This window comes from Bufo gargarizans, chromosome 6 (genome assembly GCF_014858855.1).
Source record: "Bufo gargarizans isolate SCDJY-AF-19 chromosome 6, ASM1485885v1, whole genome shotgun sequence".
NCBI lineage: Eukaryota > Metazoa > Chordata > Amphibia > Anura > Bufonidae > Bufo > Bufo gargarizans.
In genome coordinates, this window is record NC_058085.1 from 41,317,812 (window position 1) to 41,461,990 (window position 144,179).

The 144,179-nt window shown below is 45.2% G+C and overlaps 1 protein-coding gene, 1 long non-coding RNA gene and 1 pseudogene across 3 annotated transcripts; 2 read left to right on the forward strand and 1 right to left on the reverse strand.

Annotated features, from left to right (window-relative positions):
- Positions 1 to 3,224: 3,224 nt before the first annotated feature.
- Positions 3,225 to 4,662, forward strand: LOC122939880. The gene is made up of 2 exons (XR_006390200.1): positions 3,225 to 3,361; positions 3,438 to 4,662. It is a non-coding gene; the product is annotated as an uncharacterized LOC122939880 (long non-coding RNA).
- Positions 4,663 to 10,692: 6,030 nt separating this feature from the next.
- LOC122939863 (gastrula zinc finger protein XlCGF17.1-like) lies at positions 10,693 to 106,635 on the forward strand. 2 transcript variants are annotated; one of them, XM_044296059.1, is made up of 4 exons: positions 10,693 to 10,714; positions 66,924 to 67,105; positions 98,494 to 98,596; positions 105,406 to 106,635. In XM_044296059.1, the coding sequence occupies exons 2-4, from the start codon at positions 67,061 to 67,063 to the stop codon at positions 106,098 to 106,100; spliced, it is 843 nt and encodes a 280-aa protein (XP_044151994.1). In that variant the 5' UTR covers positions 10,693 to 10,714; positions 66,924 to 67,060; the 3' UTR covers positions 106,101 to 106,635. The 2 variants fall into 2 exon arrangements, 1 of the variants encoding a protein (XP_044151994.1); XR_006390184.1 differs by lacking the exons at positions 10,693 to 10,714; positions 98,494 to 98,596; positions 105,406 to 106,635 and adding an exon at positions 87,539 to 87,793 and having other exon boundaries at positions 66,743 to 67,105.
- A 21,692-nt stretch (positions 106,636 to 128,327) lies between these two features.
- On the reverse strand, positions 128,328 to 128,476 carry LOC122942851 (annotated as a pseudogene).
- Between the last annotated feature and the right edge of the window lie 15,703 nt (positions 128,477 to 144,179).

Consider the following 144,179-nt stretch of genomic DNA (forward strand, 5'->3'; position numbering starts at 1 on the left):
GGGGGACATGTGAAGTGTGTGTGGGGGGGGGACATGTGAAGTGTGTGGGGGGGGGACATGTGAAGTGTGTGTGGGGGGGGACATTTGAAGTGTGTGTGGGGGGGGACATGTGAAGTGTGTGTGGGGGGGGACATGTGAAGTGTGTGGGGGGGGGACATGTGAAAAGTGTGTGGGGGGGGGACATGGTGAAGTGTGTGTGGGGGGGGACATGTGAAGTGTGTGTGGGGGGGGGACACATGTGAATGTGTGTGTGTGGGGGGGACATGTGAAGTGTGTGTGGGGGGGGACATGTGAAGTGTGTGTGGGGGGGGACATGTGAAGTGTGTGTGGGGGGGGACATGTGAGTGTGTGGGGGGGGGGGACATGTGAAAAGTGTGTGGGGGGACATGTGAAGTGTGTGGGGGGGGGGCATGTGAAGTGTGTGTGGGGGGGGGACACATGTGAAGTGTGTGTGTGGGGGGGACACATGTGAAGTGGTGTGTGGGGGGGACATGTGAAGTGTGTGTGGGGGGGGACCATGTGAAGTGTGTGTGGGGGGGGACATGTGAAGTGTGTGTGGGGGGGACATGTGAAGTGTGTGTGGGGGGGGGACATGTGAAGTGTGTGTGGGGGGGACATGTGAAGTGTGTGTGGGGGGGGGACATGTCAAGTGTGTGTGGGGGGGGGACATGTGAAGTGTGTGTGGGGGGGGGACATGTGAAGTGTGTGTGGGGGGGGGGACATGTGAAGTGTGTGTGGGGGGGACATGTGAAGTGTGTGTGGGGGGGGACATGTGAAGTGTGTGTGGGGGGGGACATGTGAAGTGTGTGGGGGGGGACATGTGAAGTGTGTGTGGGGGGGACATGTGAAGTGTGTGTGGGGGGGGACATGTGAAGTGTGTGTGGGGGGGGGACATGTGAAGTGTGTGTGGGGGGGACATGTGAAGTGTGTGTGGGGGGGGACATGTGAAGTGTGTGTGGGGGGGCGACATGTGAAGTGTGTGTGGGGGGAAGGGGGGGGACATGTGAAGTGTGTGTGGGGGGGGACATGTGAAGTGTGTGTGTGGGGGGGGGACACATGTGAAGTGTGTGTGGGGGGGGGGGGACACATGTGAAGTGTGTGTGTGGGGGGGGACACATGTGAAGTGTGTGTGTGGGGGGGACACATGTGAAGTGTGTGGGGGGGACATGTGAAGTGTGTGTGGGTGGGGACATGTGAAGTGTGTGTGGGGGGGACATGTGAAGTGTGTGTGGGGGGGGACATGTGAAGTGTGTGTGGGGGGGGACATGTGAAGTGTGTGTGGGGGGGGACATGTGAAGGTGTTGGGGGGGACATGTGAAGTGTTGTGTGGGGGGGGACATGTGACGTGTGTGTGGGGGGGGACATGTGAAGTGTGTGGGGGGGGGGGACATGTGAAGTGTGTGTGGGGGGGGGGACAGTGAAGTGTGTGTGGGGGGGGACATGTGAAGTGTTTGTGGGGGGGACATGTGAAGTGTGTGTGGGGGGGACATGTGAACGTGTGTGTGGGGGGGGGACATGTGAAGTGTGTGTGGGGGGGACATGTGAAGTGTGTGTGGGGGGGGACATGTGAAGTGTGTGTGGGGGGGACATGTGAAGTGTGTGTGGGGGGGGCAACATGTGAAGTGTGTGTGGGGGGGGACATGTGAAGTGTGTGTGGGGGGGCAACATGTGAAGTGTGTGTGGTGGGTGGGGGGGCAACATGTGAAGTGTGTGTGGTGGGTGGGGGGGGGGCGAACATGTGAAGTGTGTGTGGTGGGTGGGGGGGGGGCGAACATGTGAAGTGTGTGTGGTGGGTGGGGGGGGCGAACATGTGAAGTTTGTGTGGTGGGTGGGGGGGTAGGCTATGCCCACATTATCTAATAGGTGCGGGTTCCACCGCTGGGACCTGCACCTATATCGCGAACGGCACCTTCCATTCATTGAGAATAGCTGAGAGCTGGCTTGGCTATTTTCATCGGCCCCATACAAATGAAATGGAGCATTGGCCGTTCATACGTTCCATTCACATCTGCGCTGAGCAGCGCTTGGTGGTGGACAGACCCCTGGAAATCCACAGCGCTCCCCTCTTTGTTCTCCAGAGGTGGGACCCGCACCTATCAGACAATGGGGGCATATCCTAGCGATATGCTCCCATTGTCTGTGATGGGAAAACCCATTTAATGTCGTTATCGTGTACATTTTTTATATTGCCCAACCCTAGACCACCATGGTGACTTCTCTCTGCAGAGTTTGTCAAACAGACATCTTAGTTTCCTACTTTTCCATCATCCTCCCACCTTCTCAACACCCCGTCCTGCCACCTCTAATATTTTCTGCTGTGCCCCCCAATACTATACTGCAGAAACAGTTCCCCTGAAAATACTGGTACCACACAGAGTGCGCAAGTACAAAAAATACCCCCTTAACTTTAAGATCAGACCCCCCCCCCCCCATATCAGACCTCAGATGAGACCCCCTTTAGGCCTGCATGTCAGAAAACCCTCCATGTATTAGACCTCAGACCAGACCTCTCAGCCCCAACCTCAAGACCCCCTTATATCAGACAACCCCCATTAGACCTCCATATCAACCTCATTACACCTCTGGACCCCCATTAGACCTACAGACCCCCATATCAGATTTCAGACTAGACCCCATTAAACCGCGAGACCTCAGACCACACTCTGATTAGCCCCCCCTCCCCCCAAACCAGACCTCAAGAGACCCATATCGGACCACTGTAAGACTTCTAGGACCCCCCCCCCCATATCAGACCTCCAGAGGATAGATCATCAGTTTAAACAAAGTACAGAACCCCTTTAAATACTGACCAATGATTCTGCCCTTTGATCAGTGCTCGTTTGCATTGGCCTTTTACACAGGTGGATGCAAACGATCACTGTCTACTGAGTGATCCTGCCCCCTGCATACTTCTCTATACTGTTGGCAGCGTGCTGTCCTGGTTACACGGTACAACCTACTGCCGACACTATAGAGAAGTCTGCAGGGTCCGGATGTTACAGCGCACGGTCAGTGCCTACAGCAGCAACTGTACGTCAATTGATTGAAGGGCCTCTGACACGGCCCGATTAGCGGTGACCAGCTTTCATATAAACACTTGTTGTCCAATAATCCCTCCTTTTAATTCAGCCCTGAGGGTACATTGACACTAACAGATTATCTGACGGATTTTATAACCAATTATTGTTCAAATGGCCGTTATCACACATCTTATGTTACACAGGAATTATTGGTCTAATTGGACAGAAATTGGTGACATAATCTGATGGTATAAATGCACTATTCTGACCACTCCTTATCTACTGGTCCCTGGTCCACTATGATGGTCTTCAGTCTGAGAGCGGGCAGAATGCAGTTTCTGGTAATGGACTCTGGTGACGAGGGGGGACCTGATGGCCTTGGATCTTTTACTCAAAACCCCTTTTTATTTTTAACAGGCAACAGCCATGCTCTGAAGCAGATGTCACCGCAACGGGAGGGACGGAGGACGAGCCTGTCTGCGCAGAGGGTCACCAAATGTTATTACATGTTAGATATATTTTATGTAATTCAATTATTTATTTTAAAAAAAAGGTGTATTTTTGATTTTAAAAAAAGTAATATATTTTTTTTTTTAAATAGCACATAAGGACTTTTAGATTTAGTTTACAATAACCAGAGGTCGCAATAACACCTGTACAAGCGTCGCCTGTTCAGGCCATTTTACTACCTGGAAAAAGTCTAAGACGAACCAATACACCTTAGACTTTTCCCTGCTTTTCATCAGCATGAGGCGCTATGAACGGCACAGGCAGCACAGCGATGCTGCCTGCAGTAACCAATAGCAAAGCTCCAGACAGCAAGAAGCTTTGCTATTGGTTAGTATGGGCAGGCGCAGGAGCGATACAGGTCCTGCATCAGGGGAAGCCGGCGGGCGCTGGAAGGAGGAGGGGCTGGCTCCCGGGGGATGTTTGAATATGGAGTGCCGGGCGCGCTGCACAAGGACCCTGGCGGCTGTGGAGCTAAAGACTGGGCCCTGACATGAAGGACACAGAACAAGGTGACAGCAGTGTGTAACGTAACGATGTGTGTGATGTATGTAGTGCAGTGTGTGATCATCACACACATGTATACATCACACGCTGTCCTACATACATCACACGCTGTCCTACATACATCACACGCTGTCCTACATGCATCACACGCTGTACTACATGCATCACACGCTGTACTACATACATCACACGCTGTACTACATACATCACACGCTGTACTACATGCATCACACGCTGTACTACATGCATCACACGCTGTACTACATGCATCACACGCTGTACTACATGCATCACACGCTGTACTACATGCATCACACGCTGTACTACATGCATCACACGCTGTACTACATGCATCACACGCTGTACTACATGCATCACACGCTGTACTACATGCATCACACGCTGTACTACATGCATCACACGCTGTACTGTAGTAAATGCAGATGGGCTATTATAGCCGAGTGGTAAAGTAGAGGGAATTATTTCTATTGTTCTGCTCATCTAATGGAGCAGAACAACGAAAATAATGGAAGCGCTGGATCGGGCATGTAAGGGTTTTTGTCATACGATCAGGACTCTGCAGGATGGGAAAGTGGAGTATAGTTTTTTCCATCCTGCAAAGTCCAACCAAAAACATGTAGGCTAACTTATTGAATTTTTTTACAAAAAAAAATGGTGACAGATGCCACAGTATGGAGTCTGTGAGGCATCTGTTAATGTATATACAGCTTTTGTGTGTACGTTAAATATATGGCGAAAATGTTATGTGAACCAGGGCTAACTGACAGGAAAGAAGCTGAACAGACCGCGCTTACTATGATGGATCCGTTCAGATTCCTTCCACGAGCCTGTCTTTTTACCAGACCAAAAAAGTGCTGCATACAAGGCTTTTTTGTCTAGTCTTTAGTAGGAATCGACCGATTATCGGTTTTACCGATATTATCGGCCGATATTCAGGATTTTGACTGTTATACCGGCATCTATTTTGCCGATATTCCGATAACGTATGGGGAACACAGATCGCGCTGCTCTCCGTGTTCCCTCAGCAGCACAGGGGGAGAAGGAAGCAGTGTCTCCCTCCCCCTGTGCTGCTGCTGCCGCCGCCAATGAAGGTAAATCTCTAATTTATTCATATACAGGAGGCGGGAGCTGCAGAATCACATAGCCGGCTCCCGACCTCTATGAGCGGTACCTGCGATCTGCAGTAGTTAACCCCTCAGGTGTCGGGGATCGCAGCTACTGCTCATAGAGGTCGGGAGCCGGCTACGTGATTCTGCAGCTCCCACCTCCTGTATATGAATAAATGAGAGATTTATCTTCATTGGTGGTGCAGTGCGCCCCCCCCACCCAAGCCCCCCAGTATTAATCATAGGTGGTTGTGGCCACAGGGTCCCCTCCTCCTCCGATCGGAGCCCCAGCAGTGTAAGTCTGGGTCTCCGATCGGTTACCATGGCAGCCAGGACGCTATTGAAGCCCTGGCTGCCATGGTAAGCTCCCTGCTGCTGTGCACAGGGACAGTGTGAGCTCCTATTCACCCTGATAGAGCTCTATCAGGGTGAATAGGACAATGGTTCTAGTCCCTAAGGGGCTAATAGTTAGTAAAAAAACTAAACAAAAAAAACACCAAAATATTAAGTATAAATGAAAAAAATAAAAATAAAATACACGTTAACAATAAACATTCATTTTCAGCAGATTTGTGTAGGAATTTTTTTTCTCAAAAATGAAAATTCACAGAATATCGGTATAAATTATTGGCTATTGGCCTGAAAGTTCACAAATTATCGGTATCGGCCCAAAAAAATCAATATCGGTCGATCCCTAGTCTTTAGACAGAATCTGCAACAGAGGCTCCAAACGCAGATGTGAGCGAGTGTAGGCCGATATATTATGTATTCGAATTACTGCAAATTTAGTACTCCTCAGGTAAAAAATACTCCTCAGAAATGGTCAGAGGAGTATTTCTACTCTTCTGGAATAAATGTAGTGCGACCTCTGACAGTAACTATATGCTGGCGCACTTTTGCATGCCATCATATTGTGGTTGTGCTTAAAGAAACTAACCAGTGCATAATGACCTCCAGTTCCAGCGATGATGGCAGAGGACTGTGTGTCATTATAGAAGAGGATAGTCTACGGCTGCGAACACACGTTTCAGAAAAGCAGCAGATTATTGCTGTTCCCCAAGCAAGTCTGTTAGCATGTGAAAATCCGCAGCACTTCTGCAACATGCTCACATCCCATGTGTCAGTGCAAATCGTGAGTAATGAGGGCAGCACTTACACGTGGGACTGGTAAGAGCATGACCATCTGTGGCATCAATGGTATTCAATGGAAATGTAGTATGACAACTAGGTAAATTGTAATGAACTGCCTAAACTAACATACTGCGGGTTGTAGCACCTAACCTGGAGTAGGTGACGGCTGAGCAGGCAGTATAGAGTCCATAAAACAAGTCTCAAAGGGTCAGGCAGGAGCAGTGACTGACTACAGGCCAAGGTAGCATAGGTGCAGGCGGGTCAGGAGCAGTGACTGACTACAGGCCAAAGTAGCATAGGTGCAGGCGGGTCAGGAGCAGTGACTGACTACAGGCCAAGGTAGCATAGGTGCAGGTGGGTCAGGAGCAGTGACTGATTACAGGCCAAGGTAGCATAGGTGCAGGCGGGTCAGGAGCAGTGACTGATTACAGGCCAAGGTAGCATAGGTGCAGGCGGGTCAGGAGCAGTGACTGACTACAGGCCAAGGTAGCATAGGTGCAGACGGGTCAGGAGCAGTGACTGACTACAGGCCAAGGTAGCATAGGTGCAGGTGGGTCAGGAGCAGTGACTGACTACAGGCCAAGGTAGCATAGGTGCAGGCGGGTCAGGAGCAGTGACTGAATACAGGCCAAGGTAGCATAGGTGCAGGCGGGTCAGGAGCAGTGACTGACTACAGGCCAAGGTAGCATAGGTGCAGGTGGGTCAGGAGCAGTGACTGATTACAGGCCAAGGTAGCATAGGTGCAGGTGGGTCAGGAGCAGTGACTGACTACAGGCCAAGGTAGCATAGGTGCAGGCGGGTCAGGAGCAGTGACTGACTACAGGCCAAGGTAGCATAGGTGCAGGCGGGTCAGGAGCAGTGACTGATTACAGGCCAAGGTAGCATAGGTGCAGGCGGGTCAGGAGCAGTGACTGACTACAGGCCAAGGTAGCATAGGTGCAGACGGGTCAGGAGCAGTGACTGACTACAGGCCAAGGTAGCATAGGTGCAGGTGGGTCAGGAGCAGTGACTGACTACAGGCCAAGGTAGCATAGGTGCAGGTGGGTCAGGAGCAGTGACTGACTACAGGCCAAGGTAGCATAGGTGCAGGCGGGTCAGGAGCAGTGACTGAATACAGGCCAAGGTAGCATAGGTGCAGGCGGGTCAGGAGCAGTGACTGACTACAGGCCAAGGTAGCATAGGTGAAGGCGGGTCAGGAGCAGTGACTGAATACAGGCCAAGGTAGCATAGGTGAAGGCGGGTCAGGAGCAGTGACTGAATACAGGCCAAGGTAGCATAGGTGCAGACGGGTCAGGAGCAGTGACTGAATACAGGCCAAGGTAGCATAGGTGCAGGCGGGTCAGGAGCAGTGACTGAATACAGGCCAAGGTAGTCAGTCAGCTAGTCAGGGCCAGTAGCAAAGGTGCAGGCAGGTCAGGAGCGGGATATCAGAACAGGGATTATAGGACAAAGAACAGGAACACAAGCCGGGGTCAGGAGCGGGATATCAGAACAGGGATTATAGGTCACAGAGCAGGAACACAAGCCGGGGTCAGGAGCGGGATATCAGAACAGGGATTATAGGACAAAGAACAGGAACACAAGCCGGGGTCAGGAGCGGGATATCAGAACAGGGATTATAGGTCACAGAGCAGGAACACAAGCCGGGGTCAGGAGCGGGATATCAGAACAGGGATTATAGGACAAAGAACAGGAACACAAGCCGGGGTCAGGAGCGGGATATCAGAACAGGGATTATAGGACAAAGAACAGGAACACAAGCCGGGGTCAGGAGCGGGATATCAGAACAGGGATTATAGGTCACAGAGCAGGAACACAAGCCGGGGTCAGGAGCGGGATATCAGAACAGGGATTATAGGTCACAGAGCAGGAACACAAGCCGGGGTCAGGAGCGGGATATCAGAACAGGGATTATAGGACAAAGAACAGGAACACAAGCCGGGGTCAGGAGCGGGATATCAGAACAGGGATTATAGGTCACAGAGCAGGAACACAAGCCGGGGTCAGGAGCGGGATATCAGAACAGGGATTATAGGACAAAGAACAGGAACACAAGCCGGGGTCAGATACACGGATAAATAGAATTTCTCCCTCTTATTAGAACATGCACTTTCCTTATAAACATCAGGAAGGGCGCACACGCCACCCCACGGGCAGACACTGCGCATGTGTGTCCCAGCATGGAGGAGCAGTGAACAGACAGCATGTATGGAAGTTAACAGGGATACTATGTCTGCTGGGAGCAGTAGTACGCTGGCATTACATAAATATATCTGTCTTAGATAAATTAATTTTACAAATCCATTTTTAGGATACACATTCTGCCTAATTCGTTTGCATTGGACGCCTAGAAATAGTAAATTTAAAAGGTGTTTTCCCGTTTATACAAGTGTGCGGCGTACTATGGAGTCACTCTACCATAGGCTTCTTTGGGAGAGCAATCTATCCCATAGAAGTCTATTGGAGAGCGGCTGCAGCACACGGCCGCAGCATCGCAGATGGCGTCTAGTCTAAGAATACTACAAGGTTGACCACATTTCAACGGTATGTCCTGCAGAAGCTCGGTTTGGTTTTTAAATATTTGTTAGAAAAAAAACAAACGCCGAGTTCATAAAGTGTATCATAGATGGATATATGTGTAAGGGCACTTTGACACTAGCGTTTTTCTTTTCCGGCACTGAGTTCCGTCACAGGGGCTCAAATCCGGAAAAGAACTGATCAGTTTTATCCCCATACATTCTGAATAGAGAGCAATCCGTTCAGGATGCATCAGGACGTCTTCAGTTCAGTCTCTTTGACTGATCAGGCTTTTCAGAAAACCGCAGCATGTTTTTTTTCCTCCGGCCAAAAATCCTGAACACTTTAACTGAACGCCGGATCAGGCCTTTTTCCCATTGAATTGCATTAACACCGGATCCGTGTGTTCAGTCAAACCGGATCCGGCTTTTGCATGTTAAACCGGAAAAATAAAATAAAAAAGGTAAGTCCATAAATGGCGGATGTGTGGGAGGAGTCAGGCTCAAGGCATTACTGCAAGAGGAAGTAAAGGACCTGTGATGATGTCAGACATCCCAACCTGCAAAAACTCCTTTCAGGGAGGTGCACTTCTCATTTCAGGGAGGTTTTATTTTTTTTTCTTTCACAAACTTTTTATTACATTTTCCAAACCTATGCAGTATCTGCACACTCTGCTCTATGGTGTGGAGGACTGGGCTCATTACCCTGCCCCAAATTATCATATTTCTGTATATGATTAAAGGGATTCTGTCACCACCTATACACCCTGTGAGCTAAACATATGCTCATGTCCAGGGTAGCATTCTGATTTCTAAGGTGGCCTTATAAAAGCTATTTGTGGCTTTATTCTGCGGAAAAACAGGTTTTACTAACCTGTCAATCATTGAATTAAGGTGCCCAAGCAGGGGAGGTCTGTGGATGCATGGTGCCCGGCCGCACGCATCGCCGTTCGTGCCCAGCGCCGCCTTCTACTCCTCAGTGCCGCCCCTCCCTCCCTCCCCCTCCCGCTTTGAGATCCCGCGCGTGCGCACAGGCTCAGCCTGATGCGCCGTTGCAGACTGCTGGCATCGGCTTCTTCTTGCACTGTGCGCACGCGCTTCGATTCACTTGCTGAGTCGGCTCTTGGTCTGAGTCGGGAAGTTTATTCTTTAAAACCCTGTGTGTAATTATCTACCCCACTGTAGGAAAAAAACAAGCATCCAGGAGGTGTGAATTTAACACTGGGGTAAATAATATAATTAAAATGGAGGGTTAAATGTGTAAATGTATTTAAAAAAAAATACATCTCTCTCAATAGTTCTATAGCTACTGAATGAGACAGAAGGGATGCCTTTAACATATATATCTCCTTGAGAAGCCAATTTGACCCTAAAGAGTTAATTCAACCTGTAATCTAAACTCTGTCCTGTCACTTCTCTTATCTCTCTGCTCTGCTATCAGTAAACCTTTCCGGGATATATTGTTTCACATGCGGGTGTCAGGGAGCCGCTATCTAATAGCGGGAACCTCCGGGAGACTTGAGATCCCTGTGATGTCATGACCATGTGATCATGTGTGGGAGGAGTCAGGCTCCAGGCTATGCTGCAGAAGGAAGTAAAGGACCTGTGATGATGTCATAACAATGTGATCATGTGTGGGAGGAGTTATGTAAATCACATGACCAGGTTTAGCTGCTCTGCAGTTTGTAATTCCAGCGGGTATGTAGCAGAGCTGTAATATTTATGTAGATGAGCAGTGTAGGGGAACTGCTAATACTGCTGAGATGTAGTGTATTTAGCCTCTGTGCCCCTGCTGCTTTGCTTCAGAAACCCCAGGGATTCAGTACAAGTTTTGTTTTGTAAACAGTCAGAACCATGAGGGACAGAGCTGTAGGGAGGAGACATCTTATGGATCTTGGAATCTAAGGTAAGTGGCATCTGTAAGGCTACTTTCACACTCACGTTTGGTGCGGATCCGTCATGGATCTGCACAAACGCTTCCGTTCAGATAATACAAATGTCTACCTCCGTTCAGAACGGATTTGGTTGTATTATCTGTAACATAGCCAAAACGTCTTGAACACCATTCAAAGTCAATAAGGGACGGATCCGTTTTCTATTGTGTCAGTGTAAACTGATCCGTCCCCATTACATTGTGTGTCAGGACGGATCCGTTTGCCTCTGCATCATCAGGCGGACACCAAAACGTGTCCACCTCCAGAGCAGAACGGAGACTGAACGGAGCCAAACTAGGGGTGGGCGATATAGGCGATATGTGATATAAATTTGTGCCACGATATGGATTTTGTGCATATCGCCTATATCGCCGGACAGTGATATGATCGCGCTCTCTGTGCGCACTATGTTCTTCTGAGCCGGCACAGTGGAGAAGGAGAAGGAGAGAGTCCCTCCCTCCCCACTGTGCGCGGCTGCCGCTGACCACCAATGAGAACAGATTAGGAGGAGGAGGAGGGGAGGGACTGACAGTAAATCATTGAGTTTTCATGATCTCAGTGAGCTTGTGAAAACTCAAATCCGATGGTATATTCTAACCCCCAGGCGTTTCCATGGTGACGGGGACGCTTGCCTGGGGGTTAGAATATACAGGGCCACGCCGCTCACAGTAGAACATTTAAAAACTAATCAGTAACTTTATTCATTGGTGATCTCTTTACTGTATACCTTAGGCTACTTTCACACTAGCGTTCGGAGCGGGTCCGTCTGATGTTTCATCAGACGGATCCGCTCCTATAATGCAGACGTTTGCATCCGTTCATAACGGATCCGTCTGCATTATAACTTAGAAAAATTTCTAAGTGTGAAAGTAGCCTGAGCGGATCTGTTCAGACTTTACATTGAAAGTCAATGGGGGACGGATCCGCTTGAAGATTGAGCCATATGGTGTCATCTTCAAGCGGATCCGTCCCTATTGACTTCCATTATAAGTCTGGACAGATCCGCTCGCCTCCGCACGGCCAGGCGGACACCCGAACGCTGCTTGCAGCGTTCAGGTGTCTGCTCACTGAGCGGAGCGGAGGCTGAGCGCTGGCAGGCGGATGCATTCTCAGTGGATCCGCCTCCACTGAGAATGCATCAGGGCCAGACGGCTGCGTTCAGGGCCGCTTGTGAGCCCCTTCAAACGGAGCTCACGAGCGGACACCTGAACGCAGGTGTGAAAGTAGCCTTACTATGTCTTAGCTCCGGTAACAGCAGGCAGTGCGGGCGGGCGGCGCTCACTCACTGACGTCACGCGCCTGCTCCTCCCACTAGGCGGCACGTCAGTGAGTGAGCGCCGCCCGCCCGCACTGCCTGCTGTTACCGGAGCTAAGACCTAGTAAGGTATACAGTAAAGAGATCAGCAATGAATAAAGTTACTGATTAGTTTTTAGATGTATTCCTGTGAGCGTCGGGCGAGGGGGTATGGTATCTGTGGATGGCACCGTTTAGGGGAGGGGGGGATCTGTGGATGGCACCGTTTAGGGGATGGGGGGGATCTGTGGATGGCACCGTTTATGGGAGGGGGGGGGATCTGTGGATGGCACCGTTTATAGGAGGGGGGGGATCTTTGGATGGCACCGTTTAGGGGAGGGGGGGATCTGTGGATGGCACCGTTTAGGGGAGGGGGGGGATCTGTGGATGGCACCGTTTATGGGAGGGGGGGGGATCTGTGGATGGAACCGTTTATGGGAGGGGGGATCTGTGGATGGCACCGTTTATGGGAGGGGGGGATCTGTGGATGGCACCGTTTATGGGAGGGGGGGATCTTTGGATGGCACCGTTTAGGGGAGGGGCGGGGATCTGTGGATGGCACCGTTTAGGGGAGGGGGGATCTGTGCATGGCACTGTTTAGGGGAGGGGGGGGATCTGTAGATGTCACCGTTTATGGGAGGGGGGGGGGATCTGTGGATGGCACCGTTTATGGGAGGGGGGGGGATCTGTGGATGGCACCGTTTATGGGAGGGGGGGATCTTTGGATGGCACCGTTTATGGGAGGGGGGGATCTTTGGATGGCACCGTTTAGGGGAGGGGGGGGATCTGTGGATGGCACCGTTTAGGGGAGGGGGGATCTGTGGATGGCACCGTTTAGGGGAGATGGCACCGTTTAGGGGGGGGGAATCTGTGGATGGCACCGTTTAGGGGAAGGGAATCTGTGGATGGCACCGTTTAGGGGAAGGGGATCTGTGGATGGCACTGTTTAGGGGAGGGGGGGATCTGTGGATGGCACCGTTTAGGGGAGGGGGGGATCTGTGGATGGCACCGTTTAGGGGAGGGGGGGGGGGATCTGTGGATGGCACTGTTTAGGGGAGGGGGGATCTGTGGATGGCACTGTTTAGGGGAGGGGGGGATCTGTGGATGGCACTGTTTAGGGGAGGGGGGATCTGTGGATGGCACTGTTTAGGGAAGGGGGAATCTGTGGATGGCACTGTTTAGGGAAGGGGGGAATCTGTGGATGGCACTGTTTAGGGGAGGGGGATCTGTGGATGGCACCGTTTTGGGGAGGGGGATCTGTGGATGGCACCGTTTAGGGGAGGGGGGGATCTGTGGATGGCACTGTTTAGGGGAGGGGGGGATCTGTGGATGGCACCGTTTTGGGGAGGGGGATCTGTGGATGGCACTGTTTAGGGGAGGGGGGATCTGTGGATGGCACCGTTTTGGGGAGGGGGATCTGTGGATGGCACTGTTTAGGGGAGGGGACAGGGCAGCGGGGAGAGTGTAAAGTCCTATTCACCCTGATAGAGCACTATTAGGGTGAATATGACAAGGGTTCTAGCCCTTAAGGAGCCTAATAGTTATTAAATAAAAATAAAAAAAAAGATTAAAACACGCCCCCCCAAATATAGAAAACAATATATCGCGATATATATCGCATATGCTTAAAATTATATCGCAATATAGATTTTAGCCCATATCGCCCACCCCTAAGCCAAACTGATGTATTCTGAGCGGATCCATTTCCATTTCAGAATGCATTAGGGCAAAACTGATCCGTTTTGGACCGCCTGTGAGAGCCCTGAACGGATCTCGCAAACGGAAAGCCAAAACGCCAGTGTGAAAGTCGCCTAATCTTTATACCTAGCAGGAATAGATAAGCAAATCTTTGAGTATCTATATCCTTAAAGGGGTTTTCTCATCTCAGACAATGGGGGCATATCGCTAGGATATGTCCCCATTGTCTGATAGGTGCGGGTCCCAGCGGTGGGACCCGCACCTACAATGAGAACGGAGCGGGGAAATGAACGGAAGGCGTACTGTGCATGCGCAGCCGCCCTCCATTTATTTCTATGGGGCTGGCGAAAATAGCAGAGCGCTGGCTTGGCAATTTCCGTCTGCCCCACAGAAATGAATGGATGCATGGGCCGCGCACTTCTATAGGAGCAGCGCTTGGTGGTGGACGGACCCTGGGAAATCCGGGGTCCTTCAGACAAAGCTCTTCCCGCTTGGTGGGACCCACACCTATCAGACAATGGGGGCATATCCTAGCATATCTACACCCTGTGGCCACTGCCACCAATGATTTTAGTACTGGGAGAGTTGAGGGGGGGGGGTCACACTGCACCACAAGCTGTGACGGAGAGAGATAAGTATATATATTTTTTTTATATATATATATACAGTACAGACCAAAAGCTTGGACACACCTTCTCATTCAAAGAGTTTTCTTTATTTTCATGACGATGCAAATTGTAGATTCACACTGAAGGCATCAAAACTATGAATTAACACATGTGGAATTATATACAGTTGCAAGAAAAAGTTTGTGAACCCTTTGAAATGATATAGATTTCTGCACAAATTGGTCATAAAATGTGATCTGATCTTCATCTAAGTCACAACATTAGACAATCACAATCTGCTTAACCTAATAACACACAAAGAAGTAAGTGTTACCATGTTTTATTGAACACACCATGTAAACATTCACAGTGCAGGTGGAAAAAGTATGTGAACCCTTGGATTTAATAACTGGTTGAACCTCCTTTGGCAGCAATAACTTCAACCAAACGTTTCCTGTAGTTGCAGATCAGACATGCACAACGGTCAGGAGTAATTCTTGACCATTCCTCTTTACAGAACTGTTTCAGTTAAGCAATATTCTTGGGATGTCTGGTGTGAATCGCTTTCTTGAGGTCATGCCACAGCATCTCAATCTGGTTGAGGTCAGGACTCTGACTGGGCCACTCCAGAAGGCGGATTTTCTTCTGTTTAAGCCATTCTGTTGTTGATTTACTTCTATGCTTCGGGTTGTTGTCCTGTTGCAGCACCCATCTTCTATTGAGCTTCAGCTGGTGGACAGATGGCCTTAAGTTCTCCTGCAAAATGTCTTGATAAACATTTTTCTTTCGATGACAGCAATCCGTCCAGGCCCTGACACAGCAAAGCAGCCCCAAACCATGATGCCCCCACCACCATACTTCACAGTTGGCATGAGGTTTTGATGTTGGTGTGCTGTGCCTCTTTTTCTCCACACATAGTGCTGTGTGTTTCTTCCAAACAACTCAACTTTGGTTTCATCTGTCCACAGAATATTTTGCCAGTACTGCTGTGGAACATCCAGGTGCTCTTGTGCAAACTAAACGTGCAGCAATGTTTTTTTTGGACAGCAGTGGCTTCCTCTGTGGTATCCTCCCATGAAATCCATTCTTGTTTAGTGTTTTACGTATCGTAGATTCGCTAACAGGGATGTTAGCATATGCCAGAGACTTGTGTAAGTCTTTAGCTGACACTCTAGGATTCTTCTTCACCTCATTGAGCAGTCTGCGCTGTGCTCTTGCAGTCATCTTTACAGGACGGCCATTACATTAATACTAAAGAGGGGCCATTATATTAATAATAAAGAGGGGGCCATTGCATTAATAATAAAGAGGGGGCCATTGCATTAATAATAAAGAGGGGGCCATTATATTAATAATAAAGAGGGGGCCATTATATTAATAATAAAGAGGGGGCCATTACATTAATAATAAAGAGGGGGCCATTACATTAATAATAAAGAGGGGGCCATTATATTAATAATAAAGAGGGGCCATTACATTAATAATAAAGAGGGGGCTACTACATTAATAATAAAGAGTGGCCATTATAATTGAAAGGTGACAACCCTGTCTGTTTATTTGGTGTCGTTCTTATTTGGTAGAGAATGGCGGGTAGAAATTTCAGCCAATCTTTCAATGTTCCTGAAGTAGCCTTTTTTAACCTATCCTTAATGGTTCTGTTCATTCTTTCCACTACTCCTGCGCTTTGAGGGTGGTAGGCTATATTGAGCTTCCACTGGAAACCCAGAATCTTCGTCAGTTCTTGTATTAGTTTGGACTGGAAAGCAGGTCCCTGATCTGAATGTATTACCCGAGGGAGTCCATACAGTGAAATCCATTGATTTATCAATGCCCTAGCTGTCACACCAGCTGTTTCTCCTGAAGTAGGTATGGCTACACACCATCCGGAGAACCTACAGACTATTACAAGGAGATATCTTATATTCCCGGGTTGCTTTGGCATGTGTGTGTAATCCATCTGCAAATCTTGCAGAGGGCCTGTAGGGGGTGGTAGATTCCCATGCCTTCCGTGTGCTTTTCCTTAAACATTATTCTGTGCACAAGTCATGCATGAGTCGACCAGATCGTCTATCAATCTCTGCAATTTCTGTGTACAGAACAGTGACTTGTAATGTTCTGATATGTACTGTTTTCCTAAATGTCCAGGACCATGAAGATAGGATATTAGGAGTGGTGCTGATGCAGTAGGAACCCCCAATATCCGATCTTTTGTCCACATACCTGTACCTGTCATCTGCAGTCCCTGAGATTTCCAGTACTTGATGTCCTCACTGGTAGACTGCTTCTGAAGTTGATATACTACTGACACCCAGTTTTCACTTTCAAAATCCGTCATGAATAATAACTTACTTTCCCTTCTCGTGTCTCTCTTGGCTGCCATTTTTGCTGCTCTGTCTGCTAGGTTGTTTCCCATAGCTTGATAATCTCCTTTTGTAGAGTGTCCTTTCACTTTTATCACACTTATGGCTTCTGGCAACTGAATTGCATGTAGCAAGTGATCTATGTATTTCTGATTCGCTACCTTCTTCCCGTCTGCTGAGATATACCCCCTATTGTTCCATATTAATGCATAATCATGCACTGTTCCAAATGCATAGCTACTGTCAGTATAAATATTCACTGTGTCCTGCGAATATTTCACAGGCTCTTGTGAGCGCTACCAGCTCAGCTTGTTGTGCCGAAGTTGTGACAATTGGTTCAGCTTCTATCACTTGATTTGGGAGCATGACCACTGCGTAACCTGTTTGGTATGTCCTATCATCTGGTCTTGTGCATGATCCATCCACAAAAACATCTATACTGTCAGTCTGTGGTGTGTCCTTTAAATCTGCCCTAGGTGTTGTGCATGACAAGATCATTTCATCACATCTGTGTTCAGGTATTGGGTCTACTTGTTCGTCAGAACCTTCACGCTTAAGTCTCAAAAGTGTATGCAAAAATCTTATCACTGGTGAGGTGTCTGGACATGTCTTTATCAACAGGTTTGCTGTACTGAGTAATATGGTCTCATATCCGGACAATCTCTGAGCTGTCATGTGTTGTGTGGTCATGTTTTGAAGGAGGGACAAGACTGTATGAGTGGTGAAAAGTTCCATTACATTTCCATGGACTATCTTAGTAGCATCCTTTACTGACATAGCCGCGGCTGCTAATGCTTGGAGACAGTGAGGCATTCCAAGAACTACAGGAGGTAATTTTCTCGATAGGTATGAAACTGGCCTGTTTCTTCCCCCATGTGTCTGAGTCAAAACCGCTGCATAGGTTTCTCCCGATACCACACAGTATAATTGGAATGGCTTTTCATAATCTGCCAGGGCCAAGGCTGGGGCTTGGGTCAGGGACCGAATCAATCTCTCAAAGGCTTCTACTCTGTCCTCTGTCCACTCCACTACCTTTGGTGCTTCTGTGAGTGTAGTTTTTCTTAGGATTGAATCCCAATGGGAGCAATCGGGAATCCACTGCCTACAATACACTATTGACCCTAGAAAGGACAGCATTGTAGCTTTGTCCCTTGGCCTGCTTAGGTAGGTCACTGCCTTGACTCTAGCGGGTGAGATCTTTCTCTCTCCTGCCTCTATTATGCACCCCAGATACTCTACCTGGGTACTTGCATATTGGATTTTCTTCTTCGAGGCCAGGTGTCCTTTGCTTGCCAAGTGGTCTAATAAACTCCGTGAATCTATTTCGCAGGCTTCTAATTCCGAATTGGAGAGTAAAAGGTCGTCTGTGTACTGTATTAAGGTGGATCCCCTCTTTGGTTCCCAATCTTCCAATGTAGCCTTTAATACAATGGAAAAGGCTGCTGGACTATCCCCAAAACCTTGTGGGAGACGGGTCCAAGTCACCTGACCATCATCAGCCCACTGAAAAGCAAAAAGATTTTGTGCATCCCAGGCCACTGGTATGGAAAAGAACGCATTACTGAGGTCAACTACAGTGTAGTATTTGGATCCCGCAGGAATGGCCCCAAACACAGCTGTAAGATCTGCCACCAAGGGGGGGAAGTGGGACAATTGCCTTGTTTACCTTCCTCAGATCCTGTACCAGTCTCCATGTGCCATTAGCCTTTTTTACAGGATTTATCTGGGTATTCCAGGGACTGACAATTTTCCTAAGAATTCCCATCTGCAAGTATTTCTCAATTTGTGGCCTTATACCCTCTAACTTTTCCTCACTCAATGGGTATTGTTTCTGAAAGGTTGGCATACCCCCCTCCTTCAAACAGGGCCGGTAGGGCTCACAGTTAATCGTTCCTACTGAGTCTTTACATTTTGCCCAAATTGGATGATTCTCCAGGGACATTGGTATGCTTAAAAAGAACCCATTCATGTCACGTCTCTTTGGGTTTGTCAGGTCACATTTCATTGAGGTTGCCGTCAGTCTTCCCTTTTTGTCAAAGACTAATGAAATCTGTAATGCTGCCATTAGATCCCTTCCTAATAGGCCAACGGGGCATTCTAGTAGGACTGCGAAAGACATGTGCGTCACTAGTTCCCCCGTAAGAGTACAAACCGGGAGCGGTGCTGTCACCTTATGTATCACTGTCGTCCCATTTATACCCATAGAACTTCCTTCGGTGCATTTATCATTAATGAAGTCTATTTTGTTTACACTTGAAGTCGTTGCTCCGGTGTCAAGCAATAAATTAACTTTAATACCATCAATTTGCAGTATTACTTGTGGTAAGACTTGCCAATCAGTTGGAACAAAATGCATAATGAAGGACGGGACTCGTTCTGGGCACCCCTAATAGTGATTGTTCCCCCGTGGGGACGGGTACTGTTCATGCTCAGACCACCTCTGTAAATCTGATTGCAGATTGGGTTGTCTACTCCCCCCATCCTGTGCTGGCCAGTGTATGTTAATAAGATCTCCCTGGGGTTGTCTTCTTGTCATATCTTGCTGTCTTTCCTGTTGTCTGGGTCCCCCTCGGTAGTCAGAGGCGCCTCTCCCTCTGTATCCTCTCCTATCTTCATCTCTCACCTTTGGACATTCCCGCCTCCAGTGACCTAGACTCCCACAAATGAAACAGCCCTGTCTCTGATTTCTTTCTACTCTTCCCAGGTAATCTGCCTGGCCCCTACTTCTCGGACCTCTTCTATTATTCCTTCCCCGGGAGAAACCTGACATCATCATGTAATTGCTTTCCCCACCTGACAATATAGACTCCTGTTGTATGTCCTGCTGCATTAACAATGGGAATACTCCTCCCTTTTGATTGAAAACACCAGAGGCCGAGCGTTTTGCTATGTCATCCATAAATTCTGTCACCGATTGAGTAAGCCATTCGTTATTCACTAATTTTATTAGTTGTGTTGTCTTGGGGTCCCCATTAGTCATACATGTAGTCTTGAACAATTCAGGTGAATTCATCCCTGTACTACTGTAGAGGTCCAACAGTCTCTTACAGAAACTATAAAAATACTCTTTCGGCTCTTGTTTTGTATTTAACATTGTGTGTAAGCCTGAATCCTCTTTGTATCTTTTCATCCATTCTCCTCCTATCTTAGTTTTTCTATCTCGGTCAGCAGCTGTTTTTTTTTGTTAGTCACAGCTCTGGTTCTCCCACACTCTCTCCTCCCAAAATGCCCTTCAATTCATCCATCTGTTCCTCACTAGGAAGGTCAGTATTATCTGGGTCCTCGTGATTATATATGACGGGAAAGACACCCTGAAGGGAAGTTGTTTAATGTAGACTATGTCTGTCTTTAGTTTATCCCTCAGTTGCATCAGCTCCTGTACATACATGTCCATGCTCTCTCTATATTCATTTCTTCTTTCCTGAGCCTGTTTGAGTTGTGGAGTCACATCTGCTTGTTCCATAAGTGCTGCTGTCACTATAACTGCAGTACTCAAAAGGGAATCTCTATCCCCCAAATCCGGGTACAGTCCAGTTCTCTTTTGATTCTCACCAGAAAATAATAATAATTCTGGTGCTGTTGCTTGTTTTGGACAGGGGACCTTATCATAAGGGTCTTGTAGCATGTCCTCCGTAGAGACAGCTGGGAGTGTTGCCTTTTCTGGTTCTAATACCGTCACGTCATATGCCGGTGGTTTTTCTGGCAAGGAGGGCAGAATTTCTGACCATGGAACTTCTTCCCTTTTACTCATTGTCCCCCTATCCTGTTTTAAGTATATGTGATGGGTTGGTGGAAATCTCTTTCTGTACTCTTTTAATGCCTTCTCCCATTTCTTAAAACATGTTTTCATATAATTTTCATCCCAGGCACCGGCGGGATAGTTATATTTCGGGTGAAGCCCCACCATTTTTTTAACCTCCTCCCAGTCCCCTTCATTGCGAGGACCTACAGAGCTGATCTGCGTAATACACAGTTGCTGACTGCGGCCACAGATATTTACCCAAAATGGATCAGTTACACTAATCCCACAGGTGCCTGATACAAAATGTAACGGTGTGGGTCTGGTCTCTGGCTCACCATCCAGATCCTTTCCCACGCCGTTACCCATAATGTTTAATAAAATTGACAATGAACTCTCTCTATATATATATATATATATATATATATATATATATATATATATATATATATAAACCAAAAAAGCAGCCCAGCAGCACAAGACCAAAAAAATATATAACGGGTGCAAGTCCTCTCAACCGCAGGCTTAAACGGCTATAGATAGGTATAGTTTCCAAAGATGAGGCAGCACTCCAATGAAAATAGAAAATGGATCCTTTATTCCCCTCTGTGCAACGTTTCAACCGTCTCAATGCGGTCTTTCTCAAGCATATCAACATGGTGTCATATGGGGGTATATATACCCATAATACATTGCAAATAACAACAGTGACAATTATTCAATTGAAGATAAAATAACATAAATAGTGTATTGTATGGTACAAAAAAGCATCCCTGCTAAGTGATCTCTGTGACTCAGTGTTCATCATGATTCAATACAGTGTACAAACACATTAAACATTGTAGCAACATCAAAATAAGTTGATTGATCAATATCCAATTCATCAATAAAGTGTAATATCACCTGTGTGTAAAGAGTGCATAAAGATTTAAAAACAAACTCACACGGGGGCGTGTGGATCGGAGCGCCAAAAATCCGCGTCCCTGCCACCAGACTGCGCATGCTCAGAGCACCTGCCACGTCACCAAAGACACGCCCCAACCCCCGGAGCCAAGCGTCATCACCATGGAGATGTGTGAACACATGACCAGGGTGATAGACCCATGACTCCACAGGAGGATGCGCTGGGTAGGTCCACGCCCACAAGGCCGGACGAACGTCGCCAGGCAACAATAAACATTGCTAACATGGCAACGACAGTCCCGCAACGTGCGCCCAGATCCGTCCCAGGCCACATGACAGGTACAGGCATCAAACACAGAAAGATGGCCGGGAAGAAAGGGGAAAAATTACAGACGAGGGGAGAGAAACAACACTGGCATCGCAACAAAGAACTATGTGGGAAAGAGACCATCAGATCACTATATATATATATATATATAGAGGTATATGGAGAACGGAGTACACGTGGCTTTAATAAAGTATATCAGCACTGGAAAACATAACCTGTGCCATACTTATGTAATCAGACAATAGGACGGGGACCAACGGGTCCCGCCGTTCTCACGGCAGAAACCCCGGTCCATTGCGGGCATGGGATCGGAGACACGTCCATGCCAAAGATCCCAGGCCCAACCACCGACCCTTCAGTCCATGAAAAAAGAAAAGAAAAGCCACTACTCCAGATAAATGACATGATTAAAATACACCCACACATTGAGTAGTAAAACCAGTATAGATGCGTCCAGAGATCTCTCCCATCACCATAATCCCAACATAGAGAGGCAGGAGAAGGCGCATACCGTCCACCAAACCCACCAGCGGAGCACCAATAATCTAGAGAAAGAAAAAAGAAGTCATATATAAGCAATAGGACAGAGAATTATACATCTGCATGTAACAAATTGGTCATATATTAATGACACCAATATAGAATTCACATACACAAGGGCATGACACACAGAGAAACAAAACAGGGATAGCACAGGGGCCATCCTATATTACACTCCACTTAAAGTCAACATTGAGACCATAAGGTCTCAGTGTGTTGAGACGATGGATCCATCTCAGCTCACGTTGTTTGAGAGCCAATGTCCTGTCGCCTCCCCTCCTAGACAGAGTAATGTGGTCCACTAACATAAATTTTAAATCCTTCTCTTTGTGGTTGGCCTCGACAAAATGTTTAGGTACAGGCAAATCTTTTCTTTTTTGTCTGATAGAGAACCGATGATTATTCAGACGTGCCTTCATGTCACAAGTGGTCTCCCCAACATAGAGGAGACCACATGGACAGGAGAGCACGTAAAGAACTGTTACATGTCAAAAAATGTCCAATCGCATATTGAGTCCCTGTAATAGGATGGGTAAACTTCTCCCCCTTGGTCATGTAGGCGCAATTAACGCAGCCAAGGCAGGGATAGGAACCCAACCTACGGGAGCCAATGTGAGACTGTACCAAAGTTTTGACAGGAATGTCCGCTCGGACCAACTTGTCCCGAAAATTGGCAGAACGCCTGTAAGACATTGGGAAAAACGAGTCGGGAGTAAATTTGGATCCTGCACCACCCTCTTAACCCTAAGTAATTGGCTGTAGGGCACAGAGTTGATAATAGACCTTGGGTGGCAGGTGCAGGATCCAAATTTACTCCCGACTCGTTTTTCCCAAATGATGCATAAATTTAGGGAACGTGGTTACCCTGTTCGGGTGATCAATAAACATCTGAATAAAGTGAAAGATCCACAACAGATATCTCTAGATGTTACACATAGTAAAGTTGAAAGGATACCTTTTATAACAACGTATTCGGAACAGAGTGTCCAGATTGCTCAGATTGTCCGTAAACACTGGGCAATACTTAAGAGCAATTTCTCTAATGTCATGCCTTTGACAGTACCACCTTTGACAGTACCAATTTTCGGGACAAGTTGGTCCGAGCGGACATTCCTGTCAAAACTTTGGTACAGTCTCACATTGGCTCCCGTAGGTTGGGTTCCTATCCCTGCCTTGGCTGCGTTAATTGCGCCTACATGACCAAGGGGGAGAAGTTTACCCATCCTATTACAGGGACTCAATATGCGATTGGACATTTTTTGACATGTAACAGTTCTTACGTGATTTACGTGCTCTCCTGTCCATGTGGTCTCCTCTATGTTGGGGAGACCACTTGTGACATGAAGGCACGTCTGAATAATCATCGGTTCTCTATCAGACAAAAAAGAAAAGATTTGCCTGTACCTAAACATTTTGTCGAGGCCAACCACAAAGAGAAGGATTTAAAATTTATGTTAGTGGACCACATTACTCTGTCTAGGAGGGGAGGCGACAGGACATTGGCTCTCAAACAACGTGAGCTGAGATGGATCCATCGTCTCAACACACTGAGACCTTATGGTCTCAATGTTGACTTTAAGTGGAGTGTAATATAGGATGGCCCCTGTGCTATCCCTGTTTTGTTTCTCTGTGTGTCATGCCCTTGTGTATGTGAATTCTATATTGGTGTCATTAATATATGACCAATTTGTTACATGCAGATGTATAATTCTCTGTCCTATTGCTTATATATGACTTCTTTTTTCTTTCTCTAGATTATTGGTGCTCCGCTGGTGGGTTTGGTGGACGGTATGCGCCTTCTCCTGCCTCTCTATGTTGGGATTATGGTGATGGGAGAGATCTCTGGACGCATCTATACTGGTTTTACTACTCAATGTGTGGGTGTATTTTAATCATGTCATTTATCTGGAGTAGTGGCTTTTCTTTTCTTTTTTCATGGACTGAAGGGTCGGTGGTTGGGCCTGGGATCTTTGGCATGAACGTGTCTCCGATCCCATGCCCGCAATGGACCGGGGTTTCTGCCGTGAGAACGGCGGGACCCGTTGGTCCCCGTCCTATTGTCTGATTACATAAGTATGGCACAGGTTATGTTTTCCAGTGCTGATATACTTTATTAAAGCCACGTGTACTCCGTTCTCCATATACCTCTATATATATATATATAGTGATCTGATGGTCTCTTTCCCACATAGTTCTTTGTTGCGATGCCAGTGTTGTTTCTCTCCCCTCGTCTGTAATTTTTCCCCTTTCTTCCCGGCCATCTTTCTGTGTTTGATGCCTGTACCTGTCATGTGGCCTGGGACGGATCTGGGCGCACGTTGCGGGACTGTCGTTGCCATGTTAGCAATGTTTATTGTTGCCTGGCGACGTTCGTCCGGCCTTGTGGGCGTGGACCTACCCGGCGCATCCTCCTGTGGAGTCATGGGTCTATCACCCTGGTCATGTGTTCACACATCTCCATGGTGATGACGCTTGGCTCCGGGGGTTGGGGCGTGTCTTTGGTGACGTGGCAGGTGCTCTGAGCATGCGCAGTCTGGTGGCAGGGACGCGGATTTTTGGCGCTCCGATCCACACGCCCCCGTGTGAGTTTGTTTTTAAATCTTTATGCACTCTTTACACACAGGTGATATTACACTTTATTGATGAATTGGATATTGATCAATCAACTTATTTTGATGTTGCTACAATGTTTAATGTGTTTGTACACTGTATTGAATCATGATGAACACTGAGTCACAGAGATCACTTAGCAGGGATGCTTTTTTGTACCATACAATACACTATTTATGTTATTTTATCTTCAATTGAATAATTGTCACTGTTGTTATTTGCAATGTATTATGGGTATATATACCCCCATATGACACCATGTTGATATGCTTGAGAAAGACCGCATTGAGACGGTTGAAACGTTGCACAGAGGGGAATAAAGGATCCATTTTCTATTTTCATTGGAGTGCTGCCTCATCTTTGGAAACTACATATATATATATATATATATATATATATATATACAAGCAGCAAACAGTGAGGTGGAAATAGCAGCAATTAAATAGCAGCAATTGAATAGCAGGAAGTAATTGTGTTAGTACTGTTATGTTGAGGATCAATTAAGCCAGTACAATCAGATTTTCCACTAGTACAATATTCTTATAACACGTGTAAAATATCCAATATGGGCAACACCATTTATGAATTTAATAGACTGCAGTAATCAATGTCACCTTCCAAGTTTTAACTGTACAGTTATGTTCTATAAACAATTCACTCCACAGACAATCCTAGTGAGTTAGAAACCTACATCTGCATTCAGATGTATGCGTTTCCCTCACTGTTTTTGTTTATCATATGTATTCCTTTACATATATTCCGGGTACCTTGTTTCCTTGTTTCACATAAATCCAGAGTTATCCTTTAACTCAATAAACCGTCAAATGGGACTAATTCCCACTTGAAAAATCCCTGCCAACGTCCGAAGAGACTAGTTCTACATTCGGAAAATTCCCTGCCAACAATATGATGTATGTTCCTGGAACAACATCCCCTGCCAACCACTGTGCCGATGGGAGACGCCGCTCCTATCAGGATACGCAGAACACTGAGTGCTGCCTCGTGTCTGTCCCACAGTCTTATGAACACTAAACTAACCTGCCATCAACTAACCTGCCATCAAGTATACATCAGATATCCACCGTATCCAGGAGAGAAACATTCCAACCAACATAAAATAGTGGCAGAAATTATTACTCACCTGGATAGTCAGTGAACCATCCTCTGCTACCAATTGAAAGGGCCCCTGGTTTGTCTATGGGTGAACCTCCGGCCGGACAACCACTGAAGACCAATACACGTTGATAGGTTTAAAATGGTTGCGCCTTTATTTTGACATCGTAGCCAATTTATAGCTACAAACCACAAGATTACCATATAATTACCATATACCTCCCCTAAGCCTAATCCAATCAGGTAACGAATTTATCAATTTCACCTTTATACAACCAAAGTAAAAAAGTCATGATAATTTCCTAGAAACAAGGTACATATGTGACGCATTTATAATTCTCAGAATTCAGATATCTAACCACAACCTTGGTCGACCTTCGCTTTGTTCAAATATTTCGCGGAATTATCTTTGTTTATTTTGTATCAACATTTACCTGATAAAACGTCCTTCACTTATCTAAACCAAAGGTGAACGTCAATATACAAGATGCTTATATATATATATATATTGTATTGCGGTAAATGTAAAATATATGTCTAATGCACATGTTAGATATATGTGTAAAAGGTATATATGCATATATATGTTTCTGCAGCTATGATGCCATGCATTCGGCAATTCTCTCTCCAGGTACCTTCATCACAAATGTGGCATTCTTTTGTTAAAGCATGCATATCTCTTTTTAGCCATGCGGTTTTGAGCTTCAGACAGCCATTTCCTGTTAGCTTGTGTTACTAGACCTTGTTGTTACTTCCTTTAAAGAAGAACTCTGTATACTTTAATACAAGCATATAAGGCTGAATTAATACATATATGTGAACGTGTGTGGATACAGACATAATTTCCTTACAATAATAATAATAAAGATGGGGACATTACATTAATAATAAAGAGGGGCCATTACATTAATAATAAAGAGGGGCCATTATATTAATAATAAAGAGGGGCCACTACATTAATAATAAAGAGGGGCCATTACATTAATAATAAAGAGGGGGCCATTACATTAATAATAAAGAGGGGGCCATTACATTAATAATAAAGAGGGGCCATTACATTAATAATAAAGAGGGGCCATTACATTAATAATAAAGAGGGGCCATTATATTAATAATAAAGAGGGGGCATTTTATTACTAATAAAAGAGGCCATTATATTAATAATAAAGAGGGGACCATTATATTAATAATAAAGAGGGGACCATTATATTAATAATAAAGAGGGGGCCATTATATTAATAATAAAGAGGGGCCATTATATTAATGATACAGAGGGGGCCATTATAATATACAGGGGGAATAATATTATGGGGAATGGGGGACTATCTGTCTGGCTCTAGCACAGTATTTGGGGGGGGGGGGGGGGGGGGAGCAGCATGACAGTGTTGAGACACCAGGAAGGAGAGGATGAGAGTAAAGTGAGGAACCTAAAAAAAAATCAGTGAAACTCTGCAGAGACGCGGCTCATCTCTGAATGAAGACGCTGAGGAAAGTCTACATCACAGGAGACGTCACTGGATGGATGAGGTATGTGCTGCTGTATTCTACTGTATATAATAATGTCCATCCACAAATCTGTTTCACGGTAGGGTTGGGGGAGGAGATTGAGAATTTGCCGCATCCTGGCCCCAGACTTCAGGTCACACTGTGCGTGTTCTGAATTCAGGGGGCTCACACCCATCTACTACATTATCTGTCCTCAGAGAGTTACCACTGAGTTATCTGTTGTGTTACATAGGACTGCAGGTGATATCTACTACATTATCTGTCCTCAGAGAGTTATCACTGTGTTATCTAACGTAGTAACATAGTTTATAAGGCCGAAAAAAGACATTTGTCCATCCAGTTCGGCCTGTCATCCTGCAAGTTGATCCAGAGGAAGGCAAAAAAAAAACTGTGAGGTAGAAGCCAATTTTCCTCACTTTAGGGGAATAAAAAATTCCTTCCCGACTCCAATCAGGCAATCAGAATAACTCTCTGGATCAGCGACCCCTCTCTAGTAGCTATAGCCTGTAATATGATTACGCTCCAGAAATACATCCAGGCCCCTCCTGAATTCCTTTATTGTACTCCCCATCACCACCTCCTCAGGCAGAGAGCTCCATAGTCTCACTGCTCTTACCGTAAAGAATCCTCTTCTATGTTTGTGTACAAACCTTCTTTCCTCCAGACGCAGAGGATGTCCCCTCGTCACAGTCACAGTCCTGGGGATAAATAGCTGATGGGATAGATGTCTGTACTGACCCCTGATATATTTATACATAGTAATTAGATCTCCCCTCAGTCATCTTTTTTCTAAAGTGAATAACCCTAATTTTGATAATCTTTCAGGTTACTGTAGTCCACCCATTCCAGTTATTACTTTAGTTGCCCTCCTCTGGACCCTCTCCAGCTCTGCTATGTCTGCCTTGTTCACAGGAGCCCAGAACTGTACACAGTACTCCATGTGTGGTCTGACTAATGATTTGTAAAGTGGTAGGACTATGTTCTCATCACTGGGCATCTATGCCCCGTTTGATGCAACCCATTATCTTATTGGCCTTGGCAGCAGCTGCCTGACACTGGATTTTGCAGCTTAGTTTGCTGTTTATTAAAATTCCTAGATCCTTTTCCATGTCAGTGTTACCCAGTGTTTTACCATTTAGTATGTACGGGTGACTTGCATTATTCCTTCCCATGTGCATAACTTTACATTTGTCAGTGTTAAACCCCATCTGCCACTTATCTGCCCAAGCCTTCAATCTATCCAGATCCCTCTGTAGTAGTATACTGTCCTCATCAGTGTAAATTACTTTACACAGTTTAGTGTCATCTGCGAAAATGTATACTTTACTATGCAAGCCTTCTACAAGATCATTAATAAATATATTGAAGAGAATAGGGCCCAATACTGACCCCTGAGGTACCCCACTAGTGACAGTGACCCAATCTGAGTGTGTACCGTTAATAACCACCCTCTGTTTTCTATCACTGAGCCAGTTACTTACCCACTTACAGACGTTTTCTCCCAGTCCGAGCATTCTCATTTTATATACTAACCTTTTATGTGGTACTGTGTCAAATGCTTTGGAGAAGTCCAGATATACGACATCCATTGATTCGCCGCTGTCATGTCTAGAACTTACCTCCTCATAGAAACTGATTAAATTAGTCTGATATGACCGATCCATCATGAAGCCATGCTGATATGGCATTATTTGCTTATTTTCATTGAGGTCCTCCAAGATAGCATCTCTTAGAAAACCTTCAAACTGTTTAGGCTACTTTCACACTGGCGTTTCTGGGTTCGCTTGTGAGATCCGTTTTAGTGCTCTTACAAGCGGCCCAAAACGGATCCGTTCATCTCCGATGCATTCTGAATGGATAAGGATACGCTCAGAATGCATCAGTTTGGCTCCATTCCGCTCTGGAGGCGGACATGAAAACGATGCTTGCAGCGTTTTGGTGTCCGCATGACGAAGCGCAGCCAAACGGATCCGTCTGAACTAACAATTGAAGTCAATAGAGACTGATCCGTCTGTGATGGCTCCGTCTGAAGCGGATCCGTTTACATTCAATTTTACTATTTGAGCATGCTCAGAATGAATTAAACCTCCCCCTGCAAACCCAGCGGCCATCTTGGAAGCCCAAGTTCACCAACCGGTTATGGACATGAAACTTCTGTCTCTCTCTCTCTCTATTTTTCCCCTTACCCATGACGGCACCCTGTGCGACTCAGGACCTCCCACCAGGACAGGAAACCTGAGAAGATAAAAAAGGACACACCTCCACCTAACACCAGTTCAGGTTTCCTGTCCTCCAGATGGGAGATCCTGAGAAGCAGCGCAGCAGGCTCGCTGCAAAGACATACCTCAAAAGAAGCACCAGCACTGGGGGGGGTCTGTGGCTAGAGCCATGAGAAGACCTATCCCTGGGGAGCGGTAGTTCTGTGGCTGTGCCGGAAGCCGCTCCCCACAAGTCTGCCTGCGCCTGCACTCTCTCCGGTCCTGCGGGGAGTCGCTGTGGCCGTGTTCAGGCGGCTCCCCACGCTCTCCATACCCGATTCCAAGATGGCACCCGCGCGTCCGTGCGGGGCCGTCCTTCACAGATGACGTCGGGGGGGCGGGGCTTCTCCCGGCGCACAGGAAGTAGAGTGGCGGGGCGCGTCTTTTAAACTACAAATGCGGCGGCAGGTGCAGGCAGCCAGCGGGGGCACAATTTTGGATGTGCTGATGAAGTGATCCTGCACTACAGGCCTGCAAGTCCGGTACTGGTCCTAAGGACGGGAAAAATGAAAACTTTCATTATGGGTGAGATCGTTCCTTTTATTTACTAATGTGGTGTTTTTATATGATTTATTTTAGATCCCTAAGCCACCCAAAAAGTCATCTTCCAAGACAAAACACAAAGAGTGTGCGGAATGTAAAACGTCCCTATCTGCATCTTATCAGAAATCTTTATGCTCAGCGTTTATAGATAAACTGGTAGCGGAGCAATCCCAGACCCTTACTAGATCTATGAAGTCTTTAATCAAGGCATCCTTCAAGGCATTCAGTAAAAGCCGTGCCAGGTCCCCAGATAAACCCACAGAGTACAGTATAGAGATGGACTCATCCGACAGTGAAGTCAGAGAATCCGGGTAGCTATTTTCTAGTAATTCGGACTCCTCGGACGACGATTATTCAGGGAGGTCCTTCTTTTCCCCTGAGGATACGCAGCCGTTACTAAAAGCGGTCAGAGCAACTATGCAGTTGGAAGACATTAAGCAGACCAGATCGGTTGTGGACCAGGCCTTCCAGGCATTAGGCCCTAAAAAACATAGGGTTTTTCCTATTCATGAATACATGCAGGCGATTATTAAAGGAGAGTGGAAAAATCCTGACAGAAAATTCTTCATACCCTCCTCTGTGAAAAGGAAATATCCTTATGAGGAAAAGGTCTTCTCAAGCTGGGATAGGGCCCCTACGGTAGATGCTCCAGTCGCCAAAATAGCAAAGAGATCTGCCCTCCCCTTTGATGATCTGGGTTGTCTTTTGGACCCGTTAGATAGAAAAGCAGACATATATCTAAAACGGGCGTGGGAAACTTCTGCTACTTGTCTTAGACCTGCAGTTGCAGCCACTTGGGTAGCCCGGTCTCAGACTATGGATTGACCAGCTAGAGGCACATCTTAAAGAGAAAAAGCCTAGAGAAGAGCTTTTAGCTTCTCTTCCCACCTTTGCAAAAGCGGCAGATTTTTTAACAGATGCATCTACTGATGTTATGCGCTTTGCCGCCAAATCCTCAGCCATGACAAATGCGGCAAGAAGAGCCATTTGGCTTAGATCCTGGAAGGGTGACCAGGGGTCTAAGGCCAGACTCTGTGCCCTTCCGTGTGAGGGCGATAGGTTGTTTGGGTCCTCTCTAGACGACGAGAAGGCCTCTGGAGAAGGCCTCTGACAGGAAAAGAGGATTTCCTGTCCCTCAGAAAAATCCCTTTTTTCGTAAACCCCAGCAGGGTTTTAGGAGACAGAGGGGTAAGCCATACGACAGGAAAGAGAGGGATAGGTTCCAAAGAAAAACTAGCGGCTTCCTTTTTAAATCCCAGATTTGCAGGGCGGCTACCTGGAGCTCCCCCCCATACCTTTCTCAAACATTACAGATTGCAGCTCCATTCTGATGCCTTTTTCGGGGAGAAAGTCCTTCAGGCTGTGGCCCCCCCCCAGGTTCTACTTATAGTTTATCTCGCACAGGGTGCCGTCCAGGGTGAGGGGAAAACAACATTGCTTACCGATAATAGTTTTTCTCGATACCCATGACGGCACCCGATATTTCCCTCCCCATATAGATATTTATATGTATATATATAAGGAGTTTGCCAGGTCTATATGAAGTAATATAGATTTAAAAAAAAATAAGGGGTCTTTAATCCTTTGTCACTTCTCCCCGGAGAACAATTTATTTCTTCAACTGGTGTTAGGTGGAGGTGTGTTCTTTTTTATCTTCTCAGGTTTCCTGTCCTGGTGGGAGGTCCTGAGTCGCACAGGGTGCCGTCATGGGTATCGAGAAAAACGATTACCGGTAAGCAATGTTGTTTTCTTTACATTTTCATACAATCTTTCTATCTATCATGAGGGCATATAATGGCACTTGTATGGGCGTGTTTTTGCAGACGTCAGCGAAGTGGTGTGGGTGCAATGGCATGGCGGTTGGTTTTGTTCATTGAGCATGGGTCTGAAAGATGTCGGTGGTCATATTCAAGAGCAGTGTTGCAGATGGTGGGCTCGGGGTTTTGGTGTGCGTGTGGCTATTTCCGAAATTTTGGTGCCGTCATGTAATAGGTGTCCGAATGTCAAATGGCGAGGGGGATGTTGTTTGGTCAGATGGTTCAGCGGTATTGATGATGGAAATTCTGTGCGTGAAGTTATATGCACGTTGGTTTTGTCATTCAATAGGGGCACTATTACTGCACGTGTGTTGTGGAGCAAATATGGCAGTGATAGTGGGCCTACAGACTACAGGTGTGGACGAGCGCAGGAGTGTGATTATTTTTTCGGATATTGAAACGGGTGATGATTATTGCAAGTTTATGGAGAGGGGGGTTGGCTAGAGATGCCTAGGATTTATGGTTGATGGAAATTGTGGGTGTGACCGAAGTACTTTGCCTAGGGCATTAAATAGGGTGCAGATTATTGCACGTGTGTGGTGGGTCAAATCTAGCACGGAATGGGGGCAGATTGTGCAGGTGGAGGCAGATGGCAATGCAGGCAATGGGGGTGGGCAGACGTCACAGAGTTTATTAAATCCAAAACATTTCATGTATGTTTATAATAGAATGATGTGGGTTTTTTTTTTTTTTTTTAGCAACTATGAGTACTTTTTTCTCAAAGATCCTCTGATTTGCACGAATTCAAAAACTTAAAAAAGTAAGTAAAATTTGGGATATATACAGTACAGACCAAAATTTTGGACACACCTTCTCATTCAAAGAGTTTTCTTTATTTTCATGACTATGAAAATTGTAGATTTACACTGAAGGCATCAAAACTATGTGGAATTATATACATAACAAAAAAGTGTGAAACAACTGAAAATATGTCATATTCTAGGTTCTTCAAAGTAGCCACCTTTTGCATTAATTACTGCTTTGCACACTCTTGGCATTCTCTTGATGAGCTTCAAGAGGTAGTCACCTGAAATGGTCTTCCAACAGTCTTGAGGGAGTTCCCAGAGATGCTTAGCACTTGTTGGCCCTTTTGCCTTCACTCTGCGGTCTAGCTCACCCCAAACCATCTCGATTGGGTTCAGGTCCGGTGACTGTGGAGGCCAGGTCATCTGGCGCAGCACCCCATCACTCTCCTTCATGGTCAAATAGCCCTTACACAGCCTGGAGGTGTGTTTGGGGCGATTGTCCTGTTGAAAAATAAATGATGGTCCAAATAAACACAAACCGGATGGAATAGCATGCCGCTGCAAGATGCTGGGGTAGCCATGCTGGTTCAGTATGCCCTCAATTTTGAATAAATCCCCAACAGTGTCACCAGCAAAGCACCATCACACCATCACACCTCCTCCTCCATGCTTCACGGTGGGAACCAGGCATGTACAGTCCATCCGTTCACCTTTTCTGCGTCGCACAAAGACATGGTGGTTGGAACCAAAGATCTCAAATTTGGACTCATCAGACCAAAGCACAGATTTCCACTGGTCTAATGTCCATTCCTTGTGTTCTTTAGCCCAAACAAGTCTCTTCTGCTTGTTGCCTGTCCTTAGCAGTGGTTTCCTAGCAGATCTTCTACCATGAAGGCCTGATTCACACAGTCTCCTCTTAACAGTTGTTCTAGAGATGTGTCTGCTGCTAGAACTCTGTGTGGCATTGACCTGGTCTCTAATCTGAGCTGCTGTTAACCTGCGATTTCTGAGGCTGGTGACTCGGATGAACTTATCCTCCGCAGCAGAGGTGACTCTTGGTCTTCCATTCCTGGGGCGGTCCGCATGTGAGCCAGTTTCTTTGTAGCGCTTGATGATTTTTGTGACTGCACTTGGGGACACTTTCAAAGTTTTCCCAATTTTTCGGACTGACTGACCTTCATTTCTTGCAGTAATGATGGCCACTCGTTTTTCTTTACTTAGCTGCTTTTTTCTTGCCATAATACAAATTCTAACAGTCTATTCAGTAGGACTATCAGCTGTGTATCCACCTGACTTCTCCACAACGCAACTGATGGTCCCAACCCCATTTATAAGGCAAGAATTCCCACTTATTAAACCTGACAGGGCACACCTGTGAAGTGAAAACCATTTCAGGTGACTACCTCTTGAAGCTCATCAAGAGAATGCCAAGAGTGTGCAAAGCAGTAATCAAAGCAAAAGGTGGCTACTTTAAAGAACCTAGAATATGACATATTTTCTGTTTCACACTTTTTTGTTATGTATACAATTCCACATGTGTTAATTCATAGTTTTGATGCCTTCAGTGTGAATCTACAATTTTATAGTCATGAAAATAAAGAAAACTCTTTGAATGAGAAGGTGTGTCCAAACTTTTGGTCTGTACTGTATATCCAAGAGATAAAAAAACAAAAAACTGGAGACAGCACATCCAAAGTGGTGGAATTTAATCCAGATGCAACGTTTTGGCTCAAATAGCCTTTGTAAAGCATGCACATACACCATAAAGTAAGGTTATAAATACCCACAAAACAATTACATAGGTAGGAGTGGTCCCTGAAACCCAATTACCTTCATTGGGTGCAAAGGAAGAAAAGCCAGCTCACCTCACATGTCCAATATAGCTGTGCACGGGGCGGACCCAAGTCAGTCCGTGTGGTAGATTCAATTGAAAAAAGAGAGGCTCCGGCACCAAGCGTGGACGTAGAAAAAGTTCCCAATCTTTATTCAGCAATTTTCATATATACAGCAAACAGTGGCACAGGCTCCCGCTTAATCCCAGGCAATCAACGCGTTTCGGACACTGGTGTCCTTAGTCATGATCCAGGTGTCTTGCATGGTGGTCACTGAAATAGTGTCCAGTTTCCGCTATCCCGCCCCCAAGAGGAGTTCTGGGGAGGTGGGTTGGGCGCCAATACAATCATGACCATGCAAGGCACCTGTGCAAACATTTCTCCCGTGATACAAAACATATAGAAATTAGTTTTAGACATACCAAACAGTTAAACAATTTAAAATCATATGGTTATACTATCTAAATACATCAGAGATGTTGGTCCAGAAGTGGTAGAAAAGACATATATATAGTATTGTCCATAAAGCAGATTTGTAACACATGTCTGAACATTTATGGATATATATAGGTATATAAACATATAAATATATAAATAAACAAATAAATATCCCCAACAAACATAAGATGCGAGGGAACAAATGTATATATATAAAGAATAGAACGGAACACCAAGGAATATATAAGAATGACAGCAAAAACTAAGCAAACAAGATGTGAGCAAGTCCGCTAATATAATCAGATGAAATTATCAGTGTGTATATGCGTATATTTCATTAAGTGGTTGTTTGTATCCATCCACTTAAGCCATATCCAAATAGCCATGGCCTTGAAACAAGTTGTATTCACATATGCACTTAGGAATCGCCTAGTGTGAATTCATGTCCTAGTCTGCGCTTATTCGGCAGTCAAAGGGTCATGACCAGCATGAGGTTGATTAGTAGCGCTGCCTCGTGGTGTTTCCTACTTCTTGTTATATGAAGGTGTCCTTTTCACACGGTCCTCTTAGTATTCCTAAAAAGAGTATACTGTCACTATAATCCAAGTTTTTAAATAGGAAAGAATGAAATAAACAAGATGGTTATATGAGATCTGATCTCCTTATTAGTGTTGGACATAATCGAATTTATTCTCATAAAGTCTTGTCTGCTTATTATTCAATACTCAGTTTATTTTTAATTTTAATTTAATTTTTCTGTTAGTAGCTTATTTTGTTTCCCTGGTATACTGCTTTCATTTTCACGTTCTCCGAAAATCTTCCTAATAGTCAATATTTTTTATTATTGTCATTATTTATTTATTATTCATTTGAATCATTTATGGTATAGATATTTTATTCCCAATTACCCGTAGTTCTGACCGATGATATTTTTTATTTTTTTATTTTTTTATTTTATAATTTTTTGAACCTAATAGGACATATTTCCTTATATATCTACCCCATTCATATCTAAGTTGGAACGCCATTAAGCATGTGGATGTACTCTGCCGCAGATATCTATGTGCGACAGAGTACATCCACACTCAATACCCGTAATCGCAACTATAAAGGGATCAGATAGTGTATAATATAGAACCATTATAGAACGCTATCCCCACATTGTGGCCTCACACTCTGTAGATAGAAAGAAAATAAAACCACACATTTAAAAAGGAAAAATTATTTCCAATGGCCATGTAAAACATTGGTCTATTTAACAGAATATAAAACAGGAAAAATAATAAAATAATATATGGCTTTTCTGCATGTTACCTTTAATAAAGGTACATTAATTCTTTTTTGAGGTTCATGCCCTGTGGGTATCTTGTTTTTAATCTCCAGATCCAGTATGCTTCCCGCAAGAGGGTCTTTTGTTTGATATTACCCCCCCTTTTAGGAAGTGTGATACGTTCAAATGCAAAGGTGGAAAATGTGGCTATATTGCGGTCGTGGATGTTTATAAAATGACTGGCCGCATTGGAGATCCCTGTTATGGAGGGGTTGGCAATATAATTTAAATGCTCTCGTAATCTATCCTTAAATTTTCTGATAGTACATCCTACATACATAAGGTCACATGCAGTGCATGCGATAATATATATGACACCACTCGTATTGCAATTTATATAACTCCTAATGGGGAATGTCTCCGAGTGTGTGGAATTATGAAATTCCTTGGTGGTTTTGGCAACCTTGCATGTCTTACATCTCTGGCTACCACACATAGAAAATCCTGTGTATTTGAGCCAGGTGGGTTGATTTTTATTTGTCATTTCTGTTGGAGTGAACATAGAGGGAGATAACGTTTTGCCCAAAGTATTGGGTCTCTTAGAGACAACACGGCAGCCATCTCCAAGTACCCCTCTCAGGATATCATCCTCATATAGGATAGGTAAGCATTTTTGGATGGTTTTCTTGATCATATTAAATTGTCTACTATAGGTTAAGACTATAGTGGGTATATATTCCTGCTTTTTATCTCTATGTTTACTGGCATTAATATTTTTGTTCTTATTTTTGTTTTTATATTTGTTTATATTATTACCATCCACAATACTACAGCAACTCCCAATCTCTTTGACCTTTGATTGGCATTGTATGTTCGGTACCAAACCAAGTAATCTAGATCTATTTTTGTTATTAGCTATTTTTATACCCCTAGAGAGCATCCACTTTGGATATCCTCTAGACGTAAGGCGTGTCCATATGTTAGCACACTCTTTGTCAAAGGCTTCACTAGTACTGGAATTTCTTTTAGCTCTTATAAATTCCCCCACAGGAATACTTTTTATCGTATGTGATGGGTGGTGGCTATTAGCTTTCAGGATGGTATTGCCGGAGATCTCCTTGCGGTAAGTCTCCGTCAACACCACCTGGTCTGGAATCCCAGTCAACCTCAAATCCAAGAAGTTAATTGTCTGGGGGTGCTGTACACACGTAAACTTCAAATTATATGTGTTCCCATTAACATAGTTGACAAAGTCTGGTATGGCAGACACATCGCCCCCCCAAATGAGGAGTAAGTCATCGATGTATCTGCCATACCAGACCAGTTTCCCAGAAAAGGGATTGTCAACAGAAAAAATATATCTTTCTTCCCAGAAGGACATGGACAAATTTGCCAGGGAGGGGGAAAATTTTGCCCCCATGGAAACACCTGATACCTGAACATAAAATATATCATTAAATACGAAATAATTGTGTGTAAGGAGGTACGAAGTAATTTCCAGAACATAATCTATGAACAGATCAGAAAAGCACTGCATGTGACCTTATGTATGTAGGATGTACTATCAGAAAATTTAAGGATAGATTACGAGAGCATTTAAATTATATTGCCAACCCCTCCATAACAGGGATCTCCAATGCGGCCAGTCATTTTATAAACATCCACGACCGCAATATAGCCACATTTTCCACCTTTGCATTTGAACGTATCACACTTCCTAAAAGGGGGGGTAATATCAAACAAAAGACCCTCTTGCGGGAAGCATACTGGATCTGGAGATTAAAAACAAGATACCCACAGGGCATAACCCTCAAAAAAGAATTAATGTACCTTTATTAAAGGTAACATGCAGAAAAGCCATATATTATTTTATTATTTTTCCTGTTTTATATTCTGTTAAATAGACCAATGTTTTACATGGCCATTGGAAATAATTTTTCCTTTTTAAATGTGTGGTTTTATTTTCTTTCTATCTACAGAGTGTGAGGCCACAATGTGGGGATAGCGTTCTATAATGGTTCTATATTATACACTATCTGATCCCTTTATAGTTGCGATTACGGGTATTGAGTGTGGATGTACTCTGTCGCACATAGATATCTGCGGCAGAGTACATCCACATGCTTAATGGCGTTCCAACTTAGATATGAATGGGGTAGATATATAAGGAAATATGTCCTATTAGGTTCAAAAAATTATAAAATAAAAAAATAAAAAAATTAAAAATATCATCGGTCAGAACTACGGGTAATTGGGAATAAAATATCTATACCATAAATGATTCAAATGAATAATAAATAAATAATGACAATAATAAAAAATATTGACTATTAGGAAGATTTTCGGAGAACGTGAAAATGAAAGCAGTATACCAGGGAAACAAAATAAGCTACTAACAGAAAAATTAAATTAAAATTAAAAATAAACTGAGTATTGAATAATAAGCAGACAAGACTTTATGAGAATAAATTCGATTATGTCCAACACTAATAAGGAGATCAGATCTCATATAACCATCTTGTTTATTTCATTCTTTCCTATTTAAAAACTTGGATTATAGTGACAGTATACTCTTTTTAGGAATACTAAGAGGACCGTGTGAAAAGGACACCTTCATATAACAAGAAGTAGGAAACACCACGAGGCAGCGCTACTAATCAACCTCATGCTGGTCATGACCCTTTGACTGCCGAATAAGCGCAGACTAGGACATGAATTCACACTAGGCGATTCCTAAGTGCATATGTGAATACAACTTGTTTCAAGGCCATGGCTATTTGGATATGGCTTAAGTGGATGGATACAAACAACCACTTAATGAAATATACGCATATACACACTGATAATTTCATCTGATTATATTAGCGGACTTGCTCACATCTTGTTTGCTTAGTTTTTGCTGTCATTCTTATATATTCCTTGGTGTTCCGTTCTATTCTTTATATATATACATTTGTTCCCTCGCATCTTATGTTTGTTGGGGATATTTATTTGTTTATTTATATATTTATATGTTTATATACCTATATATATCCATAAATGTTCAGACATGTGTTACAAATCTGCTTTATGGACAATACTATATATATGTCTTTTCTACCACTTCTGGACCAACATCTCTGATGTATTTAGATAGTATAACCATATGATTTTAAATTGTTTAACTGTTTGGTATGTCTAAAACTAATTTCTATATGTTTTGTATCACGGGAGAAATGTTTGCACAGGTGCCTTGCATGGTCATGATTGTATTGGCGCCCAACCCACCTCCCCAGAACTCCTCTTGGGGGCGGGATAGCGGAAACAGGACACTATTTCAGTGACCACCATGCAAGACACCTGGATCATGACTAAGGACACCAGTGTCCGAAACGCGTTGATTGCCTGGGATTAAGCGGGAGCCTGTGCCACTGTTTGCTGTATATATGAAAATTGCTGAATAAAGATTGGGAACTTTTTCTACGTCCACGCTTGGTGCCGGAGCCTCTCTTTTTTCAATTGAATCTACCTTCATTGGGGTCAAGGGGCGTGTATATAAATAAACATAAAACAATATGCATAATAAAACAACTTAAAACGGGGAAGGTACCTGTAGACTCCATAGTGCTCATGGTATGGAGCCATGTGGGACGCCAAGTGTGTGTGCAATTCCTGCATGTGGTAATAGAACGCAGCTGCGTTCCACGGTATCACTTCCGGGAGGTTACTTCCGGTGAGCTTGTCACCACTTGATAAACTGTGAACTCAGGGGGGAAAAAATTACTAAATGGAGGCCACTCTGCACTTGGTCGACCTTATATTACTTATATGGGAAAACTTACTCTGCTGTGTGCAATATGTAGCAGTGCCAATGCGCTGCCAGTAAATCATTTCCTTTCCGTGTGTCTGGCCAGTGAAGTCACTTCCGGTCCATTGGTAGGCGTAACTAGCGCAACTTGGAACGCATATGCGTTCCACGTGAATCCTTCTGGAGTGATGCATCCGATTGACTTACTAGCACTAGGGACATGCGCATATTAACTATAACTTGACAGGTTAATAACTGTTTGCATGTCATGTTGTTAAAAGCAATTTAAATGCATAATAATAGTAGATATAACAAAATCCATTGCTTGTGCCCTATATAGTAAACAGGTACTTGGGGGGTTAATGAAAATCATGGGTCTCTATGGTTAAATACATCATACCATATTAATACCAAGGTATCTTACCATCCCACGTATTCAAGTGAGGATATAAACAAAATAAAGTGATACGTCCAAAAATCCAACAAAGTTGTATATTCCTAAAGGATAAAAACACAATATTAGTACAGAGAATTTTTAAGCCAATACACTGCAAGAATCTAATTAATGGGGTTGACGCAAAATCAATATTCATGCCCTTGGGTGTCAACGTGTCCAATTCATAAATCCATTTCAGTTCACATCGTTTCAAAAGTTTCTCCCTATCGCCGCCTCTTCTCTGTCTGGGAATGTGATCAATGATCCGGAAACGTAATTGGCTAATATTATGTTCAGGCTACTTTCACACTAGCGTTCAGCCTCCGCTCCGCTCGCCTCCGCACGGACAGGCGGACAGCTGAACGCTGCTTGCAGCGTTCAGCTGTCCGCCTGGCCGTGCGGAGGCGTGCGGATCCGTTCAGACTTACAATGTAAGTCAATGGGAACAGATCCGCTTGAAGATGTCACCATATGGCTCAATCTTCAAGCGGATCCGTCCCCCATTGACTTTACATTGAAAGTCTGAACGGATCCGCTCAGGCTACTTGCGCACTTGCGAAATTTTTCTAAGTTATTAATGCAGACGGATCCGTACTGAACGGAGCCTCTGTCTGCATTAATATGATCGGATCCGTTCAGAACGGATCCGATCAAGCGCAAGTGTGAAAGTAGCCTCAGCCTGTAGAAAATGTCTGGGAACTGGCTGTTCCACATTCTTGTTCCGTATAGTGGATTTATGTTTTGTGATACGTTCCCTACATTTCATTGTGGTTTTCCCTACGTAAAGGAGACCACATGGACACTGTAATGTATATATCACATATGACGTCTGGCAAATAAGAAAATGCTTAATCTTATATTGTTTGCCTGTTCGAGGATGGAAAAAGTGCAGGCCTTTTTGCATAGCATTGCAGTTACTACAGTTCAAACATGGGTAACAGCCATTTTTCTGAGGGGCTAAAAAGGTCTGCGTCAATCCCTCTGTTGGGCCTATATCCGATCTTACCAGGAAGATCTTTCAAGTTCTTTGGCCTCTTATAGGCCATAATAGGGGGCTCTTTGAACACTTCTACATTCGGGTGTCCTCTCCGAATGATGTCCCAATTTTCTCGTATAATCTGGCCGATTCTATTGCTATGGTGTCCATAAGTGCTCTCAAAAGGTACCCTGGTTACATCTTTTTTTGAGGTATTAGTGAGCAATTGTTCTCTTATGATTCTCATTACCTCTTTACTGTGTTTTTTTAACATTGTGCCCGGGTAACCCCTGTTGCAAAATTTGTTCTTCATCTCCTCCATCCTTTTTGTGCACAGTGATTCATCACTCACTATCCTTCTCACTCTCATTAGTTATGATCTAGGTAACGTATTGACCAACCTTCTTGGGTGGAAACTCTGGAATTGCAATAAGTTATTCCTATCTGTCACTTTTGTAAATAGATCAGTAGTGAGGGCGTTTTGGGAAGTTCTGCACACAAGGACATCCAAAAATTGTAGTTGGGAGGGTGAATATACCATCATAAACTGCAATTCAGGATCGGCCAGATTGAAGTCACTCAGAAAATCATGTAATGTTGGTATATTGCTGTTCCAGATGGCAAACACATCGTCGATGTATCTCCACCAACATTGTATATGCCAAAACTGTGCGTGTTTGTATACCACCCTATCTTCAAAGTGATTCATGAAGATATTCACATAGGTGGGCGCCACGTTTGATCCCATGGCGGCCCCCACGACTGTGCATAAGTCATTCCGGAACAGAAAATAGTTTTTTTTGTTAAAACAAAATTCAGGAGGAGGGAGTTTTGGATGAGGGAGGAGGGTGTTTTGGCTGACGTCTGAGGTAGGAGGGAGTTTGGGCTGACGTCTGAGGTAGGAGGGAGTTTGGGCTGACGTCTGAGGTAGGAGGGAGTTTGGGCTGACGTCTGAGGTAGGAGGGAGTTTGGGCTGACGTCTGAGGTAGGAGGGAGTTTGGGCTGACGTCTGAGGTAGGAGGGAGTTTGGGCTGACGTCTGAGGTAGGAGGGAGTTTGGGCTGACGTCTGAGGTAGGAGGGAGTTTGGGCTGACGTCTGAGGTAGGAGGGAGTTTGGGCTGACGTCTGAGGTAGGAGGGAGTTTGGGCTGACGTCTGAGGTAGGAGGGAGTTTGGGCTGACGTCTGAGGTAGGAGGGAGTTTGGGCTGACGTCTGAGGTAGGAGGGAGTTGTGGAAGATGTTTGAGGAGGTCCTATTAGTCCTATTAATGTCCTAATATGTATGCCGTAGCGCAGTGCACCCTCCCTCCTCCCCAGTATTATAAACATTGGTGGCGCAAATGTAACACCCCAGAGTTGTGTTATTACACGCCTCTACCCCGCTAATATCTTCTAGGAGCCTTTATACTGTCATCTGATGTAATTTATATTATGTCCTCCACAAATGTGCATACAAAGCCATGTTAAATGCAATTGTTCATGTAATTAGCCTGGTTACCAGTAGGTGGCAACAACCTGGGGTGTATTTTTACATATACCCATCCTGTGTGTGAGAAATATCTCTGTAAATGACAACTTTTTTCATTTTCTAAACTAGTACATGGATTGCAGGATAAAACTTACCAGGAAAGATTAAAGGACCTTAAAAACATAAAGGGAATCAACAAGGTAAAAGAGGAGAGAAGATTTAAGAAAAACTGCTACAAGAGGACATTTAAAATGAGGGACAAAGATTTAAAAGTAATATCAGGAACTTTAGAGAGTAGTGGATGCATGGAATAGCCTTCCTGCAGAAGTGGTAGCTGCAAATACAGTGAAGGAGTTTAAGCATGCATGGCATAGGCATAAGGCCATCCTTCATATAAGATAGGGCCAGGGCCTATCCATAGTATTCAGTATATTGGGCAGACTAGATGGGCCAAATTTTTATTTTCTGCAAACACATTCTATGTTTCTATGTCACTATAGGTCAGAGATTCCTTTTTCTAAATAATCCTTTTGCAGCAGAAATTGTTGATCTATTACTGTGATGGCCAACCTATGGCTCTACGGCTGCTGCAAAACTACAACTCCCAGCATACATCCTTAAGCTATCATCCTACAGCAGGGCATGGTGGGAATTGTATTTTTACAACAGCTGGAGATCCACAGGTTGGCCAGACCTGGATCTATTGTCCCTTATCACCGTTTGAGGCAGAATGAGATAAATGATTCAGAGATTCCTTTGTCTCACACAATCTTTTCAAGACAGAAGTCTGGATCTATTGTAACTTTTGACCGTAGTAGGATAAGTGAGATAAAGTTGTCACAAATCCTTTTACAGACAGAAGTCTAGATCTATTGAACCCTTCTGACCGTATCATGTTGAATGAGGTAAAGGTTTTAGAAATTCCTTCGTCTCACAATAACCTTTGCGGACACAGGGTGAATAAAGAAAAACATGTTTAAATCTGAACTAAAAATAAAAAAAATGTACCTTCTAAGTTCCAGCATTCTACATAGGAACCCCGGGGCCGTAGTATCAGTGACTATATTGCGGCCCTGAGGTTGCTCCGGAATCACTCGAGGCCTGAACTTCTATTGTAGCCTCTCTTGAAGCGGTCCCGCATTGACCGCCACCGAGTGATAACCTTGTCCACTGTTGAAAAAAAAAAAAAAAAGGGTTATTGTAATTATATTATTGTTGACTAGGTTTAACCACTTGCCGCACACGTAACGGCGAAAGGCGTCCGGGCGGCGGCACTCTCAGGCTCAGCGATGCCTATTGGAGTCATCTCGTGTGAGCCGAGATTTCGCGTGAACGCGTTCACAGCGACGTGCGGCTGAGAAGTTAAACTACAGCCTGCCAGCGCTGATCATTCGCTGGCAGGCTGTAGATGCAATTTTTTTAACATCAGAAAGGTATTTTAGACGCTGTTTTGATAACCGCGTGTGATATACCTGCTACCTGCTCCTCTGGTGGTCCCCTTTGCTTGGTTCAACCACCAGAGGACACAGGCAGCTCTGTAAGTGGCACCTATCACCACACTACACTACACTACACCCGCCCCCATCACTTATTAACCCCTTATTAACCCCTGATCACCCCATATAGACTCCCTGATCACCCCCCTATCATTGATCACCCCCCTGTAAGGCTCCATTCAGACGTCCGTATGTGTTTTGCGGATCCACGGATCCGATCCGCAAAACACGGACACCGGCAATGTGCTTTCCGCATTTTGCGGATCCACACATTGCCAGAACTATATAGATAATTATTTTTCTTGTCCGCAATTTCGGACAAGAATAGGACATGTTCTATATTTTTGCGGAACGGAAGTGCGGACCCAGAAGTGCAGATCCGCAATTCCGGATCCGAGCGGGACAAAGTCTATCCCCATAGAAATGAATGGGTCCGCAATTCCGTTACGCAAAATGCGGAACAGAATTGCGGACGTGTGAATGGGGCCTAAGGGTCCCTCATCACCGCCAGTTAGTTAGCTACTTGTTAGGTAGTTAGCGCCCAGCCCAACGCAGTCACTGATTAGTCGCTGATTAGCGTCATCGCTGTCGCTAATCAGCACTAGTACTATATAGTGTCTGTAAGTGATCAAGACTGATCGCAATCAGATCTATATCAGTACATTAGGGTCACCTTAGGCTCTACAAAAAACGCAGTGCTCGCCCCATCAGGCCTGATCTTGTGCGCACAGTTGCGTTCAGTCCGCCCCACCGCAGTGACAGAATTATATTTTTTTCTGATCACTGCAAAAACGCCGTAAAATCGCTGCGGCGCTATAAAGATCACTTTTGAGGGGCATGGCGAGTTCATAGAAGATTATTTTTTTTGGCACAAGTTAGCGGAAATTGTTTTTTCTTGCAAAGTCTCATATTCCACTAACTTGTGACAAAAAATAAAATCTTACATGAACTCACCGTACCCCTCACGGAATCCAAATGTGTAAACATGCCCTGTGAAATCCTAAAGGTACTAATTGGAATTTGGGCCCCTTTGCGCATCTTGGCTGCAAAAAAGTGTCACACATGTGGTATCGCCGTACTCAGGAGAAACAGGGCAATGTGTTTTGGGGTGTATATTTACATATACACATGCTGGGTGAGAGAAATATCTCTGTAAATTGACAACTTTGTATAAAAATATGGAAAAAGTTGTCATTTACAGAGATATTTCTCACACACAGGATGGGTATGTGTAAAAATACACCCCAAAACACATTGCCCTGCTTCTCCTGAGTACGGCGATACCACATGTGTGACACGTTTTTGCAGCCTAGGTGCGCAAAGGGGCCCAAATTCCAATGAGAACTTTTAGGATTTCACACGGCATTTTTACGCATTTGGATTCCAGACTTCTTCTCAAGCTTTAGGGCCCCCAAAATGCCAGGGCAGTATAAATACCCCACAAGTGACCCCATTTTGGAAAGAAGACACCCCAAGGTATTTTGTGAAGGGTATGGTGAGTTCATGAAAGTTTTTTTTTTTTGTCACAAGTTAGTGGAATATGAGAATTTGTAATAAAAAAAAATAAAAAAAAAATTTCTTCTATGAACTCACCATACCCCTTACGGAATACTCACCACCAGGTACTCATTGGAATATGGGCCCCTTTGCGCACCTAGGCTGCAAAATAGTGTCATACATGTGGTATCGCCGTACTCAGGAGAAGTAGGGCAATGTGTTTTGGGGTGTATTTTTACATATACCGATGCTGTGTGTGAGAAATATCTCTGTAAATGACAACTTTAAAAAAAAAATTATACAAAGTTGTCAATTTACAGAGATATTTCTCTCACACAGTATGGGTATATGTAAAAATACACCCCAAAACACATTGCCCTACTTCTTCTGAGTACGGCGATACCACATGTGTGACACTTTTTTGCAGCCTAGGTGCGCAAAGGGACCGAAAGTCCAACGAGCACCTTTTAGGCTTTACAGGGTTGCTCACAATTGAGCCCCGCCCAAAATGCCAGAACAGTAAACACACCCCACAAATGACCCCATTTCGAAAAGTAGACACCCCAAGGTATTCACTGAGGGACATAGTGAGTCCGTGGGAGATTTTTTTTTTTTGCCAGAAGTTAGCAGAAATGGAAACTTTTTTATTATTTTTTTTCCTCAGAAAGTGTAATTTTCCACTATCTTGTGAAACATAGAAAACATAGAAACATTGAATGTGTCGGCAGATAAGAACCATTTGGCCCATCTAGTCTGCCCAATATACTGAATACTATAAATAGCTCCTGGCCCTATCTTATATGAAGGATGGCCTTATGCCTATCCCATGCATGCTTAAACTCCTCCACTGTATTTGCAGCTACCACTTCTGCAGGAAGGCTATTCCATGCATCCACTACTCTCTCAGTAAAGTAATACTTCCTGATATTACTTTTAAACCTTTGCCCCTCTAATTTAAAACTATGTCCTCTTGTAGCAGTTTTTCTTCTTTTAAATATTCTCTCCTCTTTTACCTTGTTGATTCCCTTTATGTATTTAGCAGTTTCTCTCATATCCCCTCTGTCTCATCTTTCTTCCAAGCTATACATGTTAAGGTCCTTTAATCTTTCCTGGTAAGTTTTATCCTGCAATCCATAAACTAGTTTAGTAGCTCTTCTCTGAGCTCTCCCCAAAGTATCAATATCCTTCTGGAGATATGGTCTCCAGTACTGCGCACAATACTCCAAATGAGGTCTCACTAGTGCTCTGTAGACCGGCATGAGCACCTCCCTCTTTCTACTGGTAATGCCTCTCCCTATACACCCAATCTTTCTGCTAGCATTTCCTGATGGTCTATGACATTGTCTGCTTACCTTTAAGCCTTCTGAAATAATGATTCCTAAATCCCTTTCCTCGGATACTGAGGTTAGGACTGTATCACTGATTTTATATTCTGCTCTTGGGTTTTTACGTCCCAGGTGCATTATCTTGCACTTATCAACATAAAATTTTAGTTTCCAGATTTTTTACCATTCCTCTAGTTTTCCTAAATCCTTTTCCATTTTGTGTATCCCTCCAGGAACATGAACCCTGTTACAAATCTTTGTATCATCAGCAAAAAGACACACCTTACCATTGAGGCCTTCCGCAATTTCGCTGATAAAGATATTAAACAATATGGGTCCCAGAACAGATCCCTGAGGTGCCCCACTGGTAACAAGACCTTGGTCTGAATATACTCCATTGACTACAACCTTCTGTTGCTTGTCCCTCAGCCACTGCCTAATCCATTCAACAATATGGGTGTCCAAGCCCAATGACTGCACTTTATTGATAAGCCTTTTATGTGGGACAGTATCAAAAGCCTTACTAAAGTCTAGATAAGCGATGTCTACTGCACCTCCTCCATCTATTATTTTAGTCACCCAATCAAAAAAATCAATAAGACTAGTTTGACATGATCTCCCTGAAGTAAACCCATGCTGTTTTTCATCTTTCAATCCATGGGATTTTAGATGTTCCACAATCCTCTCCTTAAGTATGGTTTCCATTAATTTCCCCACTATTGATGTCAGGCTTACTGGTCTAAAGTTGCCCGATTCCTCCCTACTACCTTTCTTGTGAATGGGCACAACATTTGCTAATTTCCAATCTTCTGGGACGACTCCTGTTGCCAGTGATTGGTTAAGTAAATCTGTTAATGGTTTTGCTAGTTCATCGCTGAGCTCTTTTAATAGCTTTGGGTGTATCCCATCAGGCCCCTGTGACTTATTTGTATTAATTTTAGACAGTTGACTTAGAACCTCTTCCTCTGTAAAGACACATGCATCAAAAGATTCATTCGTCTTCTTTCCTGAGGTCCTTCTCCTTCATAAAAACTGAACAGAAGTATTCATTGAGGCAGTCAGCTAGTTCTTTATCTTCTTCCATATACCTTGCTTCTTTTGTTTTTAATTTGGTAATTCCTTGTTTTAGTTTCCTTTTTTCATTTATGTATCTGAAGAATGTCTTATCGCCTTTTTTCCCTGACTGAGCTAATTTCTCTTCTGCCTGTGCTTTAGAAGCTCTTATAACTTGTTTGGCCTCTCTGTCATCCTCGTTTTTTTTTTTATAATTCCTAAATGCTATCTTTTTGTTTTTAATGATTTTGGCCACTTCCGCTGAGTACCACAGTGGTCTCTTCCTTTTCTTGCTTTTACTGACAAGCCTAATGCAATTTTCTGTTGCCTTCAATAGTGCCACTTGTAAGTAGTCCCATTTCTCCTGGACTCCAATGAAACTGTTCCAGTCTGATAGGGACTCGTATATCACTAATCTAATTTTAGAAAAGTCAGTTTTTCTAAAATCTAAAACTTTTGTTTTTGTGTGGTGTGACTCAGTCACTGTACTTATAGTAAACCACACTGACTGGTGATCACTAGATCCCAAGCTTTCCCCTACAGTAATATCAGATACCAAATTCCCATTTGTGAATACTAAATCTAAAATGGCCTCCTTCCGGGTTGGCTCCTGCACTACTTGCTGTAGAGATAATCCCAGTAGGGAATTTAGAATATCTGTACTCCTGGCAGAACTAGCTATTTTGGTTTTCCAGTTTACATCTGGAAGATTGAAGTCTCCCATAATGATAACTTCCCCCTTTTAATGTCATTTTAGCTATTTCCTAAACTAGTAGATCATCTAATTCTTTGACTTGGCTAGGTGGTCTATATATCACACCTACACGAGTTACCTTATGATTATCAAGCTGCAAGGTAACCCAAACTGATTCTAAATTGTTCTCGCTAACTTGTATCAAATTAGATTTTATGCTATCTTTCACATACAGGGCCACCCCTCCCCCCTTCTTGCCTTCTCTGTCTTTCCTGTATAGAGAGAACCCTGGTATTAATATATCCCAGTCATTACTCCCCTTGAACCACGTCTCAGTAACAGCCACTACATCTATATTCTCAGATGCCATTATAGCCTCAAGTTCATTGATCTTATTCCCTAGACTGCGAGCATTTGTAGACAAGACTCTGAGCTTGTCATTTCTTAACCTTTGTGCTACTGGCCTCTTCTGGCATTGTTCCGGGGGGCAGTTGGACTGCTGGATTATCACTCTTTTGCTCCCCTTTCCTAGTTTAAATGCTTCTTAGCAAATACTTGGAACTGTTCACCGAGGACACTCGTTCCCTTGAGAGAAAGATGCAAACCATCTTTCTTGTACAGTTCTTTTCCATTCCAACAAGAGCTAACAAAGCCAAACCCTTGGTTCAGACACCATTCACCAAGCCATACATTGAATTCCTTAATGCGCATCTTCCTGTCATGCTGAAGGGTTTGCACAGGCAAAACTGCAGAGAATGAAACAGTTGATGCAACCTCCCGTATATCCTTTCCAAGTGTGTGAAAAGCTTCTTTCACCTTCGAAACCTCATTGCAAGCCAGATCGTTTGTTTTAAGATGGAGAATAACATCCACTTTCCTTTCCTGCTTTGCTTGCCTAACAATATTAAGGATCCGTCGTCTATCCCTGCTAGCGGTAGCACCAAGGGAGAAATCTCACAACACCATTCTCCTCAAACTTTACACCTCTTATGATGGAATCGCCCACCAACAGCTGCTTACTATCAATCCTCACCTTCTCCTTTTTGTCTTTGGCTGCAGTCTTACATACTTTAGGCATGGGAGATGATTGCTTCTCACCCACTGTGCTTGAGCCATCCTCCATGTTGCTCTTGCACTCTGAAAGTGCTGCAAATGAATTGTGGAGAGCCACAGACTGTGGGACATGCCTCTATCCACAACTCTCAGTCTACCAGAATCTACAGTAACCCATCTTCCATTTCTAGGGGGCCTCTGTGGCAGTGGCATTGCAATGTTCTCAGTCTGAGTTTGTTTAGTGGTTAATTTAAAAATCTCATATTTCAAAAAGGTAATTTCCTGCTGCATTATCGAGAGCTGTCTACAAATCAGACAGTATCCAAACCTCTGAAGAGTGGAAGCTGAAATAAAAGCACAACAATTCCTGCACAGAACCAGGTCTGCCATTGTAAAGAGGGGAAAGATTTTAAACAAACAAATCTTACTTGTTTTGATTGTATCCACCTCCAGATTACCTCCTGAGTATCTCCTGAATATCTCCAATGCTCTTGTAGATCAGCTCTTGGTAAAGCAGTCTCTTTTGAAACACAGTGTCTGAGTATTCACCAGAAACACCACTGAAGTTCTGCTACAGTGGAAAAACTCTGAGTTAGTCTAAGTTAGTCTCCTGAATATCTCCAATGCTCTTGTAGATCAGCTCTTGGTAAAGCAGTCTTGGAAAAGCAGCAAGCTATGGGGTCATTTGGGGGGTATTTATACTATCCTGGCATTCTAGCACCTCAAGAAACATGACAGGTGCTCAGAAAGTCAGAGCTGCTTCAAAATGCAGAAATTCACATTTTGTGCAAACCAATAAATATACACATATTGGATTTTTTTTTATCAAAGACATGTAGCACAATACATTCTGACACAAACTTGTATAGAAATGTAATTATATTTGAACAATTTTACCAGAAAAAGTTAAAAATACACTTTTTTGAGAAAATTTCAGTTTTTTTTATTAATATCAGAAAAACGAAAAATCTCAGCAGCAATCAAATACCACCAAAAGAAAGCTGTATTTGTGAGAAGAAAAGGAGGTAAAATTGATTTGGGTGCCAAGTTGCATGACCGAGCAATAAACCGTGAAAGTTGTGAAGTGCCGATTTGTAAAAAAGGGCCTGGTCACTAGGGGGGTATAAACCTGTGGTCCTTAAGTGCTTAACATTATACATGAGTTATAGCTGTACTTACCACATTCTTTCTGATCCGCCGCAGAGAGATCCTCCCAGCCACTGAAGAATGATTCGACAATCTCCCTCCAGAGCTGCTGGGTCAGATGGTGGTCAGCATGTTGGCGGTCGGTGTGGTCCCATAATGCGGGACACGCCTCCACCAGCTGGATAAGGAGTTCGTTATCACCGGTATGAATTACAAACTCCCTATCTTCCCTGGTGGAGACTATGGAACCCTTGAACCAAAAAAAGAAAAATATACATTATATAATGTACGTAAGAAAAATTATTTTATAAACCTAAGTCTTTGATACCTACACGTCCCCGACCTAGTAGAAGTTTCCTTAAAAAATATGGTTAAAACATGAAATTTTTGGTATAATATAGATATATAGAAATTTACTAACTTGATGCAGGTCCTGGTCCATATCATCTCCACCTCCCCTCGATGATTCGGATCCCCTCGAAGTGATGGTCCTCGCTGAAGTGATGAAGACTATAAAAAAACTGAAAATTATTTAATAAAAATTAATGTTTTAAATTGAAAATACAAATTTTTGCGTATACTATGGTTGTTCAATATCCATGAACGAGATTACAAAATTTATCACGATAAGGATATATATTGTAAAGAATGCAAATTTTGAGGTTAAAAAAGACTAGGGTCAAAAAGGAGATAATACTGTATGGTGAGTTTGGCTACAATGAGACATTATACTGTCTGGGGGCCACAATGAGACATTTAAATTGTAAGGGGGCCACAAGGTGACTTTATACTGTATGGGGCCCACAAGGTGACTTTATACTGTATGGGGCCCACAAGGTGATATTATACTGTATGGGGCCCACAAGGTGACATTATACGGTATGGGGCCCACAAGGTGATATTATACTGTATGGGGCCCACAAGGTGACATTATACGGTATGGGGCCCACAAGGTGACATTATACTGTATGGGGCCCACAAGGTGACATTATACTGTATGGGGCCCACAAGGTGACATTATACTGTATGGGGCCCACAAGGTGACATTATACTGTATGGGGCCCACAAGGTGACTTTATACTATATGGGGCCCACAAGGTGACTTTATACTGTATGGGGCCCACAAGGTGACATTATACGGTATGGGGCCCACAAGGTGACATTATACGGTATGGGGCCCACAAGGTGACATTATACTGTATGGGGCCCACAAGGTGACATTATACGGTATGGGGCCCACAAGGTGACATTATACTGTATGGGGCCCACAAGGTGACATTATACTGTATGGGGCCCACAAGGTGACATTATACTGTATGGGGCTCACAAGGTGACATTATACTGTATGGGGCTCACAAGGTGACTGACTTAATACTGTATGGGGCCCACAAGGTGACATTATACTGTATGGGGCCACAAGGTGACATTATACGGTATGGGGGTATACAGGGAGACAAGTTGGGGCCAAGTTGACATTATACTGTATAGGTGACATTATAAGGAGACATTGATACAGCATGCTGTCATGCTGGTACACTAGCATGTACTTACCACTTCTTGAATTCTGCGTCGCCTTCTAGGCGGCCTAGGTCTGGCGCCTTTTTGCGATTCAGACATCTGTAGAGATATATTGCAAAAGTTTGTATTAACACATGTGAAATAACATAATTGACATATATAGCCCAAATTTTTTTTACTTACTTTTCTTTTTTTAAGTTTTTGAATTCGTGCAAATCAGAGGATCTTTGAGAAAAAAGTACTCGTAGTTGCTAAAAAACCCCCAAAAAGAACATCATTCTATTATAAACATACATGAAATGTTTTGGATTTAATAAACTCTGTGACGTTTGCCTGCATTGCCATCTGCCTCCACCTGCACAATCTGCCCCCATTCCGTGCTAGATTTGACCCACCACACACGTGCAATAATCTGCACCCTATTTAATGCCCTAGGCAAAGTACTTCGGTCACACCCACAATTTCCATCAACCATAAATCCTAGCCATCTCTAGCCAACCCCCCCACTCCATAAACTTGCAATAATCATCACCCATTTCAATATCCGAAAAAATTATCACACTCCTGCGCTCGTCCACACCTGTAGTCTGTAGGCCCACTATCACTGCCATATTTGCTCCACAACACACGTGCAGTAATAGTGCCCCTATTGAATGACAAAACCAACGTGCGTATTACTTCTCGCACAGATTTTCCATCATCAATACCGCTAACCCATCTGACCAAACACAATCCCCCTCGCCATTTGACATTCGGACACCTATTACATGACGGCACCAAAATTTCGGAAATAACCACACGCATACACCAAAACCCCGAGCCCACCATCTGCAGCACTGCTCTTGAATATGACCACCGACATCTTTCAGACCCATGCTCAATAACCAAAACCAACCGCCATGCCATTGCACCCACACCACTTTGCTGACGTCTGCAAAAACACGCCCATACAAGTGCCATTATATGCCCCCATGATAGATAGAAAGATTGTATGAAAACGTAAAGAAAGAAAGAAAGAAAGAAAGAAAGAGAGAGAGAGAGAGACACAGAAGTTTCATGTCCATAACCGGTTGGTGAACTTGGGCTTCCAAGATGGCCGCTGGGTTTGCAGGGGGAGGTTTAATTTATTCTGAGCATGCTCAAATAGTAAAATTGAATGTAAACGGATCCGCTTCAGACGGATCAGTCTCTATTGACTTCAATTGTTAGTTCAGACGGATCCATTTGGCTGCGCTTCGTCATGCGGACACTAAAACGCTGCAAGCATCGTTTTCATGTCCGCCTCCAGAGCGGAATGGAGCCAAACTGATGCATTCTGAGCGGATCCTTATCCATTCAGAATGCATCGGGGATGAACGGATCCGTTTTGGGCCGCTTGTGAAAGCACTAAAACGGATCTCACAAGCGAACCCAGAAACGCCAGTGTGAAAGTAGCCTAAACTGTTTGAAGGTTTTCTAAGAGATGCTATCTTGGAGGACCTCAATGAAAATAGACAAATAACGCTGTGTCAGCATGGCTTCATGAGGGATCGGTCATGTCAGACTAATTTAATCAGTTTCTATGAGGAGGTAAGTTCTAGACTTGACAGCGGCGAATCAATGGATGTCGTATATCTGGACTTCTCTAAAGCATTTGACACCGTACCACATAAAAGGTTGGTATATAAAATGAGAATGCTCGGACTGGGAAAAAACATCTGTATGTGGGTAAGTAACTGGCTCAGTGATAGAAAACAGAGGGTGGTTATTAATGGTACACACTCAGATTGGGTCACTGTTACTAGTGGGGTACCTCAGGGGTCAGTATTGGGCCCTATTCTCTAATAAATTATTAATGATCTTGTAGAAGCAGTGGCGTAACTACAGGGGAAGCAGCTGCTTCGGGGCCCGGGCTGACAAGGTGCCCGACGCCCAGCAGCGTGAGGCACAAAGTTTCATAATTATCTAATAGGTTTTCAGGCCAGGCCCCTTCACATACAGTGCAGCTCCAATTGGGGGCCTGGCCTGTCCCTCACTAAACACCGCCCCCTGTGTGACCAAATGTGAGCAGCAACACAGTCTCCTGCACAACCCGAAGCCTGACTCCGCCCACTCATGTGATTGATCACTTGCTCCTGACATCATGAAAGGTCCTTTTGCTCACTATGAACTCGCATCTCCTGAGGTAGGACATGTAACTGAAATAGTATATAGCCAGTTCACAGTGAGTTGGTCCCCCCCCACACCTCAGTGTACATTCCCCCCACACCTCAGTGTACATTCCCCCCACACCTCAGTGTACAGTCCCCCCATACCTCAGTGTACAGTCCCCCCATACCTCAGTGCACAGTCCCCCCACATCTTAGTGTACAGTCCCCCCAATATCTCAGCGTACAGTCTCCCCACATCTCAGCGTACAGTTTCCCCATACCTCAGTGTACAGTCCCCCCATACCTCAGTGTACAGTCCCCCCCCACATCTCAGCATACAGTCCCCCCCACATCTCAGCGTACAGTCCCCCCCACATCTCAGTGTACAGTCCCCCCCATACCTCAGCGGCAAAGTCCCCCCCACACCTCAGCGTACAGTCCCCCCCACACCTCAGCGTACAGTCCCCCCCACACCTCAGCGTACAGTCCCCGCATACCTCAGTGTACAGTCCCCCCACATCTCAGTGTACAGTCCCCCCACATCTCAGTGTACAGTCCCCCCCATACCTCAGTGTACAGTCCCCCCTCACATCTCAGCGTACAGTCCCCCCCACATCTCAGCGTACAGTCCCCCCACATCTCAGTGTACAGTCCCCCCACATCTCAGTGTACAGTCCCCCCAATACCTCAGTGTACAATCCCCCCCATACCTCAGTGTACAGTCCCCCCCCATATCTCAGCGTACAGTCTCCCCACATCTCAGCGTACAGTTTCCCCCATACCTCAGTGTACAGTCCCCCCATACCTCAGTGTACAGTCCCCCCCACATCTCAGCATACAGTCCCCCCCACATCTCAGCATACAGTCCCCCCCACATCTCAGCGTACAGTCCCCCCCCACATCTCAGTGTACAGTCCCCCCCACATCTCAGTGTACAGTCCCCCCCACATCTCAGTGTACAGTCCCCCCCATACCTCAGCGGCAAAGTCCCCCCCACACCTCAGCGTACAGTCCCCCCCACATCTCAGTGTACAGTCCCCGCATACCTCAGTGTACAGTCCCCCCACATCTCAGTGTACAGTCCCCCCACATCTCAGTGTACAGTCCCCCCCATACCTCAGTGTACAGTCCCCCCTCACATCTCAGCGTACAGTCCCCCCACATCTCAGCGTACAGTCCCCCCCATACCTCAGTGTACAATCCCCCCACATCTCAGTGTACAGTCCCCCCATACCTCAGTGTACAGTCCCCCACATCTCAGTGTACAGTCCCCCACATCTCAGTGTACAGTCCCCCCCATACCTCAGTGTACAGTCCCCCCACATCTCAGTGTACAGTCCCCCCACATCTCAGTTCAAAATAAGTTACTACATGAGTAGGTTCCGCATACTTCTCCCGCACTGCTGACACTCGCGAACTCCATAATCCATGTGAAAAGTACGTTACTCTCCTGTTTCTGATCCACGTGATCTGGGAGTGCCATGTGATGTTGTGACGTCAGTAGGTCCTTGCCAAGTATAGTATTTAGCCATTGCCGTAGGACATGTGAATGGAGCATTTCCAGCACTGATGTAGATACGGGGGTCGCAGAAAACCAGAGCCCCCGCCTTTCATGTACTGCTTCTGGGGAACTACAAGTCCCAGAATATTAGTTCTTGCGATAAGTGTAAATCCATTAAAACCTGGCTACTTATAGGCTTCCCTTATGTATGGAGACAGTGAGCTGTGGTTATTAGGGGCTCAGACCATTGGGACAGTCGGTGTCAGCTCTGCAGCAATACAGCAATATATAGAATGGGCACCTATCCGCCGACAGCATGGGTCATACTGTGCTGTACATACAATGTAGTGTGATGTCATATTCACCTCTATATTACACAGGAAAGCACAATTTTGCAGCACACCCCCCCCCCCTCCCCCGCTTCCCCCTAGCCCTTGTCTATGCTGCCCTGGTCTGCGCGGAGTTGAGAAGTGCGCGGGGTGGGGGGCCCCATACAAAAAATTGCTATGGGGCCCAATCACTTCTAGTTACGCCCCTGTGTAGAAAGCTTGCACAGTAAAATATAAATTTTCGCAGATGACACTAAACTGTGTAAAGTAATTAACACTGAAGAGAACAGTATACTACTACAGAGGGATCTGGATAGATTGGAGGCTTAGGCAGATAAGTGGCAGATGAGGTTTAACACTGACAAATGTAAGGTTATGCACATGGGAAGGAATAATGCAAGTCACCCGTACATACTAAATGGTAAAACACTGGGTAACACTGATATGGAAAAGGATCTAGGAATTTTAATAAACAGCAAACTAAGCTGCAAAAACCAGTGTCAGGCAGCTGCTGCCAAGGCCAATAAGATAATGGGTTGCATCAAAAGGGGCCTAGATGCCCGTGATGAGAACATAGTCCTACCACTTTACAAATCACTAGTCAGACCACACACAGGACTGTGTACAGTTCTGGGCTCCAGTGAACAAAGCAGACATAGCAGAGCTGGAGAGGGTCCAGAGGAGGGTAACTAAAGTAATAACTACAATGGGACTACAGTACCCGGAAAGATTATCAAAATTAGGGTTATTCACTTTAGAAAAAAGACTACTGAGAGGAGATCTAATTAACCACTTCAGCCCCGCTAGCTAAAACCCCCTTAATGACCAGGCCACTTTTTACACTTCGGCACTACACTCCTTTCACCGTTTATCGCTCGGTCATGCAACTTACCACCCAAATTAATTTTACCTCCTTTTCTTCTCACTAATAGAGCTTTCATTTGGTGGTATTTTATTGCTGCTGACATTTTTACTTTTTTTGTTATTAATCGAAATTTAACGACTTTTTTGCAAAAAAATGACATTTTTCACTTTCAGCTGTAAAATTTTGCAAAAAAAACAACATCCATATATAAATTTTTCGCTAAATGTATTGTTCTACATGTCTTTGATAAAAAAAAATGTTTCGGCAAAAAAAAAAATTGTTTGGGTAAAAGTTATAGCGTTTACAAACTATGGTACAAAAATGTGAATTTCCGCTTTTTGAAGCAGCTCTGACTTTCTGAGCACCTGTCATGTTTCCTGAGGTTCTACAATGCCCAGACAGTAGAAAAACCCCACAAATGACCCCATTTCGGAAAGTAGACACCCTAAGGTATTCGCTGATGGGCATAGTGAGTTCATAGAACTTTTTATTTTTTGTCACAAGTTAGCGGAAAATGATGATTTTATTTTAATATTTTTTTTTTCTTACAAAGTCTCATATTCCACTAACTTGCGACAAAAAATAAAAAATTCTAGGAACTCGCCATTCTAGGAAATCCGAAAGGTGCACTTTGGAATATGTGCCCATTTGCCCACCTTGGCTGCAAAAAAGTGTCACACATATGGTATCGCCGTACTCAGGAGAAGTTGGGGAATGTGTTTTGGGGTGTCATTTTACATATACCCATGCTGGGTGAGAGAAATATCTTGGCAAAAGATAACGTTTCCCATTTTTTTATACAAAGTTGGCATTTGACCAAGATATTTATCTCACCCAGCATGGGTATATGTAAAATGACACCCCAAAACACATTCCCCAACTTCTCCTGAGTACGGCGATACCATATGTGTGACACTTTTTTGCAGCCAAGGTGGGCAAAGGGGCACATATTCCAAAGTGCACCTTTCGGATTTCGCAGGCCATTTTTTACACATTTTGATTGCAAAGTTCTTCTCAAACATTTGGGCCCCTAAATTGCCAGGGCAGTATAACTACGCCACAAGTGACCCCATTTTGGAAAGAAGACACCCCAAGGTATTCCGTGAGGGGCATGGCGAGTTCCTAGAATTTTTTATTTTTTGTCGCAAGTTAGTGGAATATGAGACTTTGTAAGGAAAAAAGAAAAAAAAAGAAAAATCATCATTTTCCGCTAACTTGTGACAAAAAATAAAAAATTCTAGGAACTCGCCGTGCCCCTCACGGAATACCTTGGAGTGTCTTCTTTCCAAAATGGGGTCACTTGTGGCGTAGTTATACTGCCCTGGCAATTTAGGGGCCCAAATGTGTGAGAAGTACCTTGCAATCAAAATCTGTAAAAAATGGCCTGTGAAATCCGAAAGGTGCACTTTGGAATATGTGCCCCTTTGCCCACCTTGGCTGCAATAAAGTGTCACACATCTGGTATCGCCGTACTCAGGAGAAGTTGGGGAATGTGTTTTGGGGTGTCATTTTACATATACCCATGCTGGGTGAGAGAAATATCTTGGCAAAAGATAACGTTTCCCATTTTTTTATACAAAGTTGGCATTTGACCAAGATATTTATCTCACCCAGCATGGGTATATGTAAAATGACACCCCAAAACACATTCCCCAACTTCTCCTGAGTACGGCGATACCAGATGTGTGACACTTTTTTGCAGCCTAGATGCGCAAAGCGGCCCAAATTCCTTTTAGGAGGGCATTTTTAGACATTTGGATCCCAGACTTCTTCTCACACTTTCGGGCCCCTAAAAAGCCAGGGCAGTATAAATACCCCACATGTGACCCCACTTTGGAAAGAAGACACCCCAAGGTATCCAATGAGGGGCCTGGCGAGTTCATAGAAATTTTCTTTTTTTTGCATAAGTTAGCGGAAATTGATTTTTTTTGTTTTTTTCTCACAAAGTCTCACTTTCCGCTAACTTAGGACAAAAATTTAAATCTTTCATGGACTCAATATGCCCCTCACGGAATACCTTGGGGTGTCTTCTTTCCGAAATGGGGTCACATGTGGGGTATTTATACTGCCCTGGCTTTTTAGGGGCCCTAAAGCGTGAGAAGAAGTCTGGAATATAAATGTCTAAAAATGTTTACGCATTTGGATTCCGTGAGGGGTATGGTGAGTTCATGGGAGATTTTATTTTTTGACACAAGTTAGTGGAATATGAGACTTTGTAAGAAAAAACAAACAAAAAAATATATATATTTCCGCTAACTTGGGCCAAAAAAATGTCTGAATGGAGCCTTACAGGGGGGGGTGATCAATGACAGGGGGGTGATCAATGACAGGGGGGTGATCACCCATATAGACTCCCTGATCACCCCCCTGTCATTGATCACCCCCCTGGTAAGGCTCCATTCTGACGTCCGTATGATTTTTACGGATCCATGGATCGGATCCGCAAAACACATGCGGACGTCTGAATGGAGCCTTACAGGGGGGTGATCAATGACAGGGGGTGATCAGGGAGTGTATATGGGTGATCACCCCCCTGTCATTGATCACCCCCCTGTAAGGCTCCATTCAGACGTCCGTATGATTTTTACGGATCCATGGATACATGGATCGGATCCGCAAAACACATGCGGACGTCTGAATGGAGCCTTACAGGGGGGTGATCAATGACAGGGGGTGATCAATGACAAGGGGTGGTCAGGGAGTGTATATGGGTGATCACCCGCCTGTCATTGATCACCCCCCTGTAAGGCTCCATTCAGACGTCCGCATGTGTTTTGCGGATCCGATCCATGTATCCGTGGATCCGTAAAAATCATACGGACGTCTGAACGGAGCCTGACAGGGGGGTGATCAATGACAGGGGGGTGATCAATGACAGGGGGGTGATCAGGGAGTTTATATGGGGTGATCATGGGTGATCAGGGGTTAATAAGGGGTTAATAAGTGACGGGGGGGGGGGGTGTAGTGTAGTGTGGTGTTTGGTGCGACTTTACTGACCTACCTGTGTCCTCTGGTGGTCGATCCTAACAAAAGGGACCACCAGAGGACCAGGTAGCAGGTATATTAGACGCTGTTATCAAAACAGCGTCTAATATGCCTGTTAGGGGTTAAAAAAAAATCAGATCTCCAGCCTGCCAGCGAGCGATCGCCGCTGGCAGGCTGGAGATCCACTCGCTTACCTTCCGTTCCTGTGAGCGCGCGCACCTGTGTGCGCGCGTTCACAGGAAATCCCGGCCCTCGTGAGATGACGCATATATGCGTGACTCTGCGCAGGGCCGCCGCCTCCGGACCGCACATCTGCGTTAGGCGGTCCGGAGGTGGTTAATATGTATACATATATTAGGGGTCAGTACAGAGATCTCTCCCATCATCTTTTATCCCCAGGACGGTGATTGTGACGAGGGGACATCCTCTGCGTCTGGAGGGAAGAAGGTTTGTACACAAACATAGAAGAGGATTCTTTACGGTAAGAGCAGTGAGACTATGGAACTCTCTGCCTGAGGAGGTGGTGATGGTGAGTTCACTAAAAGAGTTCAAGAGGGGCCTGGATGTGTTTCTGGAGTGTAATAATATTACAGGCTATAGCTACTAGAGAGGGGTCGCTGATCCAGGGAGTTATTCTGATGCCTGATTGGAGTCGGGAACACATTCTTTCCCCCTAAAGTGAAGAAAATTGGCTTCTACCTCACAGGATTTTTTTTCTTGCCTTCCTCTGGATCAATTTGCAGGATAACAGGCCGAACTGGATGGACAGATGTCTTTTTTTGGCCTTAAGTACTATGTTACTATGTTATTATATTAGATAACACAGTAATAACTCTCTGAGTACAGATGATGTAGTAGAAATCACCTGCAGTCAGTGGCATAACTACCGGGGAAGCAGCTGCTTCGGGGCCCGGCGCCCCGGCAGCGTGTGTGTCAGTTTTATTTTCAAGTTAGTTAAATATCGTGTTCACAGCAGCCGCTAGTGTGATCTAATTTTACTGTCTGCTAAAGTCTCCTGGTCTGGGATTCGAACCCACAACCTCCAATCTAGCAGTGTATCAGTGGCAAAGCATTTACCCTCACAGCCATAAAGGCTGCATTACAACTCAGTGAAAAAATATGAGACTTCTACTGTTATAGCTGGCTAATTGTACATCTATACACATGACAGCTGCCCAAACACACCTAGCACTGCTATATCTCTATATGACAGCTGTCCCTGCACAATCAGCTCTGCTATATCTCTATATATGACAGCTGCCCCAGCAAACCCAGCTCTACTACATCTATACACATGACAGCTGCCGAAACACAGCCAGCTCTGCTACATCTATACACATGACAGCTGCCCCCAACACACTCAGCTCTGCTATATCTCTGACAGCTGCCCCAGCAAACCCAGCTCTACTACATCTATACACATGACAGCTGCCGAAACACAGCCAGCTCTGCTACATCTATACACATGACAGCTGCCCCCAACACACTCAGCACTGCTATATCTCTATATATGACAGCTGCCCCAGCAAACCCAGCTCTACTACATCTATACACATGACAGCTGCCAAAGCAAACCCAGCTCTACTACATCTATACACATGACAGCTGCCAAAACACAGTCAGCTCTGCTACATCTATACACATGACAGCTGCCCCCAACACACCCAGCACTGCTATATCTCTATATGACAGCTGTCCCAGCACAATCAGCTCTGCTATATCTCTATATATGACAGCTGCCCAGCAAACCCAGCTCTACTACATCTATACACATGACAGCTGCCGAAACACACCCAGCTCTGCTACATCTATACACATGACAGCTGCACCAGCACACTCAGCTCTACTATATCTCTATATATGACAACTGCCCCAGCAAACCCAGCTCTACTACATCTATACACATGACAGCTGCCGAAACACAGCCAGCTCTGCTACATCTATACACATGACAGCTGCCCCAGCACACTCAGCTCTGCTATATCTATATATATCTATCTACTGTATAGCAATACTTAGAGATATATAGATGTAGCAGAGCTGGGTGTGCTGGAGCAGCTGTCATATATAGAGATATAGTAGAGCTGAGTGTGCTGGGACAGCTGTCATATAGAGATATAGCAGTGCTGGGTGTGTTTGAGCAGCTGTCATATGCATAGATGTAGCAGAGCTGGGTTTGCTGGGGCAGCTATCATATAGAGATATAGCAGAGCTGAGTGTGCTGGAACAGCTGTCATATAGAGATATATCTGAGATACTGCTATATCTGTATATGACAGCTGTCTCAGCACATTCAGCTCTGCTATATCTCTATATATGAGCAGCTGTCATGTGTATAGATGTGAGCCAGCTATAACAGTAGAAGTCTCATATTTTTTTCAGTGAGGAGCAAGGCAGCTGGTCTGGTCTAGTGGTTAGCTGCTTTGCCTCTGAAGCAGAAGGTCGTGGGTTCGAATCCCAGCAGAAGCTTTTTCTGAAATACAAGCACTGACTCCATATAAGGACATACAGGGCGGGACACAGGAAGAGGCTGCATCGCATCGCTGACATGGAGGTAAGTAGAAGTGTTTATTATTATTTTTTTTAATACCCGACTGTTACTGCCATGGGGGAGCGGGAGGCACCTGATACTGGCAGTGGCACCTGATACTGGCACATGGGGGGAGGGGGGTTGGCACCTTATACTGGCACCTGGGGGGAGGGGGGTTGGCACCTGATACTGGCACATGGGGGGAAGAGGCACCTGATACTGGCACATGGGGGGGAGAGGGGTTGGCACCTGATACTGGCATAGGGGGGGGAGTGGCACCTGATACTGGCATGGGGGGGGGAAGAGTGGCACCTGATACTGGCATATGGGGGGGGAGAGTGGCACCTGATACTGGCAGTGGCACCTGATACTGGCACATGGGGGGAGGGGGGTTGGCACTTGATACTGGCACCTGGGGGGGAGGGGGGTTGGCACCTGATACTGGCACATGGGGGGGAAGAGGCACCTGATACTGGCACATGGGGGGGAGAGGGGTTGGCACCTGATACTGGCATAGGGGGGGGAGTGGCACCTGATACTGGCATGGGGGGGGGAGGGAGAGTGGCACTATGATACTGGGACATGGGGGGGGGGAGAGGCACCTGGAAGTGGCGTCCGAGATCCCCAAGGGCCAAGCCAAGTAACTGTAAGTGTTCATGTGAAATATGTTTATGTTGTACACACATAGCATACACCGTGCCCCACAATGTACAGTATACCTCTATACTGTGCCCCACAATGTACAGTATACTGCTACACTGTGCCCCACAATGTACAGTATACCTCTACACTGTGCCCCACAATATACAGTATGCCTCTACACTGTGCCACACAATATACAGTATACCTCTACACTGTGCCCCACAATATACAGTATGCCTCTACACTGTGCCACACAATATACAGTATACCTCTACACCGTGCCCCACAATGTACAGTATACCTCTACACTGTGCCCCACAATATACAGTATGCCTCTACACTGTGCCCCACAATGTACAGTATACCTCTACACTGTGCCCCACAATATACAGTATACCTCTACACTGTGCCACACAATATACAGTATACCTCTACACTGTGCCTCACAATATACAGTATACCTCTACACTGTGCCACACAATATACAGTATGCCTCTATACTGTGCCCCACAATGTACAGTATACCTCTATACTGTGCCCCACAATATACAGTATACCTCTACACCGTGCCCCACAATGTACAGTATACCTCTACACTGTGCCCCACAATATACAGTATGCCTCTACACTGTGCCCCACAATATACACCTCTACACTGTGCCCCACAATATACAGTATACCGCTACACTGTGCCCCACAATATACAGTATACCGCTACACTGTGCCCCACAATATACAGTATACCTCTACACTGTGCTCCACAATATACACTTCTACACTGTGCCCCACAATATACAGTATACCGCTACACTGTGCCCCACAATATACAGTATACCGCTACACTGTGCCAAAGGAGTGGGGTTTACACGGGAGGAGGGAGATGCGAAGCGCGCTGGGGGGGGGCCCTTACAAATATTTGCTGTGGGGCCCAGTCACTTCTAGTTACGCCCCTGCCTGCAGTCCTATGTAACACCACAGATAACACAGTGGTAACTCTCTGAGTACAGATAATGTAGTAGATATCACCTGCAGTCCTATGTAACACCACAGATAACACAGTGATAACTCTCTGAGTACAGATAATGTAGTAGATATCACCTGCAGTCCTATGTAACACCACAGATAACACAGTGATAACTCTCTGAGTACAGATGATGTAGTAGATATCACCTGCAGTCCTATGTAACACCACAGATAACACAGTGATAACTCTCTGAGTACAGATAATGTAGTAGATATCACCTGCAGTCCTATGTAACACCACAGATAACACAGTGGTAACTCTCTGAGTACAGATATTGTAGTAGATGTCACCTGCAGTCCTATGTAACACCACAGATAACACAGTGGTAACTCTCTGAGGACAGATAATGTAGTAGATGGGTGTGAGCCCCCTGAATTCAGAACACGCACAGTGTGACCTGAAGTCTGGGGCCAGGATGCGGCAAATTCTCAATCTCCTCCCCCAACCCTACCGTGAAACAGATTTGTGGATGGACATTATTATATACAGTAGAATACAGCAGCACATACCTCATCCATCCAGTGACGTCTCCTGTGATGTAGACTTTCCTCAGCGTCTTCATTCAGAGATGAGCCGCGTCTCTGCAGAGTTTCACAGAATTTTTGGCTTTCCGTTTGTGAGATCCATCATGGGCTCTTCTCACAATGCGGTCCAAAACAGATCAGTTTTGCCCTAATGCATTCTGAATGGAAAAGGATCCGCTCAGAATGCATCAGTTTGCCTCCGTTCAGTCTCCGTTCTGCTCTGGAGGTGGACACGTTTTGGTGTCCACCTGACAATGTGGAGGCAAACGGATCCGTCCTGACACACAATGTAATGGGGACGGATCAGTTTACACTGACACAATAGAAAACGGATCCGTCCCTTATTGACTTTCAATGGTGTTCAAGACGGATCTGTTTTGGCTATGTTACAGATAATACAACCAAATCCTGTTCTGAATGGAGGCAGACGTTTATATTATCTGAACGGAAGCGTTTGTGCAGATCCATGACGGATCCGCACCAAACACGAGTGTGAAAGTAGCCTTACAGATGCCACTTACCTTAGATTCCAAGATCCATAAGATGTCTCCTCCCTACAGCTCTGTCCCTCATGGTTCTGACTGTTTACAAAACAAAACTTGTACTGAATCCCTGGGGTTTCTGAAGCAAAGCAGCAGGGGCAAAGAGGCTAAATACACTACATCTCAGCAGTAATAGCAGTTCCCTACACTGCTCATCTACATAAATATTACAGCTCTGCTACATACCCGCTGGAATTACAAACTGTAGAGCAGATAAACCTGGTCATGTGATTTACATAACTCCTCCCACACATGATCACATGGTTATGACATCATCACAGGTCCTTTACTTCTTTCTGCAGCACAGTTTGGAGCTTGACTCTTCCTACACATGATCACATGGTCATGACATTATCACAGGTCCTTTGCTTCTTCCTGCAGCACAGTTTGGAGCTTGACTCTTCCTACACATGATCACATGGTCATGACATTATCACAGGTCCTTTGCTTTCTCCTGCAGTCACATGGTCATGACATTATCACAGGTCCTTTACTTCCACCTGCAACACAGCCTGGAGCCTAACTCCTCCCACACATGATCACATGGTCATGACATCAACACAGGTCCTTTACTTTCTCCTGCAGCACAGCCTGGAGCCTGACTCCTCCCACACGTGATCACATGGTCATGACATCATCACAGGTCCTTTGCTTCCTCCTGCAGCACAGCCTGGAGCCTGACTCCTCCCACATGTGATCACATGGTCATGACATCATCACAGGTCCTTTGCTTCCTCCTGCAGCACAGCCTGGAGCCTGACTCCTCCCACATGTGATCACATGGTCATGACATCATCACAGGTCCTTTGCTTCCTCCTGCAGCACAGCCTGGTGCCTGACTCCTCCCACACATGATCACATGGTCATGACATCAACACAGGTCCTTTACTTTCTCCTGCAGCACAGCCTGGAGCCTGACTCCTCCCACACGTGATCACATGGTCATGACATCATCACAGGTCCTTTGCTTCCTCATGCAGCACAGCCTGGTGCCTGACTCCTCCCACACATGATCACATGGTCATGACATCAACACAGGTCCTTTACTTCCTCCTGCAGCACAGCCTGGAGCCTGACTCCTCCTACACATGATCACATGGTCATGACATCATCACAGGTCCTTTGCTTCCTCCTGCAGCACAGCCTGGAGCCTGACTCCTGCACATGGTGGTAGAAATAAAAACATTGGATGCTCCATGGTGAAGGATTGTCAGAGGAAGAGGAGGACACGCCCCGCCCAGGTAAGAGGAATACTCACCAGCTCCACACATGTAAGGCCTGTTTAAGACCTGCATTAGGGTACTTTCACTCTAGGGTTTTCTTTTCCGGCATAGAGTTCCGTCCTAGGGGCTCTGTACTGGTAAAGAACTGATGAGTTTTATCCCCATGCATTCTGAATGGAGAGTAATCCATTCAGAATGCCTTCAGTTCAGTCTTTTTGACTGTTAAGGACGGAGATAATACCGCTGCGGTTTTTTCTCTGTCCAAAATTCCGGAGCTGACATTTTTTCCCATTGACATGTATTAATGCCGGAACTGCACATGCTCAGACTGCAAAAAATGTGAAAAAAAATAAATGCCGGATCCGTTTTTCCAGACGAATCCAGCACTTAAATGCATTTGTCATACAGATCAGGATCCTGATCCGTCTGACAAATGCCATCAGTTTGCATGCGTTTTGACGGATCTGGCAGGCAATTCCGGCGACAGAACTGCCTGCCCCAATCCTCTGCCGCAAGTGTGAAAGTAGCCTTAAAGAGATGCAGCACGGAGCAGCCTTCAGGATCTTTATAGGTTATTATTTATTATTAAAGCGCCTTTGATTCCATGGCATTGTACATATGAGAAGAGGTATACATACATAATACAGACAATTGCACTAGTTATAAACAAGACTGGTACAGAAGGAGAGAGGGCCCTGCCCGTGAGGGCCTACAATCTACATGGTATGGGAGAAGGACACAGTAGGTGCGGGTGAAGCTGGTCATGGCGGTATAGAGGCAGCAGGGTCACTGGTTGTAGGCTTGTCTGAAGAGGTGGGTTTTTAGGTTTCTTTTTAAGGATTCCACTGTAGGTGAGAGTCTGATATGTTGGGGTAGAAAGTTCCAGAGTGTGGGGGATGCACGGGAGAAATCCTGGAGGAGATTGTGGGAAGAGGTGATTAGAGGAGAGGAGAGAAGGAGGTCTTGTGAGGATCGGAGAGTGCATATGGGGATGTATCAAGAAAGTAGCTCAGAGATGTAGGGAGGGGACAGGTTGTAGACGGCCTTGTATGTATTTGTTAGTATTTTGAACTGAATTTGCTGGGCAATGGGGAGCCAGTGAAGGGATTGGCAGAGGGGAGAGGCAGAGGATTAACGGGCGGAGAGGTGGATATGTCGTAATATTTATGCTGTCTCCGATTGACAGTCTATATTATTTATGTAATTTATTAATACAATTTATAGTGCAAAACAATATATAATAAAATTGGTGATAATAAAATTCAATCAATAATATGCAAAATAGTGAGAAAGTCAAAAATAATTGAGTATGTGTGTGTATATATATATATATATATATATATATATATATATACACAATTATCCCTTCTTATAATAATACCCCTCAATTATATTTTAAATCAATTAAATACTTGATTTCTCTCAGCCGACAAATGTCTGATTAAACCCAAATCTGGTTTATCTTTTATCTATACAGATATATATAATCAATCGTACCGGTCTAGAACTGAATTCAATTCCTTGGAGATAATACTGTGTTTTCACAAGTATATTTTTAATCTCCCTGTATTGGATTAATTTTCTGGATGATGCTGCAGATACACCCCAATCTTATTCCAAAACAGATACTATACACAAGGTATGGTTGATTGAATATATATAGATATGTATTATATTAATTAATTATCCTATAAAATATAGGTAAGGTTATACTATACCAAAATGTCAGCTAGCAGAAAACAGTTTCAATGGTTCTAAGATGGCTGCCTCCAATGACTGAAAAGGTGGTCAGGGCTGGATCTGGTCTTTTCCCTTGATGATCGTCCCTTCAGGATGGTCTTTTGAAGATGGTCAGAGAGAGAGAGAGAGAGCTAGAGAGCTCTAGAGATCGATCCATTCTGTCAGCCCATACCATCTTTTTATCTTATCTTAGAAAGGGCTTGGCCAAGTTTTATTATTAACTAGTGACCTCACTTTATAATTAATAGAACTTCCCTCTAGTATTTTCCCTCTAGGGAAAATACACCCTAGATCTTTATGTTACCCTAACACTAGATGGCACTAGTACTCCATACAAAAGTCGAAGCACTCACTTCTTTCTCTTATTCATTCACTAGAAATAATTTTTAACTAAGGTTTCAGACAAAACATTGAGGAGATCTTGAATAGACAATGACTTTTGTATTTAGTCAAACACCTTGTTTATCCTTAAATCTTTTGACCAGACCTAATTAAATCAAGATACACATGACCATACTCAAGTCATTGTTCTGGGGAAAAAACAGGGTTTGTTTATGATCACCTGTGTCCACATTTCTCCATTCAAGAAAACCTCAAGGAAAGAAATAATTAACTTGTGTGTTACACTGAGAGAGATTCTAAAAATGACAGAGGAAGTTGTACCTTAAAACTAAATATATCTATAAGGACCACACTCTTATATATACAGCACAGGTATTTAAATTGATGATATACAAATCTATCTACTCATACATTGATTAATATAAAAACCCCAAAGAAAGATTAGAGTCTTTCTATTCACTAAAAATCATCAAAACTCAGCACATTTCTAATACTTTGTCTTATCTAGGCAATTACTTTTCATTAGACCTTGGGACATCTCCTTCTCACAAAAACAGACTTGGGTAAACACTTTGGTACATATCGTAAATCTTAGGTTAATAATTCAGAGTTAAAATCCTGAACTCACCCTGCACTTTTAAAATAAGACAAAATGGTTATCCTTTAGGCTCATGTCCATACATCTTATATAGGCCTTATACTTATGGACTTTATTTATACCCAATAGTTCTGACAGATTAGTCAGGCAGCAGAGTTGAGGATAGATTGGAGGGGTGTGAGAGTGCTTGATGGAAGGCCACAGAGGAGAATGTTGCAGATGACAGGGGCATGTACAAGCATTTTCACAGTTCAAAGTTGAGGAAAGCGCATATGCGGGAGATGTTTTTGAGTTGGAGGCGGCAGGTGCCGGTAAGGGCTTGGTTGTGCGGTCGGAATGAGAGGGCAGAATCGAAGGTCACTCCAAGGCAGCAGACTTGGTTGACCGGGGAGAGTGTGCAGCCATTGATCGTGATAGATCGGTCTGTTGGGGGGGTAAGCAAGATGGGGGAAAGATGATGAATTCTGTTTAATCCATGTTAAGTTTTAGAAAGCGAGAGGAGAAGAATGATGATATAAAGGGTAGACATTGTGAGATTCTGGATAGTAAGGTGGTGATGTCTGGACCAAAGAGGAAGATTTGTGTGTCGTCAGCAAAAAAAATGATACTGAAAGTCATTGGACTCTGAGATGTGAGAGTGGGAGACACTAAATGTCTGGTCTGTGAGGTATGATGTGATCCAGGGGAGGGCCAGGTCAGGGATGCCAAGAGATGAGAGAGTTTTTAACAGAAGGGAGTGGTCGACAGGTCAAGGAGAAGGTGGACAGAGTAATGTTTTTTGGTTTTAGATGTTAGTAGGTCTTTGGTGAGGGCAGTCTCAGTCGAGTGGTGGGGTCGGAAGCCAGATTGTAGTTGGTCAAAGAGTGAGCAGGAGGAGAGGTGAGAGGACAGTTCTGAATGGACATGTTGTTCAAGTAGTTTTGAGGCATATGGAAGAAGTGATCTTGGGCGATATCTGGACAAAGAAGATGGGTCAAGTGAAGGCTTTTTAAGGATGGGTGTAATGGTAGCATGTTTAAAACCAGAGTGGAAGACACCAGAGGTTAGTGATAGGCTGAAGAGATGAGTTAGAGCTAGGATAAACACTGTGGTTAGGTTAGGGATGTGGTGGGATGGGATTGGGTCAAGTGGTGAGATGTGATCTGGAGAGTAGAGTGGAGAGTTTTTCTTCTGTAATGGTGGAGAAGTGGGTTTTGGGAGAAGCGGACCGAGCAGTTGTGTAGAGGGTCTGTGGGCACTGTGCACTGAAGCTTTCTCTAATGCTGACTATCTTTTGTTTGAAGTATGCAGCAAAGTCCTTAGCTGAGATGAGAGGAGAGGGTGGGGGCTGTGGGACAGGGAAGATATGAGAGATGAGAAGTTGCCTGTTTTGCATCAGCGAGTGAGGATTTGAATATGAGGAGAGATTGGTTGTATCCAGTGAAGTGATCCTTAGAGTGGGATTTCTTCCATCGCCGCTCAGCAGCCCTGGAAGCTTGTCTGAGTTTTTTGGTCAGGTTGGTGTGCCAGGGTTGTCTGTTGATTTATTTCGGGTTTTGTTGTGTGTGATGGGGGCAACTGAATCCAAAGCTGTACTTATTGTGGTATTATATAGGGTGGTGGCAACATCTGGGTCTTGGAGGGAACAAATGGTAGATAGTGGCAGAAGAGAGTCTGAAAGAAAGCGAAAGTAAGGTTCCTCTGGGGGTGTTCTAGTCTGTGGATCGGGGGAGCAGCAGAAGACCAATGAAGACAAGTTGAGTAGGTTGTGGTCGGATAGGGAGGGAGGCAAATTAGAAAGGTTAGATAGGGAGCAGAGGCGGGTAAAGATAAGATCCAAAGTGTGACCATCTCTGTGGGTGGGAGCTGAAAACCACTGTGAGATGCCGAAGGAGGAAGAGAGTGATAGGAGTTTAGAGGCGGCTGAGTGGCAGGTGTTAATAGGGATGTTGAAGTCACTCATGATTATAGTGGGGATGTCGGCGAAAATAAAGTGTAGGAGGCTAGTGATAAAGTGGTTAAGAAAGATGAAGAGAAAGTGTTAGTAGGTGAGAATAAGAGAGGATATGAGGTATCTGTGTGTGTTTGGGAAGGAAGTGTTTTGCCAAACAGGTTTGTGCAAGCTGTCAGATGAGAAGGTAAGATGGATGGAGAGATGAATAGTTCCTTGCTGGGTGAACGGATGTGGGGGTATTTCAGGAGGTTTTGAAAAAGTGCGAAGAGTAGGATAAATTGAAACCTTGTTTGCATTAACTATTTCTGTAATTACCTTTGGTCCCCTTCTGGTTCAATTCTGGTATAATTCGGTATGTGCACTTAAAGAGTTGCATTTGGAAAGACTAAGCTCTGCAAGACTAAGGAACTGTCACGGCCTATGGTGTGCGTAGTGACATTTTCCTTCACTTGGTTGCCCGTGACTACGTTTGGTGTTGTATGCATGTGGTGGCAGTGTCTCGGCCTTCTGGCTGATCCCCAGGACATGGTTGCCACGCATGCCGTTGCCCGCGGCAACAGGTGAAGTGTGTGTTTATGTGTGTACTTCCCCTTTATGTGACCGTCTTCCCTTGCCTTGTGTTGAAAGGGTTTACTTCCTTCCTAGTGTGTGTCCACTGGATGTGTCTGTGTGTGGGTGTGGCTACATGGGCTATAAAGCCTCAGTTAAGATCAGTAGTCTGAGGGGTACTTCAGCCATGGTTAGCTGGAGTCAGCCTCCTGTGTTATACCATCTGCCAGTGGGGGCCACCCTTGTGGTCATAGGTTCATGTATGGTGTTGTGAAGATGTTTGTTTGGTCTCTTTATTTATTGCAGCTTATGGTTTCCTGGGTTCCCGTGTGATGTGTGGTGTGTGCTGTGTCTTTTGTGTTGTTGTGAACAGCAGCACTTGTACATGGGTTCCAGGCTGTGTGTCTGTGGCAGGTAGGTGTAGTACTAGTTTCACTTACCTGCCATTGCCATATGTCTGTTTATGTTTCCCCTTTCTTTATAGCTTGGCCAGTGAGACTCCTGTTCGTCCGTATCTAGGAGGAACAGGTAGTCTTACCCTGCTCCTAGTCCAGGGCCACCCTGAGGGCTAGTAGGAATATCAGGTTCCGGAGTATGAGCCCTCCTACCATCAGGGTCAGCTCATACGGCTAGGAGACAGGGTCAGAATTAGGGATTGATAGAAGGTGACCTGCTCTCTGATTCCTGTCCTGGCCTTGCATCGACCATCCATCTTCTGGAATTGCACGGCTGAGGGTTTTCCCCATCCTCAGCCGTGACAGGAACTTAGATTTATACAACTCAGTGTTCAATCAGGTATGACCAAGAGGGGAGCGGGCTACATATGGCCTAATCAAGGGAGGACCAGATACAGGGGTGAAATTGTCAATGTAAACAAATACTCAATAAATCCAGCAGGGAAAGAGACATTAAAGTTCAGTGGAGACATATAAGGGATGAGAAGGAAAGAGGAGGGGTGTGGACAATATCAGACTCCGGAAAAGCTGGGTGCAGCAGTTAGGTTCAATGCAGACATACCTGGAGAGGAGAGAATTGGGTGATGGTCAGTAGGCAGTGATGACAAAGTGGATTCCATATCCATTATATTACATTCTGTAATATTACAACATGCACTTAAAGAGTTGCACTTGAAAGCTCCCATACCTCCCAACTTTGTAAACGAACAAAGAGGGACAGGTTGTGCGGCACAAAAAGCGTGCGGCAGCAATTTCTTCCCCCACACTAGGCCACGCCTCTAACTACTCCCAAAACTTACCTATACACCAAATCCCAACCAGTCCCCTTAATGCCCCCACATAGTAATTATTTCTTCTTCATGCCGCCCACAGTATTTATGCCCACATTGTACCTCCTTTACAGAATTATTCCCAGTTATGTGCCCCCCAGTAATATTCCCAGTTATGTGCCCCCTAGAAATATTCCCAGTTATGTGCCCCCCAGAAATATTCCCAGTTATGTGCCCCCCAGAAATATTCCCAGTTATGTGCCCCCCAGAAATATTCCCAGTTATGTGCCCCCCAGAAATATTCCCAGTTATGTGCCCCCCAGAAATATTCCCAGTTATGTGCCCCCCAGAAATATTCCCAGTTATGTGCCCCCCAGAAATATTCCCAGTTATGTGCCCCCCAGAAATATTCCCAGTTATGTGCCCCCCAGAAATATTCCCAGTTATGTGCCCCCCAGAAATATTCCCAGTTATGTGCCCCCAGGAATATTCCCAGTGATGTGCCCCCCAGTGATGTGCCCACCTATGTGCCCCCCAGTGATGTGCCCACCTATGTGCCCCTCACAGAATGTAATAAACACCACATACTTACCTTCTTCCTAGCAGCAGCAGGACATCAGCTGCTCTAGTCTGCGAAGGAGGCGGAGCCAAGGCTAACGGCTGGCCCCGCCACCCGCACAGACCAGAGGTGTGGAGAGTCGGCAGGGGGGAGGATGATGAAGCAGGAGCAGGGAGCCGATCCTGGCGATGGCTCTCTGCTTCATTATGGCATCTGTCTCTTCTTCCTATGTACTGTACTTTGTACTGTAAAAAGACATTTCCCGAACTCGGGTTCGATGCCAAGGTACCACTCATCACAGCCAATACATTCTAATACTGTACGTACCACTTGGAACTGAACCTGAGTTCGGGAAATGTTTTTTTTACAGTAGTAATTAATTTATAAGGTTATTACCCGACGTGAGACTTCGCAAAGTAATAACTTCGGCTCATCAGAGCCAATACATACTAATAGTTCACGGAGCGCTCACTCCGTACAGTATTCAAACAAAGTATTATGCAAATCGTCTTCGGATGTTTCATCCGAACTCGATTCGCTCATCCCTAGTTGTCCCTGTTGTGGTGCCACGGATGTCCCTGTTGTGGGGAAGGGGCGCCACGGATGTCCCTGTTGTGGGGAAGGGGCGCCACGGATGTCCCTGTTGTGGGGAAGGGGCGCCACGGATGTCCCTGTTGTGGGGGTGGGGTGCCACGGATGTCCCTGTTGTGGGGGTGGGGCGCCACGGATGTCCCTGTTGTGGGGGTGGGGCGCCACGGATGTCCCTGTTGTGGGGGTGGGGCGCCACGGATGTCCCTGTTGTGGGGGTGGGGCGCCACGGATGTCCCTGTTGTGGGGGTGGGGCGCCACGGATGTCCCTGTTGTGGGGGTGGGGCGCCACGGATGTCCCTGTTGTGGGGGTGGGGCGCCACGGATGTCCCTGTTGTGGGGGTGGGGCGCCACGGATGTCCCTGTTGTGGGGGTGGGGCGCCACGGATGTCCCTGTTGTGGGGGTGGGGCGCCACGGATGTCCCTGTTGTGGGGCGCCACGGATGTCCCTGTTGTGGGGCGCCACGGATGTCCCTGTTGTGGGGCGCCACGGATGTCCCTGTTGTGGGGCGCCACGGATGTCCCTGTTGTGGGGCGCCACGGATGTCCCTGTTGTGGGGCGCCACGGATGTCCCTGTTGTGGGGCGCCACGGATGTCCCTGTTGTGGGGCGCCACGGATGTCCCTGTTGTGGGGCGCCACGGATGTCCCTGTTGTGGGGCGCCACGGATGTCCCTGTTGTGGGGCGCCACGGATGTCCCTGTTGTGGGGGTGGGGCGCCACGGATGTCCCTGTTGTAGGGGTGGGGCGCCACGGATGTCCCTGTTGTGGGGTCCTCTACCTGAACCTCCAGAAGGCTTCTCCACCAATTAGCCGTGCAGACCCATCTCTACACCATGTAGGTATTTGCTCCAGAAAAATCAGGTTTCGTCATCTTTATTATGTGTGATTAGATTTCCCCGCATTAATATTCCACCTCTGACTGGGGAGATTTTTTATTTTTATTTTTCATCGGCTGCGCAGTGAGGCGGAGGTACTGCAGATTTCAGGGACAGGGGATTGGGTAAGGCTATGTTCACACCAGAGAATGCCAGGAATCAGCCGTACAGAATATTGTGCGTGCAGCGGTATTTGTTTTGTAGAGGCCGGATCTCTGCCGGACCCCATTATACTGAGCGGTAGAGATGGCCTTGCGGTTTGCCCGGCGGTCATTTTGCGGCGAACTTTGCGTGTTCGCGATTCGCCGAACATGCAAACATATGGAGATATTTGCGCCCACCATATTCTTTTACATTGTGAAGAACTTTGACCCATGACACATCCATCAGGTGGTACAGGGCAGCCAATTGAGACGTTTTTTGTGTTTCTAGTATTATGTATAGGAGTTGTGGCTGACTCCTATGGTCGTGCACTCCCTCCTGCCCCTCCCCTGCCTCGCAGGCTGATTTTAATTAGACTGAGTACATAGTCTGCTCAGCATGCATGCTGGTACTTGTAGCCCCTGGATTCAATGAAGGCCATTTTGGCTCCACATAGACACAAATCAAGGGGGCACAGCATGCATGTGGGACCTGCACTTCCTGGATTCATGGTCGCTGTTATGGCACCCAACAGGTGAGCTTTAGTGTTAGGACCCTTCTTATAGAGGTCGCCTTGGCGTTCGGCAGAAGGGCTCAAGGAGGACAAAAGTCCTTTTAAGCACTAGTATAGGTCTGCTATCAATATGTGTGATACACAGAGGGGTGCGATATACTTATAATATAAATTTTTATATAGGGTAAGGTTCCGGAAGAGGTCGCTCTTATCAGGGCGTGCGGTCTGTGGTTAGGCTATCAGGGCCAGAATAGCACCCCCTGTAGGGCAATATCAGGGACAGTTCTTTGCCCACCCTGTCCTTCAATACCACATCATCATCTAGCCCAGGGATAGATGTTTTTTGCTTTCCCTCCGGGATTCATGGATGTGTCTCCGAGCACCTGATTTAGTGCCGCCGAGTACTGGTTATTGCCGACCACATCTATGCTTTTTGCTTAAAGAGGACCTTTCACTCGTATACAAATTAAAAACTAACTCTATCTGTGGGCAGAGCGGCGCCCAGGGGTCCCCCTGCACTTACTAGTATGCCTGGGCACCGCTCCGTTCGCCCGGTATAGGCTCCGGTGTCTCAGATCCGTCTGTTGTATTGGACTGATTTTTTGTAGGAGGCGTGTCCCTTGCTGCAGTGCTGGCCAATCGCAGCACACCGCTCATAGCCTGGCAGCTTCAAGGAGTTTCCTGGCATGGCACTTCTTCAAACAATGTGCTGACGACAAGACCCGAGTGGTTTGCACGCTGTGCCATCAGAGCCTGAAGCGAGGCATTAACGTTCTGAACCTTAGCACAACCTGCATGACCAGGCACCTGCATGCAAAGCATGAACTGCAGTGGAGTAAACACCTTAAAAATAAGGGACTCACTCAGGCTCCCCCTGCTACCTGTTCTGCTGCTGCCGCCTCGGCCTCTTCCTCCGCCTCTGGAGGAACGTTGGCACCTGCCGCCCAGCAAACAGAGGATGTACCACCAACACCACCACCTCCGTCACCAAGCATCTCAACCATGTCACACGGCAGCGTTCAGCTCTCCATCTCACAAACATTTGAGAGAAAGCGTAAATTCCCACCTAGCCACCCTCGATCTCTGGCCCTGAATGCCAGCATTTCTAAACTACTGGCCTATGAAATGCTGTCATTTAGGCTGGTGGACACAGACAGCTTCAAACAGCTCATGTCGCTTGCTGTCCTACAGTATGTTGTTCCCAGCCGCCACTACTTCTCCAAGAGAGACGTGCCTTCCCTGCACAACCAAGTATCAGATAAAATCAAGTGTTCACTGCGCAACGCCATCTGTGGCAAGGTCCACCTAACCACAGATACGTGGACCAGTAAGCACGGCCAGGGACGCTATATCTCCCTAACTGCACACTGGGTAAATGTAGTGGCGGCTGGGCCCCATGGGGAGAGCTGTTTGGCGCACGTCCTTCCGCCGCCAAGGATCGCAGGGCAACATTCTTTGCCTCCTTTTGCCTCCTCCTCCTCTTCTTCCACCTGCTCATCCAGTCAGCCACACACCTTCACCACCAACTTCAGCACAGCCCGGGGTAAACGTCAGCAGGCCATTCTGAAACTCATATGTTTGGGGGACAGGCCCCACACCGCACAGGAGTTGTGGCGGGGTATAGAACAACAGACCGACGAGTGGTTGCTGCCGGTGAGCCTCAAGCCCGGCCTGGTGGTGTGCGATAATAGGCGAAATCTCGTTGCAGCTCTGGGACTAGCCGGTTTGATGCACATCCCTTGCCTGGCGCATGTGCTGAATTTGGTGGTGCAGAAGTTCATTCACAACTACCCCGACATGTCAGAGCTGCTGCATAAAGTGCGGGCCGTCTGTTCACGCTTCCGGCGTTCACATCCTGCCGCTGCTCGCCTGTCTGCGCTACAGCGTAACTTCGGCCTTCCCGCTCACCGCCTCATATGTGACGTGCCCACCAGGTGGAACTCCAGCTTGCACATGCTGGACAGACTGTGCGAGCAGCAGCAGGCCATAGTGGAGTTTCAGCTGCAGCACGCACGGGTCAGTCGCACTGCGGAACAGCACCACTTCACCACCAATGACTGGGCCTCCATGCGAGACCTGTGTGCCTTGTTGTGCTGTTTCGAGTACTCCACCAACATGGCCAGTGGCGATGACGCCATTATCAGCGTTACAATACCACTTCTATGTCTCCTTGAGAAAACACTTAGGGCGATGATGGGAGAGGAGGTGGCCCAGGAGGATGAGGAAGTGGGGTAATTTTTAGCACTTTCAGGCCAGTCTCTTCGAAGTGACTCAGAGGGAGGTTTTTTGCAACAGCAGAGGCCAGGTACAAATGTGGCCAGCCAGGGCCCACTACTGGAGGACAAGGAGGAGGAGGAGGAGGAGGATGAGGATGAAGCATGTTCACAGCGGAGTGGCACCCAACGCAGCTCGGGCCCATCACTGGTGCGTGGCTGGGGGGAAACGCAAGACAATGACGATACGCCTCCCACAGAGGACAGCTTGTCCTTACATCTGGGCAGCCTGGCACACATGAGCGACTACATGCTGCAGTGCCTGCGCAACGACAGCAGAGTTGCCCACATTTTAACGTGTGCGGACTACTGGGTTGCCACCCTGCTGGATCCCCGGTACAAAGACAATGTGCCCACCTTACTTCCTGCACTGGAGCGTGATAGGAAGATGCGCGAGTACAAGAGCACATTGGTAGACGCGCTACTGAGAGCATTCCCAAATGTCACAGGGGAACAAGTGGAAGCCCAAGGCGAAGGCAGAGAAGGAGCAAGAGGTCGCCAACACAGCTGTGTCACGGCCAGCTCCTCTGAGGGCAGGGTTAGCATGGCAGAGATGTGGAAAAGTTTTGTCAACACGCCACAGCTAACTGCACCACCACCTGATACGCAACGTGTTAGCTGGAGGCAACATTTCACTAACATGGTGGAACAGTACGTGTGCACACCCCTCCACGTACTGACTGATGGTTCGGCCCCATTTAAATTCTGGGTCTTCAAATTGTCCACGTGGCCAGAGCTAGCCTTTTATGCCTTGGAGGTGCTGGCCTGCCCGGCGGCCAGCGTTTTGTCTGAACGTGTATTCAGCACGGCAGGGGGCGTCATTACAGACAAACGCAGCCGCCTGTCTACAGCCAATGTGGACAAGCTGACGTTCATAAAAATGAACCAGGCATGGATCCCACAGGACCTGTCCATCCCTTGTGCAGATTAGACATTTATAACTACCTTCCCTTAACCATATATTATTGTACTCCAGGGCACTTCCTCATTCAATCCTATTTTTATTTTCATTTTACCATTTATATTGCGGGGCAACCCAAAGTTGAATGAACCTCTCCTCTGTCTGGGTGCCGGGGCCTAAAAATATCTGACAGTGGCCTGTTCCAGTGGTGGGTGACGTGAAGCCTGATTCTCTGCTATGACGTGAAGCCTGATTCTCTGCTATGACGTGAAGCCTGATTCTCTGCTATGACGTGAAGCCTGATTCTCTGCTATGACGTGAAGCCTGATTCTCTGCTATGACGTGAAGCCTGATTCTCTGCTATGACGTGAAGCCTGATTCTCTGCTATGGGACCTCTCTCCTCTGTCTGGGTGCCAGGGACAAAATATCTGACAATGGCCTGTTCCAGTGGTGGGTGACGTGAAGCCTGATTCTCTGCTATGACATGAAGCCTGATTCTCTGCTATGAAATGAAGCCTGATTCTCTGCTATGGGACCTCTCTCCTCTGTCTGGGTGCCAGGGACAAAATATCTGACAATGGCCTGTTCCAGTGGTGGGTGGCGTGAAGCCTGATTCTCTGCTATGACATGAAGCCTGATTCTCTGCTATGACAAGAAGCCTGATTCTCTGCTATGACAAGAAGCCTGATTCTCTGCTATGACAAGAAGCCTGATTCTCTGCTATGACAAGAAGCCTGATTCTCTGCTATGACAAGAAGCCTGATTCTCTGCTATGACAAGAAGCCTGATTCTCTGCTATGACAAGAAGCCTGATTCTCTGCTATGACAAGAAGCCTGATTCTCTGCTATGACAAGAAGCCTGATTCTCTGCTATGACAAGAAGCCTGATTCTCTGCTATGACAAGAAGCCTGATTCTCTGCTATGACAAGAAGCCTGATTCTCTGCTATGACAAGAAGCCTGATTCTCTGCTATGACAAGAAGCCTGATTCTCTGCTATGACAAGAAGCCTGATTCTCTGCTATGGGACCTCTCTCCTCTGGGTGCCGGGGCCTAAAAATATCTGACAATGGCCTGTTCCAGTGGTGGGTGACGTGAAGCCTGATTCTCTGCTATGACATGAAGCCTGATTCTCTGGTATGGGACCTCTCTCCTCGGTCTGGGCGCTGGGGCCTAAAAATATCTGACAATGGCCTGTTCCAGTGGTGGGTGACGTGAAGCCTGATTCTCTGCTATGACATGAAGCCTGATTCTCTGCTATGGGACCTCTCTCCTCTGTCTGGGTGCCAGGGCCAAAATATCTGACAATGGCCTGTTCCAGTGGTGAGTGACGTGAAGCCTGATTCTCTGCCATGACTTGAAGCCTGATTCTCTGCCATGACTTGAAGCCTGATTCTCTGCCATGACTTGAAGCCTGATTCTCTGCCATGACTTGAAGCCTGATTCTCTGCCATGACTTGAAGCCTGATTCTCTGCTATGGGACCTCTCTCCTCTGTCTGGGTGCCAGGGACAAAATATCTGACAATGGACTGTTCCAGTGGTGGGTGACGTGAAGCCTGATTCTCTGCTATGACGTGAAGCCTGATTCTCTGCTATGACGTGAAGCCTGATTCTCTGCTATGACGTGAAGCCTGATTCTCTGCTATGGGACCTCTCTCCTCTGTCTGGGTGCCAGGGCCAAAATATTAGACAATGGCCTGTTCCAGTAATGGGTGACGTGATGCCTGATTCTCTGCTATGACATGAAGCCTGATTCTCTGCAATGGGACCTCTCTCCTCTGTCTGGGTGCCAGGGCCAAAATATCTGACAATGGCCTGTTCCAGTGGTGGGTGACATGAAGCCGGATTCTCTGCTATGACATGAAGCCTGATTCTCTGCTATGGGACCTCTCTCCTCTGTCTGGGTGCCGGGGCCTAAAAATATCTGACAATGGCCTGTTCCAGTGGTGGGTGACGTGAAGCCTGATTCTCTGCTATGACATGAAGCCTAAATCTCTGCTATGACATGAAGCCTGATTCTCTGCTATGACAAGAAGCCTGATTCTCTGCTATGACAAGAAGCCTGATTCTCTGCTATGACAAGAAGCCTGATTCTCTGCTATGACAAGAAGCCTGATTCTCTGCTATGACAAGAAGCCTGATCTCTGCTCTGACAAGAAGCCTGATCTCTGCTATGACAAGAAGCCTGATTCTCTGCTATGACATGAAGCCTGATTCTCTGCAATGGGATCTCTCTCCTCTGTCTGGTGCCAGGGCCAAAATATCTGACAATGGCCTGTTCCAGTGGTGGGTGACGTGAAGCCTGATTCTCTGCTATGACATGAAGCCTGATTCTCTGCTATGACATGAAGCCTGATTCTCTGCTATGACATGAAGCCTGATTCTCTGCTATGACATGAAGCTGATTCTCTGCTATGACATGAAGCCTGATTCTCTGCTATGACATGAAGCCTGATTCTCTGCTATGACATGAAGCCTGATTCTCTGCTATGACATGAAGCCTGATTCTCTGCTATGACATGAAGCCTGATTCTCTGCTATGACATGAAGCCTGATTCTCTGCTATGACATGAAGCCTGATTCTCTGCTATGACATGAGCCTGATTCTCTGCTATGACATGAAGCCTGATTCTCTGCTATGACATGAAGCCTGATTCTCTGCTATGACATGAAGCCTGATTCTCTGCTATGACATGAAGCCTGATTCTCTGCTATGACATGAAGCCTGATTCTCTGCTATGACATGAAGCCTGATTCTCTGCTATGACATGAAGCCTGATTCTCTGCTATGACATGAAGCCTGATTCTCTGCTATGACATGAAGCCTGATTCTCTGCTATGACTGAAGCCTGATTCTCTGCTATGACATGAAGCCTGATTCTCTGCAATGGGACCTCTCTCCTCTGTCTGGGTGCCGGGGCCTAAAAATATCTGACAATGGCCTGTTCCAGTGGTGGGTGACATGAAGCCTGATTCTCTGCTATGACATGAAGCCTGATTCTCTGCTATGACATGAAGCCTGATTCTCTGCTATGACATGAAGCCTGATTCTCTGCTATGACATGAAGCCTGATTCTCTGCTATGACATGAAGCCTGATTCTCTGCTATGACATGAAGCCTGATTCTCTGCTATCACATGAAGCCTGATTTTCTGCTATGACATGAAGCCTGATTCTCTGCTATGACATGAAGCCTGATTTTCTGCTATGACATGAAGCCTGATTTTCTGCTATGACATGAAGCCTGATTCTCTGCTATGACATGAAGCCTGATTCTCTGCTATGACATGAAGCCTGATTCTCTGCTATGACATGAAGCCTGATTCTCTGCAATGGGACCTCTCTCCTCTGTCTGGGTGCCAGGGCCAAAATATCTGACAATGGCCTGTTCCAGTGGTGGGTGACATGAAGCCGGATTCTCTGCTATGACATGAAGCCTGATTCTCTGCTATGGGACCTCTCTCCTCTGTCTGGGTGCCGGGGCCTAAAAATATCTGACAATGGCCTGTTCCAGTGGTGGGTGACGTGATGCCTGATTCTCTGCTATGACGTGAAGCCTGATTCTCTGCTATGGGACCTCTCTCCTCTGTCTGGGTGCCGGGGCCTAAAAATATCTGACAATGGCCTGTTCCAGTGGTGGGTGACATGAAGCCTGATTCTCTGCTATGGGACCTCTCTACTCTGTCTGGGTGCCGGGGCCAAAATATCTGACAATGGCCTGTTCCAGTGGTGGGTGACGTGAAGCCTAAATCTCTGCTATGACATGAAGCCTGATTCTCTGCAATGGGACCTCTCTCCTCTGTCTGGGTGCCAGGGCCAAAATATCTGACAATGGCCTGTTCCAGTGGTGGGTGACGTGAAGCCTAAATCTCTGCTATGACAAGAAGCCTGATTCTCTGCTATGACAAGAAGCCTGATTCTCTGCTATGACAAGAAGCCTGATTCTCTGCTATGACATGAAGCCTGATTCTCTGCTATGGGACCTCTCTCCTCTGTCTGGGTGCCGAGGCCTAAAAATATCTGACAGTGGCCTGTTCCAGTGTTGGGTGACATAAAGCCTGATTCTCTACTATGACATGAAGCCTGATTCTCTGCTATGGGACCTCTCTCCTCTGTCTGGGTGCAGGGGCCTAAAAATATCTGACAATGGCCTGTTCCAGTGGTGGGTGACGTGAAGCCTGATTCTCTGCTATGACATGAAGCCTGATTCTCTGCAATGGGACCTCTCTCCTCCGTCTGGGTGCCAGGGCCAAAATATCTGACAATGGCCTGTTCCAGTGGTGGGTGACGTGAAGCCTAATTCTCTGCTATGACATGAAGCCTGATTCTCTGCAATGGGACCTCTCTCCTCTGTCTGGGTGCCAGGGCCAAAATATCTGACAATGGCCTGTTCCAGTGGTGGGTGATGTGAAGCCTGATTCTCTGCTATGACATGAAGCCTGATTCTCTGCTATGACATGAAGCCTGATTCTCTGCTATGACATGAAGCCTGATTCTCTGCTATGACTTGAAGCCTGATTCTCTGCTATGACATGAAGCCTGATTCTCTGCAATGGGACCTCTCTCCTCTGTCTGGGTGCCAGGGCCAAAATATCTGACAATGGCCTGTTCCAGTGGTGGGTGACGTGAAGCCTGATTCTCTGCTATGACAAGAAGCCTGATTCTCTGCTATGACAAGAAGCCTGATTCTCTGCTATGACAAGAAGCCTGATTCTCTGCTATGACAAGAAGCCTGATTCTCTGCTATGACATGAAGCCTGATTCTCTGCAATGGGACCTCTCTCCTCTGTCTGGGTGCCAGGGCCAAAATATCTGACAATGGCCTGTTCCAGTGGTGGGTGACGTGAAGCCTAATTCTCTGCTATGACATGAAGCCTGATTCTCTGCTTTGACATGAAGCCTGATTCTCTGCTATGGGACCTCTCTCCTCTGTCTGGGTGCCAGGGCCAAAATATCTGACAATGGCCTGTTCCAGTGGTGGGTGACGTGAAGCCTGATTCTCTGCCATGACATGAAGCCTATTTCTCTGCTATGACTTGAAGCCTGATTCTCTGCTATGACTTGAAGCCTGATTCTCTGCTATGACATGAAGCCGGATTCTCTGCAATGGGACCTCTCTCCTCTGTCTGGGTGCCGGGGCCTAAAAATATCTGACAATGGCCTGTTCCAGTGGTGGGTGACATGAAGCCTGATTCTCTGCTATGACATGAAGCCTGATTCTCTGCTATGGGACCTCTCTCCTCTGTCTGGGTGCCAGGGCCAAAATATCTGACAATGGCCTGTTCCAGTGGTGTGTGACGTGATGCCTGATTCTCTGCTATGACATGAAGCCTGATTCTCTGCAATGGGACCTCTCTCCTCTGTCTGGGTGCCAGGGCCAAAATATCTGACAATGGCCTGTTCCAGTGGTGGGTGACGTGAAGCCTGATTCTCTGCTATGACGTGAAGCCTGATTCTCTGCTATGACATGAAGCCTGATTCTCTGCTATGACATGAAGCCTGATTCTCTGCTATGGGACCTCTCTCCTCTGTCTGGGTGCCAGGGCCAAAATATCTGACAATGGCCTGTTCCAGTGGTGGGTGACGTGAAGCCTGATTCTCTGCTATGACATGAAGCCTGATTCTCTGCTATGACATGAAGCCTGATTCTCTGCTATGACATGAATCCTGATTCTCTGCTATGACATGAATCCTGATTCTCTGCTATGACATGAATCCTGATTCTCTGCTATGACATGAATCCTGATTCTCTGCTATGACATGAATCCTGATTCTCTGCTATGACATGAATCCTGATTCTCTGCTATGACTTGAAGCCTGATTCTCTGCTATGGAACCTCTCTCCTCTGTCTGGGTGCCGGGGTCTAAATATCTGACAGTGGCCTGTTCCAGTGGTGGGTGACGTGAAGCCTGATTCTCTGCTATGGGACCTCTCTCCTCTGTCTGGGTGCCAGGGCCTAAAAATATCTGACAGTGGCCTGTTCCAGTGGTGGGTGACATGAAGCCTGATTCTCTGCTATAGAACCTCTCTCCAATTGATATTGGTTAATTTATATTTATTTTATTTTTATTTATTTCCCTATCCACATTTGTTTGCAGGGGATTTAACTACATTTTGCTGCCTTTCCTTTCCTGGGCTGTTTTACAGCCTTTTTTGTGCCGAAAAGTTCGGGTCCCCATTGACTTCAATGGGATTCGGGTTCGGGTTGGGTTCGGATCCCCAACCCGAACATTTCTGGGAAGTTCGGCCGAATTTCTCAAACCCGAACATCCAGGTGTTCGCTCAACTCTACTGGTAAGTACTAATTCCGGCTTTCTCTGTTGGTTCACCTCATTTATCCACCTGTAAAAGCTGTAACATCTCGCACACTGGGTTCTCACTTCCACATAAGTTGCCGTCGCTGTGCCCCCCATAGTATTAGTGCTCCTCAAAGTCTCACCAATAGTAATTCCCTTCTAGAGTGCCCTCAGTAGTAATACTGCCCCCTACAGAAATAATGCTCCTCAAGAGTGCCTCTATTAGTAGAATAGCCCTCCAGTATTTATACTGCCCTCACAGAACCCCCAGTATTTATACTGCCCCCTGCAGTTATAATGCCCCCTGCAGTGCCTCCAGTATTTATATCCCCCCTTTAGTCTCCTCAGAAATTTTTATTCCTCAGCTCCTCCAATAAACAGTCCCAACTCCCATGTAAATAACATCACCCCTCCCCAGCCGCCTCAAACATGCAATCCCATGTAAACAACATCACCCTGCCACAGCCATCTTCGACATTCAGTCCCATGTAAATAACATCCCTCTCTTTAGCCCTAACATACAGTCCCAGATACCACAATCGCCAGCATTACTCTGGCTCTCACACCGAACCCTTCCCTTCACTTACCTCTCTATATGTAGCAGACCTCGCCACTGCTTTTTCCTAAGGACTTCTCTTTACTGCAGAGAGCCATCCTTTTCTGCACTGGTCACATGATGGTGACATCATCACAGGACCGCAGCCACTGCCTTCAGCACTGATCACATGGACTGTGATGTCATCACAGGTCCTTCAGCTCTTCCAATGCATTAGATTCAATTGTATTGCCTCTGAGGACAGCAATACAGTTGTATCTATCTGGCAGGCAGTACATTTGGGACCTGAGAAAAAACATCTGGAGCCCAGGCACCGAATGTTTTAATCAGGAAACTCCTCTGCCTTTCTGTAAGTGTGATTTACTCCTCATCTTTTCTGCGAGGTCGGGAGCTGAAAACAAACATAGTGTGAAGTAATGAAAGGTACATCAAAGCAATACAGTGATGGCATTTTTCACAGAAGTGATATGTTCCCTGCTTCTGAGTGAAATGCATCTAGCTGTGCAGCTGAAACAGTGAATAATATGTCCGAAAAATACATTAGGGAGGTCTAAATAAGAAGCACAGCGATTTATACAAACTTTATTGGAAACATTGTAAATTTTTCAAGCCAGCACCTGGATCTGAATGCTTTTATATTAGCATGTAATTAAAAATGTTGTGTAACCACATATCCATATATCTGTATAAGTGCCACCTGCTGATTGTTCAGGGGCGTTGGGAGTTGGACCTCTACTTTGATCTTTTATTGAAGACTTATCCTGAGTACATGCTGGAGAAACCCTTTAAGGACCTCAGTATTTTGTCATGCTGCTTGTTACAAATAAGTCTATTAAACTACAACATCTGTGTGGTTGTGAGGAGCTGCCAAACACCTAATCTGCCAACCCAATGTCTGTCTAGATAACAATAATAATCTTTATGTATGTATCGCCAAAATATTCCGCAGCGCTTTACGATTACCCTGATTGGACCTGTAGAATCCTCCACTGCTCCAGCACTGAGGCTCCTGTGGTCTCCTTCAGTCTGTTTACATCACTGCAGTGACAATATTGGTTGGAGCTCTGATGGCGGTATGTATATCACCTGACCATTGAGGCCTAGAGTGGTCACGTGCTGTGGCATCACTGATGACGTCTTACATTGGCTGTAGGGTCATGTGAAGGTGTGACATACCATGAAAATGCCTTGACCTCACACATCTTTCGATCACTATAAAAAGAGAGAACACAAAGTCTTAACTTTATTATCTCCTCCGATGTCTCGTCTTATTATCTCCAGTAATTGTATTTTACATGGGATTTTGTAGGATTTTACATAGTCTCCTCTTCTTTCCATTCTGTTTCCTGCAATATAGGATCCGCTCAGTGGATATCTTCTATATAAGATCCTTCTCCTGATTCTCCCATCAAGGATGGATAGGGACAAGGACAAGATGGCAGAGAGGATAATAAATCTCACCTTAGAGATCCTCTTCTGGCTTACTGGAGAGGTTAGAGATTCTGATGTCACATTACATCATCTTATCTATGTTACTAACAGATGGACATGACTGGAGAGGTGAGGGACTCTGGAGATGTATGGAGTGATATTTATTACTGTGTCTCTCCATAACCAGGACTACATAGTAGTGAAGAAGACCTCTAGTGAGCGCTGTCAGGACCCTGTGTCTGAAGGATGGGGAAGAACCCTGAGCCCAATCACGGGGCCCCCACCTCACCTCCTGATACACGAGGAAATCAATAGAGAGAAGATCCTAGAACTCACCAACAAGATGATTGAGCTGCTGACTGGAGAGGTGACACTGCTGGGAATGCTGGGACATTATACAGGAATGTTATGAAGGGATCTGGGTGATGTCTGTATCATTGTGTTGTCAGGTTCCTATAAGGTGTCAGGATGTCACAGTCTATTTCTCCATGGAGGAGTGGGAGTATTTTGAAGAACACAAAGATCTGTACAAGGACATCATAAAGGAGGATCACTGCCCTGTCACATCACCAGGTAATTGACACGACTAAAGGCGTCCTCTCATTATCTTTATGCAAGAAATTGATTCAGTCACTGGATGTGTTTCCTACAGTACAGAAAAGAGGAACACCGGAGAGATGTCCCAGTCCTCTTCTTCCACAGGATGGTTCAGAAGAACATCACAATGTCCCACAGGATGATCAGGTAGATAGAGATAAGGTCTCATGAAATGTCCCCTATGATCTGTAGAAGGCTGTGAAGATATTGTGTTCGGTCTTGTTTTATCCACCAGTATTATATGATTTATCCTTGTATAATGAGTAAGGTGGAGATGTCAGGATTACAGCTAACCATAGACATTACATGTTGTCTGGATCTTTTCACAATTTTCTGCCTGTACAGACGTTTAAAATGGCCTCCCCTGTGAACTGTTTCTGAGTTTCCCTCGGCCGGGACCATGCAATACTACAAACGGTCAACCATAGTTGTGCTCGGATTGTCAGCTTGAACATGACCATCAGGAGATAAATGCATCATTATCTTCAAGGGTTTTGTAGTCTAGGGTGGCAGTACCAAGGCCAGTTTTCACAAAGGAAAAGGACCTCAGTTAGGAAGGAAGACTAATGAATCTTTTGATGCATGTGTCTTTACAGAGGAAGAGGTTCTAAGTCAGCTGTGTAAAATAATACAAATAAGTCACAGGGGCCTGATGGGATACAACCAAAGCTATTAAAAGAGCTCAGTGGTGGACTTGAGGTGCAGTAGATATTGCTTATTTAGACTTTAGTAAGGCTTTTGATACTGTCCCACATAGAAGGCTTATCAATAAATGAGAGTCTTTGGGCTTGGACTCCCATATTGTTGAATGGATTAGGCTGTGGCTGAGGGACAGACAACAGAGGGTTGTAGTCAATGGAGTATATTCAGACCAAGGTCTTGTTACCAGTGGGGCACCTCAGGGATCTGTTCTGGGACCCATATTGTTTAATATCTTTATCAGCGAAATTGCAGAAGGCCTCGATGGTAAGGTGTGTCTTTTTGCTGATGACACAAAGATTTGTAACAGAGAGAGTTCAGAGAAGAGCTACTAAACTGGTACATGGATTGCAGGATAAAACTTACCAGGAAAGATTATAGGACCTTAACATGTATAGCTTGAAAGAAAGACGAGACAGAGGGGATATGAGAGAAACTGCTAAATACACAAAGGGAATCAACAAGCTAAAAGAGGAGAGAATATTTAAAAGCTGAAAAACTGCTACAAGAGGACATAGTTTTAAATTAGAGGGGCAAAGGTTTAAAAGTAATATCAGGAAGTATTACTTTACTGAGAGAGTAGTGGATGCATGGAATAGCCTTCCTGCAGAAGTGGTAGCTGAAAATACAGTGGAGGAGTTTAAGCATGCATTGAATAGGCATAAGGCCATCCTCCATATAAGATGGGGCTATTCATAGTATTTAGTATATTGGGCAGACTAGATGGGCCAAATGGTTCTTATCTGCCGACACATTCTATGTTTCTATACCACGGATTCCGTTCTAGCACATCTAGATACAAGTCACCCTTCTTACTTTCATAGAGTATAATATAATATTGGCAGTTGATTATTGGAAAAGCTATGTAGAATATTTTTCATCAGCACATATAATTCTAACTCACCAGCAGTTTTCTAAAGTTGCCCACACACACCCTTCCATCAGGAGGTAGATTCTGTACGTCTGTCTGTTAGTAAGCACTATCCCGTGCCAGCGGTAGAATGGCGGTTCCCTGCCTAAAAAAGATGCCCATGAGCAAACCCTCCTACATGTTTCACCAGGGCACTGGCTTCATCAGGGGAGTTTGGGTTGTGCTAAGGGGAAGCTCAAGGACCTGCCACATTTTATTGTAATCCTGCTCCCGCCTTTTGCTTTCCCAGCCAATAGTGAAGCCCCCAGGGCCAGGGAACCATTGGGAAAGCAGTATAGGATTATTTTCATCAGCACAAATGTCAACTCCCCAGCAATTTTCTATATCCCCAGATGCATCCGTACATTTTATACCCTTTGATTATTATGGACACCTGTGATCTCCAGTCTGACCACCAGTCCGAGGCTTGCTGTCCTGTCAGACAGGAGATCAGTCTGTCCTGTGTGGCTGACGTCCTGTGAACTACAAGATTACAGCATAATTCATCAGATCCCTCTGGAGAGCTCCCTCCCCACCAGCTACTCCTCCTTGTCTTCTCTATGTCTCTAAACATAGCATGCTGCTGAAGATCTCATTCCTACATTATCCAATAACCTGGGAAAGCACATATTTAAACATTAAGTCCCTGAAATGATTACCTTCAGAATATAGATGAGCAAATCAAGTCTAAGCTAATCAGATTCAGTAAGACCTCAGCAGTAGAGAAGGCCCGAACTATTCACCGGCGAACATAATAAAGAGATAGAGATAAAGATAAGAAAAATAAGTCACTAAGTCAGCTCCAATCAGATAGCTGCATAGACCCAGAGTCTTGGTCTATGTGCAGATATCTGATTGGAGCTGACTTCTTATTTTCTCTTTTGCACATAAACGTTTAAACTATATTCCTTAGTAAAAATGACCAGTCCACACCATGTGGGTCTATATTTATAGGGGCCCCCCTGAGCAAAGATTAGTAAATGTGGCCGCAGCCCACAGTTCAACCCAACCCCTTATGTCTCCTGGCCTGGAGCCGTCTCTATAATAATCCACAGTAATTTATGAATGGGGTTAGGTTATTAACTTATTATTATTGGGGTATTATTAAAATAATTTGGTCTATAAAATCAGAGCTGCTCTACCTACCTCCTCCTCCTCCCGGCACCAGAGACTCCTGCAGGGCAGCTGCCGCAGCGCCCCACCACTCACCAGGCTGCAGTGAGTCACACCCCCGTCCCCCTTTATCACGTGACGGCGCGACCAATACAACCATTATGAACTCAGACCTAAGTTGTAATCGCAATGCGATTAATACAGGTTATATTAATCACATTGCAAATTCAACTTACCACACTCTGCGTGAACTACGTAATTTTCCATGGGAGTTTTGCCATGGATCCCCCTCCGGCATGCCACAGTCCAGGTGTTAGTCCCCTTGGAACAAATTTTCCATCACTATTGTGGCCAGAAAGAGTCCCTGTGGGTTTTAAAATTCGCCTGCCTATGGAAGTCTTTGGCGGTTCGCACGTTCGTGAACATTTGTGGAAATTTGCGTTCGCCGTTCACGAACGGAAAATTTTATGTTCGCGACATCTCTACTCAGCCGTGGAGGAGATCTCTCTCCAGACCTAGGTTCTGATAGGAGTGTGTATGTTTGATCTAAACGTACCTACTTCCCCTCTCTCCTTCCCCCACTTAGGGGTGTAAAAAAAAAAAAGGAGGAAGGGAAGACCTTAGGAGTGGACACTCTCCACTATGTATGACTGCTCACTAAAGCGAGTATTCACACAATCGAAGCACTCATCTGCTATTTTGGAAGAATCCCAAAGTTATCCCTGCAGCCAGACCACACAGAGACCACTAGACTTGGGACATAACATAATAGTGACAGAAGGACCCTGATAGTTTTAATGGATGACACTTGTAATTCCTTTTAGCATAAATAGTAAAAGTTATGTTTTATCTCAATAAGGGTGACCCTGTACAAGGACTATTTTTTGGGTTATCAATCCTTTCATTCATTTTTCGTCAAGATCTCCTCTACCATGGAAGGAGAGTCCCCGCTACGGTCACATGTTTACAGTGCCATGCAGTCACATGGTATACGTGAGCTGTTTCAACTGTATCTATACCACGTGACTGCATGGAACTGGAAACATGTGACCATAGCGGGGACGAGCCCTCAACTGCAGTGCCACCAAAACTAGTAATTTGTTTATCAATGGCCAGTGGGTGACAAGTTTAGGGACTGGACCACATTATTTTTGTGTCGAATTTACGCAGGGAAGAGAACGGAACCGGTGAATGAAGTATATTAGTAAGATAACATAAATATAAGGCCCTTCCAATAATGTGCAATTGCTCAGCATAGCAGCAGAATGCTATTTGGGGTGCTGTGCTGGCAATAAGCCTATGTAGCAACTTGAGGTTTTGAAAAAGAAAACCTTTAAAAAAAAAAGAAAATAAAAGTTATAACTATGCACTTGCACAGTCCATCTAAGTGAAAAAAAAAAGTTTAATTACTCAATAATTGAGCCTCTGTCTTTAAATTATAGAAAACACACTTGTAATCTGTGTACCAAACCCCTGACTATTCAATTATATGTCTCATAATATGTGTAAAAAAATGGGAGAGTACAAAACGAAAGACCCATGCCTCGTCCTTAAAGATGAGCAAATTTCGATTCAGCAGATGCGCCGAATTTCACAAAATTTGCTTCGTGATGAATTACTCCGCCACGAAGTGCATTTTTTTTGTAAGTAGCGGGTGCAATGACGGGGAGCTGCGATAGCGCCGCCCTCGTCATTGTACCCCTCAGATGCCGCATTCATACATGATCGCGGCATCTGAGCGATTTAATTTAGTTTTTTATTGTTCATTTTATAAACTTACTGCCTCCATTTGCACTCGACAGGCTGGCTCGCCTGAAATCCTGTGCGGCGCGAGATTACGTAATCACGCTGTCCGGCGTGATGACGTAATTTCGCGCCGCATGGGATTTCGGCCGAGATCTTCAAGCAAGATGTAGGCTGGTGGGGCTTCGTGCGCAAATTGAGGCAGTAGGTTTGAATTTTAGGATAAATCGATTTGTTGAGACGAAGCACGAGAAAATTCGGCTTCTAGGCTAATTGAATTTATCCTGAAACTTGGATCGAATTCCACTTAGTGGGATTTGATTCACTCATCTCTACTCGTCCTCCCAGAGTTAGAATGTGGGTGGTAGCAGCGGTATCAGTACCTGCCAGGAGTAGTAGTAGTTGGCCACAGTTCTCCCTGGCTCATGAAAAAGTGCTAAATTATTATTGAGGACAATGAGGATGGGATTGTGGACTGGGGAAGTATGGGGGGCATTACTATTACTGAAGACACTGTCAGAGGGCATTATTAAAGAGGACCTTTCACCGCTCCTGACATGCCTGTTTCAATAGCTTCATGCATTCCCCATGTAATCACAGTTCTGGAGAATCTATTCTTATAGCTTTATGATGTGTCATTCCTTTATTATTTCTACTGTGTTATGAATAAATTGGTATTAGCCTTCAGTAAGGGTACAGAGGGGCGGTAACCAGTTGGTGGGGGGGGGGGGTGTACCTGCACAGTTTGCCTCTATCCAATCAATATTGCCATTTTTAGACTGATCAGGTACACACCCTAAACTGGTGACCACCCCTCTGTACCCTTACTGAAGACTAATACCAATTCATTCATTACTTCTAGCAGGAATAATAAAGGAATGACACAACATAGAGCCATAAGAATAGATTCTCCAGAATTTCTATTACATGGGGAATGCATGAAGCTATTAAAACAGGCGCGGTGACAGGTCCTCTTTAATACTGGTAACACAACCAGGACATTATTATTGCTGGGGACATGTAGCTACTAGGACACTGTAGGGAGCCTTACAGTGTAGTGATCAGTGGCAGTGTACTAAAACCCATTCAGACATATAATGGGGAGGGTGGAGACCCAATCCAAAGTTTGCCCTGGGGCCCATAGAACTCTAATTGCACCACTGTGTCCTTATACTATAGACAGTGATAATCAGGAATAATCTAGTAGTGATAGATGATCAGTTCTCTCTTCTCCTGTGTTCTCTCCAGTCCATAGACTAAGAGCAGTGATAATCAGTTCTCACCCCTCCTGTGTTCTCCCCTGTCCCTTATACTATAAACAGTGATAAGCAGGGTGTTCTAGTGGTGATAGATAATCAGTTCTCACCTCTCCTGTGTTCTCCCCTGTCCCTTATACTATAATCACTAGTAAGCAGGGTGTTCTAGTGGTGATAGATAATCAGTTCTCACCTCTCCTTCATCTCTCCTGTCCCTTATATTAGGTACAGTATCTTCATGCCTGCAGTCATCCCAAAACTGGTAGACAGAACAGGAAGACAGCAATAAAGGATTTGTTCAGGAATAAGTAACTTTTCACGTGTCCGCAGCCTCTACTATGGAAAGAGTGATATGTACCTGCTACCCTCAGCTCTGGTTATGTGTGCCAGCTCCTGTGTGTCCATCTTCCAGTAAATGTTGTTTGCTCCCTCACCGGCACAGGCATGGTCACCTGCTTTACTGCAGCCAATGACTGGCTTTAGTGGTGATGTGTTTCTTGTGCACATGTGACCCCTGAATCCAGTCATTGGCTGCAGCAGAGCAGATGATTATACCCATTCCGAGGAGGTAAACAAGCCATGGACCGAAAATAACTTTGGCTTACTGGCTGCAAAGTCCTGGGGCGGCCAGCAAGGGTAACAGGTGCACAAACAATGTCATGTTATATACATCTTAATTGTACTACACAGGCACTTACACTAGTGCTTTCTGGCGCCGCCGTACCGCAGCAGTATCGCCACCGCTGCTAATCAAAGTAATGTGTAGAATCTCTCTTAAGGTAATGCGCGATGCGCTTCCTGTATACCTCCACTACCTATCAGTGCTCAAGAACCCGCAGTATACAGTGACTCAGATGCCCACAGATTGGTAAATACCTGATTCTGGGTGTTCGTCTGTTTGACCATCTGTCCTGTGTTTTTCTTAGTCTTCTTTTGTGTTGTCACATCCAGAGTGAAGGGAATACAGGAGGCTGGACCCTACTGATTAAGCTGACATTGAGCTTACCCCGGCCGGTGGCACAGCTTAGTTTGAAAGGGCTGCTTACTCGCGCTCGCACAGAGCGCTGTGTGACGTCACAGCAAGAGCTACGGGTGACTAGGAGGACCAGAGTTACTCTAACGCGTTTCGAATAGTACGCTATTCTTCGTCAGGGATGCTTGTTCAGGCTCCTAGTATTACTTTTAAAGGTCCGTATCTCCTCCCTTGTTTAACCCCTTCATACCTCGTGCATTGAGTTATTGATTATTCAAAAGCAAATAGTTCAATTTCTGAGTTTAACCCTGAAGGTACCAATGTGTTTAGGTTGAAAATCCAGCGGCTCTTTGCCCTAGACATTATTATTTTTATAAAATCTCCTCCTCTTTTGTCTTTTTTAACCATCTCTATCCCACAAAATATGGTACCATTGCTGTTTCCACCATGTTTGTCTTTATAGTGCCTAGAGAGAGGATGACCTTCATATTTTCTTCCAATATTGTTAATATGCTCCCCTATCCTTTTACTTAGGGTTCTTTTTGTACGCCCTATGTATGTTTTTTTACATGGACATATTATGGCATATATTACCCCCTGACTCCTGCAGGTAATGTGGTCCCGTATATATTATGTGCAGCTGTGTCACCTGTCCATTCATTTTTTATTTGCATATTTATGTGCGGTTTCCTGCTTATTTTAAATTTTTTGCAAACCCCGCATATGCCGCACGGGAAGAAACCTCCCTGCGGTTTGCATCTTGTGCCCCCACTTATTCTCTGGCTCTCATTCTTTTTGCTCACAATGTCGGGGCTACAAGGCTCCCAACATTTTTCGCCTTTCTATAGATAAATATAGGGTTTTTGGGGATCTGTTATTTTGTCTTCTTTCAGGGTTTCCCAGTGTTTTTTGATAATCTTTCTCAGTATTCCTGCCTGACCATTAAACTGTGTGATGATGGGCGGTATTTCAAAAGGTCCCACCTCTATGTTGTTATCTTCTTAGTTTTTTCGTCTTTTCTATTCATTAGGTCTTGTCTGTCTAGTTTCCCTACCAGCTCTTTGTGTTATTAATTTGTCTCTGTTGTAACCTCTCTGCTCGAATTTCTCCTGCAGTTTGTCTGCTTCTGTTTGGTATTCATCCTCCTTTGTACAATTCTGTTTTATCCTCATGAACGGACTCTTTGGAATATTTTCCAGCCACTGTGGGAGGTGGCAGCTCTCCCGAGAGATAAGGCTGTTTACATCCGTCGGTTTGTTATATGTTTGAGTCTGTATCCTTCCCTCCTCTATATAAATGGTGAGATCCAAAAAGTTAATATTGCTAGTACTGAATGTCGGTGTAAATTCGTAAATAAAATTCATTTTTATTAATTTAATTAAAAATTTTATTTAATTCCTCTCCCCCCCCCCCGCCCAGATGAATATAATATCATCTATAAATCGTTTCCATAGGATGAGATTCGCCCAGAGCTCGCCATTGGGGTAAATAACCTGATGTTCCCACTGGCCTACGTATATATTTTCGAACCCCAGTGCAAATCTCGTCCCATCGCGGTACCCCACTGCTGTATATAAAATTTGTCCTCAAATAAAAAAATTATTCCTTTTTAAAATAAACATGATGCACTCCCCAATAAAATCAATTAGTTTTTTTGCAAGAATTCCCTGATTTCTGTAGGCATATTTTAATCGCGTCGCACCCTTTCTCGTTTTCAATTATGGTATATAAGGATTTTACGTCTAGGGTCCCTAAAATATAATGTGGTTCCCATTTTACTTAATCTAAAATATTCAAAATATGTTGAGTGTCTTTTAGATGTGTGGGTAACAGGTTACACATGGTTGTAAGAAACAGTCTATGTACTTAGATAGACTGCTCGTCAGGCATTCCACTCCTGACAATATCACCAGTTTATATAGAGGAGGGAAGGATACAGACTAAAACATATAACAAACCGACGGATGTAAACAGCCTTATCTCTCGGGAGAGCTGCCACCTCCCACAGTGGCTGGAAAATATTCCAAAGAGTCAGTTCATGAGGATAAAACAGAATTGTACAAAGGAGGATGAATACCAAACAGAAGCAGACAAACTGCAGGAGAAATTCGAGCAGAGAGGTTACAACAGAGACAAATTAATAACACAAAGAGCTGGTAGGGAAACTAGACAGACAAGACCTAATGAATAAAAAGACGAAAAACGAGAAGATAACATAGAGGTGGGACCTTTTGAAATACCGCCCATCATCACACAGTTTAATGGTCAGGCAGGAATACTGAGAAAGATTATCAAAAAACACTGGGAAACCCTGAAAGAAGACAAAATAATAGGAGATCAGATCCCAAAAAACCCTATTTTTATCTACAGAAAAGCGAAAATTGTTGTGAGCCTTGTAGGCCCGACAAATAAATGTGTGAGTAAAAAGAATGAGAGCCAGATAATAAGTGGGGGCACAAGATGCAAACCGCAGGGAGGTTTCTTCCCGTGCGGCATATGCGGGGTTTGCAAAAAATTTAAAATAAGCAGGAAACCGCACATAAATATGCAAATAAAAAATGAATGGACAGGTGACACAGCTGCATATAATATACGGGACCACATTACCTGCAGGTGTCAGGGGGTAATATATGCCATAATATGTCCATGTAAAAAAACATACATAGGGCGTACAAAAAGAACCCTAAGTAAAAGGATAGGGGAGCATATTTACAATATTGGAAGAAAATATGAAGGTCATCCTCTCTCTAGGCACTATAAAGACAAACATGGTGGAAACAGCAATGGTACCATATTTTGTGGGATAGAGATGGTTAAAAAAGACAAAAGAGGAGGAGATTTTATTAAAAAAAATGTCTAGGGCAGAGGGCCGCTGGATTTTCAACCTAAACACATTGGTACCTTCAGGGTTAAACTCAGAAATTGAACTATTTGCTTTTGAATAATCGATAACTCAACGCACGAGGTATGAAGGGGTTAAACAAGGGAGGAGATACGGACCTTTAAAAGTAATACTAGGAGCCTGAACAAGCATCCCTGATGAAGAATAGCGTTCTATTCTAAACGCGTTGGAGTAACTCTGGTCCTCCTAGTCACCAGTAGCTCTTGCTGTGACGTCACACAGTGCTCCGTGCGAGCGCAGTAAGCAGCCCTTTCAAACTAAGCTGTGCCACCAGCCGGGGCAAGCTCGATGTCAGCTTAATCAGTAGGGTCCAGCCTCCTGTATTCCCTTCACTCTGGATGTGACAACACAAAAGAAGACTAAGAAAAACACAGAATCAGGTATTTACCAATCTGTGGGCATCTGAGTCACTGTATACTGCAGGTTCTTGAGCACTATACCTTAAGAAAGATAATGTTATATACACACAATGTAATGTTAGAGATGGAATATAAGGGCTACTCTCCCTGCATTGCAAACTGGTTGGAATAACAAAGCAATCCGATTGGATTTATACAGGAGACCTGCAGATATTTGGGTCAGATAACTCCTGCTGTCCGGTCATTTTTGGTCATCTTTTCAGGTCATATAAAACCTTCTATGCGACTTTTTCAACCGCCTGATGACTTCTACAATGTTTATTTTACAGCTTGTGAATCTGGGTGAAGATCTGAACAATATTAATCCTACAGAGACATATGTGAGGGGTGATGAGCAGAGTACAGAGGACATTCCTACAGATAACCTCCCAGGTGAGTAGTGACCACTAAGTAAAGCAGAGAAGACTCACAGATTCTACTCCTTCACTGGATGATATAATTTAATGTTACATTTTTAGGTTCTGTCTTCTGTCTGTTTTTTTCAGCGTTATAGTCACTGATTCAGCTAAAATTCTAATTAAATATGGATGGAAATGTGACAGCGTTATAGGTGATATACAGTATGTATATGATGTATATAGTCCATCCTCAGGAGAGGTCATTAATATCAGATCGGCAGCCTTGTTGGTCAGATGTATGGAGAGGACACAGTGCTCTGAGCGCTCTTAGGCCTCTTCCTGGCCATGCAATGTGACGTTCATCGGTCATATGGCCTAGGTACAGATTAGTCCCATTCGGGTGTACAGCCACTATTCAACAGACGTGCTGTGCTCGGTAAGCTGTGAGGAGCCTTTGTATTAACTGGAGCTCCGGTGAGCACTGAGGCTTCCTCAGACAGCTGATTGGTGGGGGTGCAGGGACCGACCTCTGCTGATCTTATATTGATGACCTATGCTGAGGAAAATCTTGGAGAACCCCTTTAATGATGAAGAACGGAAACAAAATATGCAAAACATCTCGCTTTATTCAGTATTGAGTATGAGCCACGTGCATAAATACATTCACTTACACGCCTTGGCATCCTACCAATGAGGTTAGTATTGATTGTCTGAGGAATGTTCTGCCATGCTGAATGGATTTGGGCAAGCAAATCATCAAGATCTGCTGCTAGTACCTACAGTATCTCACGAAAGTCAGTCCACCTCTCACACTTTTGTAAATATTTTATTCTATCTTTTCATGGGACAACCCTGAAGACCTGACACTTTAAGACAATGTAAAGTAGTCAGTGTACAGCTTGTATAACTGTGTAAATTTGGCGCGCCCTCAAAATAACTCAACACACAGCCACTAATGTCTAAACCGCTGGCAATAAACGTGAGTACACCCCTAAGTGAGAATTGCCAAATTGTGCCCAAAGTGTCAATATTTTGTGTGGCCACAATTATTTTCCAGCAGGGCCTTAACTCTCTTGGGCATGAAGTTCACTAGAGCTTCACAGGTTGCCACTTGAATCCTCTTCCACTCCTCCATGACGACATACAGTCATGTGAAAAAATTAGGACACCCTTTGAAAGCATGTGGTTTTTTGTAACATTTTTAATAAAAGGTTATTTCATCTCCGTTTCAACAATACAGAGAGATTAAAGTAATCCGACTAAACAAAGAAAACTGAAGAAAAGTCTTTTCAAGATCTTCTGTAAATGTCATTCTACAAAAATGCCTATTCTAACTGAGGAAAAAGATAGGACACCCTTGCCCCTAATAGCGAGTGTTACCTCCTTTGGCTGAAATAACTGCAGTGAGACGGTTCTTGTAGCCATCTACCAGTCTTCGACATCGGTCTGAGGAAATTTTACCCCACTCCTCAATGCAGAACTTTTTCAGCTGTGAGATGTTTGAGGGGTTTCTTGCACGTACAGCCCTTTTCAAGTCACCCCACAGCATCTCAATGGGATTCAAATCTGGACTTTGACTTGGCCATTCCAGGACTCTCCATTTCTTCTTTTTCAGCCAATCTTTGGTTGATTTACTAGTATGTTTTGGGTCATTGTCATGTTGCATGGTCCAGTTCCGCTTCAGCTTTAATTTTCGAACTGATGGTCTCACATGTTCTTCAAGCACCTTCTGATACACAGTAGAATTCATCGTGGATTCTATGATGGTGAGCTGACCAGGTCCTGCTGCAGCAAAGCAGCCCCAAACCATGACACTTCCACCTCCATGCTTCACAGTTGGTATGAGGTTCTTTTCTTGGAATGCTGTGTTTGGTTTACGCCAAACATGTCCTCTGCTGTTGTGTCCAAATAATTCAATTTTGGACTCATCTGTCCAAAGAACATTATTCCAGAAGTCCTGGTCTTTGTCAACTTTATCGCTGGCAAATGTCAGTCTGGCCTCGATGTTTCTCTTGGAAAGCAAAGGTTTCCTCCTTGCACACCTCCCATGCAAGTTAAACTTGTACAGTCTCTTTCTGATTGTAGAGGCATGTACTTCTACATCAACAGTAGCCAGAGCCTGCTGTAGTTCTCGAGATGACACTTTAGGGTTTTTGGAGACCTCTTTTAGCATCTTGCGGTCTGCTCTTGGGGTGAACTTGCTGGGGCGACCAGTCCTGGGCATGTTGGCAGTTGTTTTGAAAGCCCTCCACTTGTAGACTATCTTCCGGACAGTGGAATGGCTGATTTCAAAATCTTTTGAGATCTTTTTAAATCCCTTCCCAGACTCATAGGCTGCTACAATCTTTTTTCTGAAGTCCTCTGACAGCTCTTTTGCTCTCACCATGGTGCTCACTCTCACTTCAACAGTCAGGAGCACACCAAACTAAATGTCTGAGGTTTAAATAGGGCAAGCCTCATTCAACATGCAGAGTAACGATCTACTAATTATGTGCACCTGGTGTGATATACCTGTGTGAGATCTGAGCCAATTTAAGAGGGAATACATGTGAGGGTGTCCTATCTTTTTCCTCAGTTAGAATAGGCATTTTTGTAGAATGACATTTACAGAAGATCTTGAAAAGACTTTTCTTCAGTTTTCTTTGTTTAGTCGGATTACTTTAATCTCTCTGTATTGTTGAAACGGAGATGAAATAACCTTTTATTAAAAATGTTACAAAAAACCACATGCTTTCAAAGGGTGTCCTAATTTTTTCACATGACTGTACATCTATTTTGAAAACACAACCTGTGGATATGGAGATGAGCATGTGCACTCAGCTTCTTTGGTTGACCATGACGAGGCCTGTTCTGAGTGGAACCGGTCGTCTTAAACCGCTGTATGGTCTTGGCCACCATGCTGCAGCTTGCAATTGCTGATTATCTGGTACCCTACACCAGGGGCTTATCCACGTCCTCCTCAATGGACATTCTCCTATCCCAAACAAAAACAGAGCAGATTATTGCTTCCGCTTCTTCTACCTCATTTTTGTTGTGCAAACTGAAACATTGCCATGTTGTCTTAAAGCTGATGAGCTTGGGCGAGAGAAGCTACATAGATCAGTTGGTAATCTGCAGCAAGTTTCCTGCTGGATTTCTCTCCTCCATCTACAACTGGACAACGCAGTTGGTGACGATGGCAGGAACATTGTGGCTGCAAATCATTTGGTGGAAATAGCACATGTTCCCTGCATGGCACACATCATAAATTTATGGTGCATCAATTTCTTTTAAAAAATATGGCTTGCAAAAGGTGTTTATATGATGTCATATCCAGGGGACTGTCCAGCCATTCTTATGTGGCTAAAAAGGCCCCTCTAAACATGAAGTCACAAAATTGTCTGCCTTTGCACCATTTGAATTCCACCTTACATATGCTGAAGCGTTGCTATGAGCAGCGTAAAGAGATGAATGATTTACATGATGCATGAGACCACCACAGCAGAGCATATGTTATTTTGAGCGCAGTCAGTGGCAGCTCATCAGGGCCATATGTCGCATACTCAACCCTTTCGAAGAGACCACCAGAGTTAGGGACAAGCATTAACATGGCATCGCCCTGATATTTATATTTGAACAAATGCTAACGCTGATGCAACAAGGACTATAGGAAGAACAGCAACCTCCACAGCTTGCTGGGGATCCTGTAACAGATAGGAACCTGGACAGACGAAGTCGCATAAAGAAGGAAGTGGAGGAGGAGAAGTTTGTGGTACAGGAGACATGGAGTTTTCCTAGGCACAGCTAGGGAAGGAGGTTGGTGCTCGGTATGATGGATATGCTGCTGATGATGGTGATGACAATGACCTTGGCCATGACCAACCATTGCAGAGGGGTCTTAAAGAACTGGGTCCTCAGGCATGCTAGTGAGCATGACAAACTGCATGTTTGGTTGCCTACATGCTGGCAAGCATATAGTTAGCATCAAGCAAAGTGATGACTACTGGATAGCCATACTTTTAGATCATTGCAATCAAAGCAAAAAGGGGAGAATGTTTTACTGATGCCTGTCACCTGCATTTCTGTCCAGGAGTCCCATCTCCAACCTGGCTGAGTCAGAGACCTCCCGCCATCTCTGGTTGTGCTACCCCTACAATAAGTCTCAGAAGGCACAGCAGCAGCAGCCAATTTAGTTTTTTTAATGTGATGGAAGCTTTTTATGTGCTGTGCCAACCTGATGCATATCAGCAAAAGCACATAGCCTGTCCCTTGACTCCATGGACTTCTGGAGGGAGATTGGAACAGTGGCTGGAACTGGCCAAGTTTGATATGTGTACTGTCTTGTCCAGCCGCCAGTGCAGGGTATTCAGTGTGGCAGGTGGCATTATCGCACTCCTCCAGCTGATGCCAAGGCGTAGATCTGCCAGAGAGTCATACACAGATTATGTGACAGGCCAATGGGAGCAGGTTCGAATTTGGTTGAATGTATTTGTTCCCTCTTCTGACTGATTCTTCAGAATTACACCAATAAATTTCAAGAAATTGGTTCCTCTCTAGTTATATACTTTTCATAATCAATGTATATATGAATCACAAGCACTTAAAGCAGTTGTCTGATCTGAGACATTTGGGTCTTATAGGTGCAGGACCAACCGCTGGGATCCGCACCTTTTATCGAGAACCGAGCGGCCCAAAGTGGTGTCTGGAGGACCCCTGTCCGGCCACCATCAAGCGCTGTCCCGCCACTGTTCCCATTTACTTCTATGGGCCTGACTGAAATTGCCAAGCCAGGGCTCGGCTATTTTTGTCGGCTCCATACAAATGAAAGGAGGGCGGCTACTCAAGCACAGTGCATTCTCCACCACTTTCGGGGCTCCATTTAGGCGATGGTTGCGGGTCCCAGCGGTTGGACCCGCACCTACCAGACAATAGTTGCATATCCTAGCAAAATGCCCCCATTGTCTCAGATGAGACAACCCTTTTAATATAAATGCATGAAAAAAGGAAGATGTCATGGTGTGGGCCGTGCAGTTTGTGTACTTGACAGTGACAGGCCTGAGATTTGGAGAGACCGCGGTGTGCACAGTGTCCTAGCTGCAGTGATGAAGTTCGGGTCACAGGATTATTCTTTGGCGCTATATGTAGTTTGTGTAATCAGGAAAGGCTGCAGGATAAGGCTACATTCACACAACAGTGAAAAATGGCACACAGCTGTTTTTAGAATGAATTAAACTCAATGGAACTATTCACGTGGCCATTTTTTCTTTTTTTTAGGCCAGTCAATTGTGGTTTTGAAAAATGGGCCATGTCCTATTTGTGACCGTTCTCGCTGTCAGATGGACCCCATTTAAATTAATGGGGGTGTCTTTAATGGTCATTTAGACAGGAGTGCATCCATGTAATGGGTGTTTAAAATCGGTACACTAGTGGAAAATGGCCTTTTAGGGGTTAAAATAAAAATAAATTGCCTTATCCGCTTGCACCAACGTGATGACATCACCATGCTCTCCCAGCATTATTGCTTAGGAGCGCATGGTGACATCCTCCCATTGAGAGTGTAGGTCCTTTAGCACCAAATGAAGCACAACTGTCTCTGCGCAGTGCAAGTGGATGAGAGGAGTATTTTCTTTTTTTCCCCATAAAAACAAAACCCTGCACATTATTAACCTTATTAATTATTACTGATGGGGAGCACCCTTGGGAACATTATCACTAACTGGGGCCACTATGGGGGGCATTATGTATACTGCAGGGGTTGGTAATTAAATAAAAAAAAAGCTAATAAAAAATAATATAAATCATCCTCAAATAATGGCCGTTGAAAATGGATGCAAAACGTCCAGACGACCAAGAAAGAGATGCAAAAATGGTTGATAAATGGCCATGAAAAACTGAATGTGGCTTTTTTTTTCGCTGTTGTGTGTAATGTAGCCTTAAGAGATCATACGAAAAGGTCTCACCACTGAACACTAGATATTTCCTACCTGCCTGTGAATAAAGACCCCAAGATATCCTGACCCAGGTGACTAACTCTGCATATTATCAATAGAAATTATATCTCAAGGAAAAGAACATGTTGAGCAGCTCCCCAATGGTCAGTGACAGTTTCCTGTGCTTCCTACTGGCCATTCTACTCTCCTCTCTTCCTCCGAGTCCAGCTGCTATATCTGTCATCCATTTTAGCCCCAGGTCTCATTCTGCGGCCTGCACTCTGCCCAGCAGCAGCTGTGATACAGTGATGTCATTGTACCTGCTGGGCTTAGAGGGAGAGCGCACAGACCTGAGATAATCCCCGGCCTGTGCGCTCTCCTCAGCTCAGCAGGAGAGATGACGTCATCATGTCTGCTGCTGGGAAGTGCATGATGTGCTCGGTATTACTTTTGTTAATTTTATTCATAGTATAGGAGCTTCACTGATGTAAAGAGGACACTAAGGGACAACACTACTGCAGGAGGTGCTCTAAGGGGCAAAACTAGTGCAGGGGGACACAAAGGGGACATAACTACTGTGTGGACATTCTACTGAGTGGGGCACCTAGGGAGCATCAGTACTGTGAAGAGGGCACTAAGGAGGAATTTCACTGTAAAAGGGACACTGAGGGGAGATAACTATTGTGTGGGGCACTAAGAGGGCATTCAGCGCCTCTTGTCTAGCGCTAGGAAATGTTTTATTTATAAATGACTGGGTGGGGGCCAACCATTTCTAGCTATGCCCCTCGGTCTACTATTAGATTGTGATTTGTTTAGACACCACTTTTTTTAGTCGATTCATACTTGAATTTTTTATATGAAAATGTTATAAAATTTCAATATAATTTTCTGGTATATTATTCATCAATAATAAAATGTGTTTTATTCTTGGCAGATGACTGTACCAGGAACTCAGAGAAACATCTGGTATCTTCAGATTTTGAAGTAGATGATTGTGGTATCACACAAAATGCATTTGAAGAGCATGCCAATATGCAAGATATACCCTCATCCAATCACAGTCACAATGCATCATTTGATTCTTTTAAACACGTCCGATCTTCTGGTTCATCACAGACTGTAACACAGAATAAAAGTCATAGAAGAGGTGCTAAACATCAAACAGCTCATGTAAGAGGGAAGCCATTTTCATGTTCAGAATGTGGAAAATACTTTAGATTTAAATCTGAGATTGTTATACATCAGAGAACTCACACAGGGGAGAAGCCATTTTCATGTTCAGAATGTGGAAAATGTTTTCACCAAGCATCACATCTTTTTATACATCAGAGAATTCACACAGGGGAGAAGCCATATTCATGTTCAGAATGTGGGAAATGTTTTAAGACAAAATCAGAACTTGTTATACATCAGAGAAATCACACAGGGGAGAAGCCATTTTCATGTTCAGAATGTGGGAAATGTTTTAACCGTAAATCAGCTCTTGATACACATCGAAAAATTCACACAGGGGAGAAGCCACTTTCATGTTCAGATTGTGGAAAATGTTTTAATCTGAAATCAGAACTTGTTATTCATCTGAGAATTCACAAAGCGGAGAAGCCATATTCATGTTCAGAATGTGGGTAATGTTTTAAGAAAAAAATCATAGTTAGACATAGAAGCCATCTTCATGCTTAATCCTTTAGTGACCACCAATATGTGTGTTTATTTTTGGTGGTTACTGCCTTTATTCTGTCAAATACTCCTTTTTACAGGGAGATAAATCAGTGCCTTGCTTTCAGTTACCAGAGGTGGCCGAGGGTTTGGAGAAATAATTAGGGCCACTTAAAAATAAATGGGCATTACACGAAATATAGGCTTGTCAGGAAACTGTTAGCTCTGGTGTTACTGGGCACATTTCATCAGTAATGTGAAATTTCTCCCAAAAAGTGACCCAGGCTAGGATTGCCTCATTACATAGAAGCCATTACTCACCCTCCTAAAGGTATACCATCTTTTTTCTATTTTTGTTTTACTCATTTTATTGAAGCATGTAAGGCATGGCATAGGTGCATACTGATCAACATCGTATCAAATAATGTAACATGTACATAAAGTAAAATCCAGTGTATATTCCTTGTATAAAATGTTATACATAAATGTGAGCGCAGCTTTATCCTATAACCTCTATTCAATAAAGTTAAATTTTTTATTCATTGAAGTATTCTCCTTTTCATATTGTGCCAGATATCAAGTAGGTGGTCCTTTTGTATACATGTGAAAATTAGATAACGTCAATGGTGATGAGCACCAACTTCCCCATACTTTCTGGAATTTTTCATGGCATTTCAAATTTAGAAATATTATATTCTCGTGCACATCGATGACATCTGTTATGAGGCAGTCTGCCCATTTTGTATAGTCTGGTAGGGGTCAGACAGCTCCTATGTAGCATAAATAGCTGTGTTAATCTATTGTTAAGCGATACAGATAAAACTGATACAGGCAAGATGCTTTAAAGCAGTGATCTGAGTTTATTAGGTTACAGATAAATCTTATATCAGAATTTTACTAGCAGACATCCGGCAGCTGTGGGCGTTACATAGCTCAAGTGAAAACCACGAAACACAGTGAAGCAAAACAGCTTGTCAGGTATATAAAGCAAATGCTTTATTATATCTCAAATAGAGTTCAATCGAGAACCTGATTATTTTGTGCAATCAGCAAAACAGGGTACAAGCGTCTATGCAAAAATATAAATGGTTTATTTTACAATAGTTTAAAATACAATAAAAAATGAATCAACGTAAATTTCAATAATATACAATGATATGCAGTACCCAGAATTCACCACTATATGGTGCCAACAAAACACTACTCAACCAACACAAGAATATTATGAAATACGGCTTTAGAAATTGAGAGATATACAATCAATGGATTATGCGGTAAACTCAATCAAGAAGATGACAGATACGAGCCCTTGCTCTGCCCCAAAATGATGACCAAATCTCAGATAATGGTAGTATTGCAACAAAACTTATAAATTATTGGCTTGATATCAAACTAGGGAATATAGAGATTCCCAACAGAAAGTTTCTCCAATATTATATCCTTTATTCAGTTATATGCATCGTAACTGAAATCTGAGAAAATACTGATGTAGCAACTAACGTTACATGTCCGCAAATTAGCGGCTATCTGGCTAAGTATCAAGCCAATTAATTTAGATCAATACTACATAAAACAAAAATATACATTACCCAATGGTCAAATGATGTGCAGAGTCTTGGGGCAATCAGCTCTCAACAGCGATGAGAGCTGACCCATGTTCTAAAAATACCCTTTCTAGTATTATTTTGTCTCTTTGGTCGCACAGGCCCAATCCATAGCCCTGTGTGTACCATTTATCTCCCCTGATGATATTCTGTGAACGAACTGAAACGTGACACGTAGGGAGCATCTTTTAGGGACTACTAGGGTTTCTGTCCCCACAGGGACAGGTATCCGGACGGGGACGCTCCTTGCGGGGTAAGTCCCCGTGTAGATAGGTAGGGCATACTAGCCCCTGCCCCCCATTCTTAGGGTTGCCTAGGGCTAACCACCTCGCCTCCAACCATCCTTGAAGGGGCTCATCTATCTTTTGTGTGTGAACGAGAAGCATCCAAGGACCGTTCTTCACCCCCAGTCTTCTCCATGAGACATCCTGATCAACAACCGGGTGAGAACGTTCCTGCTTTTTTCAAACCTCTGGTCACACTGTTTTTGTATGTATTACTTTGCCCGCTGGGCTGTCTTGTTATATTTGTTGTGTATAGAGGCTCCTCCTCTGTTGTCCATAATTTTAGATTGACCGAAAATAAATGCTAAGTTTTATCCCTCTGTCCTACGGGATCAGTACCTATTGCTACTTAATTTTGGGATCTAGTGGGCCTGTTTGATATACCTGGCCCTTTAGTTGATTCTCAACAGTTTTTCCCCATAATCCAAATGTTTTTCCAGAGATCTCCCTTTCTTTCTTTGTTTTTTTCTTTTCTTTCTGTCCTCCCTTCTTTTTTTCTGGTAACTGGTTTCTTAATCCAAAACTTATCAGATGAACACACCCTCCTAGTTTGGAACTTTCCAATCATTGTTGGAGGGGCGTGTGCATTGATAAAGAGCGTGACGTCATAATACTACCCAGAATGCACTTTTGCTACTGGTGTAGTATTAACTGCTCATATCTAGGTGGCACTGTTGTATAAGCAATAAGCATCATACCATTAACCTCTTGCCGTCACACTAACGCCGAAAGGCGTCAGTGCAGCGGCACTCTCAGGTCTCAATGACGCCTATCGTGAGACCTGAGATTGCGTGTTCACAGCGACGTGCAGCTGAGAAGTTAAACTACAGCCTGTCAGCGCTGATCATTCGCTGGCAGGCTGCAGATGCGATTTTTTTTTTAACATCAGAAAGGTATATTAGACGCTGTTTTGTTAACAGCATCTGATATAACTGCTACCTGCTCCTCTGGTGGTCCCTTTTGCTTGGATCAACCACCAGAGGACACAGGCAGCTCTGTAAGTAGCACCAATCACCACACTACACTACACCCCCCCGTCACTTATTAACCCCTTATTAACCCCTGATCACCCCATATAGACTCCCTGATCACACCCCTGTCATTGATCACCCACCTGTAAGGCTCCATTCAGACATCCGTATGTGTTTTGCTGATCTGTGGATCCTCAAAACACGTACACCGGCAATGTGCTTTCCGCATTTTGCGGATCCGCACATTGCCAGAACTATATAGAAAATGACTTTTTCTTGTACGCAATTGCGGACAAGAATAGGACATGTTCTATATTTTTGCGGAACGGAAGTGCAGACCCGGAAGTGCAGATCCGCAATTCCGGATCCGAGCGGGACAAAGTCTGTTCCCATAGAAATGAATGGGTCCGCAATTCCGTTCCGCAAAATGCGGAACAGAATTGCGGACGTGTGAATGGGGCCTAAGGGTCCCTTATCACCGCCAGTTAGTTAGCTACTTGTTAGGTAGTTAGCGCCCGCCGCAGTCACTGATTAGTCGCTGATTAGCATCATCGCTGTCGCTAATCAGCACTAGTACTATATAGTATCTGTAAGTGATCAAGACTGATCGCAATCAGATCTATATCAGTACATTAGGGTCACCTTAGGCTCTACAAAAAACGCAGTGCTCGCCCCATCAGGCCTGATCTTGTGCGCACACTTGCGTTCAGTCCGCCCCACCGCAGTGACAGAATTATTATTTTTTCTGATCACTTTTGAGGGGCATGGCGAGTTCACAGAAGATTATTTATTTTTTTGGCACAAGTAAGGCTACTTTCACACTTGCGTTCGGAGCAGATCCGTCTGGTATTTGTACAGACGGATCCGCTCCTATAATGCAAACGATGGTATCCGTTCAGACGGAACAGTCTGCATTATATTTTACTAAAAAAGTCTCTGCCCCCATTGACTTCCATTGTAACTGTGGATGGATCCGTTTGCCTCCGCACGGCCAGGCGTTCAGGTGTACGCCTGCTGAGCGGAGCGGATCCGCATCCACTCAGAATGCATTGGGGCAGTACGGATGCGTTCGGGGCCGCTTGTGAGAGCCTTCAAACGGAACTCACAAGCGGAGCCCCGAACGCTAATATGAAAGTAGCCTTAGCGGAATTTTTTTTCTTTTTTTTCTCTTAAGTCTCATATTCCACTAACTTGTGCTAAAAAATAAAATCTCACGGAATCCCCTCACGGAATCCAAATGTGTAAAAATGCCCTGTGAAATCCTAAAGGTACTCATTGGAATGTGGGCCCCTTTGCGCACCAAGGCTGCAAAAAAGTGTCACACATGTGGTATCGCCGTACTCAGGAGAAGCAGGGCAATGTGTTTTGGGGTGTATTTTTACATATACCCATGCTGGGTGAGATAAATATCTCTGTAAATTACAACTTTAAAAAAAAAAAAATATACAAAGTTATACAAAAATTTACAGAGATATTTCTCTCACTCAGCATGGGTATATGTAAAAATACACCCCAAAACACATTGCCCTCCTTCTCCTGAGAACGGCGATACCACATGTGTGACACTTTTTTGCAGCCTAGGTGGGCAAAGGGGCCGAAAGTCCAACGAGTACCTTTAGGCTTTACAGGGTTGCTCACAATTTAGCCCCACCCAAAATGCCAGAACAGTAAACACACCCCACAAATGACCCCATTTCGGAAAGTAGGCACCCCAAGGTATTCACTGAGGGGCATAGTGAGTCCGTGGGAGATTTTTTATTTTTTTTGCCAGAAGTTAGCAGAAATGGAAACTTTATTATTATTTTTTTTCTTCAGAAAGTGTAATTTTCTGCTAACTTGTGAAAAAAAATTTAATCATACATGAACTCACCATGCCCCTCCGCGAATACTTTGGGGTTTCTTCTTTCTAAAATGGGGTCATTTGGGGGTATTTATACTATCCTGGCATTCTAGCACCTCAAGAAACATGACAGGTGCTCAGAAAGTCAGAGCTGCTTCAAAATGCGCAAATTCACATTTTTGTACCATAGTTTGTAAACGCTATAACTTTTGCGCAAACCAATAAATATATACTTATTTCATTTTTTTTTATCAAAGACATGTAGCACAATAAATTCTGACACAAACTTGTTTAGAAATGTAATTATATTTGAACAATTTTACCAGAAGAAGTTAAAAATGCACTTTTTTTTGAGAAAATTACTGTCTATTTTGATTAATATCAGAAAAACGAAAAATCTCAGCAGCAATCAAATACCACCAAAAGAAAGCTGTATTTGTGGAAAGAAAAGGAGGTAAAATTTATTTGGGTGCCAAGTTGCATGAAAGAGCAATAAACCGTTAAAGTTGTGAAGTGCCGATTTGTAAAAAAGGGCCTGGTCACTAGGGGGTATAAACCTGTGGTCCTTAAGTGGTTAACTCATACATGCCTGATATTTTCAATACTACACACATCTGACATCTGGAGGCCTTGTCTTAGAGCTGAGGGACAAACTTTGATACATGAATGTATACTTTGAGGAACATGTAGACAATTCTCACACTGTGGAATTCATGTTCAGATAAGAAATACAATGAAGCCTCTAAATCTGCAGGTTTCGTGCATCTTCTAACGGCCTACATGAAAATCCATACAAAACAGTGAATATAAACCAACATTGCTCTTAAAGGCAATGAATGCCCATTATAATCCGAATAAGTAGATATAACTGTTTACACTTATAAAAAAGGCACAACAACTATGTAAGCCCAATAAAGTTTGGTTAGTATGGTGACATGTGGTCAAAAAGGACTCGTTCGGTGAGTTAGGTGCCATTCCCTTGTGAGCTTCTGCTCAAGCGGCGACTGGGGGAGTGGCGCTGTTTCCACCAAGGGGCCCACTGGCAAAGATGGCCACTCTAGTATCTTCACTGGGGTCATATCTAGGGCTGCTGAGAATGATGGTATGTCTCTGGGGTGACGCAGTGTCACAACTTGGCCCTTGGACCAAACTTGTAAACAAAAAGGGAATCCCCATGTATACGCAATCTTGCGCTGCTGCAGAAGGCGCAAAGCCTTCCTCCTTAGCAATGTAAGTCTGGACAAGTCGGCTAAAATTTGTATTGGTGTGTCATTATAAAGCACTTGACCCACGACTGTGGCTTTTTCCATAATGGCCGCTTTCAGTTGGTAATGGTGGACGCGATATATTACGTCTCTAGCCCTGCCCGGACTATCTGTTTTTTGTCCCAAAGCTCCTTACCAATTCCAGTGGATGGTCCTGGGGAGCTTGTAGAATGTCATCAAAGATGAGGCGTAGGGTGGAATCTAAATCTTTAGGGGCCACTGACTCTGTTAGTCTCCTTACCCTTATATTATTACGCCGTCCTCTGTTTTCGGCCTCATCTAACATATCTGCCTGGTGTTGCAGCTGGTAAGTATGGGACTCCATCTTGGAATCTTGCTGATCTTGTCTAACAGTCGCTGCTATCACATCTTGTTCCACACAAGTTACTCTTTCCCCTAGGGAGAGTATTTCAGTTTTTTTATTATTATTGACCTCATTTTTGTACCCTGCTTGCAGTCTGGAAACATAATTCTCCATCGTCCTTTGTAGGAATGGAGGAAATCTTTGTGAGGAGATCCCTTAATTCAGTGAGATTGGATGCTTCCTGATTATGCTGTGAAGCTCCGTTGGACATGACTGAGTGCAGAGGTACTGGAGATGCTTTAGGGGACAGGGACTCTGTTGCAGGGTTCCCATATGTTGGGGAGTTTTCCCAGTCCTCTTCTCCCCAGACATCCGGCTGCTCTAATGTAATGGCAGCTTCCCGCCTTTCCTGGGTCTGGTGGTGGGGAGGTGAAGTATGTGCCTCGAGTGTATCTCTCCTTCCTGTTACCTTTGAAGATGCAGCCCCACTGTTCTGTGGCATCAATTCGTCATCTGAGAGATCAGACTCCTGGGTCACCTCTTCTTCTGCTGAGAACAAGGTACTGACAGGCTCTGCTGTTCCGCTCTGTTGGGGATCCCAGGGAGATGGCGCCGATAGTAAACGCTGTGAGCCTGAGGTAAGGAACTTCTCAATGCCCTGCGCGGTGGTGGTGTCTGTTTTAGGCCCCATGCACACGGCCGTGTGCGGGCCGTGGAACCGCGGCCTGGATCCCTCCTGAGAGCAGGAGCGCACAGCGTCACTGGTTGCTATGACGCCGTGCGATCCCTGCTGCCGACACAGTACAGTAATACACTGGTATAGATCATACCAGTGTATTACTGTATTGCGGCGGCAGCAGGGAGCGCACGGCGTCATAGCAACCAGTGACGCCGTGCACTCCTGCTCTCAGGAGGGAACCAGGCCGCGGTTCCACGAAACACGGCCGTGTGCATGGGGCCTGACTGTGTGTTGTGGGCAAAGTCGTCTTCTTTTTGGGTCTCATTGTGCCGAGGATAGCAATGTTTAAAAATGGATTTATGTCTCTCCAGTGATCTTAGGGCAGAAGCTGAGGCAATGTGTGTCTCTACTACTCCATAGCCAGGCCATGCCCCCTATGGTGCAGGGATTATAATGTATATTATACAGCATGGTGCAGGGATTATAATGTATATTATACAGCATGGTGCAGGGATTATAATGTATATTATACAGCATGGTGTAGGGGTTATAACGTATATTGAACGGCATGGTGTAGGGATCATACTGTATATTGTACAGCATGGGGCAGGGATTATAATGTATACTTTAACCACTTCAACCCCGCTAGCTGAAACCCCCTTAATGACCACGCCACTTTTTACACTTCTGCACTACACTACTTTCACTGTTTATTGCTCGGTCATGCAACTTACCACCCAAATGAATTTGACCTCCTTTTCTTCTCACTAATAGAGCTTTCATTTGGTGGTATTTCATTGCTGCTGACATTTTTACTTTTTTTGTTATTAATCGAAATTTAACATTTTTTTGCAAAAAAATGACATTTCCTGATCACTTCCTGACAGGGAAGTGATCAGGAAGTCTATATGCGTGATCACCCCCTTGTCATTGATCACCCCCCTGTAAGGCTCCATTCAGACGTCCGTATGTGTTTTGCGGATCCGATCCATGTATCAGTGGATCCGTAAAAATCATACGGACGTCTGAATGGAGCCTTACAGGGGGGTGATCAATGACAGGGGGGTGATCAATGACAGGGAAGTGATCAGGAAGTCTATATGCGTGATCACCCCCTTGTCATTGATCACCCCCCTGTAAGGCTCCATTCAGACGTCCGTATGCGTTTTGCGGATCCGATCCGTGGATCCGTAAAAATCATACGGACCTCTGAATGGAGCCTTACAGGGGGGTGATCAATGACAGGGGGGTGATTAGGGAGTCTATATGGGGTGATCAGTGGTTCATAAAGGGTTAATAAGTGACAGGGGGGGGTGTAGTGTAGTGTGGTGTTTGGTGCTACTTTACACAGCTGCCTGTGTCCTCTGGTGGTCGATCCTAACAAAAGGGACCACCAGAGGACCAGGTAGCAGGTATATTAGACGCTGTTATCAAAACAGCGTCTAATATACCTGTTAGGGGTTAAAAAAATCACATCTCCAGCCTGTGTGCGCGCGTTCACAGGAAATCTCGGCTATCGCGAGATGACGCACGGATGCGTCCAGGAGGAGTAAATCAACCACGTCCCGGACGCATCCGTGCGTTAGGCGGTCGGGAGGTGGTTAATTCCTGCACCATACTGTATACTGTACGGCATGGTACAGGAATTATAATGTATACTGTACAGCAAATGTATGGAGGTTACACCATGCTGGACAATATAACCCTGCGCCATGTTGTACAATATACAGTATACCCCCTACACAGTGTAGCGGTATACTGTATATTATGTGGCACACTGTATACTATATGTGTATAACAAACATATTCCACATGGAAACTTACAATTACTTGGCCCTTGGGCATCTCGGACACCACTTCAACACTTTGGCTCGGGGGCTCGGTCTAAGAAGATGCCGTCTCCTCCAGTGTTCCCTGAAGATGAGCCCCCACCAGTCTGGTACTGAACCAATGACCAACCTGTCCAGCTCCTGCTCCATCGACCTTGGTGCCATGATCTCCTCCTTGGTATGAGCCCCCCAGTAGCAGCACCAGCCTCTCCCTGCTCTGCTATCCCTCTGCCCCTGATTATGATATATTTCTCATTAGGATAAAACACAGCATGTGAGTGACCCCAAGCCTACCCCAAACAGTGTGGTGCTAATTACCATCCAGCTCCCAGCCTGACACAGGGTAAAACCCTAATCACTAAGCTGCTGAGCGGAGTCAGGGCTGGGAGAGAGAGAGTCCAGACATCACTTTAGCCTCTAAGATGGCGCCACCAACATGTTACCTCCCCGGCTGCTGTGTGCTCAGTCCTCCTCTTCAGGTTGGAAAAAGGAGGCGGCAGCAGTAGCGCGGCAATATGGGGTAGGCGGCTCCCCGCTGAGCCACACACAGAACGAGGACGTGATGTAAGTCATCATGAGTGTGGGCATTTTTCCGGCAGGGCGCGCGGCGCGCTGAGCGGACATTATAAACTTGTGAGGGGCACAATAATTGCTGTGCACCTGCGCAGCTTAGGGGGAACACTTGACAGGACTACTCCCGGTGTAACTTTGACATTAGACAGTTACAGCTCATGCGTGGAACCTGCCATTTGCTCAGGCCCTTTCGGGGGCCACTTTATTTGTCAGTCGCCAGGACTACGGGATGAATGATATTATTCCACTCCATGTCCTGGAGGGGATGCTGATAAAGCTGACTGGTGAGGGGACAGAAGACGTGGTGCCTACATCTCATGGCCACCTGAGCACTGTGGAGGCTAAACTGGCACAGGAGGTTGAGGAGGAGGACATAAAGTCCCAGGAATTCTATACAGAAATAGGGGGTTTATCTGCCTAAGAGATAGGAGTGGAGCATGAGGAGTTAGAGGGCGACGACGCAGATGACCTCGAAAGACCGTGGCAGTATGCAGTAGAGATGGAGGCAGGAAGTCCCTCCGAGTCCCTTACGCAAATGGCCAGATGCATGCTGAGTTGCTTGTGTAGCGAAAGCCACATTATCACCATTCGGCAAAGGGGTGACTACCGGCTCTCCACAATGTTTGACCCTCACTACCAGTCCAAAATGGGGGCCTTTTTTTACACCTTCTGAGAGGGATGAAAAACTCAACTACTGTCGAGCCATTCTTTGTAGTTGGTTGGTTGCTGTCTATGTGCGCCATCGTCCATCCTCACGAAGGTCTAACCAGGAGGACCCTCTGAGCTAACGCTCCCCTGCCCTGACTGCTGGAGGGGATAGCAGCATTAGCAGCAACTTAAGTTTTGAGTCTCTGATGAGAACTTTTCTTCAACCGCGAAACCACCCAGCAGCAGTAGAACATGGAGCATCCAGGATTCCAGACCCGGTGACTGATACAACAGACTAAGTCAGGCATGGCCAACCTGTGGCTCTCCAGCTGTTGTAAAACTACAACTCCCACCATGCCCTGCTGTAGGCTGATAGCTATAGGAAGTCTGGGCATGCTGGGAGTTGTAGTTTTGCAACAGCTGGAGAGCCTCAGGTTGGCCATCCCTGGACTAAGTCATTCAGGCAGTAATGATCTGATTGTATTGTGCCGCTACACTGGAACATTGTGACAAATGGCCCATTACTAGTTCTGGCCACGTGCTTCAGCCACTATTCTGATGCTGCCATCTGCCTGATGCCACACACCTGCTGCCTCTACTGCCATCTGCTCCTACTATGATCTGCCACAGCTGTTGCGCCCCCCCCCTCCCATGTTCAGGGACCACTATTGTGACTCTTTATGCTTTTTCCCCTGACCTTCCCACTCTGTTTCCGGGGCCACTATTGTGATTCTGTTCTTCTGATCTGTCAGAACAGAAAAATAACAAAAAAGAAAACGGGTCCCGATGTTTGAGCATCTATAAGGCCTCTATCACACGGTCAGTATTTTGCATCAGGATTTGATCATGAGTTGGAAGCCAAAAGCAGGAGTGGGTCCAAAACATAGAAGACATGCAAATTTTACCATCACATTTTATCTCAGTTTTGGACCCACTCCTGTTTTTGCCTTACCAATAGTGATGAGCGGCAGGTACCATATTCGATTTTGACGAAATTCGCGAATATTCGATAGAATATTTGTTTTATATTTGTCGAAATCGAATATTCGTCATTATTCTAGTTATCGCGATTAATATTCGATTTAAATATTCGCGTATTGCGATTTTTAACTTAAAGGCTACTCTCCTATTGAAATAGCAATGCGATTAATTCAAGTTATAATAATCGACTTTCGATTTCAACTTAGCACTGCTATATTCCATATTAGGCTAGAATTAACGAATATGGAATATAGCATTACTAAGTTGAAATCGCAATTCAATTATTTTAAGTTATAATAAGCGAATTGCGATTTCAACTTAGCACTGCTAGATTCCATATTCGTTAATTCCAGCCTAATATGGAATATAGCAGGTCCAAGTTGAAATCGCAATTCGATTATTATCACGAATTAATCGCATTGCGATTTTAACTTGGACCTGGTTTACTACGGTTGGCTTGGTAGAATTAGCGAATATGTCGAATATATTCGTTATATTCCACAAAACGAAGATAACGAAGTATTCGGCATCTTCGTTTTAGCTACCTATTCGTCAACTTCGCTAATTCTAGCAATCATATAGGAAAGTTTACTATAGAGACAGCTAAGTTTAATTCGCTATGCGATTATATTACTTTGCTTTTTTTTTAAATAAATAGAATAATTATAATACCTGATAATTATTATAATTATTCTATTTATAAAAAAAAGCAAAGTAATATAATCTCATAGCGAATTCAACTTAGCTGTCTCTATAGTAAACTTTCCTATATGATTGCTAGAATTAGCGAAGTTGACGAATAGGTAGCTAAAACGAAGATGCCGAATACTTCTTTATCTTCGTTTTGTGGAATATGACGAATACATTCGTCATATTCGCTAATTCTACCAAGCCAACCGTAGTAAACCAGGTCCAAGTTGAAATCGCAATGCTATTAATTCAAGTTATAATAATCGAATTGCGATTTCAACTTGGACCTGCTATATTCCATATTAGGCTAGAATTAACGAATATGGAATATAGCAGTGCTAAGTTGAAATCGCAATTCGATTATTATAACTTGAAATAATCGAATTGCGATTTCAACGTAATTCTCAATTCCGACAGTATATTCTAGCATATGGAGACGTTCCCATGGTGATGGGGACGCTCCATGAGCACGGAAGTCGGCAGAAGCGGCAACGGACACTGACTGGAGCAGCCAGGAAGCCAGGAATCCAAAGGACAGGTAAGAACAACTTTAGGGAAGTGGGAAAGAAAAAAATATAACAAAAAAAAAAATGAATATTCGCAATATCGAATTTATAGCACTATATTCAAAATATTCGCGAATTTGCGAAGTGCCGATATTCGCAAACAATAATTTGATATTTGAATATTCACGCTCAACACTACTTACCAATACTGATCAGATACTGATAAAAAAAAAAAGGACCAAATACTGACTGTGTGATAGAGGCCATACATGTCCTATATGCAGGACTTCTTTTCCATCTGAATAAAGCAGATTTCAGACACAAATGGTCAAAATTCATGCAAATTAAGCATGAGGCCTCTATCACACAGTCAGAATTTTACATCTGGATTTTATCATGATTTGGAAGCTAAAAGCAGGAGTGGGTCCAAAACACAGAAGACAGGCAAATACTGTGCCCGCTGTGCTCCCCAATACTATACTGCAGAAACAGATAAATCCCCAGAAAATATGAGTACCACACAGATCGTGCCCCCTCCAATAATTATTGGCACACAGTGCTGTAAAAAGTAGTTTTGCCCAGTAAATAGTGTCCCTGACACTAATAGTGTAAACATAATGTCCCCCAAAATAATGTTGGTAAGCTGATACTGTGCCAGGGTGCCCCCACAGTACTAGTGCCCCCCACAATAACAATGTCCCCATTGTGCCCCAGACATAATAATGCTCCCATTTATTAGAATAGTACAGTATTAGAATGTATTGGCTCTTATGAGACTTCGTGCATTAACTTCATAAATTGATTTCTGCTGTAAAAAAACATTTCCCGAACTTGGGTTCGGTTCCAAGTGGTATCATCCCTAGTATTCATGTTTCCCATAGTCTCCCAGTTGTAATAAAGCTCCGCATAATGCTCCCGGCAGTAATAATTCTCTTTATAATATGTGACAGTAGAAAAATGTCCCTTACAATGTACGCCAGTACAAAAATACCCCCTTATAAAGTGCGTCAGTACAAAAATACCCCCTTATAATGTGCGTCAGTACAAAAATACCCCCTTATAATGTGCGTCAGTACAAAAATACCCACTTATGTGTGCCAGTACAAAAATACCCCTTATAATGTGTGCCAGTACAAAAAGTACCCCTTAGGCCTCATGCACACGAACGTTGTGTGCATCCGTGGCCGTTGTGCCGTTTTCCGTTTTTTTTTCGCGGACCCATTGACTTTCAATAAGGTCCGTGGAAAAATCGGAAAATGCACCGTTTTGCAGCCGAGGCCGTGATCCGTGTATCCTGTCCGTCAAAAAAATATGACCTGTCCTATTTTTTTGACGGACAACGGTTCACGGACCCATTCAAGTCAATGGGTCCGTGAAAGAACACGGATGCACACAAGATTGGCATCCGTGTCCGTGACCCCTGGCCGTAGGTTGCTTTCATACAGACGGATCCGAAGATCCGTCTGCATAAAAGCTTTTTCTGATCTAAGTTTTCACTTCGTGAAAACTCATTTCCGACAGTATATTCTAACACAGAAGCGTTCCCATGGAGATGGGGACGCTTCTAGTTAGAATACACTGCAAACTTTGTACAAGACTGCCCCCTGCTGCCTGGCAGCACCCGATCTCTTACAGGGGGATATGATAGCACAATTAACCCCTTCAGGTGCGGCACCTAAAGGGGTTAATTGTACTATCATATTCCCCTGTAAGAGAGGCAGACCCCCCCCCCTCCCCAGTTTGAATATCGTTGGTGGCACAGTGTGCGCCCACCATCGCCCCCCCTCCCTCCCTCTATTGTAATAAATCGTTGGTGGCACAGTGTGCCCCCACCATCGCCCCCCTCCCTCCCTCCCTCTATTGTATTAAATCGTTGGTGGCACAGTGTGCCAACCACCATCGCCCCCCCTCTTGGTGGCAGTGTGCGGTCTCCCATTCCCCCCCCATCATTGGTGGCAGCGGAGTTCCGATCGGAGTCCCAGTTTAATCGCTGGGGCTCCGATCGGTAACCATGGCAACCAGGAAGCTACTGCAGCCCTGGTTGCCATGGTTACTTAGCAATAGTACAACAGTAGAAGATTCATACTTACCTGCTTGCTGCTGCGATGTCTGTGAACGGCCGGGAGCTCCTCCTACTGGTAAGTGACAGTTCTTTAGCAATGCGCCGCACAGACCTTTCACTTACCAGTAGGAGGAGCTCCCGGCCGGACACAGACATCGCAGCAGCAAGCAGGTAAGTATGAATCTTCTACAATTGTACTATTGCTAAGTAACCATGGCAACCAGGGCTGCAGTAGCGTCCTGGTTGCCATGGTTACCGATCGGAGCCCCAGCGATTAAACTGGGACTCCGATCGGAACTCCGCTGCCACCAATGATGGGGGGGGGGGATGGGAGACCGCACACTGCCACCAATGTTACTGCTATAGAGGGAGGGGGGGGGGCGATGGTGGTTGGCACACTGTGCCACCAACGATTTAATACAATAGAGGGAGGGAGGGGGGGCGATGGTGGGCGCACACTGTGCCACCAACGATATTCAAACTGGGGAGGGGGGGGTCTGCCCCCTGCTGCCTGGCAGCCCTGATCTCTTACAGGGGAATATGATAGTACAATGAACCCCTTTAGGTGCCGCACCTGAAGGGGTTAATTGTGCTATCATATCCCCCTGTAAGAGATCGGGTGCTGCCAGGCAGCAGGGGGCAGTCTTGTATAAAGTTTGTAGTGTATTCTAACCTGAAGCGTCCCCATCACCATGGGAACGCCTCTGTGTTAGAATATACTGTCTGATCTGAGGTTCACGAAGTAGCTCATATCCGACAGTATATTCTAACATAGAGGCGTTCCCATGGTGATGGGGACGCTTCAAGTTAAAATATACCATCGGATTGGAGAAAACTCCAATCCGATGGTATAAAAGAACTCCAGACTTTACATTGAAAGTCAATGGGGACGGATCCGTTTGAAATGGCACCATATTGTGTCAACATCAAACGGATCCGTCCCCATTGACTTGCATTGTAATTCAGGACGGATCCGTTTGGCTCCGCACGGCCAGGCGGACACCAAAACGACTTTTTTTTCATGTCCGTGGATCCTCCAAAAATCAAGGAAGACCCACGGATGAAAAAACGGTCACGGATCACGGACCCACGGACCCCGTTTTTGCGGACCGTGAAAAAAAACTGTCGTGTGCATGAGGCCTTATAATGTGTGCCAGTACAAAAATACCCACTTATAATATGTGCCAGTAGAAAAATGTCCCTTACAATGTGGGCCAGTACAAAAATACCCCCTTATATTGTGTGCCAGTACAAAAAGTACCCCTTATAATGTAAGCCAGTAAAAAAAGTACCCCTTATAATGTGAGCCAGTACAAAAATACCCCTTATAATGTGTGCCAGTACAAAAAGTACCCCTTATAATGTGTGCCGGTACAAAAATACCCACTTATAATATGTGCCAGTAGAAAAATGTCCCTTACAATGTGAGCCAGTACAAAAATACCCCCTTATATTGTGAGCCAGTACAAAATGTACCCCTTATAATGTGTGCCTTTACAAAAAGTACCCCTTATAATGTGTGCCAGTACAAAAAGTACCCCTTATAATGTGCACTAGTATAAAAAGTACCCCTTATAATGTGCGCCAGTACAAAAAGTACCCCTTATAATGTGCGTCAGTACAAAAAGTACCCCTTATAATGTGTGCCAGTACAAAAAGTACCCCTTATAATGTGTCTGCTATATGTAGAGAAGCCAGGAAAAGATTCGCGGCACTCACCGAAGTAGATATTCTGTTGCGGGTTTATTGAAACTTCATACGAAGACAGTGCGCATAATGCGGACACTCTGTAGCAAGTAGTAGCGGCTACTGACGTTTTGCGTGTGAGATCGCGCTTCCTCTAGCCGCTGTGGACGTCATGGCGCAGGCCTGCACTTTATAGAGGCGGGCTTAACGTAGCTGTCACCATCGGCTACAGCTGTGCGCCGCAGGTTTGTGACAATAATACCTTAAAAATGCAATCGGGTGGAACAAATGCATGCAAGATTAATAGAAGCACGTCTATAGGAGTCCTATTAAAGGTACATGATACAAAATGTACATAATGCACGTGGGAACAATTCCATTACAGGTACAAATATGGCTAGCTACTGACACCGGAATAGTGTCCCATTATAAGAAAACCGACATGTCGTTTCTGTCGTTCAGCCCCGCCGCTCCCATGGCCCCAGTAAGCATGATCCACCTTGCTTCCCTTCGCAGGAGCAGGCGAAGTCGGTCCCCTCCTCTAGGGATGGGTCGGACATGTTCCACTTCTGCAAAGGAAAGACAGCGTGGATGGGCATCATGGGCGGTGCGGATATGCTCAATCAAAAGTGGGCAACCTCTACCCGAACGTACAGAGCCGACATGTTCACGAATACATTCAAATAAAGGGCGGATCGTTTTGCCGATATAAAATCTTTTACACGGGCAAAAGACGACATATACAACATAGGGTGTGCGACAATTGATAAAATCGCGTACTACATGCTTGGTTCCTCCTATCTGCAGCCATCTACTACAGGCGTTAAGTGCACAGAAAGAACAGTGGCCACATCTGTAATTACCTCTGGATTTCGTGCTGTACACACTTTTGACTAGCTTGTCCTTGAGGGCTGGGCACCTTCTAAATGTGACTAGAGGTCGTTGACTGGAGAAGTTGTTTAACCACCTCCGGACCGCCTAACGCACGGATGCGTCTGGAAGGTGGTTGATTCATTCCTCCTGGACGCATCCGTGCGTCATCTCGCGAGACGCGAGATTTCGGTCACAGCCGGCCCGCGCATGCGCATCGCGGGCCGGCAAAAGTTAAAGGAGTATTTCGTCACCAACCTGCCAGCCAATGATCGCGGCTGGCAGGTTGCTGATTTTTTTAAAATCCAATCAGAAGCCACATAGCAGATCATATTAGTAAATATGATCTGTTATATGGCTGCCCTGCTCCTCTCCTGGTCCTTTTCGTCGGTTGGATCCAGCAGAGGAGCAGGCTTCACAGTGAGTACACCAAACACCTTAGCCCCAGATCACCCCCTGCACCCCAATTAACCCTTTGATCACCCCTTCTTGCCCCTGTCAATCACTAGTGAAAGGAAAAAAGTGATCAGTGCAAACTGTCACTTTTTTTTCCACTGGTATTGACTGTTAGGTTTTAGGGATAGTTTAGGCCCCTTGGTTAGGTAGTTTAGCGATCGGTTAGCACCCAGCCCACCGCACCGCAGTCCCTTATTCGCTGATTAGCGTATCGCTAATCAGCATTTGTACTTTTATAGTATCTGGAAGTGATCAAAACTGATCACAGCCAGATCTATAATAGTATTAGTGTCACCTTAGTTCGCCCTCCACCCAAAATGCAGTGTTTGCCCGATCAGGCCTGATCGGTCGCCCACACGTGCGTTCACCCACGGCCGCCCGACCGCAGTGACAAAAAATATATTTTTTTTGATCACTGCACATTCACTTTACACGCGCTGCGGCGATAAAAAAAAATCAGTTTTGATATTTTTTATCAACCGCAGCGGCCTCCGGTACTTCGCTAGCCTCCCATTTGTAAGACAGGCTTGCTTTTTTTCTTGGGTAGTCTCAGGGAATACCCCTAAATTTAGTTGCCCAAATGTCAAACAGGGGGTATTCTCCTGAAGAGGCCTACAGGCTTCTGACCCAGTCGGATGAGGAATGGAAACCCTCATCTGATGAATCTAGCGGGTCAGAATACGAACCTGTAGAAAGCAGTGGCTCTCTGACCCAAAGTTCGGACGAGGAGGCTGAGGTCCCTGATACCACCAGGCGTACCCGGCCCCGTGTCGCTAGACCACAGGTTGCGCAGGATCCGCTTTAAGGGCAGCAGAGTGGGGCTGGCGCTGTCGGATTACGTGGTGAGGCATACACCAGCAGCGCAGCCCTCCCTGGACCTAGTACCAGCACTGCCGTAGAACCTGGTGAAGTGGCGAGCACCAGAAGGGCAGTTGAAGCTGGTACGGAGGCACGAGCAGTAGTGACCCCGTCGCAGCCACCGCAAAGACGGGCCCGTAGACCCCCTAGAATCCCTGAGGTGCTGGAAAACCCTGATTGGCAGTCCCCAACTTCAGCCGCACCTGTAGTTCCCCCTTTCACCGCCCAGTCTGGAGTTCGGGTTGAGACAGCTCAGATCGGTTCGGCCCTGGGATTTTTTGAGCTGTTCTTGACTGCGGAGCTCTTGGACTTAGTCGTGGCCGAAACAAAACGGTATGCCACACAATTTATAACCGCCAACCCGGGAAGCTATTATGCCCAGCCTTTCCGGTGGAAACCAGTCCAAGTTTCCGAAATTAAAAATTTTCTGGGCCTTCTCCTCAACATGGGTCTAACTAAAAAGCATCAATTGCGGTTATATTGGTCCACGAACCCAATTCATCACATGCCCATGTTCTCTGCTGCTATGTCCAGGACACGATTTGAGACCATCCTGCGTTTCCTGCACTTTAGCGACAACACCGCCTCCCGTCCCAGAGGCCACCCAGCTTTTGACCGACTCCACAAAATTCGGCCCCTCATAGACCATTTCAACCAGAAATTTGCAGATTTGTATACCCCAGAGCAAAACATCTGCGTAGACGAGTCCCTAATACATTTTACCGGGCGCCTTGGCTTCAAACAATACATACCAAGCAAGCGCGCCCGGTATGGGGTCAAATTGTATAAGCTCTGTGAAAGGGCCACAGGCTATACCCACAAATTTCGGATCTATGAGGGAAAAGATCAGACCCTGGAGCCGGTCGGTTGCCCTGACTACCTGGGGAGCAGTGGGAAGACAGTCTGGGACTTGGTGTCACCCTTATTCGGCAAGGGGTACCATCTTTATGTGGACAATTTCTACACAAGTGTGGCCCTCTTTAGGCATTAGTTTCTAGAACAGATTGGCGCCTGTGGCACCGCGCGAACTAGTCGAGCGGGCTTCCCCCAACGGCTCGTTACCACCCGTCTTGCAAGGGGGCAGAGGGCTGCATTTTGTAACGAAGAACTGCTCGCGGTGAAATGGAGAGACAAGCGTGACGTTTACATGCTCTCCTCCATTCACGCAGACACGACAATACAAATTGAGCGAGCAACCTGTGTCATTGAAAAGCCCCTCTCAGTCCACGACTATAACCTTCACATGGGAGGGGTGGACTTCAATGACCAGATGTTGTCTCCGTATTTAGTTTCCCGCAGAACCAGACGCTGGTATAAGAAGGTGTCTGTATACCTAATTCAATTGGCTCTGTATAATAGTTTTGTTCTCTACAGTAAGGCTGGGAGAACTGGATCCTTCCTCAAATTTCAGGAAGAGATCATCGAGAACCTCCTGTACCCAGGAGGTTCCGTGGCCCCATCCACCAGTGTAGTTAGCCGTCTACACGAGCGACAATTCCCCAATGTCGTTCCTGGTACCTCAACCCAACCGTCACCCCGAAAAAGATGTCGTGTCTGTAGCAGGAGTGGAATAAGGCGTGACACCCGCTATTTCTGTCCTGACTGTCCTGACCACCCTGCCCTATGCTTAGGGGAGTGTTTCCAGAAGTACCACACACAGGTACACCTAGCAAAGGGATCACATCTCACCAGGACAGGCACACAGGGCTATTACGGCCCATTCACTCACAGCTGCTGCAAACCTCTCCTTTCACCTGGGACAAAGTGCATAACGCACTTCGCCACATCTTTGGGCGATTTGCGCTTTGCACATTGACCCATGGGGAAGGAGAGGTTTGTTCTATAAAGGTAAAAAAAACAAAAAAAAAAAACACCAGTAAGCAAAAAGGTTAATGTTTAGTTCAAAAAGTTAAATTTTATATGTTCTGTTCCAAAGTTAATAAAATTATTGCGTTGCGGCCTGTTTTTTTTTTTTTTTTTTTACCTCCCAGGTGGACCAACCGATCGACTAGCTGCAGCACTGATGTGCATTCTGACAGAAGCATTGCGCTGCTGTCAGATTACACGCAAGTCGGTGTATGCGGCGCTGCAAGACGAGATTTCTACTCTGCAGTAAAAGATACGTTTGCCAAGGCATACGAGCTGAGGAGGAGGCGGCGTTCCTATGCTTTGGCAAACACTTTGTATATAAAAAAAATATATAAAAAATCGATTGATGTGAATGGAGAAATCTGGTTTGCCAGGGCATACGAGCTAAGTGGGTATGGATCTTGGGCGGAGCTCCTATGTCCTGGCAGACGCCTTTTCCCTCCTTTTTTTTTTGGCAGAGATTTTTTCATTCACATTGATCGATGCGAATGAAGAAATCTCATTACCTGTATGCTCAATATAAGGAGAATAGCAGAAACTCCAAATGCTGGCGATACATATAATGATTGCGGAGACCCTCAAATGCCAGGGCAGTACAAACACCCCACAAGTGACCCCATTTTGGAAAGAAGACACCCCAAGGTATTCTATGAGGGGCATGGCGAGTTCCTAGAATTTTTTATTTTTTGTCGCAAGTTAGTGAAATATGAGATATTGTAAGTAAAAAAAAGAAAAAAACCATATTTTCCGCTAACTTGTGACAAAAAATAAAAAGTTCTATGAACTCAGTATGACCGATAAGAAGTGAATGGAGAGTAGTGAGAGAGAAAAAAAAAGGTATGTATGCATTGTTGATTGTGATGTCACGGCCCCATTGTTGAGTGTTCCGTCAGGGCCCTTGTGATGTCATCCACTGACCTGACCTTACTTGACCTCTGACCTGACAAGCCTCTTGTGACACGTGCAGTGTTTCGTCCATTGGCCAGACAAGGTAGGTCCAGCTGCTGCTGATACATAGGAAGTGCTGGACTACATTTTAGCCTCCAAGTCATCCAGTTTAGGGTACTTTCACACTTGCGGTTTTTTTCTTTTCCGGCATAGAGTTCCGTCACAGGGGCTCTATACCGGAAAAGAACTGATCAGTTTTATCCCCATGCATTCTGAATGGAGAGTAATCCGTTCAGTTTGCATCAGGATGTCTTCAGTTCAGTCATTTTGACTGATCAGGCAAAAGAGAAAACCGCAGCATGCTACGGTTTTCTCTCCGGCGAAAAAAACTGAAGACTTGCCTGAACGCCGGATCCGGCATTTTTTCCCATAGGAATGTATTAGCGCCGGATCCGGCATTCAGAATACCGGAATGCCTGATCCGTCGTTCCGGCATGCGCAGATCGGTAAAAATGGGAAAAATGTACAAGACGGATCCGTCGTTCCGGCATGAGCATGCGCAGATCGGTAAAAATGAGAAAAATTTACAAGATGGATCCGTTGGTCCGCATGACAAGCGGAGAGACGGATCCGTCCTTGCATTGCATTTGTGAGACGGATCCGCATCCGGATCCGTCTCACAAATGCTTTCAGTCAGCGGCAAATCGGCGGATCCAGCGGCCAGTTCCGACGACGGAACCGCCCGCCGGATCACACTGCCGCAAGTGTGAAAGTAGCCTTAAAAGATCCACAAGAGGGAGACACAGGCAAACAAACTTTACTTATTTACTAAAGCACTAGGAAAGCTAAATTGGTTACATCAAGCAAACTTGCTACAAAAGGGTCAATTCTAAGGAACAGCTCAGCAGACTGCCCAGGAGTGCACAACAGGCCCAAATCAAACCCAAAGTGCGTGGTGTGAGTGGAGGTCCAAACACTGCATTCATGTGATATCCAAACAATTCATTCAGGTGATAAGCCAATTAACCCATCAATTAAGCCATCAGTCTTAATTGGATTTGGGGTGTCAAGAGACTGACTGACTGACTGACTGACTGACTGGCTGACTGGGTTGCTTGGTGCTGGAACAATCCCACAGCTGATGCAATTAGGAGATTGACAGCAGGCTAGATGCAGGGATGCAGAAAGCAGCACAGCACAGCCCTCACAGAGGAAGGAGAAGCTGAAGTGCAGACTCCTGAGGAGGCAGGGCACAGCCACTTCACACTTGCTTGCTGGAAGGATGCTTGGAATCCATTTCTCTCTCAATTTCATTCTGTTTTTTTATACTGGAATAGAAAGGGTGCACCGGTCCTGGAGGTACTGCAATACCAGGTCAAGGCGTGGAGTGGACAGAGCAAGCTCTTTTTCCATCTCCCTGTTTGAAAAATCATTTTAATATATTCTTTTGGCGGCGACGACAATGGATGCAAAAGTAAGAGTCTATATATACTATAACACTTTAATAGGTTGGCAACTTAACAACAGTTCACCTTAAATCATGTGTCAGCCCCTTCTTCAATCAGGTCATCTAAATTGCAGTGACGTAGTACTTTATGGACCTTTAATATAAGAAATGAATACACATTATGAATATTCATATACTGAAGATTAACATAAGTCAAAATATTTATGCATATGAAATGTTTGGAAGAATTGTGGGTAAGCACTTGCAGGAACTTATTACGCGTTGTATATGTCTGGTTAGCCTCATCTCCCTCAGTTACAGAATTCATTCAGTGGTTGGGTTTAGCAAATAACGGACTAAATTAATTTTTTATTAAATTTTAATGGAATCTAATAATTTCTACATTATGTATATAAATCTTTTGTTATATAAAGTATAGAGAACTAATTTTATTTCAGGATGTACCCAGATGGTATAAAATGTACTAATATGTACAGTTGTGATGGGAAGTTCGGATCTTCGGTTCACTTCCTGAGCCGGCAGAAGCAAGTGAACTGAAGATCAATGCGCATGTTCAGCTCATCGAATCTTCGGTTCACTTGCTGAGTCGGCTCTCAAGTGAACCGAAGGTCAGGAGGGACTCGCTCCTGGCAAACACAGCTCTGCTGCAGTGAAGCAGACTGTGATGTAGTGGCTATAGTTATTGCAGGGACTCAGATAATTGTCTGAGAGTTTTAGTTAAAAGAATCGTGTCACCGAGTCCCTACCAGACTTCCTGCTCTGCTACAGCATGTAGCAGAGCTGTGTGTGTACAGGGTGCATGTAGCAGTGTAGCATGATGCTACACTGCTGCATGCACCCTGTACACACACAGCTCTGCTACATGCTAGATTAATGCCCCCCCCTTCCCCCCGGATGGACTTACAAGGAGCCGCAGAGCAGGGAGCCTGGCAGGGACTCGGTGACTCACGGTTCTTTTAACTAATAGACTCAGATGATTCTCTGAGTCCCTGCGACTCCCCCTATGCTGGGAGTCAGTGCTGGCTGCCTCTGATTGGTTGGAGGGCGGGGAGGGGCGGGGCTAGCGTCCACTGTCGGCTCCTATTACACTGCCTGCTGCTGCCTCTATGCTGATCTGACTGAGCCGTTTCATTTGGATCAGCTCAGTCAGAGGAACCGACTCTTCCGGATCAGTGAACTGAATCGGTTCAAAAGAACGATTCGTTCATGATCCGGACATCACTAATGTACAGGACTGTTTATGCCAGAAATGCTAAAAATTGAGTGTGGTCTTATGCAGAGGCTGCATGGTCCAGACCAGAAGAGCTTTCTCAGAGGACTGCCAGAGTGCGGGAGAAGACAGGATCCACATCACCAAATTAGTGCAGCAGGGTGCCATTCAACAGAGCCCAGCAGAAAGCCATACTATGGGGGAACAGAGGAGCACATCTGCAGGGTTCTGCACACCACCAAATCTGACCCAGAAGGATCGCTATGTGCTTCTACAGCGTGAGCAGAGGAGGACAGCTCCGCCCACTTCACATCCAGAGCATCAGAAGGCCACGCCCCCTCCTCACACAAGGACGCCAGGAGCGCGTTCAGTCAGTGAGGCGATCCTTATCTACACAGGGTGGATCGTAGCCGGTCCCTTCCATGGAAACACAGCAGGAGAGTGTGTTTAATACAGCAGAGGATTACATCGCTCCAACCACAGATCAGGCAGTGGAGAAGGTGGCTGCAGAACTGGCACTGCTCCTAGAGCCCAGTGATGATCTACAGGGAGAAGATGAGAGGGACTTTTGTCTGATACCCCTGAATTGCTTAAATAGGATGCTGTGGTGGAGTCTCAAGAGGTGGGAGATGTGGGGGATCAGGGGGACATGGCTGCCAGTAGTGACTTGCCCTTATCTTGTACAAGAGCAGCTGAGGATGATACTAACACTGCTGTAAAGAGACCTCGCCTGCTGCCACCAGAGGGCGGCCCGGGCTCCCATAGCCCAATACGTCAGGAGGTGTACTACCCCCCCCCCCCCCCCACCCCCAGCCCATGAGAGCTGAAAATGCAAGGTCTTTTTCAGGCATCGCCGTAGCTTTAACCCCCTTGTACATCAAGAAACATGACTCCAGGAGGGATAGGTTAACGCTTAGATGGGGTATTTACAATTACACCTTCAATAAAATCTCACAATGGGGGAGGGACAAACTCAGCTAAATGTCCTATCCCTGAACGTTCGTCTCCTTACCTCAAAAGTTCGGCATACTTCCATATGGGACTTTGTTCACAACCAAAATCCGTACATTGCATGTTTGCAGGAATGTAGTATTTGTGCACCTGTTTGCGCAGGGGACTGGCCATACGCAGTATGGTCAGGCTCAAGCGATAATAAAAATGATGGGGTGGGTATTTTCTTGGGGAACAAAAGTTGTGTTTAATAGTTATACTGTGGTTGAGGCGGGTGGCTGTATCGTAGCCGTTAGAAAACATAGGGGGGTGGCGATTCCGTGTTGTCAATATGTACTGTCCTGCAGTTCGTGGTGAGTTTGTTGATATACTTGGATGGTGGGAATGGGTGAAATTGTGTTTCAAATTATTTTTCTAAAAGTGGAGTTATAGGAGGACAAGGGAGGCAAAACGCCAGTTTGAGTCGCTTCATCAGCGTTTGGACTGGTTGTAGCGGTTAAGGGATATGGGGGAGGATGTGACGGAGATGCTGACAAGTGTCAAACGGGAGAGGGATTTAGCAATTGAGGGAAGGCTGAGGGAAGATAAGGATGAGAAAGAAATGGTCTCGTTGTAGTAAGACTGAGGATTATGGATTTATTGCTTAATTGTGCGGGTGAATGTGTTACGGGAAAGGATATGGTTGGGGCTGCGGAAGAGTTTTATAGGATTTTGTATGCGACGAAATGGGTGGATGAATCTCTGAGAGCGGATGTGATGAAAGCGTTGGATGCAAAGTTAGAAACAGCTGATCAGGATGTGTTGTGTGCTGATTTTTCTGCGGATGAGATTAGGTATGTGGTGCATGCGTGTAAAAGAAATAAAACACCGGTTAAGGATGGTTTGCCTGTGGAGTTTTATACATGTGGGATGTGATTGGTGAGGATTTTTGTGCAGTAAGTTTATGAGTATGTAAGTTTATGTGGGAGCATGGTGTGATTGGGGCATCTATGAAAGAAGAAGGTGTGGTAGTTTTTATTTATAAGAAGAGAGGTTATCGTAACAAGTTGGAGAATTGGTGACCTATTACGTTGATTACAAAGTGTATAGTAAGTTGTTGGCGCTGTAGTGGGTGAGGATCAAGTGTGTGCGGTGCCTGAGAGACAAATGTGTTCTTGTTGAGAGATTTGATTGGTGACTGTCAGTCTGGTGGGGAAGCAGAAGTGTATGTTGTTGGCGCTTGATTTTGAGAAAGCGTATCATAGAGTAGAGTGGCCTCATGTTTTTACGTTTGGGGTTCTTGAGGCAATGGGTTTTCCTCAAAAGTTTGTGGATGGGGTTAAAAGTTTGTATGACAATGTTTCAAGTGTGATTTTGGTGAATGGGTTTTTGAGTGGAAAGGTGTGTGTTGGCAGTGGTGCCCGCTGTCCCCTGTTCTGTTTATTTGTGTTATCGAGGTGCTGGGGTGTTTGTTGCGGAAGGATAAAATGATGAAGGGTTTGCTTGTGCCAGGTAGTATGGGTAAGACTGTGAAAGTGTTGGGATATATGGATGATGTGGTGATTATGAGTGATAACCTGGCGACTATGAGGAGAGGACGATTGTGGTTGGATTTGTTTTGTAGTGCGTCTGCATTTAAGGTAAACTGGGGTAAGGCAAGTCTGTGAATGTTTTGGGGATGATTGTGTGTGTTTGGCAGATGTGCAGCAGATGTTCAGAATGAAAAGGGTGCGGTGAAAGTGTTGGGTATGTGGTTGGGTTGAATGATGACCTTAAAGAGACAGAGAGTTGGGATAGATGAATGAATGTGGTAAAAAGGTAGAACGAAAGTTAAAATTTCTGGAGATTGCGACAGTTGTGCTTATCTGGTAAGGGTCTCCTAATTGTTAAAGCAGTTATTTTACCTAGTATTCTTTTTGTGGCGGGTGTGTATCCCGGTTGTATGAGAAATATCCAAAAAGTGGTATTTACGTTTTTGTGGGGGAGTAAAATGGAAAAACTGAAAAGGGAACATGTCTACAAAAAATTACAAAATGGGGGGTTTGGATTTTCCAAATTTGGAAGTGTTTTTGCGGTTAAATTACATAAAAATGTTTGTGGTTTTACTTGACAAGAAGACTAAAAGTGCATGCATGGCAAGATATTTGGCTGGATGGATGTTGTATGGGTTGCAGTGGAGTGTGAGGGATGCGACTGTACCTGTGTCTTTTAAATGTCCTGAGTGAGTGGTATGAGGTGATTGAAAAGTTTGTTAGGAAGTATGATTTGTTGTCAAAGCCGATGAAAGAGTTTAAGGATAAGAAACGGATGTTGCTGAGAATGAGAGAAGGTGAGATTGTGTGCGACTTGATGGGTTTGAGTGTGACTGAGACAATGAGTGTCTGGAAGAAACTGTCAATCAAGGGAGTAAGTAATAGACAGAAGGATGTTGTGTGGATGAGTTTTAAGAATGTGTTGCCTGTGAGAGAGGTTTGTGACTGCCCGATTGTGACGTCTTTAAATTGGAAAGTGGCAAGGTATGGGGGTTGGTGCGCAAGGTCGTATAAATGTCCGTTTGTTGTGGTTCATAATAGTATGTGTGATGAAAAGTCTGTGGGATGTTAGGAATTTGTTTGTTTTCAAAAGGGAGGAAGTGGAGGTGGAAGCATGTGTGAACTTTGCTTTATCTAGACTGTATGTTATCTGTGGGACAAATGGAAGGGTGGGGATATGGACGCAGAAGGTATCTGGAAAGCAAAAAAAATGGAGGTCATTCCTCAAGTAATTGACATGTACAAAAATTCTGTACCATATTTTGTACTGTTTTTCTGACCTTTTGCTGTTTGAAAAGTCTTTTCATGTATGTATATGTTTTTCTTTTTTCAATAAATACAAAAAGTAAAAAAAAAATCTATAATTTGTTTTTATAGAAATCTCTGCATCAGTTATAAATATATATTGTATTCAATGTCATATCTGAAATATTGACCAAATGGGTGTGTCTTAAGTCCATTAAAAATCTGTGGTGTGTAGACAATAAAGATGGGAAGTTCAGATATTTCACATGAATTGGTTCATTTGAACATTTGAATTAGTTAATTGAAATGAACTGATTTCTGAATTTGCAAGTTAATTGAAGATCTTTTAGGTGGTGCAGATGCTTCTATTCATTTGCTGAGTATCTGAGTTAGCTCTTGGCACTTGGTCTGAGCTCTGACTGAGTAGGGGGAAGGGAACAGGACAGAATGCATTGTTACCCCCACAGTGACAGTCTGACAGTACAACCGAGTGAAGTGAATCCACAGGGAAAACTTTATGGGCCAGAGTTATCATTAGCTCAGGTCAGAATAATGGAGTGAAAAAGTCCCCCAAAAAAGCGCAAATGCTAAAACTGCGCACAAATTCGCGACTTTTTTCTGCTCTGCACTATGCCCGCCAGTTTTCTGGAAGTGGCCATGTTTTCTTATGTAAATGAATCTCTAGACAGATTTACTATTATTTAAAAAGTCGCAAATTCACTCCAGTGAGGACCATGCTTATCTTATAGGACTTTTTAATAGAACATGCGACTTCTTGGTTAAGATGTGCGACTTTTGTAAAGCTGCTTACTGACGGATAAACTGCCACCGTCAAACCACATTTATTACAGTCTTAAAGGGCCGATCATAAATCTGACTTGGCTAAAACTGACTTTAGCCATATGTGAAAGTGGAATCAGCTGTCAGAGTCAAGATAAACCTGGCCCTATGTGCCGAGTTAACAGTAACTCTGGCTAATGATAAAATAGTCCACAATCCACCACACAGGAAAATAACCAGTGTGAACCCACCCTAAGTTATATAGCTACTGAATCCTAAAGGGATTAATTTAACCTGTAATCTAATCGTTGTCCTGTCACTTCTCTTATCTCTCTGCTGACTGCCGTCTGTCCCTTAATCTTATCACTGCTCAGTGGCGTACCGCCCATAGAGGCAGACCACGCCACTGCTATGGGGCCCGCGGCACTGGGGGGCCCGTAGCGCAGATAAGGCCCCGCCCACTGATGACCTGCAGCCGGCTATGCGGCTGCTTTTCTCCCCAGGGCCCCCCCCCATGTTTAGCTGAATTGCCTCCCAGAGGCGCGGCTAAGTCCTCAACACCCGCCCCCCTCCTCAGCGCTGCGCTCTGGAACACCCGATCCTCCTCTCGTCGGCGTCCCAAATCCCGCGCAGGCGCAGTGCCGGCGATTGCCTGCGCTCTGATAATACGGCTGAGGGCAACAGCTTCAACATCGTCACTGGGCATGCGCCGAGCCCAGTGACGATGTTGTAGCTGTTGCCCTCAGCCGTATTATCAGAGCGCAGGCAATCGCCGGCACTGCGCCTGCGCGGGATTTGGGACGCCGACGAGAGGAGGATCGGGTGTTTGCAGAGCGCGGCGCTGAGGAGGGGGGCGGGTGTTGAGGACTTAGCCGCGCCTCTGGGAGGCGATTCAGCTAAATGATGGAGGCGTTAGTAGTTTTCATATTTAGGCGGGCACGGCACTAATCAGAGGGGCACCGTTCCTGGGCACCGTGGAGAAAGAAAAACGCCCCTCTGGGCTCCAGTCCTTACAGCGTCATTTGCATGTCCTAAGAATCGATTTTTAGAAGAAAGGACAAGACTGACATGGAAAAGAAGAACACAGATGGAAAAAAGGTACTTTATTAAACATGGATCCATGAGTACCTTTTTTCCATCTGTCTTGTTCTTTGGATTGTGAGTCTTGTCATTTCTTCAAAAAATCGATTCTTATGATATGTAAATGACGCTGTAAGGAGCCCAGAGGGGCGTTATTCTTTCTCCACGGTGCCCAGGATCGCCCCTCTGAAGTGCCGTGCCCGGCTAAATTTGAAAACTAATAACGCCTCCAAGTTTATCTAAATCGCCTCCCAAATCCGATCCTCCTCTCGCTGGCATCCCAAATCCCGCGCAGGCGCAGTGCCGGCGATTGCCTGCGCTATGATAAGATGACTGACGGCACTGCGCCTGCGCGGGATTTGGGATGCCGGCGAGAGGAGGATCGGGGTGTTTGCCGCAGAGCGTGGCACTGAGGAGGGGGGGTGTTGAGCACTTAGCCGCGCCTCTGGGAGGCGATTTAGATGAACTTGGAGGCGTTATTAGTTTTCAAACTTAGCCGGGCACGGCACTTCAGAGGGGCGTTCCTGGGCACCGTGGAGAAAGAATAACGCCCCTCTGGGCTCCTTACAGCTTCATTTACATATCATAAGAATCGATTTTTTGAAGACATGACAAGACTCGCAATCAAAAGAACAAGACAGATGGAAAACAGGTACTCTGTTAAACATGGATTCATGAAAAAAAAATTGGGGGTAAATTGCTAGTGACAGATTCCCTTTAAGGCTACTTTCACACTTGCGTTCAGAGCGGATCCGTCTGGTGTCTGCACAGACGGATCCGCACCTATAATGCAAACGCTTAGATCCGTTCAGAACGGATCCGTTTGCATTAACATGAACAAAAAAAAAAAAACTTTTTTTTTTTGTTCATGATAGTGCAAACGGATTCGTTTTGACTTTACATTGAAAGTCAATGGGGGACGGATCCGTTTGAAAATTGAGCCATACTGTGTCAACTTCAAACGGATCCGTCCCCATTGACTTACATTGTAAGTCTGGACGGATCCGTTTGCCTCCGCACGGCCAGGCGGACACCCGAACGCTGCAAGCAGCGTTCAAGTGTCCGCCTGCTGAGCGGAGGACAGACGGAGCCATACTGATGCATTCTGAGCGGATCCGCATCCACTCAGAATGCATTAGGGCTGGACGGATCCGTTCGGTGCCGCTTGTGAGAGCCTTCAAACGGAACTCACAAGCGGAGACCCGAACGCAAGTGTGAAAGTAGCCTAACATGGCACCCCAAATAAGGAGACCTGCAGGCTGCAGCAGATATCCCATGTGACAGGTCACCCCCAGGAAACCCCTAACAGTTTCTGTAGGTCATGTATAAATTTATTTAATGGGGGTGTGGCATGGGAGGAGCAAAGTCAGGAAGTGGGAGGGGCCATGGTGGGTAGTGGGCGGGGTTAAGGGGCCCAATTCAGATTTTTGCTATGGGGCCCAGTGATTCCTATGTACGCCTCTGTCACTGCTGCAACAAAAGCTTTAGCCTCAGTCAGTGTAATCTGTTTCTTTTAACTCAAAGAATCTAATGAGTCTCTAAGTAAAGTCAGATCTTTAGATTCTCTTAACCTGTGACTCATTTGATTCTTAGACTCCGTGTACTGTGTCCTGTGACTCAGAGCTGCTTGCCTGAGCTCCGATTGGTTACTCCGTGTACTGTGTCCTTAGACTCAGAGCTGCTTGCCTGAGCTCTGATTGGTTGCAGGCCAGGGTGGGCGGAGGCAGGGGCTGGCTTCTACTCTAGGATCAGATTACACCCCTCCCTGCTGCCAGCATTTCTGCTCTGCTATCTGACTGAGCTGTTCACACGGATCAGCTCAGTCAGAGGAATCGACTCCTCCCTCCGGTTCAGTGAAACGAATCGATTCAAAAGAACGATTCGTTCATGAACCAGACATCACTAGTGGACAAATCAATTTTTTATTTACCTCATACATACACAGAGTGCTGTCAACATCTTTTGATGACCCGTTGAAATAAATAAAAGCTAATGTATATGAAATTATGTGAAACACTGAAAAATGTATGTATAAGCTATAAGGAACAAAAAATATTTTTGTGGAGGTGAACAATCCCTTAGTAAAATAAAATTGTCTTGGAACATTAATTAACAAGTGATTCTCAAGTAGGTTTTCTTATTTATTTGGTTACCAAGAGAATAATTTTTTAGGGGATTAAGATTTTAAAGATAAAAAACACTTTCAAATATCACCATGTGTTGTACAACATAATTACTATAACTATAATGCACCCTTTATGACTCTCATATTCATTAGAAAACTATCTACAGAGGGTGTGTGGACCTTACTTATATTGAAAATCCATTTCTTAAATTAATTTAAGGAAACCTTGGAGGTATTATATTGGGATCTATAGTACACACATCCAGGTTCTTAAACCATTGTCCTGTCCAATGAATAAGCAGTAGGCCAACATTTCTTGGTCCTACACTCCAACTTGACCAGTAGCCCATTGCACACTGAAAGGGCTTTTTGTGTTAAAATTGTTGCACTCACTGCTAGAAAGGCGACTGTATCTATCTGTTTTGCAGCTTAAAAAAAGCCAGAATTAGTACTTACCGGTAATTCATTTTCCATGAGATCACCACGACGGCCATACAAGGAGATTGACCCCTGACCTCTGTAGGGGCGCAGGAAGCAGAGAAAGGTTTAAATACTCCCCTCCCACCACCAACACCAGTGCTTCCAAAATACCAGAGTAAAGGGTGGTGGATACACACGTGAAAAAATAAATAAATAAACAGGAGAAGATATTCCATCATATCAACCCCCAGGTAATTAACAGGGAGGGAAATACGGGCCGTCGTGGTGATCTCATGGAAAATGAATTACCGGTAAGTACTAATTCCGGCTTTCCATATCATCACCACGACGGCCATACAAGGAGGTATATCAAATATGAATTTACGGGGGGGACACAGACTGAAGGACTTTTTGTCCGAAAGACATATCAGTCTTTTTGAAAAGGTCCAACCTATAATGTTTGGCAAAAGTATGGATACTGGACCAGGTGGCTGCCTTACAGATCTCCTCAAGGGATACACCGGCTCTTTCTGCTTGGGAAGATGACATTGCCCAGGTAGAGTGGGCTCTGATATTGCCAGGGCAGGAAAGATTCTGTAAGGAATAACAAGAAGCGATGGTAGCTTTGATCCATCTGGCAATGGAGGACTTGGAAACCTTCTGACCCTTGTTTCTTCCTCCAAACTGGACAAAGAGGCAGTCTGATTTCCTAAAGTCTTTAGTGGTATCTAAATAATCCAGTACTGCCCGTCTGACATCAAGGGTAGATTCCGAATCATTAGATGGGTTGTTAAACAAGGAAGGGAGAGTGATCTCCTGGTCCCTATGAAACTTCGAGACTACTTTCGGTAGAAAACACGGGTCTAGTTTTAGGACTATCCTGTCGTCCAGGACCTGTAGGTAAGGCTCTCTAATTGAAAGGGCCTGTAGTTCACTTATTCTTCTGGCTGAGGTGATTGCAACCAGGAACGCAGTCTTGTAGGATTTATGCTTCAAAGAGCAGTCACTCAGAGGTTCAAATGGAGGATGTGATAGTCCCCTAAGGACGATGTCTAAATCCCAGGAAGGTACTTGAGACCTTAAAGTCGGACGTAGCCTCGTTATTGCCTTCATGAAACGCTTTATCCACCTATGGTTTGCCAGCTCGGTGTCGTAAAAGCAACTAAGGGCTGATACCTGTACCTTGAGTGTGGAAGGTCTTAATCCCAGGTCAAAACCTTTTTGTAAAAAGTCCAGAATCATTTGGATGTTTGGAGCTGAGGTATTCGGTGAAGGCGAACCCGACCATGAGCAGAAACGTTTCCAGATCTTTAGGGTTAAAATTACCACATCCGATAGTCCCTGATGCTTTAGGATCTGGGTCTCAGGATCCAGGCTGCTAGGTTGAGGAAGTCCGGGTCCGGGTGTAGGATCGGACCTTGGTGAAGGATGTCTCGCCTCTTTGGCAGAATCCAAGGATCTTCGCTGGCAAGGTTCCACAGGATTGGGAACCAGCTCCTCTTTGGCCAGTAGGGTGTCACTAGTATGATTGAAGTACTGTCCTGTATGATCTTCTGTACCACCCTCGGTATTAACGGAAGAGGAGGGAAAGCGTAATGGAGACCTCGGTTCCATCTGAAAGAGAAAGCGTTCAGAAATCTCGGGCTGTCTCTGGGATGTAGGGAACAAAAAACTGGCGACTTTGAGTTTACTCGAGTGGCAAAGAGATCTATTGCTGGTCTCCCCCACTTGTCCACTATCATCAGGAAGACCTCCTCGTTTAAGGACCATTCTGAGTGGTCTATCCTTGCCCGTCTTAGGTAGTCTGCTTCCACATTTAGGGACCCCTTCAGGTGGACTGCTGACACTGACCGGACTTTCGCCTCGGCCCAGGTGAATATCCTTGCTGACAATTCCAGCAGGCTGCTTGAACCTGTGCCTCCCTGATGGTTTAAATACCTTATCACTGTCGTATTGTCTGACAGGACTCTTACGTGATGGCCTTGAAGATGACTCTTTGCTTGCCTTAGAGTTTCCCAGACTGCCATCAATTCTCAAAGATTTGATGACTGGAGACTGAAAGATTTGGGCCAGACTCCCTGGTAATAAACATCTCTGACCTTCGCTCCCCAACCGTACTGGCTTGCATCTGCGGTGATCTGGGCATAGGGATTCTTTGACCACTGCACCCCCCTGGAGATATTGCGCCTGTCTTTCCACCAAATAAGGGAAGTTTTTATCCTCTGAGGGATGATCACCCTTTGGTCTAGGGAAGATTCCCTTCTGTCCCAAACCCTGAGGATCCACATCTGCAGGGTTCGGAAGTGGATCTGACACCACTGAACGGACGGTATGCAGGATGTGAGGATCCTCAGAAGACTCATTGAGTCTCTGATGGAGCAGAAATTCTTTGAGTTGAAGATGGAGATTTTCTTCTGGATGTCCTGCATCTTGTTCTGAGGTAAACAGGTTATCTGCATCTGGGAATCCAGAATAACCCCCAGGAACTGGATCTTTGTTGTCGGATCTAACTGAGATTTTTTTATGTTGATCAACCAACCCAACCCAGACCCTCTAGGTAGGGTTTGACGGAAAAACCTTAGATCTCTCTGCAGAAGAGGAGCGGAACTGTTTGAAATTAGAAAATCGTCTAAGTATGGAAAAACTGTCAGACCTTCTTTCCTTAGATAGGCCATTACCTCGATCATTAGCTTTGTAAAAACTCGAGGGGCTGATGATATGCCGAAGGGGAGAGAGGTGAATTGATAATGAAGGGTTCTGCCGAGATGGTCTCTGACCGCGAACCTTAAGAACCGTTGAGAGCTGGGATGTATCGGTACATGATAGTAGGCGTCGGTCAGATCGACCGAGCACATCACTGAATTGTTCTGGAGCAGAGGGACTATAGATCTTAGGGTCTCCATCCTGAATTTTTGGTAGGTAATGTATCTGTTCAGGAGCTTTAAGTTTATTATTGTGCGGTAAGATCCCTCCTTCTTCTTCACTAGGAAGAGGTTTGAATAAAAAACCCTCTCCTTGTTCGGATCGTGGTACTTTCACCACTACCCCTTTTGCGAGTAGTTCCCGAATGCCCACATGAATAGGATGATTGAATTCTGGGATCGCAACCTTGGTGACTAGAAATATTCTTGGGGGAAAGTCTGAGAATTGTATTTTGCAACCTGACTCTACAATCCTGAGAGCCCAGGAGTTTGAGGATATCTCCTCCCAACGGGGAAAAAACATCCTCAATCTCCCTCCTACCCTGATGTCACTGGTTTCCATTTCCTTTTTGGGGGGCAGAAGCGGGAGCCCTACCTCTCCCCCCTTTGGGGTAACTGAAACGGCCCGACTTGCCCTTACCAGAGAACTGACTACTTTGGTTGGAAGGGGCACGAAAGGGATACTTCCTTTTGTAGACTTTTTCCTCCGGAAAACCCTTCTTTTTATCGGAGGCCCTTTCTAGGATCTTCTCTAGTTCAGGTCCGAAGACATACTCTCCAGAAAAGGGGATGCCACATAGTCTGGATTTTGACACTTTGTCCCCCGACCAGCATTTCACCCACAAGGCATGGTGAGCTGCATTGGACAGACCCGCATCTTTTGCTGAAAAACGTACCGACTCTGCGGAGGCGTCCGCTAAAAAGGCTGTAGCAGATTTTAACAGGGGTATGGCACTCACAATCTCATCTGTTGAGGAATCGCTGGAGGCCCTATTCTCTAACTCAGAGAGCCAGATGAACATAGATCTGGCAACTGATGTGGCTGCTATGTTCGACTTCAGCGTGAACATGGCCGCCTCCCAGGACCTTCTCAATAGGCCGTCAACCTTTCTATCCAGTGGATCTTTGAGCTGAGAGGCATCCTCAAATGGTAGGCTGGTCTTTCTATTGACCCTAGCTACCTGGGCGTCGATTTTAGGAATGGTATTAAAGGTCTTAGCTTCTTCTTGATCAAAGAGAAGCCGGTTCTGGAAGGATCTGGCAACACCTAGCCGTTTCTCCGGATCTGCCCATTCATCCAAAATTATCCCCTTGATATTATCGTTAATAGGGAAGACTCTGGATTTATTCACCCTGAGACCTCCGAACATCTCATCTTGTACTGATGGGGTAGCAGGGACCTCCTCTACTCCCATAGTAGCTCTGACAGCTTTTAAAAGCTCGGGCATATCCTCAGAGGAGAAGTAAAATTTTCTTCTATTTTCTGAAATTTCTCGTTCAGAGAGCTTATCTTCATCCTCCATATGTCTAGAGGAGGAAGCCAAACCCCCATAAACCTCAGAATCGGATGAAATATAATCGTCCGATTTGTGGCGTTTAGCGGGGGGTTCCGAAACAACAGGTTTCTCTGTTTGAAGAGAGGAAAAAGCCGCAAAGGAGGATCTAGTCTCTTCCTGCATCATAGACTTAATCTCGTCCATGAGGGACGGCTGTTCCTCCCGGACAATCTTAGAAATGCAATCCCTGCACAACTTCTTAGGGTGGTCATCAGGAAGTCGCTTAAGACATGAAATACACTTCGATGACCTCTTGGGTTTTCTCAGAGAATCCTTAGCAGTCTGGAAAATCCAAGAAAAACCTCATCAATAATGTGCCCAGGTGAGAGAGGAAGAAAAAACTCTCCCCTATGGGGAACTTAAGGACGGCAGAGTAGAGGCGTCGGTATGCTCAGATGCAGACATCCTGAAGTACAGCCAGAGTAAGGTAAGTACTCGCCGCAGGACGCTGCCGCAAGGAGGATCCATTTGAATTCTCCCGCCTCCTGGAGCCGGCCCCGTCCGTCCGCGTCACTTCCGGAAACGTCACGGCTACCCGGAAGTGACAAATTTGTATAGCGCCGCATGGCGCTGGGCGCACAAGCCGGCATGGTATCGGTGAACCAGCGGGCGTTCCGTGCCCCGGGAGCAGGCCCCAGATCAACCAGAGGCGAGTCTCTCCCTTTCCCCCCTGTCCGGCGTTAGTATAGGACCGCGGGCTGACGGGGGGGTCCCGCTAAAGCAGGTACGCGACTCCGTCCACTTCTGGACCTTCATCTCCACGGCAGCTGCCTGCGGAGACCTTTCTCCGCCCCTGTCCTCTTTAGGGACAGGAAACACTGGTGTTGGTGGTGGGAGGGGAGTATTTAAACCTTTCTCTGCTTCCTGCCCCTACAGAAGTCAGGGGTCAATCTCCTTGTATGGCCGTCGTGGTGATGATATGGAAAACAGCACTAATAGCAGCCTGTTAACTGGCCCTAGGACACACTAGACGGCAGTGATAAAGCGGTGTAGGGCCAGGCCAGCAGCACTACAGATGTACCATGGTTAGCACTCCCGCTGTTAACTTCTTAACTCATTTCATTATCTTGAGACAAAAGCCATTGAAAAGCAATTGAAGGTGTTTGCTTAGATTAGATAAGCAAAATCTCACAAAAACCATGTGACATCTGTAAATGACAACCTTTTATGTTGGTGATATCACATCAACAAAAACGCAGTAAAATTAGGTAAATTAACAAATATCAAGGAAAAAGAGGTTGGTTGGTAAATAGTTCAGATGACATTCTGATAACATTCTAAAACCCAGACAAAATGTTTAATCCTTATATGTGCTTGACAATGAGGGACTTCAAATTATAAATATTAAACTTAAAAGCATGAAAATGTACGAGTTAGAATGGCATTGCTTTGAATAAAACTTTTAGTCTACTCTTCGCCTTATGAGTCAAGTGTATATCTTTATGCGTGCCCACATCTGTTTCTAAGGGTTATCTAGGCCTAATGCTTTCAAGTTCTCTAAAACTAGTCACACCTCAGGAAGAAGAAGATGGCCAAATTAGAATTGTAGGAAAGTGCATGGGGCAGTTATTGCCGGAAGATGTGTCACCAAGGTTCCTGGCATAGATGAGGTAAGAACTGGTAAATTTAAGTGTCAGCGGGCTGACTGACACTATTGGTTATTTCGGCTGGCTGTAAAGCAAATCCGAGCCAGCTCTTTCTTAAACTGGAAACAGCCAAAGTGCTGTAGTTCAAGGCAGGTTTTGGTTGGGGATAAAAACTAAAAGCATGTGGAAATGTACTTCAATCAAGGACTTACAGTCATGTGAAAAAATTAGGACACCCTTTGAAAGCATGTGGTTTTTTGTAACATTTTTAATAAAAGGTTATTTCATCTCCGTTTCAACAATACAGAGAGATTAAAGTAATCCAACTAAACAAAGAAAACTGAAGAAAAGTCTTTTCAAGATCTTCTGTAAATGTCATTCTACAAAAATGCCTATTCTAACTGAGGAAAAAGATAGGACACCCTCACATGTATTCCCTCTTAAATTGGCTCAGATCTCACACAGGTATATCACACCAGGTGCACATAATTAGTAGATCGTTACTCTGCATGTTGAATGAGGCTTGCCCTATTTAAACCTCAGACATTTAGTTTG

Coding starts and splice junctions, on each gene's coding strand:
- LOC122939863 (XM_044296059.1), top strand. CDS start 67,061: ATGGTGAAGGATTGTCAGAGGAAGAGGAGGACACGCCCCGCCCAG. Junction 67,106..98,493: donor GGAGGACACGCCCCGCCCAG/GTAAGAGGAATA, acceptor TTTATTTTACAG/CTTGTGAATCTGGGTGAAGA. Junction 98,597..105,405: donor TCCTACAGATAACCTCCCAG/GTGAGTAGTGAC, acceptor TATTCTTGGCAG/ATGACTGTACCAGGAACTCA.